At 38.0% G+C, this 144,179-nt stretch overlaps 3 protein-coding genes and 1 long non-coding RNA gene across 4 annotated transcripts; 1 reads left to right on the plus strand and 3 right to left on the minus strand.

Annotated features, from left to right (window-relative positions):
* Nucleotides 1-3,314: 3,314 nt before the first annotated feature.
* Nucleotides 3,315-43,311, minus strand: LOC140160050 (uncharacterized). Its single transcript, XM_072183321.1, has 10 exons — nt 42,501-43,311; nt 15,084-15,362; nt 14,772-14,837; nt 14,086-14,154; nt 12,318-12,392; nt 11,665-11,873; nt 8,703-9,303; nt 7,404-7,682; nt 4,561-4,794; nt 3,315-3,885 (listed from the first exon to the last, which is right to left on the minus strand). Exons 1-10 carry the CDS (start codon nt 43,309-43,311, stop codon nt 3,875-3,877), a joined length of 2,634 nt encoding a protein of 877 aa, XP_072039422.1. The 3' UTR covers nt 3,315-3,874.
* An 8,887-nt stretch (nt 43,312-52,198) lies between these two features.
* LOC140160138 (uncharacterized) lies at nt 52,199-87,374 on the minus strand. The gene is made up of 13 exons (XM_072183419.1): nt 87,280-87,374; nt 86,948-87,019; nt 85,841-85,912; nt 74,397-74,516; nt 73,878-74,150; nt 73,367-73,633; nt 69,761-70,132; nt 67,111-68,145; nt 59,536-60,564; nt 58,093-59,214; nt 57,073-57,303; nt 53,406-53,630; nt 52,199-52,664 (listed from the first exon to the last, which is right to left on the minus strand). Exons 2-13 carry the CDS (start codon nt 86,961-86,963, stop codon nt 52,654-52,656), a joined length of 4,773 nt encoding a protein of 1,590 aa, XP_072039520.1. The 5' UTR covers nt 86,964-87,019; nt 87,280-87,374; the 3' UTR covers nt 52,199-52,653.
* Nucleotides 87,375-100,475: 13,101 nt separating this feature from the next.
* LOC140147050 (uncharacterized) lies at nt 100,476-103,102 on the minus strand. The gene is made up of 3 exons (XR_011858348.1): nt 102,970-103,102; nt 101,394-101,615; nt 100,476-100,683 (listed from the first exon to the last, which is right to left on the minus strand). It is a non-coding gene; the product is annotated as an uncharacterized lncRNA (long non-coding RNA).
* Nucleotides 103,103-104,491: 1,389 nt separating this feature from the next.
* Nucleotides 104,492-105,034, plus strand: LOC140160145 (uncharacterized). Its single transcript, XM_072183426.1, has one exon. The coding sequence runs from the start codon at nt 104,492-104,494 to the stop codon at nt 105,032-105,034; it is 543 nt and encodes a 180-aa protein (XP_072039527.1).
* The last annotated feature ends 39,145 nt before the right edge of the window (nt 105,035-144,179 follow it).

Below are 144,179 nucleotides of genomic sequence, written 5' to 3' on the forward strand. Positions count from 1 at the left end.
TGTGTTCATTTCGTGTGAAGCTCGCAAAAATTGGCATTTTTACAATATTTTTTTGATAAAATCAAGATGGCCCCGAATGTGTGAGTCTCTCATCCCCTTCCCCTTGTCAGGCACACCACTGATCCAAGAGGTCCAGATCAACAATATAAATCTATAATCAGACAAAATCAAAAATGCAAAGAATACAATAATACAAAATAAGGATATGAAAATAATACTTACATGCCAATTTAAAATTTCAACAAAACAACATGACAAAGTAATCAAGAATGTGTACATAAAGTTTAATATCAAAAAAAAAATATTTCACTCCTTTGTTTAAAACTGTAATATACAAAAAGACATAGAAATTTGAGGTCTTTGGGGATAAATGTTTGTACGAAAGGTAAAAATTTTCAAATGATGGACGGCCTTTCCTCCCAGCTACACACACTTTAAGTAAATATCATTAAATTTATAAAGTTTACTTCGAGGACTTTTAAATATGACCAATGTCAATTTTTAACATTTTGCCATAAAATTTGTATTATATCGCGATTTTCAACAAAATTAAAATGATTTGATATCAGAAGGACATTCCTCGTATTTAGAATGCAATTTGGTGTGTCTGATGTGCTCTCTGGCCCCACAAAAATACAAAGGTGGGTGACCGACACCTTATAGATTTTATACACAATAAGAAAATTCACCATTAGTATTTCAATTCAATATATACAAATTTCACAAGTAATAAAACAGTTAAAGATTTAAAACACATTAATATTGATATATGAGAAAATTTCGGCAATATTTCAATTATGACATATATACATTTTGAAAAAAACTAATTATTGATTTAACCTTTGGCCAAATACAAGCTTAAAGCCATGTTTGCAATATTTTATTTCGGTGTATGAAAAGAGTTTTTGCCACTTATTACAACAATATTACACACTTAAAATTTCTTCTTTCAATTTCTTCTTCTTTCTATTCACGTGATGTACATCAATTTTTATATTGCACGGGGTTTACGTGCACATACCTATGCACGATCCTGGAACCTAGGATTGATTGCAGATATCAGAACCGGTGATGCTCCCCTTCTCTTTTCGAACAGCTCGGACACTTAAGGGGATACTACACCCCTGCCCAATTTGGTGCCTATTTTTGCATTTTTCTCAAAAATTATAGCGCATTGGTGACAAGTAAGATGTGTATATTATAGGGGCCAGGACTACAACTACTGCACTGGAAATTTTGTTTCAACACAGACAACAGTTGTTGAGTTACAGTCAATAATGAGGGAAAACCAATATTTGATCAATACATCAATAACTACTTGCCTTGAGTTGCTGAATTTTCAGTGCAGTAGTTGTAGTCCTTGCCCCTATAATATACATATCTTACTTGTCACCAATGCGCTATAATATTTGAGAAAATGCAAAAATATGCACAAAATTGGCCAGGGTGTAGTACCCCCTTAACGTGCACATGGATGATTCTTTCTGTACACGGGACCAATGGCTTTACTATTTTGTTATCAGACATTTACATGTCTGTTAAAAAATGAATCCTTTGTTGACACCGCATAGTGGCCGCCTGGATCTCATCATTTTATCATATCAATGATTCCTTACTAGCTTATAATTCCTTGCATCAATTGGTCGCATTGTTTTAAATTAATAGCTAATAAGGAATCAAATTATGTAACCAAACTAAATTGAAAGTTTTAAATAAAACTTAATTATGCAGATGGAAGTCAAAAAATTGCCAGATACCCAGCAAACACAAAAACGTTTTAAAAACGTTTTTATTAAGTTATATTTTGGCTTATGGTTTACATAAAAACGTTTTAATAACATTAAAATGTCGGGTTATATAAAGGTCATGTAAACGTTTTAAAACGTTTTGTATGAAAACACACTACAACAATATTTTTATAATGTTTTCAAAAATGTTATTGTAAACTATTTTTGCAAACATTTTTGCCAAATATTTTTTCAACACTTAAATAACATTATGTTAAAATATTTGCACCCAGCAAACACAGAAATGTTCTTAAATTTTTTTTCAAAACGTTTTAATAATATTTAAATGTCGGGTTACAAAAGGTCATGAAAACATTTTTAAAACGTTATTGCAAATATTTTGGGCAAACATTTTTCGTAAAATATTTTTTCAACCCCAAAATAACATTCTGTTTAGAATGTTTTGTATTAAGTTTTCAAAAATGTTTTTGGACTGTTATTAAAACGTTTTTATACCCTTTATATAACCCGACATTTAAATGTTTTCTGTAAAACATTTTTGTTTGCTGAGCAGTAAATTATCAAAAAATGATTTTTAATGTTATGAAAACGTTTTATACCCTTAATATACACTTTATATAACCCGACATTTAAACGTTTTCTGACAACCTTTTATAACCTTTTACGAATGATGTCGAAAACGTTTTGTGTTTGTTGGGTACTCACCAAATTACTAAACTAAATTAATTAATTAATTACTAATTGCTAACTAATTACTCTGCAACTTAATTAATTAATTAATTACTTTATTTATTTATTTATTTATTTATTTATTTATTTATTTATTTATTTATTTATTTATTTATTTAACCTGGGGTGACCAATCAATGCACTGGTACTGTTTTTCCTTGGTTCCCAAATTTCAGTAGCTTACTCGGGAGTTTGTGTGCACTTATAGCGGTGATTACAGTAATAATCCAGGTAAATCTAGCAATTTGTTTACTCTCAACTTGAAACTTATTACAACAGACTTTTGTTTTCCCTAGACTGAATTTCTACGAGGTCCTCATAACATCATACTAAAAGTCCTTATACGAACAGGAAGTGGGAAATTTTAGACATTGTTTTCTATTTATCTTTTAAAGAAAGTGCATGCAAGTATACATTTTCAGAAAAGGAAATGATGCAAGGATACAACTAGCACAGAATATATCTGACAAAATGAGCGGTGCGACCAACTTGATTTTCCATGACAATTTTGTTCTTCCACCATATCATCTTAAATTTCCAAATCGACGAAAACTGCATATTTATGTTCAATGGCGGCGCCAGGGGGCATGGGGGGATGCCCCCATTCATTCCCCGAGATTCTCCCCGTAAAACCACACAATTACGAAATTTTTCACTTTTTCCAGCAATTTTGAAAAAATTTGTTGATTTACCCCCCTGAAATTCACTTTGCCCCCCCCCCTCCGAAAATTTCCTGGCGCCTCCACTATTTATATTCTGAAGACGCAAAACGACAACCCTGGCGGAAATTCGTTGCCACACCAGCACGTGGTGTTAAAATCAAGCAATCGTCAGAGCTAAATATATGACAGTACCGCATTATCTTTGTATAATAGTTGCAAAAATGCAGGCACGTTCAATTTAGACTCTCCCCTTCCCCACCCCCATCTTTCAATGTTGGGAGACTGAAATGTAGACATGATGACGATTTTGTCCAAATCAACATTGCAATTCGCTGTCGTAGTGCACGTTAGTAACCATTGGTTACTGCTCCAAGCCTGGGCTCATACACCTGTTCCGAATTTTGATATGCCATAGGCTTTGTGTTGTGATCATTTCGATCAGTGGTTCGTAACAAAGAAAGCGTGATCCAGTTGGCCTAGCAACGGTCATATTGTAACGTGCACTACGACAGCGAATATGGGAGCGGGGAAGGATGTTGGCCAATTAACGCTCAGGTGTGGCAACATTTTTCGCCAAGCTTGTAGTTAGTTACTACTTTCTCAAAATTGTGACTTTGGACCTTATAATATTTCTATACCTTAAAATAACTCAAATTATGCCTCTTTCCACTATGTATTTTAGCTGGATTGAAGTCCTCTATGCAGCAGTGTCATTTAATTTCGTGGTCTAAACATTCAGTCGGAACCTGTTGAAATAAGTAAAACAACTATTCTGAATTATTTTGTTGACGACTCAAAATGCTAAATATAGCCTTATAGCCTACAAAAGAATAACAATTGATCTATTTTATAGAAAAAAGAAAATAAAAGAAAATAATTATCATATGGGTAAAGGAAGAGATACTCTGCACGAAAGGAGGGTCTTTTCAGATGTATTTGGAACTGAATTTGGATTTTGTTTAAATAATCAAAAGCAATGTTTTAATATCTTACTGCTCTAAAATTGGTACTCACAATTATTGCACTGTTATCAATTATTTTAACACAAAGTTCTGGAAAACGTGCGGACCACGTGCGGGCCACCTTGGTAAACTAACGGAACCGGCTTCATCATAGAACCTTATAGCAAAGCCACTGAGCCAAAACTATAACCAAAATATTCCAAAAACCTGAAATTGTCGGGACTATATAGTTGGCATGACAGTAGCGACATGTGGAATAATAGATATCCGTATGTCATACAATCCACTGGTTAGTCCTTCCAATGATATCATTCTTTCGTTTTCCTCTGCATTTTTGTAAAATCATACCGGTCTACGATTTTTGACCACATTGTTAGCATTATTATAAATGATTTTAACACAGAAATTACTAAAAAAAACCACGATGAGCTCAAAATATAGCTGAAATATTTCACAAACCTTTAATAATAGATATCCGTACGTCATACCATCCACTGGTTAGTCCTTCCAATGATACCATTCTTTTGTTTTCCTCTGCATATATGACATTCCATGTATCAGTTCCTGACAATCTATATTCAATCTGAAATCTATCTACCGGACGCTCTATTGGCCAAGACCAACTCACTTGAAGATTTGTATTGGACGCTAATATCGAGCTATCATATATAATAGGATCTGATACACTAGGACCTGAGCAAGAAATAAAAGAGTTAATAAAATTTGGACACAGCCGTCACTATAACTTTATATCATGATCCAGGCAGTAATCCCAAATTTTTGTTGCACGTCAGCGGGGCAGGGCGGTAACCGAAAGGGGCACCCCCTAAAATTGACCCGCTCTCTCCCACCACTAGCTCAAAATCAAGAATACAATATCCGGGGTATTCACCAAATTCTCATACTAGTAACCAGTTGAAACTGATCAATCGTGTCGGGAAGAAACCAGTGTTGGACCGATATTGCGTATAAGCTCGTATGCTGATGTATGGTAGTATATATCAGTCGCAACTTTTCTGGTTGTCAGACTCTTAAATCGAAAAGATTGGTTTTTCAATATTTTGCTGACTGCAATTATGAACAAATCTTTTTAATAATTTACCATAAAATTTGTATTATAACGCAAATTAAAAAAAAAAAAAAATTATTTGATATTAGAAGGACATCCCTCGTATTCAGAATGCAATTCGATATGTCTGATGTGCTCTCATGTCCCAGAAAAATACTGTGCTGATGTTGCTATCTGATGAGCCCTTAATCTGAAGGAGTGGTTTCAATCTTATAGCGATTGTAATTGAAGAACAAATCTTTAAAGATTGAATATTTAGTCGAAATGATTGATTTTTCAATCGTATGCTGACTAAAATTAGGGACAAATCCTTTACAATATTGAAAATATTTTACTATAAAAATTTTTAAATCCAAACATATACAGCGTTAGCCTTTTGGCAATACATTTATGGGAGTATAACACTTAATTGGATGGTGAAATCAGTCTATAAGGGAAGAGCTAGTTCAATTTAAAAAAATTGGACTGACGTTAAAAGATTGAAATATTTCAATCAATTAATTTAAGAGAATACTGATGAGTTGGCAGTTAATGATTACAACAGAATTGAATATGCATTTTATCTGCCGTTTAATGCCGTTTAATATGGGTTTTCCCGTCCAACTTTGGTCGTTCAGTTTAGTAAAAGTGTCATTCCTTTTCGCGCGAAATTGAATGAACGCTTACATTCTCGATTTCAATTTAGCGAATGTGCAATCTATTTCATTTATTACGCATTCAATATTCTAAATAGTGCACCCAATTGTGCACATTGTGCAGCAAATTTCGCAAACTGTGCATCCAAATTCACGTAGCCTTGAATTCAGAGCCTATTTGGAAATACAAATTCATTATGCAAAAACAAAATGGAAAAATGCTCAATCGAATTCGCAAAGTGCAGAATCAAATCCAGAAGTTCTTAAATATTCTACAATGGTTCAAATATGAAAATCCTATTTATCGTGTTTATATTTAAGCATTAGATACATGTATCGTCAACATTGTTCAAACAAGCGCGTTGCTATATTAAAAGTGAAGGAAAAATATAGTTTTAAGTAGTGTTAAAAATTGCCTAATGCATAGGCCTAGTAAAAATGAAATGAATTATAACTAATTATATTATTTAAAAGCATTTTCCCGGTTTAGTTCAGAAACCATAAAGTGATGTATGTCCCTGGTCTCATAGTTCAATCAAGCTCAGTGTAGTTAATCATTTAAAATATATTTGCTTCTTCTTACGATAGGTCTTTTAAATTTTCGTATTTTTAATTGTATAATACCGTATAAGAATAAAAACTGAATGAACACAGTCAAAACAACATCCAGAAATTTTAATTTAAAAATAGCTAAGCATATTTTGCAGTCAACTTGTAAACATATCCTTCACATCACAAACTGTTTAATTAATTCAGGTAGTATGAACGGCTAATCGGGCTTGTAGCAAAAAAGCCACAGTAGCAAATCAGAATTTTATATTAATTTAAAACTTAGAACAAAATAAAGATAAGTCTTCACTCCATCTATTTTTAGAGTTTCAAACAAATTCTAACATTTCTTATGTATTTCTTTATTTTTTGAAAATTACCTAAATTTTTCTACATATTATTTTTTTAGCCTACATGGAGTGTGCTATGGTATCCAAAGTTTCAGGGATGGTGTATAAGCTTAATATCTAAATTCTCTCGCCAGCTTTTTTAAATAAAATGTTTAATTTTTTAGAAAAAAATAATTTTTAAATTTTTGATTTGAAGGAAATTTAGAAACACCTATAACTTAAAATAGAAACACTTAATTAAAAAAGCTGGTGAGAGGCTTTCCTAAATTTGATTACCTTTCATATGATACCTTGTTTGTTGAAATTGGACCTATAGTTAGCTCAAAAAAAATTCTAGAATTTAGGTAATTTAGTGTTTCTAGAAAAAGTCAAGAAAATAAAAAAAAAGTACTAACATTACCAGTAAATATCTTCTTTCTTAAGACTAAAATCTTTGGAAAAAACCACTGTCCTTATTAAGTATCATTTTTGCAATCACATAAATCAAAAACCAGATTTTTGAAATGTTGTAGTGTGTTTTCATACCAATTGTTTTAAAAACGTTTTTATGCCCTTTTCCAAACCCAAAACCCAAAATATAACCCTATTAAACTTTTTTAAACGTTTTGTGTTTTTGGGTAATTAACTGCGACAGCCTCTCCATATATCCTTTTAACATAGCCATTGAGTCAAAACTATAACTCAAAATATTTCACAAACCTGTCGTGGTTGGAGCATCAGTAGTTGGCGTACCAGTTGGTGGGATGACAGTTGAGACATTGTGCCTAGTAGATATGTGGACCTCGTACTTTGAATTCGGTGTTAGATCTTTCAACGTTGCCGTTGTTTCATGTGCCTCGGAATATGTGTCATTCCATATATCAGTTTCATGCAATTTATATTCAATGTGAAAGCCATCTGCCGGTATATTACAAGGCCAAACCACTTGAAGCTCCTTATGGTATACTTCTAACCATGCTTCATATATAATAGTTGGAACTGAGTAGGAAATAAAAGAGCAATAAAATGTCACCTCGAGATTTGGACAGCCACTACTCTAAGGGACCGATCGTTATTTATGGCAGGGGGGGGAATGGGTGTTTTGGCAAAAATATCGACAAAAAATTTCGCGTTCCCCCCTCGCGTCCGCTCAAAATTTTCGCGTTCCCCCTTGTTTTCCCAATTTTCTCCATTTAAAATTTAACAATCCCCCCTCCTGGTTCAACTAAAAATTTCAGGTTCCCCCCCTCAAGACCACAAAAAATTTTGTGTTCCCCCTAAATTTACCCATTCCCCCCTGCCATAAATAACGATCGCTCCCTAACTTTATCATGTTCATTTATGTCCTAGGCATTTATTACCTAATTTATTACCTTAGGTAATAATTATAAATCATAATTCAAAGTTTTTTCAAGGTTAGATTAAAAACAAACACGGCAATAGGCAAATAAACAAAATGTAATAATAAAATACAATAAACATGTAAAGATATGCAATTACTATTTTCTTAGGTATACTGTACATAAATCTAATTTTTTGACACATTTCATGCTTACATCCGTCGCTTGATCGGAAAAGCGATTACCGATCAGACGTCGCCCGCATCAAATCGTTTGGAACGTTTGCTACTTGCGTTTGATCAGCATATTCACTGTGATTTTTCTGTCATTCGCTGTGACTGCTGAATGATAATGCGGCATTTAATAAGAGAAACTCGTGAGACCCTCAGGTTCCATATTGGGATGCATGTACATCCATTGCCTACTCAAAACAAGACCAATAAAGGCGGTCTGCTCAACAAGAACCGTCAAAGATATGTAAGCACTATTTTTTTAAAGTATACTTTACTTTGAATCTTTTTATTTGCTGCATATTTCTGGTGGAAGAAGATGATTGAAGAAGCATCATGTAATAATACATTGAGAGTGAAAGGAAACATCACAGTCGGTTTTGATTTTTTTGCTTCTAATATTCAATGCAGAAGATATCCTTGATCAAAGAAGGTCTTAATAATTATACCTTGCGTTGATGATGCAGAAGTCAAGCCTCCAGTCACCTCTAGAGTAATTGGTGCAGCTGTATTGGTAGCAGTGATAGAGTCAGAATGGGTTACCTCTTCTTCTGTCGTTGATTCAGTAGGATTGATAGGAGTGGTAAATTCAGGCTGTGTTACCTCTTCTCCTGTAGTTGATTCTGTAGGACTCACACGAGTGTTGGATTCAGGCTGTGTTACCTCTTTTTCTGTAGTTGATTCAGCATGACTGAAAGGAGTCGGAGATTCAGGCTTTGTTACCTCTTCTCCTGTTGTTAGATCTGCTGGACTGACAGGAGTGGTTGATTCAGGTTGTATTACCACTTTTCCTGTAGTTGATTCAGCAGGACTGACAGTAATAGTAGAACCACGATGTGTTACATCTCCTCCTGTATATGATTCTGCAGGACTAACAGAAGTGTTAAATTCAGGCTGTGTTATATCTTCTCCTGTAGTTGATTTAGCTGGACTGACAGAAGTGGTAGATTCAGGCTGTGTTACCTCTTCTTCTGTAGTTGATTCAGCAGGAATGTCAGGAGTGGTAGATTCGTGCTGGTTGAGGAGTACAATTACAGGGGTGTATAGAAACTGCAATCACAACACATAAAGAATTATGAGAACAGTGGCAGAATAACAATGTGGTTATAAGTCATATCTTACCATGCATATCTCAAGCCATATTCAGTATTATGATCAGTGGATCATTATTCACAAAATCAAAATCAAACAGATGTTTAAATTACAGCGATCAAGTTTTGAAACAAACACTTTATTCAACGGACCCGCAAGATCGACCTGAGCAGGCATTTGACATCTTATTCACTTGCACTGAAATGTTTGCGAGCTGGGACTGCCAGGTAAACTTTTAAAGGAGTTTGCATGTGAGTTTAGTACCCCCGTTGCTGACATACTTAATGCATCCTTTGCTGAGAGTTATGTTCCCCAAATATGGAAGGATGCCACTATTGTGCCTATTCCTAAAGAAATGCCAGCAACAAGTGTTAATCTCCCTAACTGCTCTTCTGGCTAAGGTCAGTGAAAGTTTTGTATCCAGGTGGATAGTTGAGGATATTTCCAGCTCAATTGATCGTAATCAGTATGGGAGCATTAAAGGATCCTCAACTACTCACTGTATGATAGAACTTCTCGATGTGCTCTACAAGGGTACTGATAAAGATAACACAGTCGGTACGTTGGTGGTGACGGACTTCTCCAAGGCTTTCGACTGCGTCGACCACACCCTGGCCATACAAAAGCTGTATAACCTTGGTGTTAGAAGTGAGCTCATCCCATGGATTGCCAATTTCCTCACATCCCGGCGTCATAGAGTGCAATATCAATCTGCACCATCTGAGTGAAATGCCAAAGCTTGCAGCTTCAAGTATGTCGACGACCTGAGCCTTGCGGAAGTCCGTCCTGCCAACCAGCCTTCTCAGATAGATGTGGATGTCCAGAACCTGGATGATTGGGCCAACATGAACCACCTCAAGCTTAATCCCTCCAAATGTAAGGTTATGCAAATCTGCTTTAAAAGGCAGTCTCCCAACCCACCTGATCTTGTTATTGCTGGAAAAAAGCTTGAGTTGGTGAATGAAACCAAGATTCTAGGCCTTACTGTTCAGTCAGACCTATGCTGAGACTTACAAGTCAACAGTATGATTTCTAAAAGCAGTCGCAGAATTTACATGCTGAGCAGACTGACGCGTTTTGGAGTACCCGTGGAGGACCTTGTTTCTGTGTACGTGGGATATGTCCGTCCCACTGTTGAGTATGCTTCGCCTGTATGGCACGGCAGTATCACCATCCAGCAAACTCAACGGATTGAAAAAAAAAAAAAAGGGCCTGCCGCATCATTCTTGGTTCAACATATACCTCGTACACAGATGCATTGTCCCTCACGGGTCTCCAATCGCTTGAAGAAAGGCGTCATCACCTTTGCTGTCAATTTGCAAAAAATTGTACCACCTCTGAGAAATATACTCACCTGTTCCCTTTCAACAAGAGTTCCGATGGTATGTGTCTTAGAAGATCCAGCACTTACCATGTCCCAAGGTACAGGACCAATAGATATGGTAACAGTCCCATTCCTTACCTCACAAGGCTTCTTAACCATCAGTGATCAGTGTTTAAAATTTGTCTTGATCTTCTGATCTTATCTTGTTTTTCTGATGTGTGTTGACTAAGTTTCTTTACTGTGAGGTGGGGGTGGGGGGGGGGGTTGTGGTTGTCCATTAGTGTTTTTCATTGACGGTGTGTTTTAATCATGATTATGTAGCAGCATTTTTATCAAGTTGTATCATATTTGATTTTTTTTATTACAATTTGGCTGGTCCAATCTATGTGCAATATCTTGTTTTTCATTGAATGAAGTTCTTAATGCCTGTGTTTATTTATGTGTGAGGGCTGATAATCTGGATGTGAGAGTATATGAGCATTGTGTGTAGAAATACGATGGGTTGTGCGGAAATGTGAGAGGTGTGTATGGGGGTGAGTCTATGTATGCACATGAGAGAGTTTATATTTGGAGAGTTTGCAGGGCTGTGTAGATATAATTGAGTTTTGTCAATTTTGATTTATAATTCAATGTAAATTTAATATGTGTTTGATGTATTCAAGTGCTTCAGTAAGTGCAATTAATTTCTTTTAATAATCTTATTGTGTTTTTCAATGTAATTTTGTATGTTTTTTATGTCATTATAATTGTAATATTTCATGTAATTTGGCCTCCGGGCCACGAATTGAAATAAATTTAATCTGAATCTGAATCTCTAGTTCGGACTGGGTTACTTTTTGTCATGTAGTTGATTCAACAAGACTGACAGGAGTAGGAGATTAAGGATATGTTACCCTTTCAGGACTGACAGGAGTGGTAGATTTAAGCTGTGTTACCTCTCTTCTTGTAGTTAATTTAGTAGAACTGACAGGAGTGGTAGATTTAAGCTGTGTTACCTCTCTTCTTGTAGTTGATTCAGCAGGACTGACAGGATTGGTAGATTTAGGCCGTGTTAACTCTTCGACTCCTGTAGTTGATTTAGTTGGACTGACAGGAGTGGCAGATTCAGGCCGTGTTACCTCTTCTCCTGTAGTTGATTCATCAGGACTGATAGGAGTGGTGATTTGTGACAGAGTGGTCAGTGTCTTTGTGATAGACCCAATGGCTGTCGCGAAACACAAATGTAGGTACGTTTTTGAAAGTTGATCATTACGCAAGAATTTGAATATTTACATATGAATATTTAATATTTACATATGACATGGATTTGAATCTCTTGAAAGAACATACAAGTCTCAGCAAACAAAAAACGTTTTCGCCATCATTCGCAGAAAGTTAGAAAACGTTGCCAGGAAACGTTAATGTCGGGTTATGTAAACGAAGAGCTTATGTAAAGGGTATAACATTCCAACATAATGTTATTAAATTGTTGACAAAATATTTGCCAAATTATGTTTACAAAAACATTTTACAATAACATTTTGACAAAATGTTGTTGTAGTGTGTTTTCATAAAAACGTTTTCATGGCCTTTTTATATATAACCCGACATTTAATGTTATTAAAACTATTTTACCAAAAACAAAACCTTATATAATTTTGTTACGTACAGGGCGATTCAGCAGGAGTGGTAAGAGTTGTTAGTTGTGTCATAGTTGTCAGAATTTCTGTTGTTGATCCATTTCCTGCCAATAAAAAACAAATACAAGGTAGATTATTGATTTGGATAATAACCTAGAAGAAATGCAAACCCATGAAGTAGGTTTTGAATGTTTTTTGAACATTCAGAACTCATTATAGGCCTATAGATTTTGATTTCTTCTAGGTTTTTGAAAGAACTTAAAAAGTCCCACCATCCAAGTTTACTGATACACGTTATCTAGTTTAACATCAAGATTTATATTGAGTCTTGTTCTTTAAAAAAATGTATATGGTCGTGAAACTGAGTGTGTTGAGGCCGTTGATTTTTTAAATGACGTCACTACCAAACTCGAGGTGAACCAGTATTTGGTGTTTTTACATTGTGGACACGTGAGAAACGTACGTGTTGATTGTTTACATCTCAGACCCAAATATCGATTAGGTGACGTCATCAGAAAAAGGTCTATACTCTCCTGAACGCGTTCATGGAACCTTTTGGCGGCTGCGTTCAAAGCGTAAGCTCCGTTACTATGGATATCGCGCAGTCACCCCGCGTCAGGCGCTCAATTTCGAACAGATTTTGAACATGACGAAATTTAATAACTAGAACAACTGTAAGTTTTTAAATCAGAAATTAAACTGATGACCCCCTTTTTGACCATGTAAAACATTGAAATACTCAAAAAATATCTTAAAATTCTACATCCTTAAACAATTACATCTTAAATAGTCCAAAGTTTGATCAACAAAAGTCGTTTTTAAGGAAATTTACAATTTTTAGGAAAACTTGTTTACGTACGCCAGACAAATGACAAATACAAAATTCTGTCAAACAACCGGGGTAAACAACACAAGAAAAACCTGAATTTTGTCCTGAATATTTACTCATAGACGGTATGTAATACCTTATTTTGTTCCTGACAAAATTATTTACACAATATTATAAGATCTCTGTACAACTTCTAGCAGAATAGTGAAATTTTGAAGCCAAATTCACACGCACGACATGACAAATTTTCTCTGCCGTATTTTCAACACTCGACCTCTCGGACGACCGGACTGGTCATCAAATACAAATATTTACAAAAATATACCTTGTGCAGAGCCATGCAATCATTTTAAAATGTATAATATCTATCAAAAACTACCACGAACACGTGAGCATCGTGACTTTTCTCTAATATGAATTTGACAAAAGCTGAATTCGGCCATTGACAACACACGGGAGGTAAGCTTAAAAACAGGCCAAAAATCTGAAATCGCATTTTGGCTCTCCGTTTCACTACCCCCTCTTCGAGACTATTTCGTCCCGAAATGTAAAATGTATATAATTATTTAACTTAATTACAATTTAAAAAAAAATTAGAGCATTTCTTTCACAAAACTTCAGCAGTAACATAGGTAAATTCACTCAACCATTGTTTGGTGACAGGCTGACAATAACATTGTCGTGACCTCGTGACCTCAAAAAGTTTTCCAAAATTTGATTGGCTATTCGGCAGATTTACAACTATACATTATAAAAGCAACTCTATTTCACATGTAAATTATATTATTATGTTTACAAGTTTTATACAAATCTTTCACAGTATCTTCAAACTCCTCCCCCCCCCCCCATTTCCTGAAATTCTGAAAAGTGACGTGAACTGAGACATTTGGGTTAACACATGTATTTTTAACATGTTTTTTTAAATTCAATATGTACCCAAAACGTCAATATTAAAGTAGCTTACTTACTTTTAGATAATTCTGTGATGTTAAATGTAGGCGGAGGGTATGTACAATTGCAGGGGCGTGTAGAAGCAGCTGCAATTATAACACATAAGAAATTATATGAGTTTTTTTATATATTTTTTAGTATAACTAAAGCGGCCAGTTCAGTTGAATTCCATACACACCACATGGAAGACATGACTTTAATCTCCCACACAGGGAGTATAGATTTCAAATGGGTCACCCACTGTGGTAAACCCCCAAGTAAAACTCACACAATCTGTGTGGGAGATTAATGATATTTTGTTTTTATACATAATACCTCCTGCAGAATGTGGAATAATAATTGTTATTATCAATGTTTTATTAATATATTCAAAATGTTTTGTCAATATTTTTTTAAAATGTTTTTAAACTTAATTTTGTAGTTCAGCCTCAGGTCTGTAATGTGATGAAATTAATTAATAAATAGGATATAGTTACGATGCCATTTTATAGAATCATACTTTTGCTATAACAGAAACAGGTCTGGATCTCGTCTTCTAAGTTATTATATTGAAAGAACATAAAAGTTGCCTGGTAACAAAAACCATGAAAAATGAAAATACAATTATTCTCTTTAGGTATTATACTTGAAATATTTTTACCTCGTGAATATTTCTGAAAGAAACTGATTGAAGAAATAGGACAGCATGAATTGTGCTACATACCAGGGTCTATGTACATACATGGTGATTCACTTGGAGTGTTCATTGTTTCTGTTGGCGAGTCATTGTCTGTCGATAAAAACAAACAAAAGGTAGATTATTTCCCCTGCCCAGGCAGGTTGTTTGCTTGATAATATCATTATTCATTAAAATGACGTGTCGTGCATTTTTCATAAACACGTAACTTTTGTGGAATAAGTTATTTTCAATGTTTTATTGATATAATTCAAAAGGCTTTAGATGTTTACCCGTGTAATTCAGTCTCAATTAAAACAGTACCGTTACAGTTCCGGTCAAACAAAATTACTTTCTTACATGTTGTAGTTGTGTATAGACCAGTTGAAAACATACTTGTCACTTCTAAGGTTGTAATTTCAGCAGGACTGATAGGAGTGGTAGATTCATGTGTTATTTCTTCATCTGATGATTCAGTAAGGCTGACAAGGGTGGTAGAGTCATCCTGTGTTACCGTGGTTCCTCCTGTGGATTTACTTTCACTGAGTGGAGTATTATATGTTGGCTGGGTCCCTTCATCTTCTGTTGTTAATACGGTTTGGGTATCTGGATGAGATATAGGACTCCGCAGTGTAGCACCTGTGAAATTAAGAAAAAAAATATACACATTGAGAACAAGGGAACTCCAATAGTAAAGTGACATGCATATGCGGCTGCAATCTTCAACACGGGAGTCTTTCTGGGGCAAAATTGTCTGGGGGAATGCTAAAGAATGGAAGAGTGGGCTTCGTGGGCAGATGCTAAAGAATGAGGCCATTTGGGGATAAAAACTGATTCTTCCCGGGGCAGATGATGTACCAAGTAGAAGTTTTTAAATGTCTTGAAAGCAAAAGCAAAAATTTGCCTCTTGGGGTAAAAAGGAAAAAAATTGGCTGGGGAAGGACTTCAACATGAATGAACAATATGGGGTCTCTGGAGGCAAATGGGGGAAACAGCAGTCTTTGGGATATCATATAATGCATATCTTAGTCCCCCCCGGGTGGTTGGTGAAATCCAGTGATATATATGTAGCCAAACCGGTTCATGGTTAAAATCGCATGTTTATACAAGGGAGAGGGGAATTTTTACCTGGGGAAGTATAGCCGTGTCATATATACATTTTGATGTCAACAGTCAAAGTGATGTCATAATAGAGAACAGTACAGGGCGCTATGGGTTTGGGATTTTATTTTCCTACATTAGTGGAACCAATTTTTTTTTTTTTTTTGCATCCTTAAATCTGAAATGATAAGGATTTGATTGGTTTAATTTTTTCTATGCTCCCTGTAGTTTCCACGACCACAATAAGTCAAAGGTCATATTGGAGCCAAAAATTCAAAATAGTCCTGTCATGTTGTAATGTATATATCTCAAATTGTTCCTCTCATCACAGGGAATAAAAAAAGTCGATTGTGATATTTTGCGACTGTGCTTAGTTTAGGAGTTAAGGTCGAATAGGTCAAATGTCAATAATTTCATACATAGGTCAAAATTAAAAAATGGTCCGATTTCACCGAGACTGGTCTCCCCTTAAAGCCATATTGTAACATTTCCTGGGAACATTTCTATAAAAATAGATTAGTATTCTTTTTCATAAAATGTTAGCTTTTAATGTCAGATATTTTCCCTTTTAAATTTGGGCCGAACAAGTGAGGTAAAGCAAAGAAAATTAGAATTTACTACCAGCGCCAATGTGTGTTAGTCCTGTGGTCGTAATACGGTACGATCCTTTGATGTGTGTGTACGTACTGTGTTATGAACATCGCATACGTGTTCGAGTAATATTTTCATCGTAAACATAAACCATCTTATTAAGACGATTTATTCAAAATCTCTGATTTAGACAAAACTACGGCACCTGATTTTTGCAGCGTATCTTTATTTAAGTACATTACACCCGACATTACAATCATGTAAAAACCAGAATATAAAACAATAATGAGGGCCTCCTCCTCAGCAAATGTTACGATATGGCTTTAACATACGATATCGCAAACATAATTCTTTAATACTTAATACTGAACTTGAACTTGAACTTAATTCACAATTTTAATGCATTTTTGTATTGTCATGTCACCCTTCAGAGTTCATGCAGCCAAAGTTTAATAAAACAAAGTACAAGCATAACATTTTGACCCATGATTTTATCCGATTCTGTGGTTATACGTTTCTCAAATAAATTATTTTCCTATTTGGTTTGCTCAGAGGAGTAATCTAAAAGAAATTTCGATTGAATCATTACATTTTGAATATTTTGGCTTCTGTACATGAGATATTTCACATCATTTGCTTATTTACTCTTAGCCTTGTTCAAGGCCTTCTAAGATTTCCTCCCTGCTTGAACTATTTTCGGGCTCGCGAAGTCAGTGAGCAGGTGAGGGCCACAGATTACGGCTATTAATGACTGTGCGTATGCTGAAAATCTACGACTAAGCCCAAGTTCGATCTTCCATTGGTATGATATCATAGTGGTGTTATATGCAGGATTTTGCGGCTGGTATTTTATTACTGAATAGAGAAAAACCGACAGACACGTGCGTAGTTAGTCATCAGATCATTGGTACCAAAAATAATGGTGTACGTGTAAAGTGGTTGACAAAGCGTTTAAAGCGAACAAAAGAAACGTAAAGCGGAAGCGTGTAGCCTAATATTAAACCAAAAATACTTCATTGTTGTGTAATGATTATTAACATTCCTCAAAACCACAATATGAGGCCAGTACTTCTACTTCCTTCATATTTGGATTGCTTAGGGGTTGCACCCCCAATGGCAATCCAAATAAAATGGTCCACTGCGGTAAAAACGTTGGGAATTAGACCTTTTTTGTAGGAAAATTCACAAAAGGTCCACTTGAAATTGAAACGGTCCATTTTTGAACCTACACCTCCCAATTCTGGAAGGAAGTCTGTCTACAATATACTGTTGCAGTATTGCTATGATCTACGGAAAGCCATATCGGATATGTTGAAGGATGATGTGGAACAGTGAAAAATTGTATGTATGGTGATGAAGACGTTGAATGATGAAAATAAAATGTTGTATAATGAAGAATCCACGGACGTCATATCCGAAATTGCTTTCCGTAAAACGTTGTATGATGAAACACCTTTGATTTCATGAAGAATGATGAATGGTCACGTTGTGCGTCGACGTACGATGTGGATTGTGGCGACGTATAACGAAGAGTGAAAGTGACGCACGACGTGGAAATTAGTGTCGTGCGATGTGAGAAGCTTCTCCGCATGATGATGAAGAGTGTACGTACGACGTGGAAAAAATCAACGCATGATGAGAAAACGATGTTCGTATGACGATACTTCACTCCACGTCGTACATCAGAAAGCCATATGTTGAAGAATGATGTGAGACATGAAAAATTGTATGTATGATGATGAAGACGCTGAATGATGAAAAGAAAGCCAAAAAGCATTAATCGTGTGCGTTATGAAAATGTTTTAGTTGATTATGGCCACCCTGTTTGACATGAGAAGTGTGCTTAGGGGTGGTGCAATAATCATATATGCCGGAGTGTGCCCCCACCCCATGGTTAATTGGGGTGGGGGTTGTGGCGGCACATTTTTTTTTTCATTTTGGGAATTCAACACCACCCCGTATGTTGTGAGGTGGTTGTTTGACTCCCTGCTATTTTAATCGATCGCCTATTTTCTTTTTTTATCAAGCATGATTTCTTTATTTTATTCTATAGCCTAATTATTTCTTAACTTTAGTAAGGGACTGTGCAATAATTATTAGCCCTTCCCCGTTAAAATTTCAAAATGATGTGCCAAAAATTGCCCCCCCCACATTCAAGTCAAAACTCGCCCCATGTTGTCTCATCCACATCAAATTTGTCCTTCTACATAAACTGGTCAAAAATAAAAAATGCTTCAAAGATCTTATGTTTAAAGTCTTCCCTCCCTCTGTTCAAGTCAAAACTCGCCCCATGTTGTCTCGTCCACATCAAATTTGTCCAGGCTACATAAACTTATCAAAAATGGAAAGTGCTTCAGAGATCTTATGTTTAACGTCTCCCCCCCTTTGTTAAAGTCAAAACTCGCCCCATGTTGTCTCGTCCACATCAAATTTTTCCTCCTACATAAACTTACCAAAAGGAAAAATGCATGAAAGATCTTATGTTTAACCCTCCCCTTACTTAAAATTAGTGATGGCGAATCTTAGCGATAGCGAACCTTGTTTAAATTAGAGATAGCGCGCGGGACTCATTTAAAATAAGAGATAGCGAACCTTATTAGTGATATCGAACCTTAGAAATATATAGCGAACCTTATTCCGAATTAGTGATATCGAACCTTAGGTATAACGGACCTTTTTGTATTATAGTGATAGCGAACCTTAGAGATAGCGAACCTTGGAGATAGCGGTCCTTATGGATAGCAACCGTCGCTGCCTCCTTGCCGACTTGAAAAGGCCAGGAAGTTGACATGGTGAGATAAATTATTATCATCTCGCCATGTAGAACCCCGGGTGGGGTTCCCCCGGAAAGACCATCCCCTTTTTCTTAATTTCGCAGCTCCGAAAGACCCCCTATATTTGACCAAAATAGAGCTCCAAAAAACCCATGATTTTGATAATTTCAGCTCCAAAATTGACCCCAAAATTGCTCATTCCTCATTTTCTGGGTTTTTTTTTTTCAAGCGATTTTCAACCAGAAAGCCAAGAAAGACCCTTGATTTTGACTGTTTGCAGCTCCAAAGGTCCCCATTTTACTTGTTCGCAGCTCCAAAAGACACCCTTTTACCGGTACGCCACCAGCTCCCGAAGACCACACCTCAAAATTCCGAGGGAACATACCCATCAATTTTTTTTTATTTGTCCAGGCTCCCTCCCCCACCCCACCCCACCCCACGAATAAAACAAATTAGCATTTGTTAACCATTACATGTTAACGGCAAGCAGGAAGATGCGATCATGCGAAGTGAACCATTTTAAACATCTTACAACTTTACTGCACACTTACAATTACTGCATTTCAGTATTTGAGTAGTACTTAGTCTTTATTACCAGTCGTTTAGCACCGAATTTAATAATTGTTCTCTATTATCAATATCATGTGTATTTGGAATGTTCAGATATGGAAGAACTATTACGACGGAATGTTAGTGATATACGTAACTATATGCAGGGATGACTCCTACGTATGGAAATTTAAAGTTGTGCAAGTAGGCCTATGAAATAAAAAGGATAAACACTATTAGTATGCACGTAGGCCTATACGAAATGTATGTACAATAATTAAAAAGCTATATTGTGTTGTATGGGCCCAACGAAGACGTACCTCCCTCTTTGCATGCTTTTGGTTCTTCGATTCACCATGATTCTATAGAGTCAGTGGCGGATCCAGGGGGTGCAAACTGCCCCGACAACTATCAAAGGACATGATAGAAAAAGAACATTAAGGGGCATCGGGATATCCCTGGGTTATCCCCCACCCCCACCGCGGTCTTGGGCTTTGCCGCCAGTTGCCCCTCATTGGGCTCCCCCAGTTGCCTGCACTCTATCAAATAAGGGCGGCACGAAGGAGATCGGGGTATCTGCAGTGGCGCCGGCGCCAGGAATTTTTCGGGGAGGGCATTGGGGGCAAAGGTGGAAATTTTCCTAATTTGGGGTTTTTATTGGGGGAAACAGGGGGCAAGAATAATTTCTGACTGGGGGTATTTGCCCGCCATGACCCCCCCGTGGGTATTTGTCCCTCATTTATGGACTTTGCCGTCTGTGTCCCCATTTAAATAGGGGCAACACGAATGGGTATTTGTATAGTCTTGACATGCGTGAGGAAAAGTTTCCATTTTTGAGGGAAAGAATATGCACAATATTCGACATGTTTGTTACCTCGAACATTGGTTTTCCCTTCGGTTGGCCGCCATAAGTTTATCCCCCATCACTGACAATTGTTCCTCCCCCAACAGTGGGATGCTGGCCGCCCTGATATAAGATTTTTAGCCCATTTTTGACTATTTTCGTCAAAGTTTTTCCCCTAAAAGTTGGTTTACCCCCCCCTTGTTCCCTCTTTGCCCACCCGCTGAAAAAGTGCTGGCTACGCCACTGCAGGAGGGGTACCTACCAGTGGCGTAGCGTCATAGGAGCCTGGGGGCTCGTGCCCCCCCCAATCGACTACAAATTTTAGAAAATCCCATAAGAAAATGGCCAAAAACGGCTTGTGCCCCCCCAATCAGACCCGGTGTCCCTCAATTATGGTCCGTGCCCCTACCCCCAAATCGGATGACCCATGCTATGCTACTGATACCGACCCTTCATCACCGCCACCTCATGTGCATGTCTGTGAGTACACAGCTGCCTTAAATACCCCCAAAATTGCCCATTCCTCACATTTCTGGTCTTTTCCAGAAACCAAGAAAGACCCTTGATTTTTACCGTTCGCATCTCCGACAGACCCCCCCTTTTTTTTCGGTACGCCGTCAGCTCCCAAAGACCCACCACCTCAAAATGGATGATGTGACGTGGGGGGGGGGACTTTTTTGAATTTTTCTGTTGATGGACATTTCAAGCAGACAGGAACATGGGTCAAGATCGGGCCCAATTCACTAGACTTTCGCGATTCGTCTTTCTTGCGCCATGTGAGATAGTGATCATATTCTGAACCCGGGGAGGGGGCTGCTGGGGGCACATCAAAAATTTTGGTGGGTATGTTCCCCCGGAATTTTGAGGTGGTGGGTCTTTGGGAACTGACGGCGTACCGGTAAAGGGGGTCCTTTGGAGCTGCGAAGCGGGCTGCGAACAAGTAAAATGGGGACTTTAGTCTAAATCAAGGTATTTCTTAGCTTTTTTGTTGAAATTCGCCTGAAAAAACCAGACATACGACGAATGAGCAATTTTGGGGTCTTTTAGAGCTGAAATGATCAAAATCAAGGGTCTTTCAGAGCTCTATTTTAGTCAAATATATAGGGGGTCTTTCAGAGCTGCGAAATCCAAAAAGGTGGTTCTTTCCGGGGTAACATACCCGCATGGTCATTTGTGTTAAGTGCCCCCCCCCCTCCCCCGAGTCTGAATTGGGCATAGTCTGGTAACTTGGAAAAAACAGGGGAAGTGATTTGAGGGGAAGTAATTTAAGTGAGTGACTAGCTAGACTTTCGCGATTCGTCTTTCTTGCGCCATGTAAGATAGTGATCATAGTCTGAACCTGGGGGGCTGCGGGGGGAGCATCAAAAATGTTGGTGGGTATGTTCCCCCGTAATTTTGAGGTGGTGGGTCTTTGGGAGCTGACGGCGTACCGGTAAAAGGGGTCTTTTGGAGCTGCGAAGCGGGTTGCGAACAAGTAAAATGGGGTCTTTTGAAGCTGCGAACCGTCTAAATCAAGGTCTTTCTTTTTTTTAAAATTGAAAATCGCCTGAAAAGAAAACCAGACATTCGACGAATGAACAATTTTGGGGTCTTTTAGAGCTCTATTTTAGTCAAATATAGGGTGTCTTTCAGAGCTGCGAAATCCAAAAAGGGGGTTCTTTCCGGGGGAACATACTCGCATGGTCATTTGCGTTAAGTGCCCCTCCCCGAGTCTGAACTGTCAACTGAGTATAGTCTGGTAACTTTGAAAAAAACAGGGGAAGTGATTTGAAGGGAAGTAATTTAAGTGAGTGTAATGGAAAGGGAAGGAATGAGAGAAAGGGGAAGAAATTGGAATATAATGAAGAAGAAAAGAGAAGGAAGGGAAACTTAAGGACGAGAAGGGGAAGTAATTTAGGGGGAAGGCAGTGGCGTGCGCAGCACATTCAAAGTGGCGGGGCTGGCCAGGTTGTTCAGTTCCCCCGAATGGAGTCTGGTTAGGGGTAGTCCGACGAATAGGACCTGTTTTTTTCTCAGTTACCAACTATCACTGCTCAGGCTCTGATTGCTCAAGAAAGATTGACCGCGAAAGTCCAGTGACCGCGCGTTTTTCGGGCGGCGCGGTCACTGGACTTTCGCGATTCGTCTTTCTTGCGCCATAGATATGAGATAGTGGTCATAGTCTGAGCTGAACATTGTCTGGTAAATAAGAAAAAAAAGTCCTACACGTCGGACTAGTTAGGGGTTATGACGTAGCCCGCACTGCTAGCGGCTTGCCGCGAAGCCCCTCACGGGTGGGGTCCAGGGGAAGCTCTGGGGTTTTAGCATTTTAAAAGGCCAAGGAATCCTATTTTGAGGGGGTAAATTCATAAATACTTTCTCAGAGATTTTTCCTTCCACGGGACCTTCCAATCTCCCCCGAATGACAGATTTCACCCGAATGACCAGCAAAAGTGGGGAGGGGCTGTGCAACCCCCTGCCCCCCCCCTTTGCGCACGCCACTGCGGGAAGGAATGAAAGAAAGGGGGAAGAAATTGTAGAATGTAAAGATTTCCCAGATGGGAATTCCCATGTAATATTGCGAGAACAAGGAATGGAAAATCCCAGTGTCATCTTTGGGGGGTGTGTGGATAATATCTGGAATAGCTCATTGGGTTCCCAAAAATCTGGCATGTGCAAAGGGTGAGGATTTTTTGGCAGGCCGAGAAGCTCCGAGAAGGTCCGAATGCAATTTTGGCACACTATTTGGAAATCTTACCCCGGCTCATAATTATTGTACAGCCCGTATTAACTTGTTAGAAAATTACAGACTGTAACAGTTTGTGAAAACTTCTTTATTTTTAATAAGCTAAAATATCAGGCAATTGAAGATACCAGATATTTTCCTCTCATCATCACTTGAGATATCGAGCTATACCAATGAAACTTGTGATGATGCTAATGCATGTTCTCTTGAGCACCAGAAAGTCAGACACAATAATACACAAGGTCGTACAGGTCAAGTTTACCCAGTTTCTGTATAGGACCATTGTGGGATTACATCATTTTGAAGGTCTATGGTCCTAACATGTTTAATAGTGTTACATAATAGTAAAGGACACCATAAATTATGTTTTCAGCATAAACATGATACGGGACGCACCATAGATTCTGGGGGCATGTGAGTTTGGGTCAGGCCAAATTTTTTCAATTTTAATTTATACCAGGCCTAGTATACAGAGTTGGGTGGGAGAACTTTTTACTCATCAGTGAGGCGCAGTTCTTTTTTCGTCTCACTAGTGGGCAAAGTTTTCTTTTTTCTCCAAAAAACTCCCATGCCCCCCCCCTTAGTGGAAATCAAATGGTGTGCGTTTTAGGCCGCTACTTCCATCTAGAATCTCTGCAGGCATACCCACGTTAAAGCAATAATTTACGAGACAGGGGTAAAAGACAAAATGCAGAAATGACAAAAACAACAGAAAATTGAGCCTCTCCTTATGATCACAAAACCTTCTTAACGTGCATTTTTAAGAAACAAAATTGACATTCAGTAGACTAAACCCCTCTCGACTAACGATTGGGATTACTCCGTTTTGTGAAAATACTATTAAATGACTAGCAAAATAAAATATAAATCAGATTGAGCGCGAATATTATATTAATTTCATTTTACTGAAAAATGGTATTATAAGTAGCGGCAAACAATAAACATCAATTAGGTATCTGCCAATTTTTATGCAATTTAACTACAAGTAAGGGCCAAAATTGAGTGTAAATGACACAAATTTCAGCTTAAAGAAAATTTTAATTGAAACAGTTTTGTAGGGAAACAGCACGCCGTACTTTGTAGTACTTTGTTACTCATCAGTGAGGCGCAGTTCTTTTTTCGTCTCACTAGTGGGTGAAGTTTTTTTCTCCAAAAACTCCCATGCCCCCCCCTTCAGTAGAAATCAAATGGTGTGCTCCTAAAAAAAGTATCCCTCGTGCGTACCACTGGAACATATTGGATGTATGCGTATTAGGCCTATCTACTCCCTTCTAGAATCTGTTAAGGGGGTACTACACCCCTGGCAAATTTTGTGCCTATTTTTGCATTTTTCTTAAAAATTATAGCAGATTGGTGACAAATAAGATATGTATATTATAGGACTACAACTACTGCACTGAAAATTCAGCAACTCAAGGCAGAAATGACAGAAACAACCGAAAATTGAGCCTCCCCTTATGATCACAAAACCTTCCTAAAGTGTTTCTTTTCTAGGCTAGAAAGCATCTCAACTGGAAGTTGTTTCAACATCTTACTAGTTCATAAAATACTCTGAGTACGTATAGGCTATTTAAGAAACAAAAAATCGACATTCAGTAGACTAACCCCTCTCGACTAATGATTGGGATTACTCCGTTTTGTGAGTGCAAACAATAAACTGAAATAGGTATCTGCCTATTTTTATGCAATTTAATTACAATTAAGGGCCAAAATTGAGTGTAAATGACACAAATTTCAGCTTAAAGAAAATTTTAATTGTAACAGGTTTATAGGGAAATAGCACGCCGTACTTTGTAATAATGAAACATGCTTTCTGAAATTACTATTTAACGATACTTGAGTGTACGATACGATGATGGTGAAGTGTACGATGCATGATGCACATTGCATGTTTTTTTCAAATGTATGTATGATGATTGATGAAGATGAACGATGTGGACTTTTCGCCACGCATAACGAACTTGAAGTACTTGATCATGTTGTATGAGGAAGCTGTGCAGGTGGATGTCCGATGAGAAAAATCGGTGATGCACGATGTGGATTTTCGCCACGCATGACGAACGTGTGGCGTGTGTATGATGATGTGAAAGCGTTCGACACTACGTCGTGCGTAACACTGTTCATCGTACACCTTCATCATCAGACATACAATAATACGGAAAGCCATATCGGATATTGTTGTATGATGATGAAATTTTGCACACAAGTCTATGGAGATTTACATCATCATACAACATTTGTGTTGTACGATGAAAAATGTGTTGTATGATGATGAAATTTGGAAAACTACGCACGACGTGAAAAAAATGTTGCACGATGATTTCACACTCTTCGTCAAATTTTCATTGGCTCATCATTATTGTATGTCTGATGATGAAGGTGTACGATGAACAGTGTTACGCACGACGTAGTGTCGAACGCTTTCACATCATCATACACACGCCACACGTTCGTCATGCGTGGCGAAAATCCACATCGTGCATCACCGATTTTTCTCATCGGACATCCACCTGCACAGCTTCCTCATACAACATGATCAAGTACTTCAAGTTCGTTATGCGTGGCGAAAAGTCCACATCGTTCATCTTCATCATACATACATTTGAAAAAACATGCAATGTGCATCATGCATCGTACACTTCACCATCATCGTATCGTACACTCAAGTATCGTTAAATAGTAATTTCAGAAAGCATGTTTCACATATTACAAAGTACGGCGTGCTATTTCCCTATAAACCTGTTACAATTAAAATTTTCTTTAAGCTGAAATTTGTGTCATTTACACTCAATTTTGGCTCTTAATTGTAACTAAATTGCATAAAAATGGGCAGATACCTATTTCAGTTTATTGTTTGCACTCACAAAACGGAGTAATCCCAATCATTAGTCGAGAGGGGTTAGTCTACTGAATGTCAATTTTTTGTTTCTTAAATAGCCTATACGTACTCAGAGTATTTTATGAACTAGTAATTAAGATGTTGAAACAACTTCCAGTTGAGATGCTTTCTAGCCTAGAAAAGAAACACTTTAGGAAGGTTTTGTGATCATAAGGGGAGGCTCAATTTTCGGTTGTTTCTGTCATTTCTGCCTTGAGTTGCTGAATTTTCAGTGCAGTAGTTGTAGTCCTTGCCTTACATATCTTACTTGTCACCAATCTGCTATAATTTTAAAGAAAAATGCAAAAATAGGCACAACATTTTCCAGGGGTGTAGTACCCCCTTAACAGATTCTAGAAGGGAGTAGATAGGCCTAATACGCATACATCCAATATGTTCCAGTGGTACGCACGAGGGATACTTTTTTAGGAGCACACCATTTGATTTCTACTGAAGGGGGGGGGCATGGGAGTTTTTGGAGAAAAAAAAACTTCACCCACTAGTGGACGTGAGACGAAAAAAGAACTGCGCCTCACTGATGAGTAAAAAAAATATCCCACCCAACTTATATATAGGCCTAGGTATAAAATAAAATTGAAAAAAAAAATCTGCCACCTTCGGCCTGACCAAAACTCACATGCCCCCCAGAATCTATGGTGCGTCCCTTATCATGTTTATGCTGAAAACATAATATTAATTTATGGTGGCCTTTATTATGTAACACTATTAAACATGTTTGAACCATAGACCTTCAAAATGATGTAATCCCACAATGGCCCTACAAAAAAGGATAAACTTGACCTGTACGACCTTGTGTAATTGTTTCTGGTGCTCAAGAGAACATGCATTAGCATCATCACAGGTATAGCTCGATATCTTCAAGTGATGATGAGAGGAAAACATCTGTTATCTACAATTGCCTGATATTTTAGCTTTATATTAAAAATAAAGAAGTTTTCACAAACTGTTACAGTCTGTTATTTTCCAACAAGTTTACGGGCTGTACAAATTAGCATGAAAAATGCATTCGGCCCTTCTCGGAGCTTCTCGGCCTGCCAAAAATCTTTGCCCTTTGCACATGCCAGATTTATGGGAGCCCAATGAGCTATTTCAGATATTATCCACCCCCCAAAGATGACACTGGGACTATCCTTCTCGGAGCTTCTCGGCCTGCCAAAAATCTTTGCCCCCCAACCCTTTGCACATGCCAGATTTTTGGGAACCCAATGAGCTATTCCAGATATTATCCACCCCCCCCCAAGATGACACTGGGATTTCCCATTCCTTGTTCTCGCAATATTACATGGGAATTCCCATTTGTAAAATCTTTACATTCTACAATTTCTTCCTCCTTTCTCTCGTTCCTTCCCGCAGTGGCGTGCGCAAAAGGGGGGGGCAGGGGGTTTGCACATCCCCGCCCACTTTTGTTGGTCATTCGCGTGACATCAGTCATTCGGGGAATTGGAAGGTCCTGTGGAAGGAAAAAATCTCTGAGAAAGTATTTATGAAAGAGTCCGTCACTTTTGACGGTGCCAAAACGTCAAAATTTGCCCCCTCAAAATAGGATTCCTTGCCCTTTAAAAACGCTAAAACCCCAGAGCTTCCCCTGGACTACACCAGGGGCCCTAAAGCGGGCCCCTGGACCCCACCCGTGAGGGGCTTCGCGGCAAGCCGCTAGCAGTGCCCCGGGGGGCACTCACATGTTAAGGTGGTACGGGTATGTGCGGCGCTCAAGGGTCCCTTTTTCAGGCTCTCCGGCAGTTCCTTAAGCCCCACATTTGGATCTGCTCCACACAGTGACATCGCCCCGATATCTTCATAGTAGAAATCGCCATGGTAGGTTGAATCCACAGCCACACATGGCTATTTTATTCGGACCTTATGAGATGCATATTATTAGCGAAGTGACCTGACTAAGGCTATGACAATAGACGGGGTAATTGATTTCTCGCTGCAAGCTTGTATACGACATTGCGGTCAATGGTTAATATACTGTCTCCACTTGAGTGAGTGCCGCTATAGCCTGCTGCGCGCTGTAGTCCATAGGCCTACAGGACCAACGCAATATAAAATTGAGAGTTTTGGTCAAATTTTGAGTTCAAAGCGCACGGCCAATTTTCAAAGCGCACGCTAACTACTATAATATCTGTTCAACACGTATTTTCAAGTGTATGAGACCACATCTGGATTCTAGAGAAAAATTCATTTGCGGGAGATATTGATCATTTTCTAACCCAGTATCCGAAGATTTTCGTCTGATATCAAAATCGTGCATAGCTATTATTCACGTGTATCGATCCCGTGTATTCATTTTAATGTCTCTGCTGCACCAAATAATTATTAGCCAGGCGATGTCGGTGTGCTCCAGTTCTTTGAGCCTCAAACTCTGACAATTGTAGCTCTTTAAGCTCAAATTTGGAAATAATTTAGAAATTTTAGCTCAACAGCCTATAATTTGGCCCTAATTTTAGTTCTTCAAGCCCCTATTTTGCCCGAAAATCAGTTCTTAGTTCCCAAAGTTCGGCGCTCTCACACCCCTACCAAAATTTAAGTTGAGTCCCCCCCCCCCCGGGGGCGGTGCCCGCACCCTAACCACACTCCATTCGGGGGAACTGAACAACCTGGCCCCGCCACTTTGAATCCCGGGCTTTGAATGTGCTGCGCACGCCATGCCACCGCCACGGTTCCTTTAAATTACTTCCCCTAAACTACTTCCCTTCTCGTCCTTAAGTTTCCTTCCTTCTCTTTTCTTCTTCATTATATTCCAATTTCTTCCCTTTCTCTCATTCCTTCCCCTTCAATTACACTCACTTAAATTACTTCCCTCAAATCACTTCCCTGTTTTTTCTAAGTTACCAGACTATACTCAGTTCAGACTCGGAGGGGGGGCACTTAACACAAATGACCATGCGGGTATGTTCCCCCGGAAAGAACCCCCTTTTTGGATTTCGTAGCTCTGAAAGACTCCCCATATTTGACTAAAATAGAGCTCTGAAAGGCCCTTGATGTTATAATTTCAGCTCTAAAAGACCCCAAAATTGCTCATTCGTCGTATGTCTGGGTTTTTTTTCAGGCGATTTTCAACAAAAAGCTAAGAAAGACCTTGATTTAGACTGTTCGCAGCTCCAAAAGACCCCCTTTTACCGCTCCCAAAGACACACCACCTCAAAATACCGGGGGAACATACCCACCAAAATTTTTGATGAGCCACCCAGCAGCCCCCCCGGTTCAGACTATGATCACTATCTCACATGGTGCAAGAAAACGAATCGTGAAAGTCTAGTGACTTGGGCCCGATCTTGGGTCATGTCCCTGTCTGCTTGAAATGTCCATCAACAGATAAATTCAAAAAAGTCCCCCCCCCACGTCACATCATCCATTGTCAGGTGTTGGGTCTTTGGGAGCTGACGGCGTACCGAAAAAGTGGTAAAAATCAAGAGTCTTTCTTGGTTTCTGGAAAACACCAGAAATGTGAGGAATGGGCAATTTTGAAGGTATTTAAGGCAGCTGTGTACTCACAGACATGCACATTAGGTGACGTTGGGAAAAGGGTAGCTATGGGTGGCGTAGCGTGGGTCATCTGATTGGGGGGGGAGGGCACCGACCATAATTGAGTGACACCGGGTCTGATTGGGGGGCACAAGTCGTTTTTTGGCCATTTTCTTATGGGATTTTCTAAAATTTGCAGTCGAGGTATCGGTATCCCCTCCCGCAGTGGCGTAGCCAGCACTTTTTCAGCGGGTGGGCAAAGAGGGACAAGGGGGGCAAACCAACTTTTAAGGGGGAACTTTGACCCGGGAAATTTGACGAATATAGTCAAAAATGGGCCAAAAATCTTACATATCAGCATGATCAGGGCGGTCAGCATCCCACTGTTGGGGGAGGGCAAGACTTCTCACTGGGGGAGCTGCCCCCTTCCCCCGCCCTCCCCGCTCCTTGACTACGCCACGCCACTGCCCTCCCGTGCTATTAACTTTAGACATAATTATTTATATTTCATGCAAAATGCTTGAAATTATGTTAAACGCCCCGGAACAATTGTCAGCGATGGGGGATAAACTATGGCGGCCAACCCAAGGGAAAACCAATATTTGAGGTAACAAACATGTCGAATATTGTGCATATTCGATTCTTTCCCTCAAAATTGGAAACTTCTCCTCAAGCATGTCAAGACTACAAATGCCCATTCGTGTTGCCCCTATTTAAATGAGGACACAGGCGGCAAGTCCATAAATGAGGGACAAATACCCAGTGGCAGCGCCACGGGGGGGGGGGGGCATGGGGGGAAAATACCCCGTCAGAATTCTTTTCCCCTTGTTTATGTTGCCCCCCGAAAAAACCCAAATTAGGAAAATTTCCACTTTTTACGGCATTTTTGCGCAAAATTTGTTGATTTTGCCCCCCCCCGAAATTCACTTTACCCCAATGCCTCCCCCCCCCGGACAAATTCCTGGCGCCGGCGCCACTGCAAATACCCCGATGTCTCCTTCGTGCCGCCCTTGATATGGTGCAGGCAACTGGGGGAGCCCAATGAGGGGCAACTGGCGGCAAAGCCCACGACCGCGGTGGGAGTGGGGGATAACACAGGGATACCCCGATGCCCCTTAGTGTTATTTTTCTTTCATGTCCTTTGATAGTTGTTGGGGCAGTTTGCACCCCCTGGATCCACCACTGAATCTATAGAATCATGCATGGTGAATCAAAGAACCAAAAGCATGCAAAGAGGGAGATACGTCTTCGTTGGGCCCATACAAGGCAATAGGCCTATTTATATTTTACTTTTTAATTATTGTGCATGCATTTCGTATTTCGTATACGTGTATACTAATAGTGTTTATCGTTTTCTTTCATACCATACTGCAGTTACTGTCCGTTTTCCTATACACAATACACAGTGCTCTTTCCCATTGACGCGTGACCTCTACAAATAGCGCTACGTTAAAAGTATGGGGATATGACTAGTTAACGTCGCTGTGTGAAAAATAACCGGCCAATATTAAAAGTACTCTTCTAAAGTTCTAGAAAATATAGTTTTTAACATGTCCTAAATTTTTAGCTAATTTAGATGTTTGGAAATATTCGTACTTTGGTGTTTTAGTTAATGTTATAGGTAATAGTACATTGCCTAGTTAACGTCGCTGTGTGAAAAATAACCGGCAAATATTAAAAGTACTCTTCTAAAATTCTAGACAATATAGTTTTGTAACATGTCCTAAATTTTTAGCTAATTTAGGTGTTTGGAGAGGGTCGCACTTTTGTGTTTTAGGAAGGATATGTAAACGACAGATAACACCAAAAATATGAAGAAATTATTTCCAAACCGTGTTAAGTCAACAATCATTATGTTGCTCATTTTCAAGAATGCTGGTGTACAAAAAGCAGGCAATTGTCTCATTTCGTGAACAAAGGTACACATACCATTGTTTCCTTTCGTTTCCTTTTTTCTTTTATCAAAATCGTGCATAGCAATTCACGTGTATCGACCCTGTGTATTCATTTTAATGTCTCTGCTGCACCAAATAATTATTAGCCAGGCGATGTCGGTGTGCTCCAGTTCTTTGAGCCTCAAACTCTGACAATTGTAGCTCTTTAAGCTCAAATTTGGAAATAATTTAGAAATTTTTAGCTCAACAGCCTATAATTTGGCCCTAATTTTAGTTCTTCAAGCCCCTATTTTGCCCGAAAATCAGTTCTTAGTTCCCAAAGTTCGGCGCTCTCACACCCCTACCAAAATTTAAGTTGAGTCCCCTGGGCAGGTGCCCGCACCCTAACCACACTCCATTCAGGGAACTGAACAACCTGGCCCCGCCACTTTGAATCCTGGGCTTTGAATGTGCTGCACGCCACTGCCACGGTTCCTTTAAATTACTTCCCCTAAACTACTTCCCTTCTCGTCCTTAAGTTTCCTTCCTTCTTTTTTCTTCTTCATTATATTCCAATTTCTTCCCCTTTCTCTCATTCCTTCCCCTTCAATTACACTCACTTAAATTACTTCCCCTCAAATCACTTCCCCTGTTTTTTCTAAGTTACCAGACTATACTCAGTTGAGACTCGGGGGGGGCACTTAACACAAATGACCATGCGGGTATGTTCCCCCGGAAAGAACCCCTTTTTGGATTTCGTAGCTCTGAAAGACCCCCTATATTTGACTAAAATAGAGCTCTGAAAGGCCCTTGATGTTATAATTTCAGCTCTAAAAGACCCCAAAATTGCTCATTCGTCGTATGTCTGGTTTTTTTCAGGCGATTTTCAACAAAAAAGCTAAGAAAGACCTTGATTTAGACTGTTCGCAGCTCCAAAAGACCCCCTTTTACCGCTCCCAAAGACCCACCACCTCAAAATACCGGGGGAACATACCCACCAAAATTTTTGATGAGCCACCCAGCAGCCCCCCCCGGGTTCAGACTATGATCACTATCTCACATGGTGCAAGAAAACGAATCGCGAAAGTCTAGTGACTTGGGCCCGATCTTGGGCCTGTCTGCTTGAAATGTCCATCAACAGATAAATTCAAAAAAGTCCCCCCCCCCTCCCACGTCACATCATCCATTGTGAGGTGGTGGGTCTTTGGGAGCTGACGGCGTACCAAAAAAGTGGTAAAAATCAAGGGTCTTTCTTGGTTTCTGGAAAAGACCAGAAATGTGAGGAATGGGCAATTTTGAAGGTATTTAAGGCAGCTGTGTACTCACAGACATGCACATGAGGTGACGTTGGGAAAAGGGTAGCTATGGGTGGCGTAGCGTGGGTCATCTGATTGGGGGGGGGGGGGGCACCGACCATAATTGAGAGACACCGGGTCTGATTGGGGGGGGGGGCACAAGTCGTTTTTGACCATTTTCTTATGGGATTTTCTAAAATTTGCAGTCGAGGTATCGGTATCCCCTCCCGCAGTGGCGTAGCCAGCACTTTTTCAGCGGGTGGGCAAAGAGGGAACAAGGGGGGCAAACCAACTTTTAAGGGGGGAACTTTGACCCGGGAAATTTGACGAAAATAGTCAAAAATGGGCCAAAAATCTTACATATCAGCATGATCAGGGCGGTCAGCATCCCACTGTTGGGGGAGGGCAAGACTTCTCACTGGGGGAGCTGCCCCTTCCCCCGCCCTCCCCGCTCCTTGACTACGCCACGCCACTGCCCTCCCGTGCTATTAACTTTAGACATAATTATTTATATTTCATGCAAAATGCTTGAAATTATGTTAAACGCCCCGGAACAATTGTCAGCGATGGGGGATAAACTATGGCGGCCAACCCAAGGGAAAAAATTTGAGGTAACAAACATGTCGAATATTGTGCATATTCGATTCTTTCCCTCAAAATTGGAAACTTCTCCTCAAGCATGTCAAGACTACAAATGCCCATTCGTGTTGCCCCTATTTAAATGAGGACACAGGCGGCAAGTCCATAAATGAGGGACAAATACCCAGTGGCAGCGCCATGGGGGGACATGGGGAAAATACCCCGTCAGAATTCTTGTCCCTGTTGCCCCCCCCAGTAAAAACCCAAATTAGGAAAATTTCCACTTTTTACGGCATTTTTGCTCAAAATTTGTTGATTTCGCCCCCCCCCCCTCCCCGAAATTCACTTTACCCCAATGCCCCCCGGACAAATTCCTGGCGCCGGCGCCACTGCAAATACCCCGATGTCTCCTTCGTGCCGCCCTTGATAGGGTGCAGGCAACTGGGGGAGCCCAATGAGGGGCAACTGGCGGCAAAGCCCACGACCGCGGTGGGAGTGGGGGATAACACAGGGATACCCCGATGCCCCTTAGTGTTATTTTTCTTTCATGTCCTTTGATAGTTGTTGGGGCAGTTTGCACCCCCTGGATCCACCACTGAATCTATAGAATCATGCATGGTGAATCAAAGAACCAAAAGCATGCAAAGAGGGAGATACGTCTTCGTTGGGCCCATACAAGGCAATAGGCCTATTTATATTTTACTTTTTAATTATTGTACATGCATTTCGTATTTCGTATACGTGTATACTAATAGTGTTTATCGTTTTCTTTCATACCATACTGCAGTTACTGTCCGTTTTCCTATACACAATACACAGTGCTCTTTCCCATTGACGCGTGACCTCTACAAATAGCCCTACGTTAAAAGTATGGGGATATGACTAGTTAACGTCGCTGTGTGAAAAATAACCGGCCAATATTAAAAGTACTCTTCTAAAGTTCTAGAAAATATAGTTTTTTAACATGTCCTAAATTTTTAGCTAATTTAGATGTTTGGAAATATTCGTACTTTGGTGTTTTAGTTAATGTTATAGGTAATAGTACTTTGCCTAGTTAACGTCGCTGTGTGAAAAATAACCGGCCAATATTAAAAGTACTCTTCTAAAATTCTAGACAATATAGTTTTGTAACATGTCCTAAATTTTTAGCTAATTTAAGTGTTTGGAGAGGGTCGCACTTTTGTGTTTTAGGAAGGATATGTAAACGACAGATAACACCAAAAATATGAAGAAATTATTTCCAAACCGTGTTAAGTCAACAATCATTATGTTGCTCATTTTCAAGAATGCTGGTTTACAAAAAGCAGGCAATTGTCTCATTTCGTGAACAAAGGTACACATACCATTGTTTCCTTTCCTTTCCTTTATAATCGGTTACCCAACTGAAGCTATAATACCAGCTTTATTGCGATATCGCACATGAAAACAGACACTTGTGCACAACCAGAGAAGATCCGATTTAATCAGTTGAGCTGTTTCAATGAGTGTTATCTTGGTTTAATAGCTTTTAATGGGGTTAAGTCCTGCAAAGGTCGAGATGAATTCTACTGTAGACATGACTGCATCATGCTTGCACAACTTTATCCCTGCAGTTGTAAATACGTATATCACTAACATTCCGTCGTAATAGTTCTTCCATATCCATGACATCTGAGCATTCCAAATACTCATGATATTGATAATAGAGAACAATTATTAAATTCGATACTAAACGACTGGTAATAAAGACTAAGTACTACTCCAATACTGAAATTCAGTAATTGTAAGTGTGTAGAAAAGTTGTAAGATGTTTAAAATGGTTCACTTCGCATAATCGCATCTTCCTGCTTGCCGTTAACATGGTTAACAAAGGCTAATTTGCTTTATTCGTGGGGTGGTGGGGGGAAAGGAGCCTGGGCACATAAAAAAATTGATGGTTTGTTCCCTCGGAATTTTTAGGTGGTTGTCTTCGGGAGCTGGCGGCGTACCGGTAAAAGGGTGTCTTTTGGAGCTGCGCACAAGTAAAATGAGAACTTTTGGAGCTGCAAACAGTCAAAATCAAGGGTCTTTCTCGGCTTTCTGCATGGTTGAAAATCGTTTGAAAAAAAATCCCAGAAATATAAGGAATGAGCAATTTTGGGGTCTTATAGAGCTGAAATTATCAAAATCATGGGTCTTTTGGAGCTCTATTTTGGTCAAATATAGGGGGTCTTTAAGAGCTGCGAAATTAAAAAAAGGGGGGATGGTCTTTCCGAGGACATATACCTGTATGGCAGTGGCGTAACTAGGGTTGGTAGCGCCCGGGGCAAGAAACAAAATTGGCGCCCCCCTCCCCAATTCTTGAAACAATTGCGCGCGGAGCGCGCACAAGTTTGGACAAATAAGGCCTACAATTAATTAATTTTGGTTACTAGAAGTTGAATATCTGTCTTAAAATGTTATTTTCAAACAATTGCGCGCGGAGCGCGCGAAATTTTGGACAAATAAGGCCTACCACTAACTAATATCGGTCTTAAAATGTTCTTTTAATTGATTTTGTGCTGAAATGCGCGCGAAGCGCGCGAAAATTTTGACTTTTATTGCTTGGAGGGGCGCAGAATTTGTCAATTTGGCGCCCCCCTAAGGGTAGCGCCCGGGCATGTTGCCCCCCCCTGCCCCCCCCCCTAGTTACGCCACTGCTGTATGGTCATTTGTATTAGGTGCCCCCACCCCATATCATGCAGTTATTGTTGCCTACATGTATGCACACAACACAGGTGACAGGGACACTCACATCCGCGATAATGAAAACGCGTAAAAAGGGTCGTTTTTCGCATAGACATATGTTTGTCTGGGGTTTTTCGTGGGTAGGCACGATACGCGTATCGCGTTTAGGGTGTCAAAAACATGAAAAATTGGAAAAAAGGGTAGCAAAATTGCAATTGCTAAATACGCGGAAATGAAATTTAGGGTATGAAATTTGATGTTAGGAATGAAATCCCTGTTTAGGGTGTCGTTTTAGCAAAGGGTTAAATCCTTGTTTAGGGTGCTTTTCAAAAGTTGATTATCGCGGATGGTGTACGGGCCACAATGGGAGTGACCCCCCCCCCAGGATTTTACTTCACCGGGCATCCCTGGCTTGGTCGTATTTGGAAGATTGGTGTCACGAAACCGTAATACAAATTTAGTACTCTCTGTCAATCAAGTATGGTTTATTCTCTACATGTCAATCCTTAAATCATTAGCATAGTCCTTAATAACGGGGGAGTTTTGACTTGAACAGAGGGAGATGCGTTGGGCACAGCAAAAAGTTGCCAAGAGGAGGGGAGGGTCAATTTTTGGCAAGCTGGGAGGAGAGGGACAAAGAATATTTGGCACAATGCTTACAAAAACACTAAAAACGTTCAAATATTTCAGATCGGGGGGGGCAAGCAATTTGGGCAGACCGAGTCGGATGTGGGGGGCCGTTCTTGGCACACCATTTGAAAAATTAAACGGAGAGGGGCTAATAATTATTGCACAGCCCCTTGGCTATACTAAAGTTAAGAAATAATTAGGCTATAGAATAAAATAAGAAATCATGCTTGATAAAATAAGAAAAAAGAAAAGGGAGCCAAACAACCACCTCAGAACATACGGGGTAGTGTTGAATTCCCAAAATCCGGCACATGACTAGTATAACCACCCCTAAGCACACTTCTCATGTCAAACAGCCCAGCAAACACAAAACGTTTTCGACATCATTCGCAAAAGGTTATAAAAGGTTGTCAGAAAACGTTTAAATGTCGGGTTATATAAAGGGTACATTAACATGATTAATGGTATAAAACGTTTTCATAACATTAAATAACATTTGTTGGTAATTTACTGCACAGCAAACACAAATGTTTTACAGAAAACATATAAATGTCGGGTTATATAAAGGGTATAAAAACGTTTTAATAACATTCCAAAAACATTTTTGAAAACTTGGTACAAATCATTCTAAACAGAATGTTATTATGGGGTTGAAAAAATATTTTGCAAAAAATGTTTACAATAATAACGTTTTTAAAATGTTTTCACGACCTTTATATAACCCGACATTTAAATGTTATTAAAACGTTTTGTAAAAACATTTTAACAACATTTCTGTGTTTGCTGGGTGCAAATATTTTAACATAATGTTATTTAAGTGTTGACAAAATATTTGGCCAAAAATATTGTTGTAGTGTGTTTTCATACAAAACGTTTTAAAACGATTTCATGACCTTTATATAACCCGACATTTTAATGTTATTAAAACGTTTTTACCTAAACCAAAACCCAAAATATAACTTATTTAAAATGTTTTAAAAACGTTTTTGTGTTTGCTGGGAGGGTGGCCATTAATCAACTAAAACATTTTCATAACGAAAATTACTATTAACGTATCCAAGATTAATGCGTTTTGGCTTTCTCTTCATCATTCATTCAGCGCCTTCATCATCATACATACAATTTTTCATGTCTCACATCATTCTTCAACATATCCGAAATGGCTTTCTGATGTACGACGTGGAGTGTAGTATCGTCATACATACATCGTTTTCTCATCATACGTTGATTTTTTTCACGTCGTACGTACACTCTTCATGCGGCGAAGCATCTCGCATCGCACTCGAGCATCGCACCACACCAATTTCCACGTCGTGCGTACACTCACTCTTCGTTATACGTCGCCACAATCCACATCGTACGTCGACGCATAACGTGACCATTCATCGTTCTTCATGAAATCAAAGGTGTTTCATCATACAACGTTTTACGGAAAGCAATTTCGGATATGACGTCCGTGGATTCTTCATTATACAACATTTTATTTTCATCATTCAACGTCTTCATCATCATACATACAATTTTTCACTGTTCCACATCATCCTTCAACATATCCGATATGGCTTTCCGTACAATAATGATGAGCCAATGAAAATTTAACGAAGAGTGTGAAATCATCATGCAACATTTTTTTCACGTCGTGCGTAGTTTTCCAAATTTCATCATCATACAACACATTTTTCATCGTACAACACAAATGTCAGGCCCGTAGCCAGGGGGGGTTCGAGGGGTTCGATCGAACCCCCTAAAATTTTGACACAAAAAAGGAGAACATGGGAAATGTGGTTGAAATGGCCATTATAGCACAAAAATTGTTATTTTTCTCGCGCTTCGCGCGAATTTTCCTATTAATTTTAGGCTCAGATTAGCGGGACGATTTGAAAAATCCCCCGACGCCCAGTTTATGTAGGCCTATGACTTAATTTAATGCTATAAATACAGCAGAGTCATTATTTGCCTCTTTATCTCATCTAGATTTGAAGATTTAAAAAAAATTATTTGGTGTGCAAAAAACGATAACCGAGAAAGCTTAGTTCAGAGATGAAGGGAGTGATATAACATAGGAAAATAAGATAATTGATAATATTTGTGATGAAATAACGCACCTGATTAGCAATTTTTTCTTGTTTTTATCGAGCTAATTTGCCTCTTTGCTATAATATATCCATATATATTCCTGATAATAATGTAAAAATAATGCACCAAATGCCTTCAATTGGGACTTCATTTTTCAAAATTCTTCCAATTCTGAGGGGGCACATCCCCCTCAAACACCCCCTGCGCCTGATTTGCAACTTTTTCTTGTTTTAACCGCACTAATTTGCGTCTTTGCTGTAATATATTGAACCAATATGTTGATAATAATGTAAAAATGGTGCACCGTGCATGCCTTCAATTGGGACTTCATTTTTCAGCTCAGACACCCCTATGCCTGATTTGCAACTTTTTCTTGTTTTAACCGTGCTAATTTGCCTCTTTGCAGTAATAAATTGAGACCATATATTTCTGATAATAATGTAAAAATTGTGCACCAAATGCGATCAATTGGGACTTCATTTTTCAAAATTCTCCCATTTCTGAGGGGGGAACATCCCCCCTCAGACACCCCCTGCGCCGCGGTGCCGCGGCGCGATGCCCGCTACGCGGCCATTACTCATCAGTTATACTTAACAGAAATCTGCAAAAACGAACCCCCTAACTCGGAGGGCTGGCTACGGGCCTGAATGTTGTATGATGATGTAACTCTCCATAGACTTGTGTGCAAAATTTCATCATCATACAACAATATCCGATATGGCTTTCCGTAATGATCAGATGGTCACACCAATAAACCTGCTCGTAATAATTGCTCTAAATGATACGAGCAGAGCAGGCACATTGTCAGATAGAAGGGAAAATTTACACATAGGGCCTACCAGTAAAAATGACTTGGTCCAAGTCAAATTTTGCACAATTTGTATCTGAGATCATAGAGAATCAACAATTTCCTAACAAAATAATTTACTACAATGATAATATACATTGAGTCTGGGTGAAGTCGCCTCTATTTATTGTGTCAGTACTAAAAAAGGTATCATTAATAATATTTCAAAACACGTCACGCCAATTCTGAACAAAGTTGAGACAGTTCGTCCTGCTTGCGGTCCTGTACAGTTCTTACTATAGTCCTTTTCAGTTTCGAGATTGTTCTTTATGTTGAAATAATCACACACACATGTGTTAAATCACGTATCAGCCAAATCAGAACAAAACAGAAGTGTACTGACTTCTATGGTGCAAACAATCTCTTTAATAACACAATATTTGCCGAATTAATATAATCTATGATGTCAGTATACGAAACCCCGCATGTCAGGATTGTTTGGTCAGAAAAACGCAATCTGAATTTCCAAATTTCAATCCGAATGTTAATCTTAGCTAATCTCTAGGATCTACAATCAAGGATCACCGAATTATTTTAGCATGTTTGAAGTATATATAAATTAATTCAAATGACAGAAATACTTGTAAAGCGGTTTTTAACGATTCGATATTTATTTAATCTCACCTGATATTCCAACAATGCAAATAAATAAAACACACAGAAGGCTGAAATACTTCATTGTACAAGTAGATGTTATTCTTTACATTGGTTAAGCGTAAACACGGTGTATGCGGTACTCCTAAAGCCGATTGCACTATGTAACAAATTCGACCTCAGCATACTCACCTGACCTGTTATTTTTGTGCAATGAACTGATTAGACCCTGTTAGGCTCATTCGTTTTATTTACACACTGCAAAGTGTTGAGTAAAAAGTGATCAGAGCCGCAAAATGAGTGAATAGAACTTAATGTTGATTAAATTGTACTCAACATTTGATCAATTGACTCATTTTTGTTGCTCTGTCCCTTTTTTTTTTATCAACATTGAGTAATTTTTATTATTTTTAACTATTTAGAGTGCAGGTGTTACGATGTTACGAGACAGCTGGTCTATCAGCTGGTCTATCCTTTGTATACACAATCCTTGCAATGATGACAATTTCAAATTTCACGATTCACTCCTTTCTTCTTGGAACAGTTTCCATCCAGTCTGTGAGAGGAACCTGTATGCAATCATCAGTCCTTAGTATAGGGTACGAGTCTGTTTGGCGACTATTCTATATGAACCATCTGGCTTGGGAACAAAAGTAAAGATGGCAAATATTTCTGATGTAGATGTGCTTTACTGTCATCTCATTCAACATACTTGTTGAGTATACCATTTGGGCATTATAACTGTCTGCTTTTACATCTACCAGGAGAGTTGAGAATATAATCAACTTCTCACAATTTTGACTCCCCTCATATAGGCCTAGTTTCATATGGACCAAATTACCTAGCTTCAAGTTGTAAAAGCAAAATGTTAATGTGTTCATACCTGTAATAACTGATATTGTCAACAAGTCATTAAGTACTGGTACCTTTTCTGACCCATTGAAACATGCAATTATTTCACCCATAATTAAGAAAGAGTCTCTCAAAGATTAGATCTGTTTCTAACATCCCATATATCTCAAAGGTTGTTGAAAAATGTGCCATTAATCATCAACAGGCACATTGAAAATAATGGTCTTGGTGAGGTTTTACAGTCGGCCTATAAACCAATTCACAGTAAGACTACAGTACGGAGACAGCTTTGTACAAAGTGAAAGATTATATCATGAAATGTATGTGTCAACATCAGGACGTTTTTCTGGTTCTACTGTATCTCAGCAATACGGTTAACCATAAAGTGTTGCTTAAGAGACTGGCTGATGAAATTGGGGTTCGAGGTAGGGTATTAAGGTGGCTGTGTACTCTCAGACATGCATGTAGTAAAAGTGCAATAACTTTGTAATTATTCGCGCAAAACATATAAAAGTATACATTTTTATGAAGGCAAGACATCAATAAATCTTAATATAAATACAGATTTGGGGTAAAAACAACAATTTTGAAGAAAATCACAAACAAGCGAGTTTTTGGCAATATTTGTTAGGTACATCATAACAAAAAACACTCTTTCCAAAATATTTTATTTTGTTTTTAGCTCAATCTTGAGGCTCCATTCCAAAAACGGTTTTTTATTTTTTTATATTGGCCTTATTTTTGAGATATTGACCATATAAGGCATCAAAATGAACTTTTAAAATTCAAAAGCGCCTATTTGCACAAAATGATGCCATAAATCGGAAATAGACCAAAATATAAAAAAATGAGAAAACAGTTTCTTGAGTCGATCATGCTTTTTACGATGATCATATTTGCTTACCTATAGATGCTGTACTCAAGGGTCCTTTCTGTTTATTAACCGGAAAATTGAGCCAATCAGAGGAGTCGTTGCTTCTGCTCGATTGCAGACGGTTTGTTAGTTGCGATGAACGGAACGACAGAAACGTTGAGGGAATAAGTTCAATCTATTCAACCAGATTCACGTACCTTGGAGCAACCAACGTTGCGGCCAGTACCACTGACCTTCAGCTGGGTTGTGATGTTATACACCTTGAGACCCGATGACGTCACCCTGTGACGTCATTTGGCGAGGTAGAGTTCTGATGGTTCTGTCCCAGGCGTGTGAGAGGTTGTTTTGAGTCCTCCACCACGGTTGAGGGATGGTTGTTCTGCTCGCACCCAGATGGCTTCTTTCACTCCCCGTTCGTACCACCGTGCTTCGCGGTCAAGGACTTTGACGTCCTCTAGGTCCACCTTGTGTTTGCTGGCTTTTATGTGTGTATAAACCGCTGATTCTGCAGGGCCCGAACTAGAGCGTTGATGTTGCTGTAGCCGTTTCTTAAGTGGTTGAGATGTTTCTCCAATATAAGTGTCAGTACAGTTGAAACTCTCCGCGCACTGAATACCATATACAAGTCCACTCTGCCTGCATTTGGGTTGCTTGTCCTTGGGGTGGACTAAGGCTTGGCGTATGGTATTGACTGGTTTAAAGTGAGTTGTGATATTATACTCTCTGAATATGCGCTTAAGTTTCTCTGATAAGTCACCGTGGTAAGGGATTGTAGCACTTGCAGTTCTACCAGAATTACTGTTGGAATGTTTGGTGGGCTCTTTACCGTCTTTTCCACCTGAGTTCAGGGCTTTATCAATTGCCCAGTTCTTGAAGCCACAATGGTGGAGAGCTTTACGCAGGTGATCTTGTTCAGCTTTCTTTTCGGATTCCTTGGTGACAATGGTCTCCGCTCTATGGATAAGAGTCTTTACCACACCGAGTTTCTGGATTAGTGGATGGTTTGAGTCGAACTGCAAATACTGGTCAGTATGAGTCTGTTTTCGATAAACAGATACTGACAGGGAAAGGTCTTCCTCAACGTGAACGAGACAATCAAGAAAGGCGAGCTTATTGTCTGATAAGCCTTCCTGGGTGAACTTGATATTGGGGTCAACTTGGTTTATGTGGTTGAAAAACCGATCTAGTTCACTGGCTTTAATTAACACCCAGGTATCATCGACATAACGATACCACTTGGATGGACCGATACCGTCAAACGTCGACAAAGCTACGCGTTCAAAGTTCTCCATATACAGGTTGGAAATGATCGGAGAAATTGGTGAACCCATACTACAACCATGCGATTGTTTGTAAAATTGACCGCCATAGCTAAAATAGGTGTTATCCAGGCATAATTGAAGCAAATCACACAACTGATCCGGAGACAAGTCAGTACGTTCGTGCAAACTCGTATCTTGTCTCAACACTTCGCGTATCGCTTTCACCGCATCAACCGGGGGGATACTGGTGAAGAGTGCCGTCACAAATCTTATCAGCGAAGTCTTTGGAATTAAGAATATGGTGCTCAGATTTACCGACTAACGGCCCTAGGATCTTTGCTAAAAACTTTGCGATGTCATAGGTAACAGCCCCGATGCTGCTCACGATGGGCCGTAAAGGGACATTAGCTTTGTGAACCTTAGGAAGACCATAGAATGTTGGGATGGTTTCCGCTGTGGGGTTTAATTGAAGTTTAAGCTTCACATCAATTGCACCGTCCTCGTGTAATTCTTTAAGTTTCGCAGTAACTTTGCTCTTACAAGGGCCAGTAGGGTCTCTCTTTAAAGGAGTATAGGTCTTAGTATCCTCCAAGATTGTCTTTACTTTCTGATCATAGTCTTTTGAATTCAGAACCACTGTACATCTACCCTTGTCAGCTGGGAGGATGGTAATTGAATCGTCTTTCTTGAGACTATCAAGGGCTAAATACTCACTCTTAGTGAGGTTAGATTTCGGCGGTTTTGCACTTAAAATGCTCGCATTCACCCGCTGTCTCAGTTCCTCCGCTCTAGAATATTTAGAACTTGACGACCTTCAATTCGCTTCGATGATACAGCGTAATTTAGTCCTTTCTCTAACAAACTGCTTTCGCTATCAGAAATACTGCGATCCGATAGGTTCTTAACCCATCTTTCCTTGACATTTGGACTGGAATTATTGTCCTTACACCTCCAATTTGTGTCTTTATCGGCACGCGAAGCAACCGAGGCCCTCGACTCAAGCCTGTCGAATTTGGCAACCTGGCGAGTCTTGGTGATATCGTGTTGGGCTAACTGCGCATGCTCCGTGAACTCGATGATTCGATTGTAAATTTCCCGGGGTAATTGATCGTTTAAATCACGAGAAATCGCCTCTTTCTTTTTGTTCAAATTATTGATGGGAAAGTTAATTTGTCTTACTCGTTCGTTGAGTAATTTCCGTTCCGTACCGCGAATGATTTTATCTGCACGGGGACCTTTTATATTGGAACTCAGTCTCACACTGCGGGGTATTAACTCCATTTGTAAACAACGGAGTGTGAACCGTAGGTGATTGCGAAAACTCGCTATCTTCCTCGCCGTTTTCTCAAGGTTTCTAGTCAATATAAGGCAATCCTTGCCATAATCCTTTCGTAACAAATTGTGAATACTCTCAATCATCTGGGAATCATACAATGAGGGAATAAGTTCAATCTATTCAACCAACAACTTGGACATCGAGAGTTTTAACAACCAGTTGAATGAGAACTTCATTGACACAGCACAAGAGGTGTTGGGCAAAGTAAGAAAGAAGAAACAGGCATGGATGACAGATGATGTGTTACAATTATGTGACAGGCGCAGGGAGTTGAAGAAGAGGCGTTTCATGAGTGACATCGACCATACCAACTACAGCAGAATTAACAGGGAAGTAAAGAAAGCAACTAAAGAAGCAAAAGAACAGTGGATCCATGATCAGTGTGATACAATCAACACCAATATGGAGCGTAACAACACTGCAGTAGCTTTTCAAACCATCAGAGACCTTACAAAGAAGAAAGCTGGTAGAACAACAGTAATTGAGGACAAAGATGGACATCTTTTGACTGAGAAGAAGGAAATATCCAACAGATGGAAGGAATATTGCGAGGAACTCTACAACTATAACCTAACATCAGATCATAACCTGTTAAATAGGCTGAAGGCAATGGCAAACACAGAGCAAGAGGAAGATCCACCAATCCTCACCTCTGAGGTTGAAGAGGCTATAAGAAACATGAAAGATGGGAAGTCACCAGGTATTGATAATGTTCCGGCAGAGATGCTGAAAAGCGGTGGCCAAACAACAATCAAGGCTTACACAAAACTCTGCAATGAGGTATGGACATCAGGAATTTGGCCATCCTCATGGACACGGTCGATCATCATTCCTCTTCCGAAGAAGGGCAACCTTAAATCTTGCAACAATTACCGCACCATCAGTTTGATCAGTCATCCGAGCAAGATACTTCTCCGAATAATTCTTAATAGACTTCGACCTCAAGCAGAGAGAATCATAGCAGAAGAACAGGCAGGATTCAGAAAAGGGTGCAGCACAGTGGAACAAATCTTCAATCTGAGAATTCTGAGTGAGAAATTCCGCACAGATCAAAAGCCACTCCTCCACAACTTCATTGATTTTAAAAAAGCATTTGACCGTGTCTGGCAAGAAGCAATGTTTGAAATCCTAAGAAAGTTCAACATCAGTAATGGAATTGTAAATGCAATTGAAGCATTGTACACTGCATCTAAGAGTACTGTACTGCTAGGAGATGAAATCAGTGAGTGGTTTCGTACCCGAGTTGGAGTCCGACAAGGTTGTCTACTGTCACCAACCATCTTTAACATCTTCCTTGAGTTTATCATGATGGAAGCTCTTGACGGATTCGAGGAACAGTTAGCATCGGAGGGCGAAGGGTTACCAACTTGCGATTCGCTGATGATATCGACCTCTTGGCAGGACAACCTGAAGAACTAAGTGACCTCACAAGAAGGCTAGATGACAGTGCAAGGCGACTTGGCATGGAAATCAGCGCTGCAAAGAGCAAGGTCTTGAAAATGGGGTCTGATGAAATAGTAGAAGTTCATGTTGGAGGGGAAGAACTTGAAACAGTTACACAATTCAAATACCTTGGTGCAACCATCACAGATGATGCCAAATCAGTGCAAGAAATCAAAATCAGAATTGGTGTGGCGACATCATCACTAGCCAATTTGAAACCCATTTGGAGAGACAAGAACATCTCAATGGCAGCAAGAATGAGCCTCCTGAGAGCATTGGTAATTTCCGTCTTCTTGTATGGGTGTGAAACCTGGACGCTTAATGCCGAGATGGAAAAGAGGATTAACGCGTTTGAGATGAATTGCATGAGAAGGCTCCTCCAGGTCCACTACTCTACGCATACTACCAACAAACAAGTAAGGGCAATGATGGAAAGCTTCATCGGAGAGCATGAACACCTGATCTCCATTGTGAAAAGAAGACAACTCCAGTGGTTTGGTCATGTGATCAGATGGAAGAACAGTCTAGCAAACACCATTCTGCAGGGAGGTACAGATGGGGTAAGGAAGAGAGGAAGACCAAAGAAGACGTGGATTGATAACATCAAAGACTGGACTGGACTGAACTTTGACCAGCTAATACGATCAGCTGAGGACAGAGAACTTTGGAAATTATGTATCTCTAAAGCCATCACTACGTCGCCCCAACGGCCTACTAGCTATGGGACATAGATAGATAGATTCAACCAGATTCACGTACCTTGGAGCAACCAACGTTGCGGCCAGTACCACTGACCTTCAGCTGGGTTGTGATGTTATACACCTTGAGACCCGATGACGTCACCCTGTGACGTCATTTGGCGAACATTTGGCAGAACCATCAGAACTCTACCTCGCCAAATGACGTCACAGGGTGACGTCATCGGGTCTCAAGGTGTATAACATCACAACCCAGCTGAAGGTCAGTGGTACTGGCCGCAACGTTGGTTGCTCCAAGGTACGTGAATCTGGTTGAATAGATTGAACTTATTCCCTCATTGTATGATTCCCAGATGATTGAGAGTATTCACAAGAGCGACAGAAACCGACTGTGAAGGAGACTAGGGGAAAAGCAGGCGTTAGGAAGGGGACTAGGATGCGCTTTGGGTTACAGGGGTGCTGATTGAGAGTTATGGCACGGGGATCATCAAACCATGGAAATAGTAGATGAGAAGGAACCACAACTAACCATCATCAAAGTTCCAAGCACATTGCCGACACGTTTCTATACACTTCAACCGCTATTGTTAAATCATAATCCTCGGGATTATATCCCAGCACGATGGTCATCGGTGACGTAACATTTCTATGACATGACATTTTCAATTCTAAGGCTATGGACTAAATGCGGCCTTGTGAGCAGGAAAGGGTGGGAAATATGAATGCATTATTATGACAGATGGGATAACATAGCCAAAAATAATGCTTTGTGGGAAGGATGTATTACCAAATTCGGAAGTAGAACATGTAGAAAGTCATATATTTGAAACTTATAGGGGCAAATTTACCTATGTGGGAGGTCTTGTATTTGTATTGTTTTGACTTCTCTGCATCTGAATATGCAGAAACTTGTTGCAAATGTTTATAGAATCCAGTCTAAATGAACGTTAAAAGTGCGCTTTATCAACCAAGGTCACAACATCCGGTTCAAAGTTTGCTTGTTCGCAAAGATTAATCGCTATGAATTTCTAGTTCTGCTACCAAATCACGCTGATCATGCTGATGGCATGGCGGCAATATGAGTGTCCTTAAAAGGGAATTTGTTGAGTCCTCTTCCTTTGTTTTGAAGAATAGATAAGAGGGATTAGTCACAGGCGATCGAAAATCGATATGGTTAGTTGTGGTTCCTTCTCATCTACTATTTCCATGATTAAACTAGCATCAAGACCTTGTTCACTACTTCATCAACTATCTTCAGTAGACCGCACTACTTCATCAGCTATCTTTAGATAAGAGCATATTACTTCAGTTAGCTTTAGATGAACACACTAGTGCTCTGTTATTAGCACCAAAACCTTGTACACTACTTCAACAGCTAGCTTCAACTGATAGTACACTATTTCATCAGCTATCTTCGGATGAACACATTGCTTCATCAGCTCTCTTCAGCTGACCACAATACTTCATCAGCTTTCTTCAGCTACTACTTCATCCGCTTTTTCAACTGAATACGCTACTTCATCCGTTATCTTCAGCTGATAACACTAATAACACACTACTTCAGCTATCTATATCTTCAGCTGATCAGCAAACTACTTCTGTAGTTCAACGTGTTGAATGTTGTTGGCATATAAAATATGTAAAGCACGAAATACGCACATGTATTTTCATTTATTCATTCTATCTTTATTGCGGTAAGCTTTTCCAATACATGTAATAAGTACTGAAGCAGTGGCGTGCCTGGACTTTTTATCACACATTGTGTTCATTCGCGCGAAGCTCACAAAAATTGGCATTTTTACAATGTTTTTTTGATAAAATCAAGAAGGCCCCGAATGTGTGAGTCTCTCATCCCCCTCCCCTTGTCAGGCACACCACTGATCCAAGAGGTCCAGATCAACAATATAAATCTATAATCAGACAAAATCAAAAATGCAAAGAATGCAATAATACAAAATAAGGATGTGAAAATAATACTTACATGCCAACGAAATAACCAATATAAATGTAATTTACATAGCAAAGAACAAGAGCATTTGCCCAATTTCAAATTTCAACAAAACAACAGGACAAAGTAGTCAAGAATATGTACATAAAGTTTAATATCAGAAAAAAATATTGCACTCCTTTGCTTAAAACTGTAATATATAAAAAGACATAGAAATTTGAGGTCTTTGGGGGAAAATGTTTATTCGAAAAGTAAAATTTTTTAAATAATGGACGGCTTTTCCTCCTAGCTACATACATACTCTTTAAGTAAATATCATTAGATTTATAAAGTTTACTTCGAGGACTTTTAAATATGACCAATGTCAATTTTTAATATTTTGCCATAAAATTTGTATTATATCGCGAATTTCAACAAAATTAAAACGATTTGATATCAGAAGGACATTTCTTGTATTTAGAATGCAATTTGGTGTGTCTGATGTGCTCTCTGGCTCCACAAAAATACAAAGATGGGTGACCGACACCTTATAGATTTTATAGACAATAAGAAAATTCACCATTAGTATTTCAATTCAACATATGCACATTTCACGAGTAATAAAACAGTTAAAGATTTAAAACACATATGAGAAAATGTCGGCAATATTTCAATTATGAAATATATACATTTTGAAAAAAAAACTAATTATTGATTTAACCTTTAGCCAAATACAAGCTTAAAGCCATGTTTGGAATATTTTATTTCATTCAGTGTATGAAAAGAGTTTTTGCCACTTATTACAACAATATTACACACTTAAAATGTCTTCTTATTTCTTCTTTCAATTTCTTCTTCTTTCTATTCACGTGATGTACATCAATTTTCAGTATTATTGCACGGGGTTTACGTGCACATACCTATGCACGATCCTGGAACCTAGGATTGATTGCAGATATCAGAACCGGGGGTGCTCCCCTTCTCTTTTCGAACAACTCGGACACTTAAGGGGATACTACACCCCTGCCCAATTTGGTGCCTATTTTTGCATTTTTCTCTGACAAGTAAGATATGTATATTATAGGGGCAAGGACTACAACTACTGCACTGAAAATGTTATTTCAACACAGACAACAGTTGTTGAGTTACAGTCAAAAATGAGGGAAAACCAATATTTGATCAATAAATCAATACCTACTTGCCTTGAGTTGCTGAATTTTCATACATACAGGGTTCAAAAGAAATAACTCCCCCCTTAAAATTACATTTCTTTGCATAACTTGACCTATATTTTGTTGATTTGAAAAATTCAAAAAGCTATGAAAAGATGAATCGCTTTTCAACCCTCCCAAAGTTGTTTTATTTGCAAAAACAATATTTTTGGTCAAAAATAATCACATTTTCCAAAAATGATGCTTTCAGAAAAGGTTGCACTTTACCACAATATGTACAAAACATTATCGATATCAATGTTAAGGTTGATTTAATTCTTGGTTTATTCCTTCACCTTTCTGTCTCCGATCCTTCAGGCACCCATACAACCATCATTCAGTGCAAAACAAAGATTTGTTGAACTTAATTTCGGCGTAAAATGAGATTTTCTTTGAAGTTTTTAATCCGTAGTTGTTTCAAAATGATAACATCACTAGCTCAGGAAAAATGAGCTCTCCACACATAAATTTGACCAAAAGGGTAAACATTTACCTGTATTGGGTCAGTTGAAGCATCTTGCATTTTGATTTAAAATGGTGGCTTTCTTGGATAAAGGTGTAACACTCATAATGTGGCCACAAGAGATTGGCTGCATGCAGGTAATTGGCTGAATGCTGACTTCCAAAACTCCAATCTTTGTTGGTCATTTCTTCTTTGTCATGTACGCCTTTATTCAAGAGATCCGTTGCTATAGATCTTTGCAACTGCTTCAGTCTACAATTTGCAAATATATTTTTCATCTCTTCAAGCCAGCGAGAAAAATAAGCAGCACACTGCAAACCTTATTTTTACTCCTATATTGATTTTACCATTTTTGAAACACCGACCGAAAACCCCATTCATGTCAAAATTCATGTCAATGAATCATTGTTTTATACTGAAAGATGATTGCATGGGTGGCTGAGTAATGGGATACATAAAATTTAAGACAAATTAACTAACAATTTACATTGATCACGTTGATATCCAGAACGTTTTTGTACATTACATGTATAGGATGTTGAAAAGTGCAACTTTTTCTGAAAGCATCATTTTTGGAAAATGTGATAATTTTTGACCAACAAAAAATGATTTTCAAATTTTTCAAATCAACCAAATGTATGTCAAGTTATGCAACGAAATATTTTGTAAATTTAGGGGGAGTTATTTCTTGTGAACCCTGTATCTTACTTGTCACCAATGCTCTATAATTTTTGAGAAGAATGCAAAAATAGGCACAAAATTGGTCAGGGATGTAGTACCCCCTTAACGTGCACATGGATGATTCTTTCTGTACACGGGACCAATGGCTTTACTATTTTGTTACCAGACATTTACATGTCTGTTAAAAAATTAATACTTTGTTGACACCGCATAGTGGCAGCCTGGATCTCATAGCAATGATTCCTTACTAGCTTATAATTCCTTGCATCAATTGGTCGCATTGTTTTAAATCAATAGCTAAATAAGGAATCAAATTATGTAACCAAACTAAATTGAAAGTTTTAAATAAAACTTAATTATGCAGATGGAAGTCAAAAAATTGCACAAATTACTAAACTAAATTAATTAATTAATTACTAATTGCTAACTAATTACTCTGGAACTTAATTAATTAATTAATTACTTTATTTATTTATTTATTGATTGATTGATTGATTGATTGATTGATTGATTGATTGATTGATTGATTGATTGATTGATTTATTGATTTATTTAATCTGGGGTGACCAATCAATGCACTGCCACTGTTCTTCTTTGGTTCCCAAATTTCAGTAATACTCGGGGGTTACGCTGATTTTGTGCACCTAGCGGTGAGTACAGTAATAATCCAGGTAAATCTAGCAATTTGTTTACTCTCAACTTGAAACTTATTACAACAGACTTTTGTTTTCCCTAGACTGAATTTCTACGAGGTCCTCATAACACCATACTAAAAGTCCTTATACGAACAGGAAGTGGGAAATTTTAGACATTGTTTTGTATTTATCTTTTAAAGAAAGTGCATGCAAGTATACATTTTCAGAAAAGGAAATGATGCAAGGATACAACTAGCACAGAATATTTCTGACAAAATGAGCGGTGCGACCAACTTGATTTTCCATGACAATTTTGTTCGTCCACCATAACATCTTAAATTTCCAAATCGACGAAAACTGCATATTTATGTTCAGTGGCGGCGCCAGGGGGCATAGGGGGGGGGGGAATGCCCCCATTCATTCCCCGAGATTCTCCCCGTAAAACCCCAAAATTACGAAATTTTTCACTTTTTCCAGCAACAAATTTGTTGATTTACCCCCCTGAAATTCACTTTGCCCCCCCCCCCTCCGAAAATTTCCTGGCGCCTCCACTATTTATATTCTGAAGACGCAAAACGACAACCCTGGCGGAAATTCGTTGCCACACCAGCACGTGCTAGTGTTAAAATCAAGCAATCGCCAGAGCTAAATATATGACAGTACCTCATTATCTTTGTATAATAGTTGCAAAAATGCAGGCACGTTCAATTTAGACTCTCCCCTTCCCCACCCCATCTTTCAATGTTGGGAGACTGAAATGTAAACATGATGACGATTTTGTCCAAATCAACATTGCAGTATGGGAGCGGGGAAGGATGTTGGCCAATTAACGCTCAGGTGTGGCAACATTTTCCGCCAAACTTGTAGTTAGTTACTACTTTCTCAAAATTGTGACTTTGGACCTTATACTATTTCTATACCTTAAAATAACTCAAATTATGCCTCTTTCCACTATGTATTTTAGCTGGATTGAAGTCCTCTATGCAGCAGTGTCATTTAATTTCGTGGTCTGAACAATCAGTCGGAACCTGTTGAAATAAGTAAAACAACTATTCTGAATTATTTTGTTGACGACTCAAAAATGCTAAATAAAGCCTTATAGCCTCAAAAAGAATAACAATTGATCTATTTTATAGAAAAAAAGAAAGAAAAGAAAATAATTATCATATGGGTAAAGGAGGAGACACTCTGCATGAAAGGAGGGTCTTTTCAGATGTATTTGGAACTGGATATGGATTTTGTTTAAATATTCAAAAGCAGTGTTTTAATATCTTACTGCTCTAAAATTGGTACTCACAATTATTGTACTGTTATCAATTATTTTAACACAAAGTTCTGGAAAACGTACGGGCCACGTGCGGGCCACCTTAGTGAACTAACGGAACCAGCTTCATCATAGAATCTGATAGCAAAGCCACTGAGCCAAAACTATAACCAAAATATTCCAAAAACCTGAAATTGGCGGGACTATATAGTTGGCATGACAGTAGCGACATGTGGAATAATAGATATCCGTATGTCATACATTCCACTGGTTAGTCCATCCAATGATATCATTCTTTCGTTTTCCTCTGCATTTTGTAATATCATACCGGTCTACGATTTTTGACCACATTGTTAGCATTATCATAAATGATTTTAACACAGAAATTGCTAAAAACCCACGAGGACCACCCTAGTGAACCTGGGCAACTAGCAGTACCGGCCTCTTTAAAGCACCTTGCAACAAAGCCAGTGAGCCCAAAATATAACTGAAATATTTCACAAACCTTTATAGTAGAGTATCCGTACTTCATACATTTCCCCAGTGGTTAGTCCTTGTAGCCATATCATTCTTTCATTTGCCTCGGCATATATGATATTCCAAGTATCAGTTTCTGACAATCTATATTCAATCTTAAATCTATCTACCGGAACCTCTGATGGCCAGGTCCAATACACTTGAAGTCTTGTTTGCTGTGCTACTAACCATTCGTAATATATAATAGTTGAATCTGAGTAAGAAATAAAAGAGCACATAAAAATTCACCTCGAGATTTGGACATAACTGCCACTATAACGTTATACAGACTTGGCTGATGATATTGCCCTGTCTGGAAGGGGTCTGTATAAACTGCATGGTCTAAATATTAATTGGGGCGTGTCAGGAGATGGTGTAAAATAATTGTTTGATAGAAAATGTGCTTTTCATGAGTTTTTATTATGGTGCTCATAATGTAGTGAATTAATCTAAAATGGCGGATTTAGGGAGGCTGAATTTGAGCTTTGTCGGGACACAAGTTTAGACTTTATGCAGCATTGTTCTGTTATTATCAAATTTTTGGGGTTTCGGGCGATATTTCCTTAACCAATTGGCATTCGTCACAGGTGAAATACACTTTCAACATACCAATTTTTAAAAAATGGGAGGAGTTTACAAATATGGCTCTTAAACCTAAACGTATACTCAGAAAGTTTGAAGGCCCCCTGGAGTCAAATGTAAAGAACTTACGGTACAAAAACAACTGCTCGGATTCCTGGTTTCCAATGGATTCACGCTGTTTCTTTGTGCAAAGTAAGTTTATTACATACGGCCCAGAGGGCATTCAAACTTTCAATTCAAACATTCTGAGTGCATACCAGAAAGGTAGACACTGCTGCTGTGTCGGGGAACTGAAAATTACCTTTTCCAACACCTGCAACCCCATTGCAAAGAATCAGTGTTTAACGTGCTGTTTCTGGTGTTGGATTTCCCATTGGGTGCTCCCAGGTGCGAGCTGGTATTTTACCAGAGTGAGGGAATGAGCGCCCTCTGCCTCCCTAGCTCAGTTGCTGAATACTATGCCAGCTTTAGGGTGGAGGAAACCATCAGATCCAACGACCAGTATGTTCAAATGTCTTGGCCATTTGTTTTTGATCCTGTAAAGATGTATACAGTACAGCCAGTGACACAATCATGATGAGAAAGTAACCATTGGAGTAGCCTATCTTAATGGCTCCGAATTTTCATCATGGGCCAAAGAGCGGAAGAGGAAGATATACTTCAACGGTCATTAGGCTGGTGTTGAACATGACATCATTTTTCAACCTTCCAACACTGGCCAACATGTTCCAGATCAGGGGCGAACTACTGCATATTGGTAGATCTCGGCTGCTGTGTGTCCAGAAATAGGCTGAAACAGGGCTGATCACCCGTAAAGCTGTTGGGACTGGACCAAAATAATTTCCAGCAAACTCTATGATTACGAAAACTACAATCAAATCTTCAAAAATACCAAGGGTAGATGACTCCATGACGGACCAGCGGGAATTCTGCACAACTTCACGAACTGTTGACCGTGATTATTGTCGCCTGTCTACCTTCAAACCTCTTGTAATATCTACTTATAATGTCCATACTGTAAATCAACAAGGAAAAATCCATCAGCTATTAATGGGCTGTGCTGATGCCGGCATTGACATTGCCGAGATTCAAGAACATCGTCTCATTACATCAAGCCCAACTGATGAAATTTGGTCAGACGATAGGAACTGGGTTTTGATATTCAGTTCTGCTACCAAGCAAAGGCACAGAGGAGTGGGTCTGGTCATGTCCAAACACATTCACAGATGTCTTAAGAGTGTTGAAGCTGTTTCCGAGAGTATACTATTTGTAACATTCCATGGTAACCCTCAGCTTAGCATCACTGTTGTATATACCCACTGAGTGCTCAACATCTTATGACAAGGAGGAATTCTATTCTTCTCTATCTGACCACCTGGATGGTATGAAAAGGCACAACATCCATCTCATCCTCGTCGATTTTAATGCCAGAATTGGAACAGATAGTCATCTTTCCCATCCTTGGGTCATTGTTCCATACTGCAACCACGATTCAACCAATAACAATGGTGAGCGTCTTTTCAACACTTGCCAGGAGTACAATCTCAGACCGGCACAGATGAGATTCTCTCAACCCAGGAACCGTCTCTGAATTTGTATCCATCCAATCTGCGACCTAGCAAAGGAAAACCTTGCAAGAGACCAAATTTCAACTGGAAGAAGTTGCAAGATCCTGATACAAATATGGAATTTCAGCTGGAGCTATCGAATAGATTCCAGGTCTTGAGCATGCATGACGCCACACCCATCTCTGATAGGTATAAGACCTTCAAAACAGCTGTTCGTGAAGTTGCTGAGAAAGTTATTGGAAAGCAAGAGCCATGCGGACTGCCAAGTTTCGTATCAGATGCAACCATCAGACTTAAACTTGAAAGGGATGAGGCCAAAAAGCGGTACTCCGTTTCAAAGTCTCGTAAATCTAGAGAAAGATGGAGGAACTTGAACACCAGCCTTAACAACTCTTATAAATCTGATGAGCTTGCTACCCTTAATAAGCAGACCTGAAGCTGGCCGACGAGATGGGGAATTACACCACCACCTGGAAAATCATACACTCGCTTTCTGGGAAGAACTCAAGGAAAGGGATGAAAGTCAAAAAGAGGGATGGGTCAGCCCCAAACCAGTGACCATGAACTGCTTGAAGAATGGAATTTCCTGCCCCAGCTGTTGAAGATCTTCCTATTATCACTGAGTCCCCAACTCGTGAAGAAGTAGTCGAAGCAAAAGCAGCCATGAAGACCAACAAGGCAGGAGCATTGGACTGTACTATAACTGCTGAAGCACTCCAGGGAGGAGGGGGTAGCATGATTGATATGATTTTCGAATTCTGTATGGAAGTATTCTCACGTCACAAATGTAATCATTCCTCTACCAAAGAAAGGCGACCCCTCTCTCTAGTGTGCAACAAGATCCTTCTTAACAGGATCCGACCTCACATTGATCCTTTACTGAGAAGCTACCAGGCTGTTCATTATCCTGGTAGACTACCTTCTGAAGAAATCAACTTGACGCTGAAATTTTTACATACCCATGTCGGTCAAGCAAGTATTCTAGGATGCTGAATGACCTGGATTTTGCTGATGATATTGCCCTGTTGGAATCTTCCATAGCCCGGGCCCAGTCACAGCTTACTAGGACTGCAACTGCAGCAGCATATCTAGGCCTTGTCATCAGCGCACCTAAGACAGAATATATGACTGCAAACTGTAACGCCCAACCATCACTTGAAGTCTATGGTAGTACCATCAACCATGTCACAGACTTCAAGTACTTGGGTTCCAAGATGGGCTCTAGTGTTGGAGACCTAAAAAGAAGAAAAACACTAGCCTGGGCAGCTTCCTGGAAACTAGAACGCCTTTGGAGAAGCCCATCCCTGCCAATCCAAACAAAAATCAAGCTGTTTTAGACAACTTGTGTTACTGTCTTTCTGTACGGGTGCGAATCATGAGTAATCACCAAGGATTAAACTTTTTAAAACGTTTTGTGTTTCTGGGTAATTAACTGCGACAGCCTCTCCATAGATCCTTTTAACATCGCCATTGAGCCAAAACTATAACTCAAAATATTTCACAAACCTGTCGAGATATTGTGCCTAGTAGATATTTGGACCTCGTACTTTGAATTCGGTGTTAGATCTTTCAACGTTACCGTTGTTTCATTTGCCTCGGCATATGTGTCATTCCATATATCAGTTTCATGCAATTTATATTCAATGTGAAAGCCATCTGCCGGTATATTACGAGGCCAAACCACTTGAAGCTCCTTATGGTATACTTCTAACCATGCTTCATATATAATATTTGGATCTGAGTAGGAAATAAAAGAGCAATAAAATGTCACCTCGAGATTTGGACAGCCACTACTCTAACTTTATCATGTTTATTCATGTCCTAGGCATTTATTACCTAATTTATTACCTTAGGTAATAATTATAAATCATAATTCGAAGTTTTTTCAAGGTTAGATTAAAAACAAACACGGCAACAGGCAAATAAACAAAATGTAATAATAAAATACAATAAACATGTAAAGATATGCAATGACTATTTTCTTAGGTATACTGTACATAAATCTACTTTTTTGACACTTTTCATGCTTACATCCGTCGCTTGATCGGAAAAGCGATTACCGATCAGACGTCGCCCGCATATCGCTACCAGCATCAAATCGTTTGGAACGTTCGCTACTTGCGTTTGATCAGCATATTCACTGTGATTTTTCTGTCATTCGCTGTGACTGCTGAATGATAATGCGGCATTTAATAAGAGAAACTCGTGAGACCCTCAGGTTCCATATTGGGATGCATATGTACATCCATTGCCTACTCAATACAAGACCATAAAGGTGGTCTGTTCAACAAGAACCGTCAAAGATATGTAAGCACTATTTTTAAAAGTATACTTTACTTTGAATTTTTTTATTTACTGCATATTTCTGGTGGAAGAAGTTTATTGAAAAAAGCAGCATGTGCTATGTAATAATACATTGAGAGTGAAAGGAAACATCACAGTCGGTTCTAATATTCAATGCAGAGGAGTTTTTCCTCCTCCTATATCCTTGACCAAGAATTAATATGAAGTTCTTAATAATTATACCTTGCGTTGATGATGCAGATGTCAAGCCTCCAGTCACTTCCAGTGTAGTTGGTGCAGCTGTACTGGCAGTAGTTATAGATTCAGAATGGGATGCCTCTTCTTCTGTCGTTGATTCAGTAGGACTGACAGGAGTGGTAAATTTAGACGGGGTTATCGTTTCTCCTAAAGTTGGTTCAGTTGGACTGAAAGGAGTGGTAGATTGAGGCTGTGTTATCTCTTCTCCTGTAGTTGATTTTACAGGACTGGCAGGAAGGGTAGATACAGACTGTGTTACCTCTTCTCCTGTAGTTGATTCAGCAGAACTGACATGAGGGGTAAATTCAGGCTGTGTTACCTCTCCTCCTGTAGTTGATTTTACAGGACTGGCAGGAAGGGTAGATACAGACTGTGTTACCTCTCCTCCTGTAGTTGATTCAGCAGAACTGACATGAGGGGTAGATTCAGGCTGTGTTACCTCTCCTCCTGTAGTTGATTTTACAGGACTGGCAGGAAGGGTAGATACAGACTGTGTTACCTCTCCTCCTGTAGTTGATTCAGCAGAACTGACATGAGGGGTAGATTCAGGCTGTGTTACCTCTCCTCCTGTAGTTGATTTTACAGGACTGGCAGGAAGGGTAGATACAGACTGTGTTACCTCTTCTCCTGTAGTTGATTCAGCAGAACTGACATGAGGGGTAGATTCAGGCTGTGTTACCTCTCCTCCTGTAGTTGATTTTACAGGACTGGCAGGAAGGGTAGATACAGACTGTGTTACCTCTCCTCCTGTAGTTGATTCAGCAGAACTGACATGAGGGGTAGATTCAGGCTGTGTTACCTCTCCTCCTGTAGTTGATTTTACAGGACTGGCAGGAAGGGTAGATACAGACTGTGTTACCTCTCCTCCTGTAGTTGATTCAGCAGAACTGACATGAGGGGTAGATTCAGGCTGTGTTACCTCTCCTCCTGTAGTTGATTTTACAGGACTGGCAGGAAGGGTAGATACAGACTGTGTTACCTCTCCTCCTGTAGTTGATTCAGCAGAACTGACATGAGGGGTAGATTCAGGCTGTGTTACCTCTCCTCCTGTAGTTGATTTTACAGGACTGGCAGGAAGGGTAGATACAGGCTGTGTTACCTCTTCTCCTGTAGTTGATTCAGTAGGACTGACATGAGGGGTAGATTCAGGCTGTGTTACCTCTCCTCCTGTAGTTGATTTTACAGGACTGGCAGGAAGGGTAGATACAGGCTGTGTTACCTCTTCTCCTGTAGTTGATTCAGCAGAACTGACATGAGGGGTAGATTCAGGCTGTGTTACCTCTCCTCCTGTAGTTGATTTTACAGGACTGGCAGGAAGGGTAGATACAGGCTGTGTTACCTCTTCTCCTGTAGTTGATTCAGTAGGACTGACATGAGGGGTAGATTCAGGCTGTGTTACCTCTCCTCCTGTAGTTGATTTTACAGGACTGGCAGGAATGGTAGATACAGGCTGTGTTACCTCTTCTCCTGTAGTTGATTCAGCAGAACTGACATGAGGGGTAGATTCAGGCTGTGTTACCTCTCCTCCTGTAGTTGATTTTACAGGACTGGCAGGAAGGGTAGATACAGACTGTGTTACCTCTTCTCCTGTAGTTGATTCAGCAGAACTGACATGAGGGGTAGATTCAGGCTGTGTTACCTCTCCTCCTGTAGTTGATTTTACAGGACTGGCAGGAAGGGTAGATACAGACTGTGTTACCTCTTCTCCTGTAGTTGATTCAGCAGAACTGACATGAGGGGTAGATTCAGGCTGTGTTACCTCTCCTCCTGTAGTTGATTTTACAGGACTGACAGGAATGGTAGATACAGGCTGTGTTACCTCTTCTCCTGTAGTTGATTCAGCAGAACTGACATGAGGGGTAGATTCAGGCTGTGTTACCTCTCCTCCTGTAGTTGATTTTACAGGACTGGCAGGAAGGGTAGATACAGACTGTGTTACCTCTTCTCCTGTAGTTGATTCAGCAGAACTGACATGAGGGGTAGATACAGGCTGTGTTACCTCTCCTCCTGTAGTTGATTTTACAGGACTGGCAGGAATGGTAGATACAGGCTGTGTTACCTCTTCTCCTGTAGTTGATTCAGCAGGACTGACAGGATTGGTGGATCCAGGCTGTGTTATCACTTCTCCTGTAGTTGACTCAGCAGGACTGACAGGAGTGGTGGATTCAGGCTGTGTTACCTCTTCTCCTGTGGTTGATTCAGCAGGACTGACAGGAGTGGTGGATTCAGGCTGGGTTACCTTTTCTCCTCTAGTTAATTCAGCAGGACTGACAGGAGTGGTAGATTCAGACGGGATTACCCCTTCTCCTGAAGTTGATTCAGCTGAACTGACAGGAGTAGTACTAGATTGAAGCTGTGTTACTCCTTCTCCTGTAGTTGATTCAGCAGGACTGACAGGATTGGTAAGAGTTGTAAGTTGTGTCATTGTCGTCAAATTTTCTGTTGTTGATCCATTGTCTGTAGATAAAACCCAATACAAGTTAAACTATTAATTTGGATAATAACCTAAAAAAAGTTCATGTAATAAGTCCTGAATGTTCTTGTGTTGAACATTCAGAACTTACTACTGTATATAGATTTGGATTTCTTGTAGCTTATTGAAAGAACTTAAAAAGCGCCACCATACATTAACAAGTTTACTGATACCCTTTATCAAGTCTAATATCGATATTTATATGTACTCTTGTTCTAAAATGTGTCACATTTTCATCAATTGAAACAACAGACACATGTCAGGGGATGTAAAGCACAAGAGCTAAAAAGGAACAGAAATGTCTGAAAAGACATTCAAAACCCACACAATGATTAATGTGATGTGAGGTGCAGAAGAGAGTTTTCTGATGATACCAGAGGAACCACATACGTAATAGTGACATTTTTGGGAAAAGCTCTACTGAATATACCGTATAATTAGCTGATGAAAAATAGCCTCATGGGTGTGCAGTTGCATACCAATACATTTGTGTTACGTTAAGTAAAAGCTAGGGGCATATAGATTCAGAATTCGCCGGGTGCCAAGAAGGCATCATTGAGCAAATTGAGTTATTTAGGTCAAAGGTCACATGGGGGATTACATTTGAAATAATCTAATCACGTTATGCAATACTATATACAAGTTCTTCCTTTAGTTCAAAATGCTCGAAGTACAATTAGAATAGTCTCAAATTGTCCGTCATGACAAGAGAAAAAAATATAGCTACATGAACAGAATCTAGATTTAATGATGACCTCTGAATTGTCAAGGTTATATTATACTCTATAGAGTTGTTGGAACATTATTACCTCATTAATAATTAGGCATCCTGGAGATATATGACCATTGAATTTTTTTTATTCCTTGGGACCAGACGTGTGATATTTTATAACTTGATCAAAGCATTTAAATGCCAATGTGACTTTAGACCTCAATAACTCAATTTACTCAAATTTGTCTTCTTGGCATCCGGCAGATTCTGAATACCTTTTCCTAATACTTGAAGCAGAAAAAAATCAGGGTTATACCAGACGATGGTGGCCGACAGTCATTTAATGCGGCAACAGCCAATAGCGTAAACAAAACAGACAATATGACGGCAACACTGCCTGGACGTTGGACGCCCGAGCCCATTAGAGAATGAATTTGGAGAAAACCTTCTGATAATTGCAAACACCCGCTGAGCAGCAAGACCGTCCCTCTAAGCTTTAATCCGATAATCTGATTATCTATTTGTTTTCATGAATTGGAAGACATTCTTTGATGTATTACTGAGCTCAATCATCTGAAATTACTAGAGCGTGAGCCACCCAGGCTGGTGGCTCAACATAGTATTTTATTAACAGAAGGTTTTCTCCAAATTCGTTTCCTAATGCGAGGTGCGTTTTTAGCTCTATTGGCCCCGTTACAGAAAAATATGCACAAAATATATTTCCCAGTGCAATGTATACATTTTCAAAATGAATGTGAAGAAAAAAATTATTATTGCCGGAGGTGGGAATTGAACTTCCGTGGCAGTCCAAGATACTTACCGTTACACCACGTATACATTGGTTCACATGGGGGAATTTTTTTAGTATAATTATATTATAACATATCGTTATAAAAATTTTTTAAAAACCAGTACTTAAGGCCAAGAAAAAAAGAATGTTTGTCTCAGACACCCGCGCGCATTGCTATGTGAAATCCAATTTAGCGCTTAGTGCTACGCGTTGGCCGTAATTTTATTTATTTATTTTTTGCCCCTATTTTCATTTTTTCAGTATGTATAGCGATCCAATTTTGCCTTTTTTTGCAGTTTGGTTGTTGTTTTTTGTACACATTCCGCCAAGATTGTAAAAGAGACAAATACAACTATTCATTGTGTAGGCCTATATATTACTATGTTTCTGTATTTGAATATCAAAAAGTACATAAATATTGTGCCTTGACTGTAAAAAAATATATAAAAATATCGCATATCGCATATCTCATATTCTTAAAAAAAAAATTTTAAAATAAAAAAACGCATAGCACTTAGCCTTTTAACCTTAATATGTCTGAGACATACTTTCTTTTTTATTTGGCCTTACAATGAGGTTCACTGTCGAACCACAACGGATTTAGACTGATAAAATAGTGCTTGATAACATATATACACTTTTTGAATTATTTGAGACATTTTCGTGTTTAAAGGTTAAAAAATAAACCTCACGGGCGAAGTTAAGGCCTATAAAAATAAAACATCTTACACTAAAAGACACAATTTCATGCCTAATGTTGACACTGCGATTTTTTAAAGGTATATGCAAGCACCATGTTTTTATCCGATATTACTGAAAAAAAATTATTGTTTTTTATTTGAGCGAAAAAAAAAATTACAAAGCAAGAAGGTATATCTCTAAATTGTGCTGATTTCAACATGTATCGATCGACTTTTAGCACGACTATGCATAACAATAGAGGATGGTCAGTAGCGTTCTGAGTGATAACTTTTGTGGAATAAGTGTTATTCTCAATGCTTTATTGATAATTCAAAACGTTTTTGATGTTTACACGTGTTATTTTTCAATGTGATCAGCCTCAATTCAAACAGTACATGGGCGTGGCAAGAGCCTCGGTATGGATGGCCGATACCTTCAAAATATACGTAAGACAATACGCCTAACCTTACACGCCTAAGATGAATCTTAGACGTCTGAGAGTTTCGCGGCAAACTTATCGACGAATCACAGAGCCAGAAATCACAAACAACCGATCATCTTAAGCATATTCAATTAGTGGCCAATTTAGACGCCTAAGATTTTACACGCTTAAAATTTTACACGTCTAAGATTTCTTAGACGTCTAAGATTGACCATTCACCGTGACCTATAATAGTGGTGGACGGTATCGCGATTCTCACAAAATATACGACGGACGCTTTATAAACTTGCTGTGTTATTTGGAGGCACACCACCAAATAATATCCCATTGAAGTACATGTAGTAAAAATACAAGAAAGTAAGTTCGTTTTTCTATCCGGTGTGACAATGTTGAGAAAGTTTTGACCAGATTTCTTTGTATGGTAAGTTTAATGCAATAATTATGGACCGGGAGTCAAATTTCCAATTTATCAAAAATGCCTCCTGGCAAAAATCGCTTAACCCCCAATTTTACCCTCCTCCAGGGCTCATATTTATTGCATAGCCCCTAAGAAACAAGCGCGTAAAGAGTGTCTCCTAGCAGCCTGCACAATGCCTCTTTTGCCAATGCCGCTCGCGGATTATTTTAGGGGCCAACTTTCTGACCATTTCCCTTACACTATTCTATTATGATTCTCTGAACATTGAGCAATTTAATATCTTTCGATATATTATTCAATAATAATAGCTGATCTATTTACGCACCGGTAGACAATCGACTTATTTTTACATGTGTTTCAATCGGTGGTTTATTTAATAGTGTGCCCCCTGCTAGTGCCCAATATAAAGTCTGCACAAAAAGAAACTCAGCTGTTATAAATACGCCTATAGATTCAGAACTATGAATTGTTTTCACAATATTTCAACATAATGAGAAGGATGATTTATTTACACGCATTTTGATACAGCATTTGTCCAATGTCGTTCAATATTGACAACACAGCAGAGCTTTTAAAGAAAAATACCCAAATTTAAAAGTTGCAGTTTACAGCCATCAATGGTTATTACACAAGCATGTGGCACGTAAAACCCGCCATTATCTTCGCGCTAAACTTCAAATCAATACAAATAGCTGCAACTTTTAAATTCGGGTATTTTTCTTTCAAAACACTGCTGTGTTCTTAATATTGAACCAAATTGAACAAATAGGGTATCAAACTGCGCGTAAATAAATCCTCCTCCTTTTTATGTTAAAATATTGTGAATTATTAGTTCTGAAGCTATAGGCGTATTTATAACAGCTGAGTTTCTTTTTGTGCAGACTTTATATTGGGTCGGCGATTTGAGGCTGTTATTTTCTGTCTGATTACTAGTATGTATATTATTGAGATTATGACTCTCCAGGTAATATAAAACCCGGGAAAGATGATAAGAGAAAGGTGGTCCACGGGAAGATGTCTGAGTGGTATTATTTGCCCTTCGTTCTCTATCAATCACACCACAGACCCTATCATATACCCCGGCTAGATACCTTTACATACGAGCTGCTAATAGTCACCAAGGTCTTTTGTGATCTTTCTAATTTGCGATACCGTCCACCACTAATTTTGGTCAATCTTAGACGTCTAAGATTTCATTTGTCAATAGTTAAATACGCTGATTGGTTAATTGGGATTTCTGGCCCTGTGATTCGTTAATTCAAGTCTACCGCGAAATTCTTAGACGTCTAAAATTGAATCTTAGGCGTGTAAGGCTCGGCGTATTATCTTACGCGTATTTTGAAATTATCCGCCATCCATACCTCGGGGCCATGGACAAGGAGACATCCGGGGCACAGTGTCGACAACCTGTAAATAAATATTTTTCCCTGCAATGAATCAAGTCTTAATACTCCGTTGGTGAGCGATGGGTGATTGGTATTTCACCGAACGCAAGAAAAGGAGTCCTATCTGATTGGCTAGAACCCCATCGCTAGATCGCTCAGTGATGGAGTACAAACTCAGATGTAGAGACGTATTCAATCCATTTAAATCAATATTCTATTACTGACGCAGATAAAGAAAGTTGTATAGTGTTTCACTGTGCTTTACAACATCGTGGTCTGAGCTGAATGGGCTATGCTTGTTCTTTTCATAATTATTATATTTTCAAACAGTTGAATATATCATATTATTATCGTACGATTTAAAAACATTTCGGTTAAAATGCAGTTAAATAATTATATGTGTTGAAAGAACACGATAATCGTATCTTAGTTAATTGAAATTCCAGTGATATCATATGGGGTACTGAGCATGCGCAGATCCTAAGAACGTGTATGAATGGAAACGCTGAGGTATCTCATATCGTGTAAGTGAGTCACTCGGCCTAACTCGAACAAAATCGCCATGCGTAGCTGTTGAAGAACGAGTGGATTTTCTAACACGAAGATATAGGGATGATGACGCTGTGCGGGGCCCTTTTAACATCTACTTTATTAGCGTTATCCCTGAGGGAACAAACCGAAAGTTCGATGAAGTCCTAAACGAAAGTCCTTTCGTTGAGAGGCCGAACCCCCTCCCCTCCCTCTAACGTAAATGTAAAACATCGAAAATTCTAATAAGTGGCCCAAAATGATATGGTTGAATTAGCCATAAATTGGTAAATGGCCGTTTGGACTCACTTGTCTATATCTTTAATATACATGAACAGACCGCTGTTAAATAGATTAACATTTTCATACTATACATTAAATAATTAAATTAACAGACGGTAAACAAAGGCATTCTAAATCTTTGTTGTCGGTTTTTATATGACTGGGAATGATGTTAACGTATTTATTCATCTGTCATTGATCCTCATCTACCCATTCTCTTGTGGTTGCTCGAATACAGGTTTCAGCCCTGGTCCTCATTGCATCAATTGCATTGCGTACCCTCCTTGTGCGCCGTATACTTTAATACTAGAATGCGTCAGTAATACGGTTGCAAAGATGTTGGAGGCTAGCTGGTGATCCTCGCTCATAGTGAATGCATAATTCCAAAGCCTAATGCTACATGTATTATCTTTCCGTGACATTAACCGAGTGTTTCATTTTAACCTTTGATGTAGTAAAACGTCATCCGTGGACAGAGTGGACGGGTACATTTTTAAAGAGGACATATCTTTGTGAGCCGATTGAAATAATTGTTTTGGCTTATTAAAGCTAACGATTTAAGATTTCTTTACATACCAAAATATATTTGATAAATTTTTCAGAAATAGGAGAAAACGAACGCGCATTGAGGATTCTGTTTTTATTGGGACACCCTGTACATTGAGAGTGAAACATCACAGTCGGTTCTGATGTTTTACTTAAAATATTCAATGCATAAGAAAAATTAGAGTTTTTCACAGATCTATATCCTTGACCAAAAATTAACATGAAACATAAAAATGTCTTAATAATACCTTGCGTTGATGATCACGGTTGTTTGATGGGATCATTTATTAGTTTTTCAAACAAAATATCATGTATAACCAAATTTTAGGCTTAAACAGCTTAAAGTGATATCAAGCTAATGTATACAGATGCTTTTGAGTCATTCTCAACTTTAATCTTCCCTCTTTTACAAAATTATTCACTTTTATAGCATTTTTTAAAGCTTTTTCGGATATAAAATGTATCTTTTAATGACAAAATTGGTGGCGCTATTTAGTTACTGGAAATTGCTCTTCCCAGATTTTAATACATATAATTCCTTGTATTGTTTGATAAAATATGTTTATAAAATTTCCTTGTTGCTTGTTTCACCTATTCCAGCTGTTTCAATGGCAGTATTAATCGCCTACCCCTTGCAAATAAAGAAATATGATTTAGGATAAATAGCGCCATCTATAGTTTGTATTTAGTTAATAAGGAAGCCAATTCTATATACATCAAACAACCGTGTGATGCAGAGGTCATACCTTCAGTCACTTCTAGTGTGGTTGGTGCTGCTGCAGTGGTATCAGTGATAGATTCAGACCGAGTTACCTCTTTTCCTGCAGTTGACTCTGTGGGACTGACAGGAGTGGTAGATTCAGGCTGTGGTAGATTTTGTCCCGTAGTTGATTCCACAGGACTGTCTGGAGTAGAAAATTGAGGCGTGGTTAACTCTTCAGTATTACTGACAGGGGTGGCAGATTGAGGCTGCGTTACCTCTCCTCCTATAGTTGATTCAGTAGGACTAACAGAAGTGGTAGATTCAGGCTCTGTTACCCCTTCTTCTATAGTTGATTCAGCGGGACTGACAGAAGTGGTAGATTCAGGCTCTGTTACCCCTTCTCCTATAGTTGATTCAGCGGGACTGACGGGAGTGGTAGATTCAGGCTGTGTTACCCCTTCTCCTATAGTTGATTCAGCAGGACTAACAGGAGTGGTAGATTCAGGCTGTGTTACCCCTTCTCCTATAGTTGATTCAGCAGAACTGACAGGAGTGGTAGATTTAGGCTGGGTTACCCCTTCTCCTGTAGTTGATTCAGCAGGACTGAAAGGAGTGGTAGATCCAGGCTGTGTTACCCCTTTTCCTATAGTTGATTCAGCAGGACTGAAAGGAGTGGTAGATTCAGGCTGTGTTACCTCTTCTCCTGTAGTTGATTCAGCAGGACTGAAAGGAGTGGTATATTCAGGCTGTGTTACCTCTTCTCCTGTAGTTGATTCAGCAGGACTGACAGAAGTGGTAGATTCAGGTTGTGTTACCCCTTTTCCTGTAGTTGATTCAGCAGGACTGAAAGGAGTGGTAGATTCAGGCTGTGTTACCTCTTCTCCTGTAGTTGATTCAGCAGGACTGACAGAAGTGGTAGATTCAGGTTGTGTTACCCCTTTTCCTATAGTTGATTCAGCATGACTAGAAGGAGTGGTAGATTCAGGCTGTGTTATCCCGTCTTCCGTAGTTGATTCAGCAGGACTGACAGGAGTGGTAGATTCAGGCTGTGTTACCTCATTTCCTGTAGTTGATTCAACTGAAATGACAAGAGTGATAATTTGTGGCAGAGTGGTCAGAAAAACAAATGTAGATACTTTTTGAAAGTTGATCGTTACACCAGAATTGGAATATCTAAAACATACGACATGTATTGAATTTCTTCAAATTATTTAAGTTATCGAAAGAATATACAATAATAACGCATATCTTAGAGTGAGTTGCCAACAGGTGTTTGGTGAAATCCAGTCAGGGGCGTAGCAAGCAACGGCGGCACCAGGAATTTTTTTCTGGGGGCATGGTTGGGGGTGAATTTCAGGAGGAAAATCGACAAATTTTGCGCAAAATTGTAGCAAAAAGTGGAAATTGACGTTAATTTTTGGGGTTTTGCCTCAAAAGTGTGGGTGGTTTATAGACCTATTACATCTCCCCAGGATGAAGATATTCTTCAGAATGACTTAGATGCAATAAGGACGTGGAGTACCATCAATAGGCGTCCCCTTAATGCTGCTAAATGTGTGGTAATGCACATTACCAGATCCCATCGTCCTCTTTCCGTTAGATATCAGATGGGTGATATCCCTCTTGAAACCGTTTCTACTCATAAGCACCTCGGCGTTGTCTTGTCTTCTAACCTTGAGTGGGGTCCCCATGTTGATACTATCACTAGTAAGGCCCAACGTTTACTTGGCTTCATCCAAAGAACGGTTGGATCCAATGACCCGGATACCATGAAGAAGCTTTTCTTTGCTCTGGTGAGACCTATCCTGGAGTACTGTGCTCCAGTTTGGGCTCCTAACAGGGAGGGTCACAAAAATAAGTTGGAAGGGGTCCAGAGAAGGTTCACCAGATACTGTTATCCTGGTCCCTGGCAGTCTAGGCCTTCCTACAGTACAAGGATCCAGACCCATCAGATTCCCACCATTCTTTCTCGCTTTGATTATCTTCGCATTATGTTTGCTGCTGGATGTTTGTGGAATAAATACAATATTAGCTGGGCTGACTATGTCAAGCTGAATACTCTTTCCTCCAGACAAGCAGTCAACATAGATTTCCGGCATTTCCATCGCAGCCGAACTGACGCTTTCCATAATTCCCTCTTTGTCGCATTTCCCAGGTTATGGTCCACCTTGCCAAATGATGTCTCCAGTGAAATTGTTTTTAGTTTGTTTTCGTTTTCGCGCAAAACGCGTAGTTGTATGTACCTTTATCAGTAATGTGTTGTGTGTGCGGGGTTTTTTTTAATCGCTTTTTTATATATAATATCTTTCGTCAACGGGGTTATCGGAGACCCACTTCAAAGTGATTTAGTTCGCTATTAGGGAATCCGCCAGGGACCCCGTTGACTATTGTATTTGTGTTTATTGTTTTAAGGCTTTTTTTTCTGCTATTGTATGTATGTTTGCCTGGATTATCAATAAATCAAATCAAATCAAATCACTTATCATAATAACGTGAAAGTGTAAGTATTTCAGCCATGAAGGTTCTGCTTTCATCCATCTGAACCTCAACCTGAACCCCTTATTTCATTTTCGCTTTTGCTCGGGCCCATGGCCCCTCTGGGCCCATGGACTTCGTCCACCCTACCCACCCGCTTGCTACGCCCATGAAACAGTACCGTTAAAGTTCCAATGAAACAAAATTACTTTACTTACATGTTGCAGATGGAATAGTTGATGACATTTTTGTCTCTTTCCCGGTTGTAAATTTATCAGTACTGCCAGGAATGGTAGATACAGGCTGTATTGCCTCTTTTCCTGTAGTTGATTCAGCAAGAGGAGTCGGAGATTCACGTTTGGACACCCATACTCCAGTAGGGGTGACAGAGTTAGGCTGCGTTACTTCTTCAGGTGATGATTCAGTAAGACTGACAGGGATGGTAGAATCATGCTGTGTTACCACTGTTCCTCCTGTGGATTTAGTTAGACTGAGTGGAGTAGTAGATGTTGGCTGGGTCCCTTCATCTTCTCTTGTTAATATGGTTTGTTGGGTAGATGGTTGAGATGTAGAACTCCGCAGTGTAGCATCTGCGAAAGTAACAAAAATATAATGAACACCATAGTCTTTACAATTTGAGGGTAAGAGACGGGTGGGGGTGGGGGTGTGTGGGCGTGTGGGTGTGTGTGTGTGTGTGTGTAAATAGTAATAGTAATAGTAAAGTAACATGCATGTGCGCTAAAGATTTCAACAATTCAACAATTTTGCTAGGGATAAATGCTACACAGCATCACCATCAGGTCAATAATTGCATTTGTACGGACGGAATCACGTGACACACCATCAAGCGCTAGATTACAAATAAACTGAATTAATGAAATAAAATTCACCTCAAGAGATATCTTTCCATTCCATTTAATGAAAAGAGTCATAATCCTATTGACCAGGATAATTGCACTCGAATTTATTTCCATCAAAATTAAAACATATACGATGGAGGAGCACAACTAGAAGCAGAAGCCTGTATTATGTCTATAGAATTGCGGTCACAGACCGCACACAGTTTAATTTATACAATACATACAAGAGCTTATGATTTGAAAAGACCGCCACTTGACGATAATTTTATTCATAGCATGTTTGCAGTGTATTTCTGGTATTTATTCCTAGCTATAGGCCTAATGACAAAATGTATGTTTATGGTGCAGGTCTGAGCTGAATGGGATATACATGGTGGTGTCATATTTTTTTGATATGATTATATTCTCAAAAAGTTGAATATATCACATTATTACAGTGGCGTACCGTGACCGCCCCAACCCCGGGGGCTGAAGAAAATTCAATTTTGCCGGCCCTTCCTCAACAGCCCGAAAAGGTTGACCTAATTTTTTTCTCGGTCGTTTGAAAAAGTGGAGAGCAAAAAAAAAAAAAAAAAGAAAAAAAAGGGTTTCAGGCGCTAGCGCCCTAAAAGCATTAAAAGCATACATTTTGATGTACGTATAGTACCATTTTTTAACAAATTTTTTGTGCTGTATCAAATTATTTTTCCGCCCTTTTTTATTTACTAATTCTTTTTGCCCTTAGATTTTGCCGCCCTGTTTTTGCCGCCCTTCTTCTTCCGCCGCCCCTTCATTTTGGCCGTCCCTGCTTTTACCACGGGGGGCTGGCGCCCAAAGCCCCTCCCTCAAAAAATACGCGCATGTAATATTATAGGTCGATTTAAAAACCTTTCGGTGAAATTGCGGATAAATATATGTATTGAAAGAATACGGCAATCGCAGCTGAGTGTATTGAACTTCCAGTTTGTGTATTGAAAACATAAAAACCTGGCAATTTTCTTGTAATGGCAACGTCAAAAGGTGTACTGAGCATGCGCAGATCGTAAAAACGCGTCATTTCAGCTAATGAATGGAAACGCTGTGGTATCTCATATCGTTCAAGTGATGTGCTTAGCTTGAGTCGCTCGGCCTATCTCGAACAAATTCGTCATGCGTAGCTGTTGAAGAACGAGTGTATTCACTCTACTATCACGGCAATTTTTGACACGAAGATATAGGGTTGGTGACGCTGTGTGCTAAAAATGTGGAAGGAAGGTTTCGTGGTCAGATGCTAAAGAATAAGGGTCTTTTGAGGGAGATCCTAAAAATTGGTTCTTCCCGAAGCGGATGATGTACCAGTAGGAGTTTTTAAATTAAATGTACTGGCCTTTTGGGGTAAAAATAGACAAATGGGGGAGGGGGTTCTTTGGAGGAAACATGAAAAATATGGGATCTTTGAGGGCAATCGGGTAAAAACAAGAGGTCTTTGGGATATCACATAATGCATATCTTAGTACTGAGTGGCCCCCAGTTATTTAATGAAGTCTAGTGATAGCTTTTTTTCTTACAAATATATCAAGGGTTGAGAGCCAGAAACCTCAACTCACAATCATCTGCTTCCACAAAATGAGCATAAAGTCGTCAGGGCACTATAGAAGATACAGTCCATTAATCATAAAAAAATTCAATAGAAAAAAGACACTGTGGAGGAAATATTGATTTTGAAGACCAAAGCAAGGTCTGAACCTCGATATTTTAAGTCATATATGTAGCCAAAAAGACCCGGTGAAAATCGCATGTTTATAAGGAGGGCATATTTAACTGGGTAAAGTGTAGCCGTGTCAAATTATTTTATATAATATATAGACTCGATTCTAGATACTAGAAAATCGACACTCAACAAAAATGAAAAAAATGCCCGTTTTGCGCGAGGGTGCACTTATGATGTCAACAGTCAAAGTGATATCATAATAAGTTCTATAATGGAGAATGCAGGAAATCACAGCGGCCCACGCCATACTCCCCCGCCATACTCCAAGAGTTTCTAGAATGTGTTCAAAACAACTTGATTTTAATGCTAATTTATTGCACATGCTAAGGAAGCCTGAATAGCTTTTTGAAATCGCCAAGTGGGAGGGTTTTCAATGAAATATTTTTGTGCAAAAACTGAAGCATCCTATGTATAAAAGAATATATGAATGTTAACTGCACATCATATATAACGATTCGTAATTCACAATTGTGGTACAGTTGATGTCGTTTAGGAGTCAGAGAATTTTACTTTAAGTTTATATACATTAAAATATTTTTTGAATTTAGTGAAAATGAAGACTGATAAGCTCTCAAAAAATCTATGTAAAATTACATAGAACCCCGCATCCTAAACAACATCAACTGTACCACGATTGGGTATCGCGAATCGTTATATATGATGCGCAGTTAATAGTCATAATAATTATATTCTTTCATACATGGGATGCTTCAGTTTTTACACAAAAATATTTCATTGAAAACCCTCCCACTTGACTACTTCAAAAAGGTAATAAGCCTTGTGCAATAATTTTAGCGTCAAAATTTTTCTTATTCTAAAGCCGTTCGAGAAACACTTTGATTTTGGCGGACGCTGCTGTGGTGTACGTGTAAAGTGGTCGACAAGCGTTTAATGTGAACAAAAAAAAAGTACAGCGGAAACATTTTTAAGCATAAAACGTGTAACCAAATATTAAACCAAAAAATACTTCAGTGTTGTGTAATGACTATGAACATTCCACAAAACCATAATTATGAGGACAGTACTTCTACTTCCTTCATATTCAGATCGCTCCGTGGGATTGTACCCCAATGCCAATCAAAATAAAACCGTCAAAGCTCCACTGCTTTAAAAACGTTGACAGGCAAAAATGTGATTATAGCTAAATGATCGCACGAAAATATAAGTTTGGGGGGTTAGTACATCATCCCCACCCCTTTGGTATGACGAGATTTAATTCAATTCTTTGAAATTACCTGGTATATCAGTTGTCGCTAAGTGTTCCAAGTCAATGGTTGTGAGGTGACAGGTTGCTTCATCACTACCATCATCACAATCTGCTTTACCATCACACACTAAATTTACATCGACACATCCACCATCATCGCATACGGCTTCTGTGATTCCACAGCAACCAGTCGGTTCATCACTTTCATCGGCACAGTCAAAATATCCGTCACAATACCAATAATCATGAATGCAGGCACTATCGTTACATTGAAACTCTTCGCTCTGACAAGAATCTGTGGCAAATATACACAAATAAGACGATGGTCAAGCAAATTATAAAAGCATTAATCAAATGTACGTTGATTTATATAATCTTACTATAATCTATATATTTATATATAATTTGGCTAATGTTGTAAGTGTGTGTCTGTGTGAAAGGTGGGGTGTGTGTATGTAAAAGGCTTCGTCAGTTTATGGTAATCTAATCTTTTATTTTCTGAAAAATTTCAGAGATTCAATTCAATTCTTTGACATTACCTGGTATATCAGTTGTCGCTAAATCTTCCAAGTCAATGGTTGTGAGGTGACAGGTTGCTTCATCACTGCCATCATCACAATCTGCTTTACCATCACACAATGAATTTACATCGACGCATCCACCATCATCGCATACGGTTTCTGTGGTTTCACAGTAGCAACCAGTCGGTTCATCACTTTTATCTAAACAGTCAAAAAATCCGTCGCAATACCAATAATCTGGAATGCAGCGGGTATCATTGTCACATAGAAAGTTGCTGCTCGGACAAGAATCTGTGCCCAATATACACAAATAAGACGATAGTCAAACAAATTATAAAAGCATTAATCAAATGCACATTGATTTATATAATATCACTATTATATAATTTGGCTAATGTTCTAAGTATGTGGGGGGTGGTGTAGGATGTGGGGGTGGGGGTGTAAGGCTCCGCCAGTTTGTGTTAATCTGATCTTTTATTTTCTGAAATTAACTTTGGAGTTCTGTGCGGATTTTTTTATATAAATGGCACGTTTTACCTAATGCAGAAGTCAATTCTTCAGTCACTTCATCTCCTGTAGTTGATTCAGCTGCACTGGCAGTGGTGATAGATTCAGACTGGGTTGCCTCTTTTCCTGTAGTTGATTCAGTGGTTGATTCTAAAAATGTAAGTATGATTACAATTCACATAAATGTCTACTTTTAGAATATTTAGGATATACAGGGGTGAACACAACCAGTACCTTAATTTTTTGGCTTACTGTATATTCTGCCATCAGGCCTGCCTACAATATAGGCCTACTAACACTTTATTAATATTCAGATGGCCCACATTTAATAACCATCCCAGCAAACACAGAACGTTTTCGACATCATTCGCAAAAGGTTATAAACGGTTGTCAGAAAACGTTTAAATGTCGGGTTATATAAAGGGTATATTAAGAGTATAAAACGTTTTCATAACCTTAAAAAACATTTTTTGATAATCTGCAAACAAAAATGTCGAGTTATATAAAAGGTATAAAAACGTTTTAATAACATTCCAGAAACATTCTTGAAAACTTAATACAAAATATTCAGAATGTTATTTTGGGGTTGAAAATATATTTTGCGAAAAAGGTTTGCCCAAAATATTTACAATAACGTTTTAAAAACGTTTTCATGACCTTTATATAACCCGATATTTAAATGTTATTAAAATGTTTTGAAAAATAAAAACATTTTAAGAACATTTCTGTGTTTGCTGGGTTCAAATATGTTAACATAATGTTATTTAAGTATTGACAAAATATTTGGCAAAAATGTTTGCAAAATAGTTTAAAATAACATTTTTTGAAAACATTAAAAAAATATTGTTGTAGTGTATTTTCATACAAAACGTTTTAAAACGTTATCATGACCATTACATAACCCGACATTTTAATGTTATTAAAACGTTTTTACCTAAACCAAAAGCCGAAATATAACCGGAAATGGCTCCGATTGTGGTTGTGGAATAAGCCAAACTAGATGCTCTCTCAACCACCCCTACTTAGTCCGAATCAAATTTGGCACTTTGGGCATATTTTCATCAAATCACTTGCATCTGAGATCATAGAGAATCAACAATTTCCTAATAAAATAATCTACTACAATAATAATATACATTGCGTCTGGATGAAATCGCCTCTATTTCTTATATCTATAATCAAAGCCAAAAAAAAAATTAGCGATATTTTCAAAACAAGTAACGGCACTTCTGAGCATGGTGGTCCTTTACAGTTCTTACTATAGTCCTTTTCAGTTTCGAGATTGTTTTTACATTGAAATAATCACATGTACGTGTGTCAGGTCACGCACAAGCCTAATCATAAAAATATAGAAGTGCACTGACTTCTATGGGGCAAACAATCTCTTTAATAATACCAGATTTGCCGAATTAATATAATCTATGATGTCAGTATATGAATCCCGGCATATCGGTTAGATTGGACAGAAGAACGCAATCTAAATGTCCGAATTTCAATCCGAATGTCCAAATGTCAATCTCAGCTAAATCTGTTGGATCTACAATCCGGGATCACCGAACTATTCTAGTACGTATCAAGTTTATATACATATTAAGTCTAATTCACTGACGAAAATACTTTTAAAGCAGTTTTCAACGAGTTGATATTTATTTTGATCTCACCTGATATTCCAACAATGTAAATAAATAAAACACACAGAAGGCTGAAATACTTCATTGTACAAGTAGATGCCATCTTAGGGTCGGTTCATAGTGCATATTCGAAGACGAATATTCGGCTTCGAATACTTTTTGACGTCAAAATATATACGGCAACGAATAAAATATGAGTTGAATCGGATTAAATATCGCGCAACTGATAGCGAGATACTATTGATTTATATGAAAGGCTCGAGGTCACCTGAATATCGTTCGATGAACGATGATTTCAAAAATCCCCAATGAAAATTTAAAGGATCTGGAATGAGCGTTTTGAGCGTTTCGACAGTATTTTTGTGAGACATGAGAGCACCTCGGTCCCCGCACTCCGTGCATCCGCGGGTATTCATGCTCGTCGAAAATTTCGCGAAATAAGGGGTGTATTCAGATGAAGAAACGCGATTCGCGAAACACACAAAAAAGGGGTGTTTTTTCAAACCACGTGTTTGCGAAATTGAAAAAAAAGGGCATTTCCATCGAGCAGCCGACGCGTTTCTGCCAGAAAAGAGTATATTAGAAATATCATTCGCGTTTTAGCGAAAATAGGGAAATATTGTCGAAGGGCAAATAATTCGCGAAATCGCTAAAAAAAGGGGTGTTTTTCCCCTAAAAACTTCGCGAAATGAGATGCAAAAGGGGTTGTTTTTAAAGTTCACAGACAAGCATGAATACCCGCGGATTCACGTAGTGCGGGGACCGGGGAGAGCACATCAGACATATCGAATTACATTATGAATACGAAGAATGTCTTTCTGATATCAAGTAATTTTCATTTTTTGAAATTCACGATATAATACAAATTTTATGACAAATTATTAGAATGTGATATTTTTCACATATTGATATATAACAGTCCTCGAAGTGAATATTATAAATCTAATGATATTTTCTTAAAGTGTATGTAGCTGGGAGGAAAAGCCGGCGATCAATTGAAAATTTTGCCCTTTCATATTGAAGATATGGATTTTTTCCCAAAAAGACCTAATTTTTTTTGGTGTTTGGGGGAAAAATCCATATCTTCAATACGAAAGGTCAAAATTGTCAATTGATTGTCGGCTTTTCATCCCACCTACATACACTATAAGTATAAATCATCAGATTTATTAACTTTCATTTGAGTACTGTTAAATATCAAAAATATCAATTTTTAATCATTTGCCATAAAATGTGTCTTTCATTGCGAATTTCAAAAAATCAAAATTATTTGATATCAGAAGGAAAATGCTTTGGGCGCACACCACTAAATAATCTTCCCATTGAAATACGTGTAAAAACACCGGTTTTCTTTGCTCATTTTGGGCTCGTTTAAAATGTTTTATGATGACCAGTCGATTGTAAATCGATGAAAGTTTAACATATGTTTCAATGTTTACGGGTCCTTCCACCTCGTTTTCCCGCTACGAGGCCGCGAACAGCGCCCTCACTGTTTTGACATGCTCTCAAGACTGCAAACCCGATTCTGCCATTTTTTAATCCGCGGACCTATTTTCTCAATAATTATAAAAATGCTACTTTTTTGGTGACTCAAATTTATGTATAGGCTTTCGACTTTTATTTAAGCTATAATTCGCCACTCTTTTTGATTAATAAGTCTAAAGACCAGCCCAAAATGCCTCAAATAGTTTCTGTATTTTACCGGAACTCATTAGGGTTACACAAATGGCGCATTGATTTAGTGGTGTGCCCCCTTATTAGTGCGGTACAAGAGTACCCATTTTTATATGATTATTTAGTAATGTTTTATGCAAATAATATGATATTTAGGCAAACATAACCTAAATGTACAAGTGAATGTTTCCAAATTCAGATTTATGCCTCCACCCCGGTTTTACATAGGCCTAAATAATGTTTGGCCCCAGTTCTAGGTCCCCATATGCATAGGCGTAGATCCCGGGGGGGATGGGGGGGGATTTATCCCCCCCAATATTTTGCCAGGGGGGGATGGTCCATACAATCATCCCCCCCAATGTTGACGCCTGATAATGGGTTTCTGACCAAATTAACCTCATATTTGCCCATTTTAGCCCCAAAAGTGCAATTTTTCGCGCGCTTCGCGCGCATTTAATCAACTTTAACACCATATTTCATCAGTTTAGCTACAAAATAGCAAAAATTTTCGCGCGCTTCGCGCGCATTTATATCATAAACTAATTCTGTCACCAAAGGGTGCTGGATTGACTATACTTCAAGATTTTTTTCCAACTTCATCCCCCCCAATGTCAAAAAGAAATCTACGCCACTGCCCATATGCATCTGCCCCTGGCAGAGGACGTGTGAGGGTCCGGGGTGGTAAATCATTGGTTATTGATATAAAAATGCGTTTGCCATGGAAGTTCACCCATTTTTGTTATTTTGGGGCGAATAAAGATGTAATGCGTTGTTATCAGTCAAATTCATAATTCATAATTAATAATTAAGAGGGCAAAATAAGTAATATGTAGGAATGGATATATAGCGCTTTGCAATGAATCTCTTCATAAACTATGCAGAACAACCAAAACCACGAGCGTAGGTACCCTATCATTGCGTGTTCTTTTAAAATAAATTCTTGTCTATTTCTATAATTTGTGAATCAGGCATTAAAACACACTTAGGCCCTAGCAATGTAGGCCTACACAAGTTCGGAACGAGACTTTTTATCTTTTGACGCGTATTTCGGTCAAATGCCAAAATTGATTGCTCAATGAATCATGAAATGAGAGCAATACTACTTTGATGATACCGATCTCAACCGATATCAGCCAATGAAAAAAGTATTCATCGGAAATATATTTGTGGGAGTTGAATTTTGTTGAACTCGACAGATATATATTGGTGGGTCACCGTGGGTGGTCTCATATATAACACTTGTGAGGGCTGTCATATTTGTCGTCGCTTCAATCATATCTTATGTTATTGATATATTTATATATTTATTTATTTATTTATTTATTTATTTATTTATTTATTTATTTATTTATTTATTTATTTATTTATTTTTATTTATTTATTTATTTTTTATTTTTTATTTTTTTATTTAAGTATTTATTTATTTATTGACTTATTTATTGACTTATTTATTATTTATTTATTTATTTATTTTATTTATTTATTTATCTATTACTCATTCATTTCTTGATTTGCTTTACAGTTGAAACCTACATGAAGGTATGCGTCAACCTCCGCGCCTGTTACAGGCAGGTCGTAAATGCCCTGAAAAGCAAATCTTTTGACTCCTATTCAGGTCAGGGGCGTAACCAGACCTGACCTTCCGGGGGGGGCAAGATTGAAAAATTTCCCAATTTCTGATCAAAAGTTTTAGTATTTATATTCGAGAGAACGCTCGCTTGCCACGAAGCGTTAAACGGGTGGAGTCGGTGGGGGGGTCCAGGGGCAAAGCCCAGACGGGGGTCAAGGGGGCTGAGCGCCATGAAGCTCCTGGTTTTTGGCATATTAGAAAATATCAGTGTTTCAGAGTACAAATTTCACAATGAAAGTAGTAGGCCTATAGATCTTTCTTCTCTTTCTTTCCCGTTTCTCTTCTCCCCTGCGTCCCTTCCCCTTTTCTCTTCTCCCTTCCCTTTTTTCTTCCCTCTTTTTCTTTTCTTCTTTCCCTTTCTCTTCCCTCTTTTTTCTCTTCTCCCTTCCCATTTTTTCTCTTCTATCCCCTTTCTCTTCCCTCTTTTTAGTCTTTTCTCTCTTTCCCCTTCCCAATTTTTGACTCTTCTTCCAGGTTTTTTTGTGTCCGGGGGCAGCTTGCACACCGGCCCCCACTGGTTACGCCACTGCTCCTATTTAGACCCATTTATACAGACATTAAATCATGACAATGGTTCAATGGAGTTTACCTATTAATATGATTTTATTAACTTCGTTAAAGAAATTCTCTAAATTTTGCTTACCTTGGTCAACGGGCAATACTTGTTAACAGTCGGGCAACGCTATGAATTGTAGAAATATATCTTTCTCCGGTTCATAGTTTTATATTCGAAGCCGCATATATTTTGACGCCCAAAACGTATTCGAAGCTGAATATTCGCCTTCGAATGTTCACTTTGAACCAGCCTTTATTTGGTAAGTGTAAACACTGTGTATATACAGTACTCTTAAAGCCGAATTAATGATGCAGCAAAATGTGACGTCAGCAAGCTCACCTGACCCGTTATTTTTGTGCAATGAACTGATTAGACCCTTTTAGACTTGTTTATATATACAATGCAAATACAAAATTACTCAATTTAATCTTTTTTGTTCCTCTGTTCCCTTTTCACTCAACATTTAGTACCTAGCTATCACAGATGCTGACCGCAGGCCGCAATCTTTTTTAAGCTAGCGAACAAATGCGCAACAAATAAACTGTCAACAAAATTTAATTCTATAATGAAAAGCAGTGGCGGCGCCACGGGGGGACATGGGGGGGGCAAATGTCCCCAGTCAGAACTCTTGCCCCCCCTGTTGCCCCCCCAGAAAAACCCCAAAATCACGAAAATTTCCACTTTTTACGGTAATTTTGCGTAAACTTTGTTGATTTTGCCCCCTGAAATTCACTTTGCCCCTAATGCCCCCCGAAAAAAAAAATTTCATGGCGCCGCCACTGATAAAAAGTATAACATAAAAGCATACAGCCAATGATTTACAATAATTTGCAATGTATTGCTGCTGATTAATGTCACTTATTATGTTTCAGAAGCCTCTCTGAAGTATTTTACACACTTATGTCCGATAAAGTCTACTGTAGACTTGGAGACAACTGACCTATCCTTTGCGTACACAATCCTTGCACTGATGACAATATCAAATTTCACCATTAACTTCTTTCTGAGAACAGCTTGGATCCCCTCTGTACTACTTTCTTTTTGACAGAATTGATGTGTTTTTACCAGAGTTGTAACTTGTCGAAATACATCCACCATATCACCTTTTTTTTGGATTCTGCATTATCTTTGCTCAGTATTAAAAGGTATAATATTTTCACTACCTAACATCTCTGGTACCAGCTTTAATTTGAGAGCATTTTTTCAACCGCATTTGTTAGTGTTTCTCTCGTAGAGAATTGTAGCCAATACTAGTCTTGTAAAGCGGTTTTCAACGAGTTGATATTTATTTTAATCTCACCCGATATTCCAACAATACAAATAAATAAAACATACAGAAGGCTGTACATAATACTTCATTATACAAGTAGGTGGCATTCTTTTTGGTTAAATGTGAACACGATTTATACGGTACTCTTAAAGCCGACTTAACGCTGTAGCAAATTCGACCTCAGCAGCTCACCTGCCCTGTTATTTTTTTGCATTGAACTGATTAGGCTCATTCGTTTTAACAGACTGCAAATGCAAAATTACTCAAAGGGAGTAAAAATTTAATTAATAGACTCTTCTTTGTTGGTCTGTTTTCTTTTTACTCATTTTTTTAATTTATAATTTGGAGTACATGTATTATTTGTTGTTGTTGATAAATTTCACTTGATGTAGATATGATTCGCTGTCACCTCATTCAACATACTCTTTGAGCATATTTATGTGACATACCTGCCTGCTCTTACATCTACCAAGAGTGTTGATAATATAATTAACTTCACAAAATTTGCCTCACCTCATATGGGCCAAAGTACCTAGTTTATAATCATGATAACGAATGCCCTGTATTTGGAAAAATGACTAGAATTCATTAGCTCCCATTCCCCTGTTTGAGCACTCTTTTGCTGGTATTTTTGGTCAAAGCATTGTTTTATTTTGGTCTCACCCTGTTTGCAAGTTTCTTTACCGCTATCACACACTCTGTTAAAACCATAATATACGATTTCGATTATTTTTTTTACTCAAAATGCTGAAATAATAACTGTCTACTCAACCTGGTCTACTAACTAAACTGCCGGATATAGTCAGTTTATATATGGCTTTAAACTGACTATATGGAGCAGTTTAGATGACTATATTGACGCCCTATGGTCAACGTTACATTAAGATTACGCGTTGCTTCTTTGCCCTGCGGGGCTATTATATATTTGAACTCCATTAGTTCCAAGTCCTCACTATGGAAGTCTCCGGCCTTAGCCCTGCCAGGCTTGTGGCCTTGGTATTTTTAAGTCCAGAGTACGGGCTGGGGCCCAGTATCAAGAAAGGATATCAAAGGCTGCCAGCCCGGCAGGTGTGAGGCCGTAGACTTCAATAGTGAGGACTTGCAACTAATGGAGTTTCAATATACTCTAAAAAGCCCTGTCGGGCAATAAAACAAGGTGACTGCGTAACCTTGACATTATAGACAACCCCGTCACCCATTTTTATTTTTATTGTTATGTGTGCTTAATCATGGTCCACTGACCGGGTGGCATCGCTATAGGCTGCGTAACACCTTCCTCGCAGTAACAAAAGCCATATATACAATAGAACTAAATTACAATATTAAGTAGTCGATAGAGTCACTTTTGAAACTCGACCATTTGTCATTTAATTGAGTGCAGCTTAATTAAATAAAATCATATCAATTGGCTACTTTATTTTGCAATTGAGATTTTGTGTCTTTAAGATATGGCTTTTGTTTTAAGTGTTCGGATACTTTTTGGCGCAGTATAATTATATAGGTAAACTGTAGTCCATTAATAGAGAGGATCAGGTAGATAGCACATTAATCCACCTGAGCGTGGATTGTACCCCTAAATCACCTGAGGATCCTTTCTATTTATTAACTGGAAAGTTGGCGCCAATCAGAGGGGTTGTTGCTTCTGCTCGATTTCAGACGGTTTGTTATTTGCGACGAGTAACCTAGGAGCAACAGAAACCGACTGAGAAGGAGATTAGGGGAAAAGCAGCTGGCGTTTTGAACGGGATAGGATGCGCTTTGAGCCAGGGGCTAGGGGTGCTGATTGAGAGTTATGACACGGGGATAATCGACCTATTGCTCTGTAAATTGCACCAAAACCTTGTACACTATTTCATCAGCTATCTTCAGACGAGCACACTACACACCGTCATCATCCCTATATCTTCGTGTTAAAAATTGCCGTGGTAGTACGATAAATCCTCACGTTTTTCAACAACTACGCATGGTGATTTTTTTCGAGATAGGCCGTGCGGCTCAGGCTATGCATACAATTTGAGATTTTGAGAGCCGGCCACACTGTTTCTATTCTATGTTTTACGATTTTCGCATGATCAGTATATAGCTGGCCGTAACCGCCACAACGTGGAGCTGCTACGCGTAGCTTACTTTTCGCTTCGCGGAGCTAAATTGACCAATCATGTTAGATCTTTTCATTACGCGGAGCCAGTTGATGCATCATCGTTCCAGAGAGAAAAACTCTTGCCAAAATTAATGTTTACTATGTGGATTTTAAATGAATCGAATGTAAATAAACCACCAACAGTTGTACAGGATCAATACCATTGTTTGATTAGTGTATAGTCAATGTTACCTTGCATGCATGTGCCATGTGTGTGGCGTGTTTGTTTGTTTGTCTACTGTGTCAGGCCAGGATCACTGACACCCACGGTACTGATACTGTCATACTATCACGGTGATCATATTGTTGAATGTTGTTGACTTTAAAATAATCATGATGCAGTCATGTCTACAGTAGAATTCACCACGACCTTTGAAGGACTTAAACCCCATTAAAAGCTATTAAACCAAGATAACACTCAATGAAAACAGCTCAACTATGTTACATCAGATCTTCTCTGGTTAAATACACACTGCACTTGTGTCTGTTTTACCTGTGCAATGAACAATGAGCTGGTATTATAGTTTCAGTTGGGTGAATGATTATAAAGCGAACGCAAGGTAACAATACTGTCTGGGCTTTTGTTTACGAAATGAGACAATAGTCTGCTTATTGTTAACCAGCGTTCTTGAAAATAAGAAGCATAATGGTTTGCAGACTTAACACGGTTTAGAAATAATTTGTTCATATTTTTTGGTGTTATCTGTCGTTTACATATCCTTCCTAAAACACAAAAGTACCAATATTTCCAAACACCTAAATTAGCTAAAAATTTAGGAAATGTTACAAAACTATATTTTCTAGAATTTCAGCGAATACTTTAAATATTGACTGGTTATTTTTTACACAGTGACGTCATATAGGCAATGGCATAATACTTCTAACATACACTAGGTCACGCGTCAATGGTGAGCGCACTGAGTATTGTGTATAGGAAAACGGGCAGTACCGTAACTACAGTATGTATGGCCTACTACTAGTATATAAAGTAAATCCGAACTGGTTTGCTGATGGTCGAATTCCGCAGGCCACGCCGCGCAAGATGTACAAATCAGCTCCCGGCGATACACTGCAGATCGCAGAATTGTGTGCATGGTTTACCACCACTCTGCCTAGCTATATAGTTGTGTACAATACTGTATGAGTTTCTTGTGAGTGCATGTCCATCTTAATAATAAGTCGGTTCGTACTTTTCATAAATTACTTTTTGAATCATAACTATCGTGACCGAGGATATCTTGCAACTACGTGAAGCTCGTCTGGCAAATTCTTAATGACTAAATTCGCTTCACGTAATGAGTAAGTCGTACTTGATTGGTCAGTTTTACCTCCGAGTAATGAAAAACTCTAACATGATTGGTCAATTTGGCTCCACGGAACAAAAAGTCAGCTACGCGTAGCAGCTCCACGTTGTGGCGGTTGCGGCCTACCATATCAGTATCCCATATGATATTTCTATTGTAAGAAAATTTTATTTGTTGTCACGTAAATCACAGGTTTCGTTTAAATGTACTAACTGGAAATTAAATGTACTAATTAGTGAGGACCGGTATTTTGCTGTGGATATGTTTAACTGCAATTTTGATGTAAAACATTTGAAATCCGCTGTAAAAATTTTGATAATATTTAACTCTTTGAGAAAATTATTTTATAAAGGAATGCTGGTAAAACCAGGTGCAATACAATGTACATTATTGACACACTATCACGCTCTTTATCTTCGTCAATAATAGAATAATCGATTTCAATCGAATTGAATGCATGAGTTTGTAGTTGACTACTGAGCGACCTAAGCGATCGATTGCTAGCCAATCAGATAGAACTCCTTTTCTTGCGTTCAGTGAAATACCACTCGCCTGTCGCTCACTACCACTCGCCCGTCGCTCACCAACGGAGTATTAAATTTATATTTATCGTATAGGACGTTGACGGTGTGCACTACTTCATCAGCTATCTTCAGATGAGCACATTACTTCAGTTGAGAGCATTTAGTTGACCACAGTTGAGCACATTCACGGCTGTTTAATAGCATATCATTTTAAATAAAAGGTGAACACTGATGACGCTATTTATCTAAAATCGTGTTTCATCTTTACAGTGTCTACTTCTTGTAAAGATGAAAACACGATCTGTGCGAGCATAGGTGTGACTAAATTTTAAATTCTCGTTGTGGCGGGGGTGTGACTAAATTTTAAATTCTCGTTGTGGCGAGGAAATTTGAACATTTCGATTGTGTTTTTCTGACAGAATGGACACCCTCGATTACGTTGATTCGGCATATATTGTATTATACAATTATATATTATTAGATGGCTTTGAGTATACGAGAATATACCACATGAGTCACGAAAATTCCGACCGAGCCAAAGGCATATAATAATGCATCCAATATCCTTATATAATATGAAGCTTTTATGAAGTAGTAAATGTTGTTTACACCCCCCTGTCATTTCCAGAAATTCTGAAAAGTGACGTGAACTAAGATATATGGGTTGACACATGTATTTGTAACAGGTGGTTTTTTTAAAAATCAATATGTACCCAAAACGTCACTATTAAAGTAGCTTACTTACTTTCAGGTAATTGTGGACGTCTGATATTAAATGTAGGTGGACAGTCTTTACAAATGCAGGGGTCTGTAAAAGCTGCAATTATAACACAAAAGGAATCATATGAGAACAGTACAGTATAACAAAATGGGTAAGTTATATATAGCTTATGTTCTGATCCCTGGATCAATTGGCTATTCAAGTTGAAATACATATGCCCTATGTAAGACATGACTTTAATCTCCCACACAGGCGGTATAGATTTCAAATGGAGTTACCCATTCTGGTATACCCCAAATGAAATTCACACAACCTGTTTGGGAGATTAATAACTCCCTCCCCAAAAACAACAACAAAAAAAACAAAAAAAAAAAACCAAAACAAAAAAACCAAAACAAACAACAACAACATAAAAAATTGTACAACAATTAATTGCTCTAATCAGATGTGAAGATTAAACAACGATCAAATTTGGAAAAGAACTTGCTCTATTATTCAAAGGCTCGCAGGATAGTTCTGAGCAAGAATCTTTCATCTTATTCTGATGCACTGAATGCTTGCGAGCTGGGTCTCTCTCTGATGATATTATTTAAAGTTTCCCAAGGGGCTTCCAACACCATAAGTAAGAACAAAAGATCTTCTTCCCCTGGCAGGTGGTATCATGCTTGATGCCTTTAGATGCTGACAAAGTGTTTTGTCTTACTACTTTCCACGTAGCAAAATAGCTTATCGACATATTATTGAAACAATTGATATTTTGTTCTTTATAATAATACCTCCTGCAGAATATGGAATAATTGTTATTCTCAATGTTTTATTAATATATTCAAAATAATTTGTCACTGGTTTTTTTAAATGTTTTTGATCATGTAATTTAGCCTCAGGTCTGTAATGTGATGAAATTAATGAATAGGATATAGTACGATACCATAAAATAGAATTATAATTTACTTTTGCTACTGGATATCGTCTTAAAGTTATTGAAAGAACATAAAAGTTGCCTGGTAACAATAGCCATCAAATATGCAAATATATTTCTCTTTAGGTAATATACTTGAAACATTTTTACTTTGTGAATATTTTCTAAAAGAAAATGATTGAAGAAATAGAACATTGAATTGTGCTACATACCAGGGACTGTGGACATACATGGTGATTCAGTAGGATTGATATGACTGGTGGTTTCTGTTGGTGATCCATTGCCTGTCGATAAAAACAAACAAAAGGTAGATAATTTCCCCTGCCCAGGCAGGTTGCTCGATAATATCATTATTCATTAAAATTACGCGTCTTGCATTATTCATAAACACGTACCTTTTGTGGGAAAAGTGTTATTCTCCATGTTTTATTGATACAATTCAAAACGTTTTTGTTGTTTACACGTTTTATTTATCAATGTTATTCAGCCTCAATTCCAACAATAGGCCAACCGTTATAGTTCTGATCAAAAATTACTTCCTTACATGTTGCGGTTGTGTATGGAACAGTTGATAATATTTCTGTCACTATCTCAGTTATAAATTTGGTCACCCATACTCCTGTAGTTGAATCAACAAAACTTGCAGGAGTGGAAGATTCAGGTTGTGTTGTTTGTGATGTTTCAGTAGGGCTTAGAGGAGTGGCAGATTCATGATGTGTTGCCGCTGTGCCTCTTGTAGATTTACTTTCACTGAGTGGAGTAGTAGCTGTTTGTTGGGTCCTTTCATCTTCTGTTATTAATACGGTTTGGGTATTTGGTTGAGATGTAGAACTCCGCAGCGTAACACCTGTGAAGATAATGAACATCTTAGTCCTTACACTTTGAGGGTAAGGGACCGGGCGGAGGGGGAGGGGCGCTCCAATAGTAAAGTGATATGCATGTGCTGTTACCATTTTCAACACGGTCTTGGGGGTGTCTGTGTGGGTAAATGCTAAAGAAAGGGAGGGGGTCGTGGACAAATGCTATAGAATGAGGGGCTTTTGAGGGAGATCCTAAAATGGGTTCTCCCCGGGGCAGATGGAGTACCAAGTAGGAGTTTTTAATGTCTTGGGCCTTTTGGGGGTAAAAAAGAAAAATATGGGCTGGGGGAGGATTTCTTTGGGGGACAACATGAATGATAATATTTGATCTCTGGGGGCAAATTGGGGTCTTTGGGATACCACATAATGCGTATCTTAGCAAGTCCAGTGATAGTTTTTTTCTTACAAATATATTTATACAAGGGAGAAGGGCATTTTTAATTGGGATGAAAAGTATAGCCGTATCATATATACATTTTGATGTCAACAGTCATTGCCACATGGGTCTGGGATTTTATTTTCCTACATTCAGTGGACTTCGGGTATATATATAAATGCGCTTTTATAAATGCGCACGTGACATCTACAAGTCGCCATACCGTGTTCAACGATGTAAGGTACCCGGATGTACACAAATTCCACACGCAAAAGTATAGGCGAAAATGACAGGTTGCAAGGAAAATTATTTTTGCAAAATAGTGGCATTGATTGCAAAGGGCAAAATAATTTGAGCGAAACATACACTCTTTATTTAGATTTTCCATTACGGACAAAAAAAATTAATGACGGAGAAGCTAGATATAGTTGATTTAAAAACTTGTATTTCAGTATTTCCGTGTAAAATGGGCATGTAAGATGACGAAATGTGATTCTTACTGGCATTAAGGTTAGAACTGAGTAGCTGCCGATGATGTTATTTGATAATTTTTGCACGTGATGATAGGGAACTTAGGGGACTGTCATTTTCTTCGGGAGGAATGGGTCATGGATTTATTTATTTGGGAGTCAAGATAAGTATTTCCACTCCAAACCCCCCCCCCTAGTGCCGCCATTGAACCCTAATTTTAACTCTAATTTTAACGTAAATTGACGAAACTATAACTTTAGCCCTTTTCGGAATAATGACCCTCTCGAAATTAATAGGCTAGATGTCCCCGCCCGACCTTCTCAACCCCAACTTACTCATTCGCTCGCTCACATTCAATTAAATATCAAAATGGACAAAAAACAAATTCAAAATGTGTTTTAAGCACCTTTTTGTGTCCCCCATGCTAAATCGGTAATCTGTACACCACGTACAATTTAGAGTATAAATACGTAGATGACTGTACATGATCTAATCATCCCGGCTGGAAGATGTTCAAAGACTCGTATACTATACATCGCGCTCATACGTTATATGACAATTTGACGTACAATCACGTATGTTATGCATGGGTTATATTCTTCTAGTATGGTCGTCATACACATTATTGTCATGGTATTATATATTGTAATTGTATACGTCAATTTTGTTCAGTTTGGTTCAAACGGCTTATAAAGTTTTACTTTACACGGAAGGGGAAACTTAGGAAAAAACAATTAATTTATGAGTGTAAAAGGGGGAGGGTGGGTTTTGCCTAGCCGAAAGGGGGAACAAATAATATTTATACAATTATAAGTAAGGCTAAGAAAAAAAGAAACCCTGTTCTACGGGCGGACTGAACTTTCAAGTAGGGTCGGTCGGTCGGCTTTTTGTTGTTGAAATAACCCAAAAAATCCACCAAAATCTGTAAATAATTTGCAATTTGAGAAAATAAAAAAACATTTATTTGTACAGAAAAAAAATTATTACTCAATTTGTTCAAAATCTGGGTCGGTCGGGCCCGTAGAACAGGGTTTTCTTTATGCGTCGCCTAAGTACATAAGTAATCATAAATAAATAAATAAATAATAAATAAATAAATAAATAAATAAATAAATAATAAATAAATAAATAAATAAATAAATAAATAAATAAAAAATAAATAAAAAATAGTTATGTTTGTACATGGGGGGCGCTGTGCAATAATCATGACCCTTCGATATCCATGATTTATCCTTGCAAATTTATAGCATCGAACCTCCAGCCAATGTTCCTTGCCAGTGCTAGCCACGAAACAAGGTCACAACTGTAGCCACTCCCTCAATGGTCGTCATTTCAGTGATTGACAGTGATGTAATGCAAATATGGCGTTGGCCATCTGGTCACATGCGCATTTATAAAAGCGCATTTATATATATAACCGAAGTCTACTGACATTAGTGGAACCAATGTTTTGGTATCCTTAAAGCTGTTATGATAAGGATTTGATTGATTCCCTTTTCTCTATGCCCCCGTGGTTTCCACGAGAGGTCAATGGTCACAATGGAGCAAAACTTAAAAATAGTCCCATCATGATGTATCTCAAATTGTTCCTCTCATCACAGGGAGTAAAAAAGTCAATTCCATTTTATTTCTATTGTACTTAGTTAAGGAGTTATAAGGTCGAATAGATCAAATGTCAAAAATTTCATACCCAGAGATCAACATTAAAAACTGGCTCGATTTCATCGAAAGTGGTCTCCCCTTAAGATATCTCAAACACATATTGAATTCACAATTATAGTGCAATAAAAATATGTACAAGCATATCATTTGACCCATGACCCATACTAAAAAAGTCATTTAGTGTCATGCACTAGAAGTGACGTCATAATCGGATTAACTATCATAGCAATAGATGAATACAATATTTGAATAGATCGCCCTGCACTACAAGCAGATTGCCCTAGTTACCTGCGTATCTCAGCAAACATATATTAAATACAACACCGCTCTTTTCAACGATACTAATCTTACAGGTCTTTCTTTGACATCTATGGTTAAATGCATCGGTACCGCGTGAACGTCACTTCGACGGCGAATATTACTGAATAGAGAATTTCCGATCCGAAGTTAGTCTTGGGTATCAAAAAGAACAGCGTAAAGGGATTGGTATTCGTACGATATCATAGTGTGTCATATGCAAGATTATGCGGATAATTATTTTGGAATTTTATTACAGAGAAAAACCGACAGACACGTGCGTAGATAGTCATAAGGTCATTGGTACCAAAAATAATGGTGTACGTGTAAAGTGGTTGACAAAGCGTTTAAAGCGAACAAAAGAAACGTAAAGCGGAAGCTTTATTTAGCATAAAGCGTGTAACCAAATATTAAACCAAAACATACTTCAGTATTGTGTAATGATTATTAACATTCCTCAAAACCACAATATGAGGCCAGTACCTCTACTTCCTTCATATTCAGATTGCTCAGGGGGTTGCACCGCCGGTGCCAATCCAAATAAAATGGTCCACTGCTGTAAAAACGTTGGGAATTAGACCTTTTTTGTAGGATAATTCACAAGAGATCCTCTTTTATTCGTAAAAACGTTCAAATTGGCCCTTTATTTAAAGAAAAATTTACAAAAGGTCTATTTTTGAATGAATAAATATTATTCTGGATGTAAGCCTGCCTATAATAATATACTATTGCTATATATTAGATGGCCACACCAATATCTAATAACCATGCTTGTAATAATTGCTCTAAATACGTGCAGGAACATTCTCAGATATTAGGGCAAATTTACACAACAGTAAAAATGACTGTGAATGCGATTGTGGGATGTACTAAACATAATATATTATGCTCTCCCAACCACCTCTACTTGGTCCAAGTCAAATTTTGCACTTTGGGACATATTTTCATCAAATCATTTGTATCTGAGATTATCCGAGTAGAGAATCAACAATTTCCTAATAAAATAATTTACTACAATGATAATATACATTGAGTCTGGGTGAAGTCGCCTCTATTTATTGTGTCAGTACTAAAAAAAGTATCATTAATAATATTTAAAAACACGTCACGCCAATTCTGAACATAGTTGAGACAGTTCGTCCTACTTGCGATCCTGTACAGTTCTTACTATAGTCCTTTTCATTTTCCAGATTGTTCTTTACGTTGAAATAATCACACACACATGTGTTAAATCACGTATCAGCCAAATCATAACAAAACAGTAGTGTACTGACTTCTATGGTGCAAACAATCTCTTTAATAACACAATATTTGCCAAATTAATGTAATCTATGATGTCAGTATACGAATCCCCGCATGTCAGGATTGTTCGGTCAGAACAACGCAATCTGAATGTCCAAATTTCAATCCGAATGTTAATCTTAGCTAATCTCTAGGATCTACAATCAAGGATCACCGAATTATTTTAGCATGTTTGAAGTTTATAGGCTATATCAATTAATTCAAATGACAGAAATACTTGTAAAGCGGTTTTCAACGAGTTGATATTTATTTTAATCTCACCTGATATTCCAACAATGCAAATATATAAAACACACAGAAGGCTGAAATACTTCATTGTACAAGTAGATGTTATTATGTATATTGGTTAAGTGTAAACACGGTGTATGCGGTACTCCTAAAGCCGATTGCACTATGTAACAAATTCGACCTCAGCATGCTCACATGACCTGTTATTTTTGTGCAATGAACTGATTAGACTCATTTATACACACACTGCAAATACAAAATTGCTCAATGTTTAGTAAAAAAAGAGTGAATAGAACTTAGTGTTGATTAAATTGTACTAAAAATTTAATCAATTGACTCTTTTTTGTTTCTCTGTTTCCCTTTTACTCAACATTGAGCAATTTTAACAATTTTGTTTATTTAGAGTGCAGGTGTTATTTGTTGTTGTTGATTAATTGCAATTATTGTAAAGTTCCAGACAACTCTCTGACATATTTTACACACTTATGTTCCATGAAGTCCACTATAGACTTGGAGACAGCTGGCCTATCCTTTGCATACACAATCCTTGCAATGATGACAATATTAAATTTCACGATTCACTCCTTTCTTCTGTGAACAGTTTCCATCCAGTCTGTGAGAGGAACCAGTGTATGCAATTATCAGTCCTTAGAATAGGGTAGTCTGTTTCGAGACTATCCTATATGAACTATCTGGCTTGTGAACAAAAGTAAAGATGGCAAATATTTCTGATGTAGATGTGCTTCACTGTCCATCTCATACAACATATTTGTTGAGTATACCATTTGGGCATAACTGTCTGCTTTTACATTTACCAGGAGAGTTGAGAATATAATCAACTTCTCACAATTTTGACTCCCCTCATATGTGATGCGATCGAGCAAAATCAGTCGGAACTCGGAAATATTGATTTTGAGATATAGCCAAACAAAGGAACTATTTCCTTTTGATTCCTATTGTTTTGGAAACTCTTTAATCGTTCATAGCTTTGGAACTGGTTGTTCAATTTCAATGGGGTTTTCTGCAAAATCCAGCATGAAAAATGTTTTTTACTATCCTACTTCAGAAACTCAAAATTTGATATTTCCGAGTTCCCACTGATTTTGCTTGATCACATCACATATAGGCCTAGCTTTCATATGGACCAAATTACCTAGCTTGTAAAAGCAAAATGTTAATGTGTTCATACCTGTAATAACTGATATTGTCAACAAGTCATTAAGTACTGGTACCTTTTCTGACCCATTGAAACATGCAATTATTTCACCCATAATTAAGAAAGGGTCTCTCAAAGCTGATGAATTAAAGAACTATAGACCTAAACATCCCATATATCTCGAATGTTGTTGAAAAATGTGCCATTAATAATATCGACATTTAAAAAATTTCGTCCTGGTTAGGTTTTACAGTCACCCTATAAACCAATTCACAGTACGGAGACAGCTTTGTACAAAGTGAAAGATATTATCATGAAATGTATGTGTCAACATCAGGACGTTTTTCTGGTTCTACTGGATCTCAGCAATGCCTTAGATACGGTTAACCATAAAATGTTGCTTAAGAGACTGACTGATGAAATTGGGGTTCGAGGTAGGGTATTAAGATGGGTCTAGTCGTATTTGTCCTGTAGAACAACTCGGGTGTGTATAAATGATGTGCTATCTGACCCTCATGACATTGAGTTTGGTTTACCTCAGGGGTCCATTGTTCACAATTTATACTCTTCCTATAGGTAGTATTGTAAAACAGTTAGGCATACAACTTTATGTTGGCTTTAGCCCAAAAGATCATGTTTCCACATCTTCTTCGCTTCATCGGCTCTCTGCATGCATCAAATCCATAAAGAACTGGATTAATAACAACATACTCAAGCAAGCTAAACGATGACAAGACAAGAGTTTATGGTTATAACATCACTACACCTAAAACATCACATATCTCCTATTTCTTGCTTGTCGAGGACGTTACAAATAGTGATAGTGTTCGTAATCTTGGTGTCATCTTTGACTCACAAATGTCTTCACATGTCTTCACATGTAAAATCTCTCTGCACCAACTTAAACTTCCAACTTCGCAATATTTCGCGTATACATAGGTTTCTAGACTATGACACCTGCCACCTCGTCAAACGTGCCATTAGGCCAAAAAAAATATTGTTGTGTTGCCCTCAAGTGAGAAAATGGGAAAGTTGGGTAGGACGGTCGGATTTTTTTTTTTTTTAAACCTTCAGTTTTTAAAAATCCCTTCAAATATTAAATAATGCTTCTTCAATTACGGGACATTTGTCAACTTTGACTTCAGGATACCTGTTAGACATCAATTAAAGACTAATCTTTCAATAAAATGTTAATTTTAAGGGAAAAACATTGATTTTTTGAACAAATCTGTAAAAATCATCATTCAAAAAAAAAAAAAAAAAATGCGACCCTGATTTTTCAGGATTTAGGGGCGGGCGGTTGAGGGCAACACAACAATTTTTTTTGCCTTATTCTCTCAGACTGGGTTATTGTAATGGACTCCTTCTTGGATCAACCAAAACAGACATCCATTACAGAGAATCCAAAACTGGACCACGAAAGTTATTTGCCAAGCGTTGAAACAAGATCATGCCACGCCGTATTTACATCAACTGCATTGGCTACCCGTTGAGGATAGAATTACCTTCAAGATCTTGGTGCTAGTGTTCAAGTGCTAGTGTTCAAATGAGATGACACCGGATTACTTATCGCATTGTCTTTCTCTTCACATTCTAACCCGTCAAGGTCTCCGTTCAGCAGCAGACACAACTCGCCTCTCTGAGCATAACTCAACAACGACATTAATATCTTTTGAAAAAAGGACATTCTCTTACACAGCTCCTTGCATCTGGAACAGTGTACCTGTCATCATCAGAGAGTCTGCCACATTACCTGCTTTTTAGAAATCATTGAAAACATATTTTATAATTTTGCATAAAGAATCTGACTGAAACGGAACTAAACGACTGGAAAAAATCTTGAATCACAGGGAAGACTTGCGGACCTCGGAAAAGGAGATTACGCATGTTAGACGGAGCATTTAAGTGTCTATCTAATTAAGTTTATCAGCAAAGCTAGACTCCAAATTGTTGAATCAAATGCATTGCTCCATTTCATGTTTCCTCAGGTTAGCAAGTCGTAACCTCTTTGCAGAAATCCATATGATACAATTTTACATGTTGCAAACGGCTGCATGTAATTTCGTTACAATTACATTTCAAGACACAACCGGATCATCAATATCATTGAAAAGGAAATTAATACAAAGGGTGTGATATCTACCGTGAAAAGATCATCTCGGGTGCCCTGATCACGAATGATGATGATGTAATTAAATTCGCAAACATATGTCAGGACATTCAAGCAAGAAAACCGGAACCAGACTTATTTCTCATTGATCACGAAAACATGAAGTGTTTCATCTTTCAAGTAACTTGTCCTTTCGTTGCTTTCATTGAGGAAAGTTACAACACAAAGTTCCAAAAATTATACTCCCCTTTGTAGCTTGCTCATATTGTGCGGATTTGATTGCAAAATCCTTGTCTTCGTGATTCGGTCACTCGGCCATGTACATCCCCGTTTTTGAAGTGGGTTAAAGAAACTTGGCCTTCCCAAACGTGTCGCCAAAGCTGTTTCCAAGTATGCCTCTGTCAGTTCGTTCCATGATTGGAACCAACATCATTTGGAGACTGCGAAACAGGCTCACCAAAGTCAATTAATTCTTCCTGTTCATTATCACGTTGTTTGTAATTTATTCATGTAATGATTTATAATGCCGCTTTGGTGACCCAAATGTATTTGTTCATTATTGAATAAAAAATTCGTATATGTATATATGTGCCCTGTAATTGGAAAAAGTACTAGAACTCAATAGCTCTCATTCCCCTATTCGAACACTCTTTCGCTGGTATTTTTGTAACACCATTGTTTCATTTTGGTCTGACCCTGTTTGCAAGTTTCTTTACCGATATCAGTTACTCTGTTAAATGACTATATTGACACCCTCTGTTGGTCAACGTTACATTAAGGTTACGTATCGCTTCCTTGCCTTGCAGGGGCTATTATATATTGAAACTCCATTAGGTGCAAATCCTCACTATGGAAGCCTCCGGCCTCAGCCATGACGAGCCTGCGGCTTTAAATGTTTTTTTAAAACCTGGCGGGCTGGTGGCCCAGTATCCAGAAAAAATAGCGAAGCCGCAATCCCGGTAGGGCTGAGACCGCAGACTTCTATAGTGAGGACTTGCAACTAATATATAATAGCCCCGCAGGTCAAAAATCAAGGTGAATGCGTAACCGTAACGTTATAGACAGCTCTTCATACTTAGAGACAACCCGTCACCCACTTTTATTTTTTACCCCTTCACCCTCTCATTCTTGAGACCCTGCCAGATGTCGGGGTTATTTTGCATATTCTTAGCTACTGACCATCTGGCACCGTTATATAGGCTGCTTAGACTCTACAATAACATAAAAAATGTCAAAATGTTGTTTACTTTACCAGCAAGATAGCATACCACCTGAGCGTAGATTGTAAACGCACTTGTGGTTCCTTTCTCGTGATATATTTATTTTCCTAAAGCATACAATTTATAGCCAAATTAGTGAGCGTGCTGAAGCGGAAGTAGTTGGTGCGCATATGTCGTGGGTATGATAAGCGGGAAAAATAGCCTTGAGTCCAGATTGCATGTGGTTATCGCAAACGTATTGTCTGGGAACATGAAGGATCTAGTTGATTGTGATTGGCCTGTTGATTTGACTGACATCAACGGTTTACTATGTTAAATCGTCACAATTATTGGTCAATAACATTGAGTGCGGTGATCAGTTAATATTATTGAGGTACGCATGCGGTGTGCGGTGATCAGATGTGTGCCTATGGCTTCATAATACCTTCCCTAAAGTAATACACTGCGCCCAAAAAGTATCCGAACACTCAAAACAAAAGCCATTTATTAAAGATACTAGAACGATAGATAGATAGAGAATATTGTTCTGCGTAGTTTGATACCTAATTCGATATGATATGACTTTATTTTCCTAGCTTATAGCAATTTGAAAAAGTAAAAAAGCTTTTCAAAAGTAACAACAATTTGCATTGGCTTTTCCCTCGAAGCACGCAGATATTATCACAGCAGAGTGAGCGTTCATCCGTTTGGCTTTATTGAACCCGTAACAATAGACAGCATAAGTCGCCTTTAATGAGGAAATATCCCGGGGGAAATATTTAAATTTGTTACTTTGAAACTCGAGACCATTTGTCATTCAAATGAGTATAGTTTAGTGGAATGAAATCGCATTGTGCCAAATAAAACTCTCCATCTATTGACTTGTTTATTATGCAGTTTTGATATGGCTTTTGCTTTAAGTGTTCGGATACTTTTTGGCACAGCATATATAGGTCAAACGTAGTCCATTAATAGAGAGGACCGGGTAGATAGCATTCCAATCCACCTGAGCGTGGATTGTACCCCTAAAGTACTCAAGGGTCCTTTCTGTTTATTAACCGGAAAATTGAGCCAATCAGAGGAGTCGTTGCTTCTGCTCGATTGCAGACGGTTTGTTATTTGCGATGAACTGAACGACAGAAACCGACTGTGAAGGAGACTAGGGGAAAAGCAGGCGTTTCGAAGGGGACTAGGATCCGGACTAGGATTTGGGTTACAGGGGTGCTGATTGAGAGTTATGGCACGGGGATCATCAAACTAGCACCAAGACCTTGTTCATGTTCACTACTTCATCAACTATCTTCAATTGACCGCACTACTTCATCAGCTTTCTTTAGATAAGAGCATATTACTTCATCAGTTAGCTTTAGATGAACACACTAGTGCTCTGTTATTAGCACCAAAACCTTGTACACTACTTCAACAGCTATCTTCAACTGATAGTACACTATTTCATCAGCTTTCTTCAGCTGAGCACACTACTTCATTCGCTTTTTCAACTGAATATACTACTTCATCAGCTAATAACACACTACTTCAGCTATCTATATCTTCACATAAAATATGTAAAGCATGAAATACGCACATGTATTTTCATTTATTCATTCTATCGATTGCGGTCAACTTTTCCAATACATGTAATAAGTACTGAACTCCCAAGAGCAGTGGCGTGCCTGGACTTTTCATCACACATTGTGTTCATTCGCTCGAAGCTCGCAAAAATTGGCATTTTTACAATGTTTTTTTGATAAAATCAAGATGGCCCCGAATGTGTGAGTCTCTCATCCCCCTCCCCTTGTCAGGCACACCACTGATTCAAGAGGTCCAGATCAACAATATAAATCTATAATCAGACAAAATCAAAAATGCAAAGAATGCAATAATACAAAATAAGGATATGAAAATAATACTTACATGCCAATTTAAAATTTCAACAAAACAACATGACAAAGTAATCAAGAATGTGTACATAAAGTTTAATATCAGAAAAAAATTATTGCACTCCTTTGTTTAAAACTGTAATATACAAAAAGACATAGAAATTTGAGGTCTTTGGGGACAAATGTTTGTACGAAAGGTAAAAAATTTCAAATGATGGACGGCCTTTCCTCCCAGCTACACATACTTTAAGTAAATATCATTAATTTTATAAAGTTTACTTCGAGGGCTTTTAAATATGACCAATGTCAATTTTTAATATTTTGCCATAAAATTTGTATTATATCGCGAATTTCACAAAATTAAAATGATTTTATATCAGAAGGACATTCCTCGTATTTAGAATGCAATTTGGTGCGTCTGATGTGCTCTCTGGCCCCACAAAAATACAAAGGTGGGTGACCGACACTATATAGATTTTATAGACAATAAGAAAATTCACCATTAGTATTTCAATTCAATATATACACATTTCACAAGTAATAAACAGTTAAAGATTTAAAACACATTAAAATTGATATATGAGAAAATGTCGGCAATATTTCAATTATGAAATATATACATTTTGAAGAAAAAAATTTATTGATTTAACCTTTGGCCAAATACAAGTTTAAAGCCATGTTTGCACTATTTTATTTCAGTGTATGAAAAGAATTTTTGCCACTTATTACAACAATATTACACACTTAAAATTTCTTCTTCTTTCTTCTTTCAATTTCTTCTTCTTTCTATTCACGTGATGTACATCAATTTTCAGTATTATTGCACGGGGTTTACGTGCACATACCTATGCACGATCCTGGAACCTAGGATTGATTGCAGATATCAGAACCGGGATGCTCCCTTCTCTTTTCGAACAGCTCGGACACATAAGGGGATACTACACCCCTGTCCAATTTGGTGCCTATTTTTGCATTTTTCTCAAAAATTATAGCGCATTGGTGACAAATAAGATATGTATATTATAGGGGCAAGGACTACAACTACTGCACTGGAAATTGTATTTCAACACAGACAACAGTTGTTGAGTTACAGTCAATAATGAGGGAAAACCAATATTTGATCAATAAATCAATAACTACTTGCCTTGAGTTGCTGAATTTTCAGTGCAGTAGTTTTAGTCCTTGCCCCTATAATATACATATCTTACTTGTCACCAATGCGCTATAATTTTTGAGAAAATGCAAAAATAGGCACAAAATTGGCCAGGGGTGTATTACCCCCTTAACGTGCACATGGATGATTCTTTCTGTACACGGGACCAATGGCTTTGCAATTTTGTTATCAGACATTTACATGTCTGTTAAAAAATGAATACTTTGTTGACACCGCATAGTGGCAGCCTGGATCTCATCATTTTATCATATCAATGATTCTTTACTAGCTTATAATTCCTTGCATCAATTGGTCTCATTGTTTTAAATTAATAGCTAAATAAGGAATCAAATTATGTAACCAAACTAAATTGACAGTTATGTTATCTTCTATCTTTGAATCGATTTGTTTACTCGGCAACTGACTCCTGAAAATATGAAGGGTAGGTTGCAGAGTAAATAGTAAATAACAATAGTTGCGGCATAACTTTAAGAATTTACTCGTAGGAACTTAATTGCGCAGATGGAAGTCACAAAATCGCCAGCTACTCGCCAAATTACTAAACTAAATTTCAGTATCTTACTCGGGAGTTACGCTGATTGTGTGCACTTAGCGGTCAGTACAGTAATAATCCAGGTAAATCTAGCAATTTGTTTTTCTCAACTTGAGAAATTTACTAAACCGGGTTATTGTTTTCACTACACTGAATTACTACGAGGTCCTCATAACATCATACTAAAAGACCTTACATGGACAGGAAGGTTCAAGTGGGAAATTTTATACATTGTTTTGTATTTATCTTTAAAAGAAACGACGACAAGTACATGAATGTAAAAATTTTCAGAAAAGGAAATGATGCAAGGATATCATACAAAAAGGACTGAAGATTTCTAACAAAATGAGCAGTGCGGCCAAATTGATATTCCATGACAATCTTTGTTCGTTCACCATTACAAGCTACCTTAAATTTCGAAATAGATGAAATTTCGAAATTTTTCACTTTTTTAGAACTTCGGCAAATCAAAATTTGTTGATTTGCCCCCCCCTTCACTGGTTATAGACGCAAAACTAGTTACTACTTACTTTATAATATTTTCATACCTTAAAATAATTGAAATTAAGCCTCTTTCCACTACATATATTCTTTTGCCTGGACTATACGTTAGGGTATAAAAAATAATGTACTTTTAGCTGGATTGAAGTCCTCTATGCAGCAGTGTCATTTAATTCGTGGTCTGAACAATCAGTCGGAACCTGTTGAAATAAGTAAAACGACGACTGAATAATGCAAAATATAGTAATATTTTCTACAAAAGGGATAACAATTTGGTTTATTATATAGAGAAAGAAAGGAAAATAAAATAAAAATTATAAGGGTGAATACAGAGACATTTTGCACGAATGGATGGTCTTTTCTGTATTTGGAACTGCATATGGATTGTCTTTATTATCAAAGGCAATGTTTTAATATCATACTGATCTAAACTTAGCTGCAAATTATTGCACTGTTATCAATATTTGAATACCAAATTCTGGACAACACGTGGGGACCTCCTTGGTGAACTATAACGGAACCGGCCTCTTCACAGAACCTTGTAACAAAGCCACTGAGCCAAAACTGTTACTCAAATATTTCAAAAACCTGAAACTGTCGAGACTATATAGTTGGCATGACAGTGACGACATGTGGATAACATATATCCGTATATGTCATACAATCCACTGGTTAGTCCTTCCAATGATAACATTCTTTCGTTTTCCTCTGCATTTTTGTAATATCGTACTGCTCTACGATTTCTGACCACATTATTAGCATTATTATAAATGATTTAAACACAGAAATTGCTAAAAACCCACGGGGATGGTTACCCTTGTGAACTTGGGCAACTAGCAGAACCGGCCACTTTAAAGCAACTTGTAACAAAGCCAGTGAACCCAAAATATAACTGAAATATTTCACAAACCTTAAATAAAAGATATCCGTACTTCATACGTTTCCCCACTGGTTAACCCTTCCAACCATGTCATTCTTTCATTTGCCTCGGCATATATGACCTTCCATGTATCCGTTCCTGACAATCTATATTCAATATGAAATCCATCTACCGGAAACTCTGTTGGCCATTTCCAATGCACTTCAGGTGTTCCGTATGCTTCTAGCCATCCTTCATATATAACAGTTGAGACTGAGTAAGAAATAAATAAAATATCAGCTGCGAGATTTGGACACAGGAGCCATTGTATCCTTATATAGTGATTCAGGCAATAATCCCAAAATTATTGCTGATGTAAATTCTTGTTGCACATCAGTTGCATTGTCGAAGGAAGCGGGACAGGGCGGTAGTTGTAAGGGAACCTTTCTAAATTGCCCCTTCCCAACACAAGCTCCAAGTACAAGAATGCAATATCTTGGAATGCACCAAATTCTCATACTAGTAACCAGTAGAAATTTATCAATTGTGTCGGGAAGTAACCAGTGTTAACTGGACCAATATACATGATTGTATATATTGCATACACTGTTGTGTACTCTCTTAACTTTACTGATTGTTAGACTATTAAATCGAAAAGATTGGGTTTTTTTTTCAATCTGTTGCTGATTGTATTATGGACAAATCCTTCTCGACTGAACATGCTGAATATTCAGTGAAAGGATTTGAATATGCAATATCTTTCATCTAAAAGAGTAGTTCTCAATCTTATAGCGATTGTAATTGAGGACCAAAACTTTCAGTCGAAATGATTGATCTTTATTGTTTTTCAATCTTTTGCTGATTGCAATTAGGGACAAATCCTTTCCAATTAAATAAAAGATTGAACATTTCAGTTTCAGTTTGAATCTCATTCCAATCATATGCAACGTTTACCTTTGTCTAAGGAAAGAGTTTAATTGGCATTTTGAAAAGATTGAAATATTTCAATCGATTAATTAAAGAGAATACTGATGAGTCGGCATTTTATGATTACAACATACAAAAATTTAAATATATGAATATGCATTTTATATGTCGTTTATTTACCCCGTAAATTCCCTCATTCGTCAAACCATGTCCTCTTCACGTGACTAATTTATCGCTATTGAAAACCATAGTAACCGCGATGGGATGCCTTTTGTTGCCAAAAAGTGCTGGCAAACACATGTGACCACCCTGTTGAACATGGGTATCCAGAAAACACCAAACGTTTTGGCCATTATTCGCAAAAGGTTAGAAAAGGTTGCATTAAAAGGTTTACATTTCGGATTATATAAAGGTTGTAAAACGATTTCATAACTTTCAAAAACGTTGTTTGAAAACTTACTGCAAAACATTATAACATAAAGATATTGAAGTGTTGACGAAATATTTTGCAAAATCTGTTTGCAAAAAAATCTATTACGATAACATTTTGACAACATTTCAAATATGTTGTAATGCGTTTTTATGCCCTTTTCCAAAACCAAAACCCGTTTTGTGTTTCTGAGTAATTAACCTGGGCAGCTCCATAGAAACTAAAACATCGCCATTGAGCCAAAACTGTAACTCAAAATATTTCACAAACCTGTCGTGGTAGGAGCATCAGTAGTTGGCATGCCAGTGGGTGGGATGACAGTAGTGACATTGTGCCTAATAGATATCTGGACCTCGTACTCTGAATTCGGTGTTAGATTTTTCAACGTTGCCGTTGTTTCATCTGCCTCGCCAGCCTCGGCATATGTGTCATTCCATATATCAGTTTCATGCAATTTATATTCAATGTGAAAGCCATCTGCCGGTATATTACGAGGCCAAACTACTTGAAGCTCCTTATGGTATACTTCTAACCATGCTTCATATATAATAGTTGGATCTGAGAAGGAAATAAAAGAGCAATAAAATGTCACCTCGAGATTTGAACACAGCCACCACTCTAACTTTCATTTCATGTCCTAGGCATTTATTACCTAATTTATTACTTTAGGTAATAATTATAAATTCAAAGTTTTCTCAAGGTTAGATTAAAAACAAAAACGGCAACAGGCAAATAAACAAAATGTAATAATAAAATACAATAAACATGTAAAGATATGCAATTACTATTTTTTTCTTCTGTTGTTGATTCAGCAGGACTGACAGGAATGGTAGATTCAGGCTTTGTTATCTCTTCTTCTGTTGTTGATTCAGCAAGACCGAGAGGAGTGGTAGATTCAAGTTGTGTTACTTCTTCTCCTGTAGTTGATTCAGCAGGACTAACATTAGTGGTAGATTCAGGCTGTGTTACCTCTTCTCCTGTAGTTGATTCAGCAGGACTAAAATTAGTGGTAGATTGAGGCTGTGTTACCTCTTCTCCTGTAGTTGATTCAGCAGGACTAACATTAGTGGTAGATTCAGGCTGTGTTACCTCTTCTCCTGTAGTTGATTCAGCAGGAATGTCAGGAGTGGTAGATTCAGGCTGTGTTACCTCTTCTCCTGTAGTTGATTCAGCAGGAATGTCAGGAGTGGTAGATTCGTGCTGGTTGAGGAGTACAATTACAGGGGTGTGTAGAAACTGCAATCACAACACATAAAGAATTATGAGAACAGTGGCAGAATAACAATGTGGTTATAAGTCATAACTTACCATGCATATCTCAAGCCATATTCAGTATTATGATCAGTGGATCGTTATTCACAAAATCAAAATCAAACAGATGTTTAAATTACAACGATCAAGTTTTGAAACAAACACTTTATTCAACGGACCCGCAAGATCGACCTGAGCATGCATTTGACATCTTATTCACTTGCACTGAAATGTTTGCGAGCTGGGACTGCCAGGTAAACTTTAAAGGGAGTTTGCATGTGAGTTTAGTACCCCCGTTGCTGACATACTTAATGCATCCCTTGCTGAGAGTTATGTTCCCCAAATATGGAAGGATGCCACTATTGTACCTATTCCTAAAGAAATGCCAGCAACAAGTGCTTAGCTCAGGCTTATCTCCCTAACTGCTCTTCTGGCTAAGGTCAGTGAAAGTTTTGTATCCAGATGGATAGTTGAGGATATTTCCAGCTCAATTGATCGTAATCAGTATGGGAGTATTAAAGGATCATCAACTACTCACTGTATGATAGAACTTCTCGATGTGCTCTACAAGGGTACTGATAAAGCTAACACAGTCGGTACGTTGGTGGTGACGGACTTCTCCAAGGCTTTCGACTGCGCCGACCACACCCTGGCCATACAAAAGCTGTATAACCTTGGTGTTAGAAGTGAGCTCATCCCATGGATTGCCAATTTCCTCACATCCCGGCGTCATAGAGTGCAATATCAATCTGCACTATCTGAGTGGGAGACTCTTTCATGTGGCGTGCCACTAGGCGCCTTACTGGGTCCCATTATTTTTATTGCTCTTATCAATGATGCTGCTGAAAATGCCAAAGCTTGCAGCTTCAAGTATGTCGACGACCTGAGCCTTGCGGAAGTCCGTCCTGCCAACCAGCCTTCTCAGATAGATTTGGATGTCCAGAACCTGGATGATTGGGCCAACATGAACCACCTGAAGCTTAATCCCTTCAAATGTAAGGTTATGCAAATCTGCTTCAAAAGGCAGCCGCCCAACCCACCTGATCTTGTTATTGCTGGAAAAAAGCTTGAGTTTACATGCTGAGCAGACTGAAGCGTTTTGGAGTACCCGTGGAGGACCTTGTTTCTGTGTACGTAGGATATGTCCGTCCCACTGTTGTGTATGCTTCGCCTGTATGGCACGGCAGTATCACCATCCAGCAAACTCAACGGATTGAAAGAATCCAAAAAAGGGCCTGCCGCATCATTCTTGGTTCAACATATACCTCGTACACAGATGCATTGTCCCTCACGGATCTCCAATCGCTTGAAGAAAGGCGTCATCACCTTTGCTGTCAATTTGCAAAGAATTGTACCACCTCTGAGAAATATACTCACCTGTTCCTTTTCAACAAGAGTTCCCATGGTATGTGTCTTAGAAGATCCAGCACTTACCATGTCCCAAGGTACAGGGCCAATAGATATGCTAACAGTCCCATTCCTTACCTCACAAGGCTTCTTAACCATCAGTGATCAGTGTTTAAAATTTGTCTTGATGATCTGATCTTATCTTGTTTTTCTGATGTGTGTTGACTAAGTTGCTTTACTGTGTCCAATCTATGTGCAATATCTTGTTTTTTTTTTTTTGAATGTAACTTCATTGAATGAAGTTCTTAATGCCTGTGTTTATTTGTGTGTGAGGGCTGATAATCTGGATGTGAGAGTATATGTGACCGTCCACGGCGAATGAGCCGTAAATTCCTCCCCGGTCAATTTTGTTTTATTTCGTGTTTAAAAATAAACATCATAAACTTAAAATGGTATATCATTTGACTTCAAACGATATCCAGAAGCGGGGTTATGGTTTGTTAAACTTTGCTCCTTCAACAAAATTATAGCTTTTAAGTTTTTACATGTGTCTCTTTTTCCACATTGTTGGCAATAAATATCAAACAGTCATAATTGGCGGTCATTTCAAATCATCCCCAAGTCAACGAGGTTTAAGAAAGTTCTCTCATTGTTAATTGTTGGTTATGCATACCTGTACAAAATACAATGCCTGGTAACCCACCACTTGAACAGGATTTAGCAATATAAGCAAACAAAGACCAGAGCTATTAAAAGTTCTATAGCCATCTAAGATAGAAGCTTATTATCCACTTCAACAATAGGATTATTGATTAGTTTTTGACTATCGAAATGAGACGGATGTCGGGCCAGCTTAAGTTACCGATGAATATGACCTTCGTACACATTTTACACCGTAACTCAGAACACAATTTAGGGAATTTACGGCTCATTTGTGCTGCCGGGTCACATATGAGCGTTGTGTGTAGAAATACGATGGGTTGTGCGGAAATGTTAGAGGTGTGTGGGGGTGAGTCTATGTATGCACATGAGAGAGTTTATATGTGGAGTGTTTGCAGGGCTGTGTGGATATAATTGAGTTTTGTGAATTTTGATTTATAATTCAATGTAAATTTAATATGTGTTTGATGTATTCAAGTGATTCAGTAAGTGCAATTAATTTCTTTTAATAATCTTTATTGTGTTTTTCAATTGATGTAATTTTGTATGTTTTTATGTCATTATAATTGTAATATTTCATGTAATTTGGCCTCCGGGCCACGAATTGAAATAAATTTAATCTGAATCTGAATCTGAATCTGAATCTCTAGTTCGGACTGGGTTACTTTTTGTCCTGTAGTTGATTCAACAAGACTGACAGGAGTAGGAGATTCAGGATATGTTACCCTTTCCGGACTGACAGGAGTGGTAGATTTAAGCTGTGTTACCTCTCTTCTTGTAGTTAATTTAGTAGAACTGACAGGAGTGGTAGATTTAAGCTGTGTTACCTCTCTTCTTGTAGTTGATTCAGCAGGACTGACAGGATTGGTAGATTTAGGCCGTGTTAACTCTTCTCCTGTAGTTGATTTAGCTGAACTGACAGGAGTGGCAGATTCAGGCCGTATTACCTCTTCTCCTGTAGTTGATTCATCAGGACTGATAGGAGTGGTGATTTGTGGCAGAGTGGTCAGTGTCTTTGTGATAGACCCAATGGCTGTCGCGAAACACAAATGTAGGTACGTTTTGAAAGTTGATCATTACGCAAGAATTTGAATATTTACATATGAATATTTAATATTTACATATGACATGGATTTGAATCTCTTGAAAGAACATACAAGTCTCAGCAAACAAAAAACGTTTTCGCCATCATTCGCAGAAGGTTAGAAAACGTTGCCAGGAAACGTTAATGTCGGGTTATGTAAACGAAGAGCTTATGTAAAGGGTATATAACATTCCAACATAATGTTATTAAATTGTTGACAAAATATTTGCCGAATTATGTTTACAAAAACATTTTACAATAACATTTTGACAACATTTAAAAAATGTTGTTGTAGTGTGTTTTCATAAAAACGTTTTCATGGCCTTTTTTATATATAACCCAACATTTAATGTTATTAAAACTTTTTTACCAAAAACAAAACCTTATATAATTTTGTTACGTACAGGGCGATTCAGCAGGAGTGGTAAGAGTTGTTAGTTGTGTCATAGTTGTCAGAATTTCTGTTGTTGATCCATTTCCTGTCAATAAAAACAAAGTAGGTTCTGAATGTTCTTGGTTTTTGAACATTCAGAACTTATTATAGGCCTATAGATTTTGATTTCTTCTAGGTTTTTGAAAGAACTTAAAAAGTCCCACCATCCAAGTTTACTGATACACGTTATCTAGTTTAACATCAAGATTTATATTGAGTCTTGTTCTTTAAAAAAATGTATATTGCGGTAACAGGGTGATTGGTGTGTAAAAGTGTCACATTGTCAATCAATTGAAACAATAGAGACATATCAGACGCGATAAAAGCATAAGAGCTAAAAAGAACAGAAAACTTATAAAAAAACATTCAAAACCCAGACAATAATTGATTTGAAATGACTGGAGATGCAAAACAGTATTTTCGGATACCAGATGATCACATTATAGTGACACTTTTGGAAAAAGCTTCCAATATATAGTACTAACCTTTATCTTCACACCCCCCCCCCCCCCATTTCCTGAAATTCTGAAAAGTGACGTGAACTGAGATATTTGGGTTGACAAATGTATTTTTAACATGTTTTTTTTTATCAATATGTACCCAAAACGTCAATATTAAGGTAGCTTACTTACTTTCAGATAATTCTTTGATGTTAAATTTAGGTGGAGGGTATGTACAATTGCAGGGGCGTGTAGAAGCAGCTGCAATTATAACACATAAGAAATTATTTTTTTTAAATATTTTTAGTATAACAAAAGCAGCCAGTTCAGTTGAATTCCATACACACCACATGGAAGACATGACTTTAATCTCCCACACAGGGAGTATAGATTTCAAATGGGTCACCCACTGTGGTAAACCCCCAGGTAAAACTCACACAATCTGTGTGGGAGATTAATGATATTTTGTTTTTATACATAATACCTCCTGCAGAATGTGGAATAATAATTGTTATTTATAATGTTTTATTAAGGGCTGGGGTATGAACGTTTGGACAGTATTTATTTTGGGACATTAGAGCACATCAGACATATCGAATTGCATTGTGAATACGAAGAATGTCATTCTGATATCAAATAATTTTGATTTTTTGAAATTCGCAATTTGATACACATTTTATGGCAAATCATTAAAATTGATATTTTTGATATTTAACAGTACTTGAAGTAAACTTTATAAATCTGATGATTTATACTTAAAGTGTATGTAGGTGGGATGAAAAGCCGACGATCAATTGAAAATTTTGACCTTTCGTATTGAAGATATAGATTTTTTTCCCAAAAAGACCTAAAAAAATTTTGGTCTTTTGGGGAAAAAAATCCATATCTTCAATATGAAAGGTCAACATTTTCAATTGACCGTCGGCTTTTCCTCCCTGCTACATACACTTTCAGAATATATCATTAGATTTATATAATTTACTTCGAGGACTGTTATATATCAAAAATTTGAAAAATATCAAATTTTTATAATTTGTCATAAAATTTGAATTATATTGTGATTAAAAAAATGAAAATTATTTGATATCAGAAAGACATGCTTCGTATTCAGAATGCAATTCGATAGGTCTGAGGTGCTCTCATGTCCCACAAAAAATACTGTCGAAACGCAATAAACGCTCAATTTGGATCCCTTAATATATTCAAAATGTTTTGTCAATGTTTTTTAAAAATGTTTTTAAACTTAATTTTGTAGTTCAGCCTCAGGTCTGTAATGTGATGAAATTAATTAATGAATAGGATATAGTTACGATGCCATTTTATAGAATCATACTTTTATAACAGAAACAGGTCTGGATCTCGTCTTCTAAGTTATTATATTGAAAGAACATAAAAGTTGCCTGGTAACAAAAACCATGAAATATGAAAATACAATTCTCTTTAGGTATTATACTTAAATATTTTTACCTCGTGAATATTTCTGAAAGAAACTGATTGAAGAAATAGAACAGCATGAATTGTGCTACATACCAGGGTCTATGTACATACATGGTGATTCAGTTGGAGTGGTCATTGTTACTGTTGGCGATTCATTGTCTGTCGATATAAAAACAAACAAAAGGTAGATTATTTCCCCTGCCCAGGCAGGTTGTTTGCTTGATAATAACATTATTCATTAAAATGACGTGTCGTGCATTTTTCATAAACACGTAACTTTTGTGGAATAAGTTATTTTCAATGTTTTATTGATATAATTCAAAAGGCTTTAGATGTTTACCCGTGTAATTCAGTCTCAATTAAAACAGTACCGTTACAGTTCCGGTCAAACAAAATTACTTTCTTACATGTCAGTGGCGTAAACAGACATTTTCATTTGGGGGGGCAAGCGGGGGGCAAACATAATAAATGAGGGGGCAGGAATCCAGCACCTTTTGGCGACAAAAGAAGTGTATGGTACAAATGCGCGCGAAGCGCGCGAAAATTTTGGCATATTGAAGCTAAACTGGTGACATATGGTAAAAAAGTGGAATAAATGCGCGCGAAGCGCGCACAAAATTGTGTTTTTTAAGGTTAAAATGACCAGATATGAGGTTAATTAATAACTCTCAGAAGTAGGCCTACTTTAACTTTTTTCATTGGGGGGGCAAACAGGGGCAAGGGTTCAAAATGGGGGCTCCAGCCCCCCCCCCCCGCTGGTTACGCCACTGTTACATGTTGTAGTTGTGTATAGACCAGTTGAAAACATACTTGTCACTTCTAAGGTTGTAATTTCAGCAGGACTGATAGGAGTGGTAGATTCATGTGTTACTTCTTCATCTGATGATTCAGTAAGGCTGACAAGGGTGGTAGAGTCATCCTGTGTTACCGTGGTTCCTCCTGTGGATTTACTTTCACTGAGTGGAGTATTATATGTTGGCTGGGTCCCTTCATCTTCTGTTGTTAATACGGTTTGGGTACCTGGATGAGATATAGGACTCCGTAGTGTAGCACCTGTGAAATTAAGAAAAAAGTATACACATTGAGAGCAAGGGAACTCCGATAGTAAAGTGACATGCATATGCGGCTGCAATCTTCAACACGGGAGTCTTTCTGGGGCAAAATTGTCTGGAGGAATGCTAAAGAATGGAAGAGTGGGCTTCGTGGGCAGATGCTAAAGAATGAGGGCATTTGGGGGTAAAAACTGATTCTTCCTGGGGCAGATGATGTACCAAGTAGAAGTTTTTAAATGTAGTGAAAGCAAAAGCAAAAATTTGCCTCTTGGGGTAAAAAGGAAAAAAATTGGCTGGGGAAGGACTTCAACATGAATGAACAATATGGGGTCTCTGGAGGCAAATGGGGAAACAGCAGTCTTTGGGATATCTTATAATGCTGCATATCTTAGTCCCCCGGGTGGTTGGTGAAATCCAGTGATATATATGTAGCCAAACCGGTTCATGATTAAAATCGCATGTTTATACAAGGGAGAGGGGAATTTTTACCTGGGGAAGTATAGCCGTGTCAAATATACATTTTGATGTCAACAGTCAAAGTGATGTCATAATAGAGAACAGTACAGGGCGCTATGGGTTTGGGATTTTATTTTCCTACATTAGTGGAACCAATGTTGTTGTTTTTTGGCATCCTTAAATCTGAAATGATAAGGATTTGATTGGTTTAATTTTTTCTATGCTCCCTGTAGTTTCCACGACCACAATAAGTCAAAGGTCATATTGGAGCCAAAACTTCAAAATAGTCCTGTCATGTTGTAATGTATATATCTCAAATTGTTCCTCTCATCACAGGGAATAAAAAAAAAAAAAATCGATTGTCATATTTTTCGACTGTGCTTAGTTTAGGAGTTAAGGTCGAATAGGTCAAATGTCAATAATTTCATACATAGGTCAAAATTTAAAATGGTCCGATTTCACCGAAACTGGTCTCCCTTAAAGCCATATTGTAACATTTCTATAAAAATAGATTAGTATTCTTTTTCATAAAATGTTAGCTTTTAATGTCAGATATTTTCCCTTTTAAATTTGGGCCGAACAAGTGAGGTAAAGCAAAGAAAATTAGAATTTACTACCAGCGCCAATGCGTGTTACTCCTGTGGTCGTAATACGGTACGATCCTTTGATGTGTGTGTACGTACTGTATTATGAACATCGCATACGTGTTCGACTAATATTTCCATCGTAAACATAAACCATCTTATTAAGACGATTTATTCAAAATCTCCGATTTAGACAAAACTACGGCACCTGATTTTTTGCAGCGTATCTTTATTTAAGTACATTACACCCGACATTACAATCATGTAAAAACCAGAATATAAAACAATAACGAGGGCCTCCTCCTCAGCAAATGGGCTATTCCATTTAAAATCCACACTACCCCTGTGGAAGATTTAGCTAAAGTCTTCCACAGAGGGAGTATGAGTTTCAAATAGAATAGGCAGTTGGGTAACTTCCATCTGAAATACTCACTCCACCTGTGGAAGATATAGGTTAAGCCACAATACAGAGGGAGTATGGGCTTCAAAATGATTGACTATGACCAATTACTTTTGAAAACATACTCCCCTGTGGAAGATATATCCAAAATCTTCCACAGGGGTAGTGTGAATTTTAAATGGAATGGCCCAATGTTACGATATGGCTTTAACATACGATATCGCAAACATAATTCTTTAATACTTAAATTAATACTGAACTTGAACTTGAACTTAATTCACAATTTTAATGCATTTTGTATTGTCATGTCACCCTTCAGAGTTCATGCAGCCAAAGTTCAATAAAACAAAGCACAAGCATAACATTTCGACCCATGATTTCATCCGATTCTGTGGTTATACGTTTCTCAAATAAATTATTCGATTGAATCATTACATTTTGAATATTTTGGCTTCTGTACATGATATATTTCACATCATTTGCTTGTTCAAGGTCTTCTAAGATTTCCTCCTGCTTGAACTATTTTCGGGTTCATGAAGTCAGTGAGCAGGTGAGGGCCACAGATTACGGCTATTAATGACCGTGCATATGCTGAAAATCTACGACTAAGCCCAAGTTCGTAATCTGTGGCCCTCACCTGCTCACTGACTTCATGAACCCGAAAATAGTTCAAGCAGGAGTAAATCTTAGAAGGCCTTGAACAATACTCTATATGGCCTAACAAATCCCTACCTACATACCCTAATATATTTTTTTATGTTACGCCAATCAAACAATTTTCTCTTTGGGCCTAACTCCTGAACTAAGCCCCATAGTGGAATGTGACAATTGACTTTTTTTTTTTTTAAGCAATGAGAGGAACAATTTGATGTATATTACAACATGATATAACAATTAATATTTAATTTTGGCTCTATTATGACCTTCTTCTTCCACTCGTGGGAAGCATATAGAGACAAAGAAAAAAATGGAACCTAGTTTTTTTCCTTTGAGGGGTAAGGATGACAAAAAACACTTCCACTAATGTAGGAAAGCTAGATGCTAGCTCAAAAAATCACCCCATAGTGCTATGCACTCGAATGTTGGAAATTACTTTGGTATTATATTACTGTACAGGAAGATCCGATCTGAAGTTAGTCATTGGTATTCAAAAAGAAGTGTAACGGGATTGGTATTGACATTGGTATGATATCATAGTGGTGTTATATGCAGGATTTTGCGGCTGGTATTTTATTACTGAATAGAGAAAAACCGGCAGACACGTCACACGTGCGTAGTTAGTCATCAGCACATCCGTCTTTTTCGCATTCGACCTGTGCTAGAAATCTTTCAGGTTTATAAATAGCGCCATGTGCGGTATACTTTGGTCACTTCTAGAGGGTTTCAATTCATACTTATAATTCGCTTATGACGACTGGGAGGAGATGCGATTTCAACCTGGGCTAAACCCTTCTGTTACCGTTGGGGAGTGCAATACGTGATTGATTAAAAATCAATAACTCGCAGCTTGCCGATTGATTGTAGATCACTATAAATCGGAGGAGCCTTTTGTAAGCTATTTGACCCCGATCTTATTGTTAGAATACAATAGCTACCTTCTAATTACGTTTCCATATCAGGCCAAAAGGATGTATGCTTTGTGTCAGATGTATGTACTGTACTTCTTTTGTCGTGGTACGAAATTCGAGACCTAAAGTCCCGAAGCTTTATTATAAAAAGTACAGATAAAACACATTCTTCTTTTGGATTTTTGAGACAAGAACTATTTTGTGTGCAAAATAACACGGATAGATTTTCTTTTGAGACTTGAAATTCCTTGTAAATCGTCAGTTTTACCGAGGTTTCTTGTAAGTTTTGTTTCCATGAAAGTGGTCAAGAAAAGTTCAAAAATATCACATTTTGGCAGGTGAATTTAAATTTTATTCAGGCTATCTTGCAGCTTATACTTTAAAGTAAAGATATATATGGGACATTTCATATTTCCTTGAGGTGTTCTCTGAATGTTTATGTCAGAAAGATCATGGTTCAATACAAAATATTCACCAAAAATAGTAACTTGCCAACTTGATATAATTTATTTTAAAGACGGTCCCTGCATGCATGCATACATGACAGGTATGGTACAATATAGGGACGCACCATTTGATATCAAGGTGGGGGGGGCTGAGTCGTGACAATTTTTAATAGGCCTACCTCGGTGAAGCAATTTTAGCGTCTCGATGAAGCAAACAGTTTACATTTTGTAGCACCTAAATTTCGCGTAGCACGAAAAACGTTCTTCTTATGTTAAAATGAGTTCATATCAGGAGCGTAGTCAGCTTTCGTGATCAGAGGGGAAAAATAAAGGTTTTTGGGGAAAATACAAAAATAATCATCAATTTGAACCGGTATTATTAATGCGATATGTACATATACTGGTTTTTTTTTTAGCGAGACTGTAGGGCCTACATATAAACTGTTAAGTTTTCGAGCCTCAAAAACCGGGCCAAAATGTCTTTATTGAGACAAAAATTTGGTATTTTACATTCATTTTGGTGCATGATCGGGGTAATTTTGGTGGGAAACAGGCTCCATGCCCCTTTCTTTTCCTATGCCTTCCCGATTTCTTTCATTTTTTGTTATGCGGGCACTCTTTTCAGGGAGCACTCTGCCCCCGCTGGTTAGTACCGGTACACGCTTCTGGTTCAAATGGTGAGTTTTAGCATGTTTTTTTCATGAATGTTTTCAAAGGAGATCCATGTCTTGTGATTATTTTCTTCAAAATATAGGTTCATGTGAGGATATCTCACCAAAACCATACTCTGATCCATCCACTGACCCCACATATGGCTCCCATCATCACGTGGCATGGACTCTGGGGGAAATCTTTGAAGTGGAGTGAATCAAGTGTATTCACTCACAGAATAACCTTTCACAAACAAATGCGAACAAAATAGGCCTACTTGCCAGTTTGAAGCTAAAATAAAATTAATATACTTGATGAAAACTGGAGCACCCTTGCCACCAAATTTTTTTCAGGTCCGGGGTGGTGCAATGTTGTTGTTGTTATTTTTTTTGGGGGGGGGGGGGCTCTGAGGTGAAGCAAATTTTTTTTATCAGATGGCGTGACCACTTCTTTTCCAAAATACTACCAAGCCCCCCCCCCCCCACCTTGATATCTAATGGTGCGTCCCTTATATAGGTTTATACATATACAATACAGTGTTGTATTTTGTTTATTCGACATCGAAGTGATTACATAACTTGGGTCACGGCCGGTCGTTGCATCAATCAAAGAAGTTTAGTCAGACTGATTCGGGGCCCACAGACCCTATATTTTTTACGAGCACATGCTCTGTCACCCGAAGACACCCTATTGTTCCATTCGATCTGTCACCAAAAGACCCGGGCCAAAAGAGTGCCGCACCAAGATGAGGTGCAGGGGAGGGGGTGATGTGATTCAATACTTATCCCAGGGTGTTGAATTATAGGGGAAGCTTTTTGGTGGGACAAGGGGGAGCCCTGGGGAGCCAATATTGGCACAGGTATAGGTATTTGCACCGTTTCGATATTGCGAATGTGATGTAGAAACATGTCAGGATAGGCCTAAATTCAAATGGTAGGCCTATAAAGGGGAATATTTTTGGCATGTCAAAATATTTTGATGTATAGGCCTAGCCATGATAATCTTTACCTATATAGTATTAAAACCAAAAAGAAACCGTCTTTGGGTCACTATGTTTGAAAAAAATCGTTTTGATTAACAAAAGTTGTAGCTTCGGAAATACTAAAAAAATGCCATTTTGCCGAATTTAATAAAAGTAAATGAGATATGTCAATTTTTCTCTTGAAAACATTAGTCAAGTTACATAAAGTAGTGCAAAATATGGGTTCGAATTTGATTGCAAAGATGGTTTCTAGAAAAGGGGTAAATTTGTTGCAAAAGCCCTTACATCCACAAAAGGCACGATATAAACGAAATAATAAAATAAATAGGAAGGCTTGAAAATTGTACCAAACCTATTCTTTTAGTTTCTATTTATCAACACTTTATTCAAAACCAAAATGAATCAAATCGAACTAGTAATAATTGAACAATTTTTGAAAAAGCTGTTTTTCTCAAAAAGTCAAAAAGTAGATGTATAAAGGGCTTTTGCAACAAAACTCTTTATATATTAATATCATCTGTATTATTAATATTAGAAAGATTGACTATTATTTTTGTTGATATATTATAAGTACTGAATTTACTAGTATTACTATCACCAAGTCAATAGTAGGCCTATATTGTTATAATTCAATGTTAATTAAAATGTCAGCAGTAGCCTAGGCACATCAACAATATTTGGTGGGTATGTTCCCCGGAATGTTTAGGTGGTGGTTCTTTGGGAGATGCGGGCGTACCAGTAAAAGGGGTCTTTTGGAGCTGCGAACAAGTAAAATATGGGGACGTCAAAATCAAGGGTCTTTCTTGGCTTGTTGCTTGAAAATCCCAGAAATATGAGGAATGAACAATTTGGGGGTCTTTTAGAGCTAAATATTTATTTATCAAAATCAAGGGTCTTTCGGAGTTCTATTTTGGTCAAATATAGGGGGTCTTTCGGAGCTGCGAAATCCAAAAAGGGGGGTCTTTCCGGGGGAGCATACCCGTATGGTCATTTGTGTTAAGTGCCCTTCCCCCCATGAGTATAATGCATTTGCCACTTCCGAATTTTTTTTACTGATAAGCATATAGGAACCGCATAGTCAGAGGCAAGGTTCATTATTGATTGGAGATTCAGTAGGCTATAAAGAGACTTGTAAGTGCGGTAATAGCATTTCAAGTGTATACGCGCTTAATTTCGTAATCAATAAGAGCTAATGAACAAAATCATTTCTGACAGAACTGCTAGCGCAGTTGTGTAAGCGCTCGACTGTGAAACCGGAGGTTGTGGGTTCGAACCCCGTCAGAATTTTAATTCAGATAATTTTCTTTTTCTTTCGTGAAGAAGAAATAATAATAAAATTATAAAATTTAACATAGGGCCTAGTATAGTAGAATCATGTAGGCCTATGTGTTATCAGATAAGATCTTCTGTAGATTACCATATCAAAAGAATTTCGAAGTTTTGTCAAGCAAGTTTCTAAGTGTGCCCCTAATCGTGGTTTGTATAGAATTGAGGTGATAGCTTTGTTTGATAATAACCAATGACAGAGCCGCTACGATTTTAAATTAAAAACAGGTCACCGCTTGAGGCGCTGCATTTAAGACGCAGCCTAAAAAGTTTATTACGGGACAAAATAGACGTGTCAGGTCATTGGTACCAAAAATAATGGTGTACGTGTATTAGCATGGAGGTATATAAATAAATGGAGAATGGTCCAGCCAAGCCTCTTTTGTACTACGTTGGTTATGACCAATTATTGTTGAATAGGCAATTTCAGGCTTATATTGATTATGCTAAGCTGATTACATTGTGAAGTCTGTTTCACTGGCCATTGATTTCAATGGGGGTAAAATGAAGTTTAGGGCCTATACTTATTGGAAAGTGCTCATGTTTCATAAAATTTTGATATCAAAATCTCATTTTCGCCAAAAATTGAGTGCTTAAATTGCATCAAGAAATCAGTATTTTTGAAAAAAGAAACACCTTATCTGTTGTCATCTTGTGACTCCCTACATTTTGGTCATGAAAAATTGAATTATGACTTTTTTTCCCAAAAAGTTATGACCCCCCCCGTATATTTGGAACCCCTCCCTCCAAAGAAAATGATAGCCTCCTAATAATATTAATAATCATTTAGGCCTAAATACTGATAATTATTTATTATACAATGAGAAGTTTAATGATGATGATTTAGGCGGCCTATACGATTTCATGACAATACAGAATTTAAAGTTTAAAAACAATAACATGACATATCCGTCATGGCACTCAATCAATTTGACCCGAAGCTTCAACCAAAATCACGATTATCATACACTAAACTATGAGAAACTGTTTAAACAAAGTATGTAGGGCCTATACATTCCGTATATCAATTCCTCTCTAGAAAAGATTAATGTCTGATCATCACTTTTGCTTGAATTCCGAAGTACTTCCGGTAAATTTTGCTCGCTCGTAACTCAAATGGCCCAAATTGGCCCAACATAATGTTTTCACAATCGGAAGGTAAAAACGTTTTGCTTTCATTTGCACTATATTTGAACTCCCTCAGACCCCCTTAAAAATTTATAATATGAACATGAAAACTAAGTATATTTGTCAAGTTACGGCACAACTAGTGTAGAAAACAGTTTCATAACTTGAGAACAGAACATCCGAATTTCTTCGGGTTTTCGCACGATCATACATTGAAACTATAAGCTATCAAAACTGGTGACTTTGAACTAGCTGATTGACTAGCTGACGTCATTATACAGTCTCTTTTACAAGGCTTCCGGTACGGGTCAATGCAGGGTCAATTCCTATGAGGAAATTTTGGGAGTGACAATCAATGAACCATGGTAGAGGCTCATAACCATCGAGGAGATCAATAGCTTGGCTGAAGTGGCTGGTCAATTCAAGTTTGGTGACTCATTGAATAGAGGTAACGGGATAATCTCCACTTAAGAGATTAGAATTCTGGCGATCAGTCTCCATTTATTTATATACCTCCATGGTATTAGTGGTTGACAAAGCGTTTAAAGCGAACAAAAGAAACGTAAAGCGGAAGCGTGTAGCCTAATATTAAACCAAAAATACTTCATTGTTGTGTAAATGATTCTTAACATTCCTCAAACCAACAATATGAGGACAGTACCTCTACTTCCTTCATATTCGGATTGCTCAGGGGGTTGCACCCCAATGCCAATCCGAATAAAATGGTCCACTGCTGTAACTTTGAAATTAGACCTTTTTTGTAGGAAAATTCACAAAAGGTCCACTTGAAATTGAAAAGGTCCATTTTTGAACCTACACCTCCCAATTCTGGAAGGAAGTCTGTCTTTTGTACTATTGCAGTATTGCTATAATCAGATGGTCACACCAATAAACCTGCTCGTAATAATTGCTCTAAATGATACGAGCAGAGCAGGCACATTGTCAGATATTAGGGAAAATTTACATATAGGGCCTACCAGTAATAATGACTTGCTCAAAGTCAAATTTTGCACTTTGGGCATATTTTCATCAAATCTTTTGTATCTGAGATCATAGAGAATCAACAATTTCCTAATAAAATAATTTACTACAATGATAATATACATTGAGTCTGGGTGAAGTCGCCTCTATTTATTGTGTCAGTACTAAAAAAAGGATAATATTTCAAAACACGTCACGCCAATTCTGAACATAGTTGAGACGTTCGTCCTACATGCGGTCCTGTACAGTTCTTGCTATAGTCCTTTTCAGTTTCCAGATTGTTCTTTACGTTGAAATAATCACACACACATGTGTTAAATCACGTATCAGCCAAATCATAACAAAACAGTAGTGTTCTATGGTGCAAACAATCTCTTTAATAATACAAGATTTGCCGAATTAATGTAATCTATGATGTCAGTATGTAAATCCTCGCATGTCAGGTTTGTTCGGTCAGAAAAACGCAATCTAAATTTTTCGAATTTCAATCCGAATGTTCGAATGCTAATCTCAGCTAATCTCTAGGATCTACAATCAAATCAAGGATCACCGAACTATTTCAGCCTATCATATTTCAAGTTAATATGTAAATGAATTCAAATGACAGAAATACTTGTAAAGTAGTTTTCTACGAGTTGATATTTATCTTAATCTCACCTGATATTCCAACAATGCAAATAAATAAAACGCACAGAAGGCTGAAATACTTCATTGTACAAGTAGATGTTATTCTTTATATTGGTTAAGCGTAAACACGGTGTATGCGGTACTCCTAAAGCCGATTGCACTATGCACACCACTCCACGCCATACATAAATTCTCCCAGTCACATTTCCCCAATATGAAATTTAAAAATGTTTAATTTTAATTTTAATTTTACTTCTTTTAAAGTTTGGCAGAGTTTAGATATGCTCTATGAGCCTAGCGCCTTAGACCACTCGGCCACTTGTCTTGATGGAATCCATTTGAAACTTATTTGAAGATATTTGTACCATACACTTCTTTTGTCGCCAAAAGGTGCTGGATTCCTGCCCCCTCATTTATTATGTTTGCCCCCGCTTGCCCCCCAAATGAAAATGTCTGTTTACGCCACTGACATGTAAGAAATTAATTTTGTTTGACCGGAACTGTAACTGTACTGTTTTAACTTCAATGTAGGCCTACCACGTGACAAGCAAAAGCAGAAAACGTACCATATTTTGGAATTTTATTTGCCTAAAAACATTAATGTGTAGCGCTCAATTGTTGTTAATCCGACAATAAACATGATAAATGCGCGTCTATATGGACAATACATTATATCGATTTTGACATGTGCTCGCACGGTGTCAGTACATTTCCATGGTCAGTAAAATACTATAGAGGAACCTACCATTTATCTTGTATACGTCGTACACGTTCGATGTTTTTATAAATTACATAAAAAATCCATTTTAGACCCCAAATCTTTCTTCAGGAAATAAAAGATTAGATTACCATAAAAACGAATCTTTTGCCGGGTCTAATGTTATTTATACATAGAATTTTCAACGTTTTTTCTATCCTTATTCTTGCTCAATTAAAAACATATTTTGGCGTATATAAAATTGAAATAAAATTCTCTGCCTCATAAACGACATCAAATGTGCCACAATTGGGTATCACGAATCGTTATATATGATGTGCAGTTAATATTCATATTTTCTTTTATACAGAGGATGCTTCAGTTTTGACAGGAAAAATATTTTCTTGAAAACCCTCTCACTCGGTTATTTCAAAACGGTAACCACGCTTCCCTAGAATGTGCATTAACATTTTTCTTATTCTAACAGCAAGCGTTTCTAGAATGCAGTATGGCGAAATGTGGTGTATGCACTATGTAACAAATTCGACCTCAGCATGCTCACCTGACCTGTTATTTTTGTGCAATGAACTGATTAGACCCTGTTTTTCGTTTTATTTACACACTGCAAAGTGATCAGAGCAGCAAAATGAGTGAATAGAACTTAATGTTGATTAAATTGTACTCAAAATTTGATCAATTGACTCATTTTTGTTGCTCTGTCCCCTTTTTATCAACATTGAGTAATTTTTACTATTTTTAACTATTTAGTATGCAGGTGTTACGATGTTATGATCTATCACCGACGATGATCGTAGGCCGAAATTATCTTTTTAATTTTCACGAACAAATTCGCAACAAACACATTGTTAAGGGGGTACTACACCCCTGTGGTAAATTTGCGACTATTTTTTGCATTTTCTCAAAAATAATAACACACTGGTAACAAAAGTTATGTATATTATTGGGGCAAGGAATCCAATTACTACACTGAAATTTCAGTGACTCAAGACAAGCGGTTCAGTATATATGATAGGAAATTAGGTACATCCTTGCGGTACCTTATTTCTTATCATAAATAACGAACCACTTGTCTTGGGTCACTGAAATTCCAGTGTAGTAATTGGATTCCTTGCCCCTATAATATACATAACTTTTGTTACCACTGTGTTATTAGTTTTTGAGAAAAATGCAAAAAAAGACACACATTTATTGAGGGGTGTAGTACCCCCTTAACAAAATTATTAAAGTATTTTCCACGCTTATGTCACATGAAGTCCACTGTATACTGAGATGCTGACTATATCTATCATACACAATCCTTGCACCGTGACAATTTCAAATTTCACAATTCACTCCTTTTTTCTGGGAACAGTTTCCATCTACTCTGTGAGAGAAACCTGTATGCAATCAACAGTTCTTAGAATAGAGTATGAGTGTGTCTTTGAATGAACATTTGCAGCTCGCGTGTCCGCGACTATTCTATATGAACCATCTGGATTGGGAACAAAAGTAAAGATGGCAAATTTGTCTGATGTAGATGTGTTTTACACAGTCACCTCATTCAACATACTTTTTGAACTTATTTATTTGGAATAACTGCTTGTTGTTACATGTACCAGGAATGTTGATAATATCGTTATGAATTCGGCAGATGGCCGAATCCGGATTCGGCTTTCGGTAAATTCATTTTACGCATGCATTACTTTTGAATTTGAGACCAAGCGATCAACACTTTACCTATAGAGGGCAGCATATCGACTTTTTAACGGTTATCGTCGTTGACCGTACTGCAATGCACCGTTAGCTAAACCTGTATGCCGCCCTCTTTTGAATACCTACTATGCTGTTATCATCTGATCTCCGTTACAAAATTGATATACTGCCCTCTATTATGTACAGCATTGATCCCTTGTTCTCAAATTCAAAAGTAATGCATCCGTAAAATGAATTTACCAAAAGCCGAATCCGGATTCGGCCGTCTGCCTAATTCATAACGATATAATTAACGTAACCAAATTTTTACTCACCCTATATGGGCCAAAATACCTAGCTTGTAATAGGTGACCTATAATTGGAAAAAGTAGAACTCATTAGGTCTCATTCCCCTGTTTGAACACTCTTTTGCCGGTATTTTGTCACACCATTGTTTTAATTTTTTTCTGATCATGTTTGCCGATATCAGTTACTCAGTTAAAGCCATAATGTACGATTCGCGTCAAATTTTAATTTTGTTATTATTGTCAAAATGCTGAAATAATTACTGTCTGTTCAACCTGGTCTCTTAACTAAACTGCTGTATATGATCAGTTTACATATGACTTTAAATTGACTATTTAGAGAAGTTTAGAATGACTATATTGACGCCCTATGTTGGTCAACGTTAAGGTTATGCATTGCTTTCATGCCCTGTGGGGCTATTATATATTGCAACTCCATTAGTTGCAAGTCCTCATTATGGAAGTCTCTGGCCTCAACCCTGGCGGTTTAATAAACATCAAGACCATAAGCTCGGCAGGTCTGAGGCCGTAGACTTGCAACTAATTGAGTTCCTATATATAAAAGCCTGCAGGGCAATAATGCAAGGTGAAAGCGTAACCTTAACGTTATAGACAGAACATCATACTTAGAGACAGCCCGTCATCCATTTTATTTTTACCCCTTAAGCGAGGTGTAATGAGCGTGAACCTGGTTTGGATGCAGAGGGAGTGTGCCTGTAACAGACACAGCCACCAGAAATGGACCAGCTCAGATCGCGCGCCAAATAAGTTTGCAGTCCAGAAATTTCATTTTTTTCTCAGCCTTGCAAAAAATAGGCAGAGGTGGGAATCGAACCCGGGACCTCCGTGTTGTAAAACCTACTGCGTTACCACTGAACCAACTGACAATTAGCTATGAGAAGTTTGATAGTAATCCTTGATATTGCTGAATAGAATAAATCAATACTGATAGGTCTATTTATCTAATGTACGATGCTATTCAAATTGGCCTATAAACTAGGAATATAATCTGATAATGTGAAATGACTATCAATCGATCAATTAATCAAGTTGTCAAGTTATCAACAATCAATAATAAACCGACGTAGGCCTATCATGGAATATTACTATTAAACTAGGCCTACTAACTAATATACCAAATAAATAAAATAAATAAATAAGTCAGTAAATAAATAAATAGGCATAGGCCTAAATAAATAAATAAATACATAATGCAGAATGCAGTTAGTATTTTAGTTGCAAAATTCAAACATTCTATTCACACATTCTATTATAATTTTCTGCTATACACGCAAAGGACCTGTGCCTTTAATATGTCCGCGCCTAATCAATAATGAGTCTTTCACCATGCTCACACACCATGTTAAACTATTGTATCCCTGTATAGTATTATCTACTGACCAAGTCCTAACAACTCAATGAAATGGATGCTATAACGTACCCAATCAAGCGAACATATCAAGGTCATATCAGGGCGTTATACAAAGAATGGTCAAAGGTCAACGTTTCCAAAGAAGTATAGTAATAGATGTAGACACAAGCTTTCGTGCGGGAAACATAAACACATAGTCGTCAGTCGTGTGGTTTTTATGAGATTTGATACGGCGCTGAAGTAAACTGCTCAAATAAAGAAAGTCCGCAGTCATGTAACCCGTCCTACACCAAAATCTGATCGTGTTATGAACATTTAATTGATAAAGTCGTGTGCAGAATCTTGTTAGCTCCAACTTGATACCAAATTTGCCACCAAAAGCTCTGGATGCAGAGGGATTGAGACCAGTATATGAAATTTGGTGCATTTTCAAAAGTTGCAAATTAAAAATGGACCACGCGGAGCTGTAGTGGTGAATGGCACAGCGCGACCATTGATAAAGCCCGAAACAACCGCTAGGTCATATCGATCGCATCGAGCCCTAGTATTCATCAGTAAAGCACTGTAGCAATCCATGCGTTTTAAATTAACAATTGAATAAAGCGCGCACTTGGGATAGTCGACATGGGTTCATCGTGGGCAAGCAAGCTTGACCACATTGCCACGCTAAGCAATTTCGACCGCGTTATCGTTTTGATTTGCAACTTTTGAAAATGCACCAAATGCCATAAACTGGTATCAGTCTTTGTCACTTTTGAGTGTTTGGTATCAAATTTGGTATCAAATTAGAGCTAACAAGATTCTGCACACAACCATATCAATCAAATTTTCATAACAAGATCAGGTTTTGGTGTAGGACGGGTTACATGACTGCGGACTTTCTTTATTTGAGCAGTTTATATGGCTGTCTCAAAATCAGTACCAGACCCGGTTACCAGACGGCAATGTGTGTGTTGTTACAAGGAATACAAACTCGTTTTATCAATAAGTGAACCACATAGAGGAATACGACATTTATCGTGAGCCGATCTGCATTCTGTTGCCTGCAAAAGCCGACGATCAGGTAAAAATTCTAAAAGCAGCGTGACTAGATATTTGCGTTAATTTCATGATACGTGTAAAACGCATTGAAAACGCCAAATTGCAGTCATAAAATATATAATATTAGTAAATCACCCAATCGAATGTTAACGTAGGTATGTGGAAAAGAACTGCAATAACAATAACAAACTATGTGCCCAAAGAGTTGTCTTTGGCATGTCGCTTTTTGAAATATCACCAAAAATATCAAATTTTGGAAAAACGCCCCAAAATTTAAAACAAACACGAACCTTCCAAAATAAATATATATTAGCACTCGGCGGCCCAGTCACTACCTGCCGCTGTGATTTGGGGTAACTCATTGCTTCCCCTCTCCAGATACCGGTACTTAAGTTCAAGGTCGCTCATACCCCAGCCCTTAATTTCCCTCATTCTTCATACCCTGCCTTCTATCGGGGGCAAATTTATAGTCTAAGCTTGATCACTATTGTATTTTGAGCGTTATTGGGTTTTTTTGTAGCCCTGCGGGATAACCTTGAACATGTTTTGAGCTTTATTGCGGTGATCAGATGTGTCCATATCGTCACCCACTGATAGTTTTGTACCGCTTAAGCTGCATAAAACCTGCCCTGCACGCCCTGCAGAACATAGGGCATTTAGAGAGTACACCAATCCACCTGAACGTATATTGTAAACGCTCTCGTGCATGGTTCCTTTCCCGTGATGAACTAACTTTCCTAGCATACAAATTATAGCCCTGAGCATGCTGAAGAGGAAGTAGTTGGTGCACATGCGTCGTAGGTGTGATAAGCGGGGAAAGTAGTCTCAGGCCTAGATTGCTGTGGTTATTGCGAACGTACAGTCTGGGAACTTGAAGGATCTAGTTGATTGTGATTGGCCTGTTGATTTGACTGACATCAATGGTTTACTATGTTAAATCGTCACAATTATTGGTCAATAACATTGAGTGCGGTGATCAGTCAATATTTTTAGGTACGCATGTGGTGCTGTGATAAGGTGTGTGCCTATGGCTTCATAACACCTTCCCTGAAGTAATACACTGCGTGCAAAAAGTATCCTAACACGTAAAACTAAAGCCGTTTAATATACTAAAAATAAACTAGTTGATAGATAAAGAATTTTGTTCTGCGTGTTTTGATACCTCATTCGGTACGATATGACTTTATTTTTCTAACAAATAGCATTTTATTGCGGTAAGCTCTTCCAATACATGTAATAAAGTACTGAGAGCAGTGGCGTGCCTGGTCTTTTTGTTGGGTGAGGGGCAAAGAAAAGCGTTTGCCCAGTAAGCATGAGTCTGGCGGGATATCTGCATACGCAGCACGAGAAATTTTCAGTTTCATACTATTTGAAGTGAAAGTTGATACACATTGTTAATACACTATTATTAATCAAATTAAGGTGTTCCTCGAATGTGTGAGTCTCTCATTCCCCTCCCCTGTCAGGCACGCCACTGCTCCAAGAGTTCCAGATTAATCAATACAATGTTATAATCAGACAATAACTACAAAATCAAAAATGCAAAGAATAAAAAACAACAAAATGGGAATATGAAAATAATTCTTATGCATTGAAGCAAAGAATAAGAGCATTTGCCAAATTTAATATTTCAACAACAGGACAAAGTAGGGCTATAACAGGTGCTAAGAGTAAGAATAATATGTACATGCTGATTTAAACAATGGAATGCAAAAACTATGTGTATACGCTGGCGAAGTTACGTAATTAATCGGATTAACTACCATAGCAATATGTACAAACAGTTTTGAATATACCGCGCTGCACTACAAGCAGGTTTCACTCGTCACCTGTCGTCAATCATATAATAGATTGAATACAATACCGCTCTTTTCAAAGAGACTAATCTTACACGTGCAAGTGATTAGCATTTCTTTGACATCTATGGTTCAATGCAGAGGTACCACATGAACGTAGTAGTGCAGCGCGACATGATCAAAAATTGTTTGTACCTATTGCTATGGTAGTTAATCCGATTATTACGTAACTTCGCCAGCGTATACATGCATCACAATAAGATTATAAAAAGAAATGTATCACTATCAAACGTAATTCCAAAATGTATATGCAGTATTATAAGACAGAAATAGAATGTTTGAACTCATACTTATGGCCAAAGTTTGAGAATTAGTGATTGATTTACCCAATTCATATCTTCTATCATTTTGGTAATGGTAAGTATATTATTATTCTGATATTTACTGAAAATGGAATCAAAAATGTATTCACTCTGTGACGCGTCACAGTGAATGAACACTGATTGAATTGCTTGATTGATTGCTTGATTAGTTGCTTGATTGATTGCTTGATTGATTGGTTGATTGATTCGTTGATTGATTCGCTGATTGATTCGTTGATTGATTGATTCATCCTGGACAACTTTTGCATAGATATCATATTTAACGTACTTGATACCTACAAATTAAAATTTGGTGTTTTGTTTTGTTTTGTTTCTTCTTTTGCCTGGGTTACTCAACCAGTAAATGTTTTAGGGTAACCGCTGTTCTTTCATAAGGTCACATTAAAATACACATCAAAATACATCAAAACAATAATATTTTTATACATATATAAATATGAGCGTTATAACCAATCATGAACTTAAAAGGGCAAATAACATACCCATGCATACAATTCAAAATATATAACCAACACATTGCGTCAAAGTTAAATGCATAGTACTTTTAGAAAATGTAGAATTAAGAATTAAAAATTTGCAAACATAGCAAAACAAAACTTGGGATTAAATCTTTGAAACCGATTTCAGATTTGCATGGTACGAACCAAAATACAACATAAGTCCATGTTTCTAAAAATAATAAACGGTTCAAGATTTTAGACACAATAGAATTTATATAACAAGAAAATTGTCCATCTGTTATTGCAATTAAATATACACATTTCACAAATTATGAAAAAGTAAAGATTTAAAACACATTACAATTGATATATTAGAAAATTTCGCCAATATTTTTATTATTATATATAAGCTAATATACACGTTTGAAAAACTAAAATTTTATTTAAGCATAAGCCAAATAGAGGCTTAAGGCCATGTTTACACTATTTTATTTCAGTGTATAAAAGGATTTTTTTCCTACTTATTGCAACAAGTGGTCATTATAAACCACAAATAGTGATAATAATTATTACACACTTAAAAACCTATTTTCGAAAATGGTAGTGCTGGTTGCTGGTTGGTATTGGATATTTCAGATCAGATTGCAAGCTATTCCAAGCTTTATCCCCCCCGAACAGGAACGAATGTCTAGCCTTCCAGCTTCATTTCTGTAGTGCAGAGCGCTATATGGTGACATTTGGGTTAGCATTTTGTCTTGCTAAATAGTGGAACCAATGATTTTTGGCATCCTTACACCTCATATGTGACCGTCCACGGCGAATGAGCCGTAAATTCCTCCCCCGGTCAATTTTATTTTATTTCGTGTTTAAAAAATAATCATCATAAACTTAAAGATGGTATATCATTTGACTTCATACGATATCCAGAAGCGGAGTTATGGTTTGTTAAACTTTGCTCCTTCAACAAAATTATAGCTTTTTACGTGTTTACATGTGTCTCTTTTTCCACATTGCTGGCAATAAATATCAAACAGTCATAATTGGCGGTCATTTAAAATCATCCCAAGTCAACGAGGTTTAAGAAAGTTCTCTCATTGTTAATTGTTGGTTATGCATACCTGTACAAAATACAATGCCTGGTTACCCACCACTTGAACAGGATTCAGCAAAAGCAAACAAAGACCAGAGCTATTAAAAGTTCTATAGCCATCTAAGGTAGAAGCTTATTATCCACTTCAACAATAGGATTATTGATTAGTTTTTGACTATCAAAATGAGACGGATGTCGGCCAGCTTAAGTTACCGATGAATACGACCTTCGTACACATTTTACACCGTAACTCAGAATACAACTTAGGGAATTTACGGCTCATTTGTGCTGCCGGGTCACATATGATAAAACTAGAATTGGTTCATTTTTATTCAATACTCCCTAAGCTTCCCACGAGGGGTCGAAGGTCATAATGGGGGCCAAAATGAAAATTCTGTTCTATCATGTTCTTTCTCTCATGATAAAAAAAAAGTCTATTGTCATATGTGACTGTACGCGACGAATGAGCCGTAAATGTCCTAAATTGTATTTTGAGTAAAGGAGTATTCAGACTTTTTATTGTACGTACAATATTGTATGCAACATATCTACGTTATTTAATCTATTGCCATTATATTTCCAGTAATGTTTAAGTTCTAACGAATGTTTGCTGACGTAAAATCGATAATATATTTCTACTAGATATTACATGTAACATATTATCGATTTTTCGTCATCAAACATTCGTTAGAACTTAAACATTACTGGAAATAGAATGGCAATAGATTAAATAACGTAGATATGTTGCATACAATATTGTACGTACAATACTCGGAGTCTGTGGAGCGCTTTATAGTGTAAAATGTCAAGTTGGTGCGACAATTATCTGGTTTTAATAGCGCTAGTCAAACATCTTTCAAACCAATCAATAATCCTATTGCTGAAGAGGGTAATAAGCTTCTACCTTTCTTTAGAACTTTCAAATAGCTCTGGTCTTTGTTTGCTTTGCCTAAATCCTGTACAAGTGGTGAATTACAAAGCATTGTATTTTGTCTAGGTATGTATAACCATGGAGGTATATAAATAAATGGAGAATGATCGCCAGAATTCTAATCTCCTAAGTGGAGATTATCCCGTTACCTCTATTCAATGAGTCACCAAACTTGAATTGACCAGCCACTTCAGCCAAGCTATTGATCTCCACGATGGTTATGAGCCTCTACCATGGTTCATTGATTGTCACTCCCAAAATTTCCTCATAGGAATTGACCCTACATTGACCCGTACCGGAAGCCTTGTAAAAGAGACTGTATAATGACGTCAGCTAGTCAATCAGATGTTCAAAGTCACCAGTTTTGATAGCTTATAGTTTCAATGTATGATCGTGCGAAAACCCGAAGAAATTTGGATGTTCTGTTCTCAAGTTATGAAACTGTTTTCTACACTAGTTGTGCCGTAACTTGACAAATATACTTAGTTTTCATGTTCATATATTAAGCTTTTAAGGGGGTCTGAGGGAGTTCAAATATAGTGCAAATGAAAGCAAAACGTTTTTACCTTCCGATTGTGAAAAGATAATGTTGGGCCAATTTGGGCCATTTGAGTTACGAGCGAGCAAAATTTACCGGAAGTACTTCGGAATTCAAGCAAAAGTGATGATCAGACAATCTTTTCTAGAGAGAAATTGATATACGGAATGTATAGGCCCTACATACTTTGTTTAAACAGTTTCTCATAGTTTAGTGTATGATAACCGTGATTTGGGTTGAAGCTTCGGGTCAAATTGATTGAGTGCCATGACGGATATGTCATATTTTTGCTTATTAAACTTTTAAATCTGTATTGTCATGAAATCGTATAGGCCGCCTAAATCATCATCATTAAACTTCTCATTTTATAATAAATAATTATCAGTATTTAGGCCTAAATGATTATATTAATATTATTAGGGGCTATCATTTTCTTTGGAGGAGGGGTTCCAAATATACGGGGGGGTCATAACTTTTGGGGAAAAAGTCATAATTCAAGGAAGTCACAAGATGACAACAGATAAGGTGTTTCTTTTATCAAAAAGACTGATTTCTTGATGCAATTTAACTGAGACTAGTATACCTAAACCTAGGTATAGGCCTACTAGTCTCAGAATTTAAGCACTCAATTTTTGGCGAAAATGAGATTTTGATATCAAAATTTTATGAAACATGAGCACTTTCCAATAAGTATAAACTTCATTTTACCCCATTGAAATCAATGGCCAGTGAAACAGACTTCACAATGTAATCAGCTTAGCATAATCAATATAAACCTGAAAATGCCCATTCAACAATAATTGGTCATAACCAACGTAGTACAAAAGAGGCTTGGCTGGATCATTCTCCATTTATTTATATACCTCCATGCTTCACCGTAGTTATGGCGGAGTGCAGTCCATTCAATCAAATGTTGTCATCAACCTATTTGATTGCAATCATGCTTTTGTTGAATGCATTTGAGTAGTCCGCCATATTTACGGGATGATTTGTCACATGCAAGGCCTCTATTCTCCAAATTCATTTCCTAATGTATGTGAGAATGATACAATAATGACATGATGAACATAGTCATTGATGCATCAGTTTTAAAATAGACTAGGCGGTTACCATATTTGGCGGTTCTCGGCTGGGCGCGATTACCAGGCTGATGGTGACATGTCCATATGACAGTTTTACTAATTTGACCTCAGATGACCCTGGCGACCCCAAAATGACCTTCCAAAAATTTGGCTCTAAATGTTGACTGTACCCACCAAGTTTCATGCCCATACGACAGTTTTAGTAATTTGACCTCAGATGACCCTGGGTGACCTTGAATGACCCCAAAATGATCTAAACTTATAACTCTAAATGTTGACTGTACCCACCAAGTTTCATGCCCATATATGAGTTTTTACTAATTTGACCTCAGATGACCCGTGGTGACCTTGGATGACCCCAAAATGACCTTCAAAAATGTTGTTTTAAATGTTGACTGTACCTACCAAGTTTCATGCCCATACGACACTTTTTAGTAATTTGACCTCAGATGACCCCTGGGAGCGGACCCCGGTGTCAGATGACTTTAAAACGAACATAAACATCTTCTTGACAGGACAGAACTACACCCACCCACCGAGTTTGAGCCCCGTACGACCTAGTTTCATGCCCATATGACAGTTTTTAGTCATTTTACCTCAAATGACCCCTGGGAGGGGGCCCCGGGGTCGGATAACTTAACGAACATGAACATCTTCTTGCCAGGACAGAACTACACCCACCCACCGAGTTTGAGTCCCGTAGGACCTAGTTTCATGCCCATATGGCAGTTTTTAGTCATTTGACCTCAAATGACCCCTTGGAAGGGGCCCCAGGGTCGGATGACTTAACGAACATAAACTTCTTCTTGCCAGGACAGAACTACACCCACCCACCGAGTTTGAGCCCCGTACGACCTACGACGGCCTCACATTAGCAGTCACAGACAAAACCTAAATCTACAGAATATATCCATTACTCGTCTCGAAAGAGCTCAAAATAAATAACTAAGAAAATTTTCTTGATGTCCTTTAACATGTTTCCATAGTTAACCATCGTTAGCCATGGATATCTATGCTGTAGAACTGACCGGTGACTAAGTCCGATTTATTGGGACGTTTATCGACCTTCAACGAGTAATGCATTAATATGTTTCCTCTGTCCTTTGATGTAGAATGGAACATTAAAATGAGGGGGGGGGGGTCAAAATAGGTTTGAACCTAATATGAGGGGGTCAAGAAAGTTTTAGGTCCATTAAGGGGGGGGGGGGTCAAAAAGTTTTGGGTTCGCGAAGAGGGGCGGTTAAAAAATTTCGACATGAAAAAAAAAATTCCAGCCCCCCACCAAAGTATTTATGAACACTCCCTTAATTGGATGGTGAAATCAGTCTAAGGGAAGAGCTAGTTCAATTTAAAAAAATTTGACTGACGTTAAAAGATTGAAATATTTCAATCGATTAATTTAAGAGAATACTGATGAGTTGGCAGTTAATGATTACAACAGAATTGAATATGCATTTTATATGCCATTTAATATTTACCTCGTAATTCCCCTAATTCTTCAAACCATGTCCTCTTTACGGGCCTAATTTATCGCCATTGAAAACCATAGTAACGCTGATGGGGATGCCTTTATAGCCGAAATGTGCTGGCAAACACATGGGACAACCCTGGTGAACATGGGTACCCAGAAAACACAAAACGTTTTCGACATTATTCGCAAAAGGTTAGAAAAGGTTAGATGAAAAGGTTTAAATTTCGGATTATATAAAGGGTGTAAAACGTTTTATTAACTTTCAAAAACATTGTTTGAAAACTTACTGCAAAATATTCTAACATAAAGATATTTAAGTGTTGACGAAATATTTTGCAAAAACTGTTTGCAAAAAACTATTACGATAACATTTTGACAACATTTCAAAAATGTTGTTGTATTGTGTTTTTTCATACCAATTGTTTTAAAAACATTTTTATGCCCTTTTCCAAAACCAAAACCCAAAATATAACCCTATTAAGCTTTTTAAAACGTGTTGTGTTTCTGTGTAATTAACTTAGATAGCTCCACAGAACCTTTTAACATCGCTATTGAGCCAAAACTATAGCTCAAAATATTTCACAAACCTGTCGTGGTAGGAGCATCAGTAGTTGGCATGCCAGTGGGTGGGATGACAGTAGTGACATTGTGCCTAGTAGATATTTGGACCTTGTACTCTAAATTCGGTGTTAGATCTTTCAACGTTGCCGTTGTTTCATTTGCCTTGGCATATGTGTCATTCCATATACTAGTATTATTTTTCTTCAATTTATATTCAATGTGAAAGTCATCTGCCCGTATATTACTAGGCCAAATCACTTGAAGCTCCTTATGGTATACTACTAACCATGCTTCATATATAATAGTTGGATCTGAGTAGGAAATAAAATAGCAATAAAATGTCACTCCAGGCAAAGCCACCACTCCCACTGTATTGAATTCATATCATGTCCTAGACATTTATTGTTACCTATATATATGTAATAATTATAAATCATGATTCTAAGTATTCTCAAGGTTTAAAAACAAAAACGGCAACAGACAAAAAAAATACAATAATATAATACAATCAACCTGTAAAGATGAGCAATTTTGTATTTCTTAGGTATACTGTTCTGAAACCAAATAAATAAAAGGAACAGTCAAAGAATAATTTTTGTAAGGACTGTTTTTGTAAGTATACTATACTTAAATTTTTACTACTTATGTTATATTCCTGGTGAAAGGAGATGAACGAAGAAGCATGTGCTACTTATAAAATATATTCAATGGAGGAGAAATATTAGACTAAAAGTGTCCTCTTCCTATATCATTGACCAAAAACTAATATGAAGCATATCATGATATTGTGAATGTCTTAATATTACCTTGCGTTGGTGATGCAGAAGTCAAACCTACAGTCACTTTTTCTTGTGTAGTTGGTACATCTGCACTGGTAGTAGTGATGGATTCAGACTGGGTTACCTCTCCTCCTGTAGTTGATTCAGCAGGACTGACAGGAGTGGTAGATTCAGACTGGGTTATCCCTTTTCTCGCAGTTGATTCAAAAGGACTGACAGGAGTGGTAGATTCAGGCTGGGTTAACTTTTGTCCTGTAGTTGATTCAGCAGAACTAACAGGAGTAGGAGATTCAGGCTTGGTTACCTCTTCCGCACTGACAGGAGTGGTAGATTGAGGCTGTGTTACCTCTTTTCCCGCAGTTGATTCAGAAGGACCGACAAGAGTGGTAGATTCAGGCTGCGTTACCTTCTGTCCTGTAGTTGATTCAGCAGAACTAACAGGAGTAGGAGATTCAGGCTTGGTTACCTCTTCAGCACTGACAGGAGTGGTAAATTGAGGCTGTGTTACCTCTTTTCCTGCAGTTGATTCAGAAGGACCGACAAGAGTGGTAGATTCAGGCTGGGTTACCTTCTGTCCTGTAGTTGATTCAGCAGAACTAGCAGGAGTAGGAGATTCAGGCTTGGTTATCTTCTGTCCTGTAGTTGATTCGGCAGAACTAGCAGGAGTAGGAGATTCAGGCTTGGTTACCTTCTGTCCTGTAGTTGATTCAGTAGAACTAACAGGAGTAGGAGATTCAGGCTTGGTTACCTCTTCAGGACTGACAGGAGAGGTAGATTGAGGCTGTATTACCACTCCTCCTGTAGTTGATTCAACTGGACTGACAGGAGTTGTAGATACAGGATGTGTTACCTCTTCTCCTGTAGTTGATTCAACAGTACTGACATGAGTGATAATTTGTCGCAGAGTGGTCAGTGTTTCTGTTGTTGACCCAATGACTGTGTCGTGAGAAACAAATGTAGATACTTTTTTGTAAGTTGATTATTATACAAGAATTGGAATATTTATTTAAAAACATACGACATGGATTTGAATCTCTTCTTCTTCTTAGTTAGCCAGGCTCACATCACACACTGTAGGTGGCGCTATTCGTCCATAGGGAAGTGGAATGTGCCTGTACGGTCCAAAAATGGCTTTACTGTGGGGCTCAATGGAAAAAATTACTAAAAATTAATTTTGACAACCAAAACCTAAGTGATGTTGACTTATGTTGGTACTGGCATAATAATGGATTCATAAGCTATCACATAGTGCAATCTATGTTCCACCAAGTGGACGCTCGTTAAAGCGCAAAAGCAATTTGTGTGTAAATCAAGACCATCCAAAACAGCTTTCTTACAGTAAAGAATAGGAGGTCATCTGGGGTCACATACAGTAGTGTACATTGTACATGTGCCTGCTGTCACAATTTCACACACAAAATTTTGGACAATTTGGCGACACTATTTTTGTCTGTAACTTCAAAAGTATATGCACTAGAAACATGATTGACCCCTTATTGTTTAGGTAATTTGATTCTCTTTCAAATGAAAGAACTTTCAGCTAAAAATATTGAACTTTAAAATTTTATGAACATACCTATCTTAGTTATTGACAGAACATACACGCGATCTGACAACTAGAGCCATTAAGGCTTGTTTTTTAAAGTATACTATACTCTAAATGTTACTACTATAGCGGGTAAAAGGAGATAACTGAAGAAGCATGTGCTACGTAAAATACGTTGAGAGTGAAACATCACAGCCAGTTCTGATTTGTTTTAATATTCAATGCAGGAGAAAAATAAAACTGTAAGTGTCCTCTTCCTATATCCTTGACCAAAAACTAATATGAAGCATATTAAGAATGTCTTAATAATACCTTCCGTTGATGACTCTGCAGGACTGACAGGAGTTGTAGATACAGGCTGTGTTACCTCCTCTCCTGTAGTTGATTCAGTAGGGCTGACAGGAGTGATAATTTGTGGCAGAGTGGTCAGTGTTTCTGTTGTTGATCCAATGACTGTCGTGAGAAACACATGTAGATACTTTTTTGTAAGTTGATCTTTATACAAGAATTGGAATATTTATTTAAAACATACGGCATGGATTTGAATCTCTTCTTCTTGGTTATTGACAGAACATACAAGCGATCTGACAACAAGAGCCATTAAGGCTTGTTTTTAAAGTATACTATACTCTAAATTTTACTACTTTTGCTGGTAAAAGGAGATAAAATACGTTGAGAGTGAAACATCACAGCCAGTTCTGATTTGTTTTTAGTATTCAATGCAGGAGAAAAATACAACTTTAAGTGTCCTCTTCCTATATCCTTGACCAAAAACTAATATGTAGCAGATTAAGAATGTCTTAATAATACCTTCCGTTGGTGATGAAGAAGTCAAACCTACAGTCACTTTTTCTTGTGTAGTTGGTACATCTGCACTGGTAGCAGTGATAGATTCAGACTGGGTTACCTCTCTCCCTGTCGTTGATTCAGCAGGATTGACTGCAGTGGTAAATTCAGCCTGGGTTATCCCTTTTCTCGCAGTTGATTCAAAAGGACTGACATGAGTGGTAGATTCAGGCTGGGTTACCGTTTGTCCTGTAGTTGATTCAGCAGAACTAACAGGAGTAGGAGATCCAGGCTTGGTTACATCTTCAGCACTGACAGGAGTGGTAGATTGAGGCTGTATTACCTCTCCTCCTGTAGTTGATTCAGCAGGGCTGACAGGAGTGGTAGATACAGGCTGTGTTACCTCCTCTCCTGTAGTTGATTCAGCAGGGCTGACAGGAGTGATCATTTGTGGCAGAGTGGTCAGTGTTTCTGTTGTTGATCCAATGACTGTCGTGAGAAACAAGTGTAGATACTTTTTTGTAAGTTGATAATCATTATACAAGAATTGGAATATTTATTTAAAACATACGACATGGATTTGAATCTCTTCTTCTTGGTTATTGACAGAACATACAAGCGATCTGACAACAAGAGCCACCAAGGCTTGTTTTTTAAAGTATACTATACTCTAAATTTTACTATTTTTGCTGGTAAAAGGAGATAACTGAAGAAGCATGTGCTACGTAAAATACGTTGAGAGCGAAACATCACAGCCAGTTCTGATTTGTTTTTAATATTCAATGCAGGAGAAAAATACAACTTTAAGTGTCCTCTTCCTATATCCTTGACCAAAAACTAATATGTAGCAGATTAAGAATGTCTTAATAATACCTTCCGTTGGTGATGCAGAAGTCAAACCTACAGTCACTTTTTTTCTTGTGTAGTTGGTACATCTGCACTGGTAGCAGTGATAGATTCAGACTGGGTTACCTCTCTCCTGTCGTTGATTCAGCAGGATTGACTGCAGTGGTAAATTCAGCCTGGGTTATCCCTTTTCTCGCAGTTGATTCAAAAGGACTGACAGGAGTGGTAGATTCAGGCTGGGTTACCTTTTGTCCTGTAGTTGATTCAGCAGAACTAACAGGAGTGGTAGATACAGACTGTGTTACCTCCTCTCCTGTAGTTGATTCAGTAGGGCTGACAGGAGTGATAATTTGTGGCAGAGTGGTCAGTGTTTCTGTTGTTGATCCAATGACTGTCGTGAGAAACACATGTAGATACTTTTTTTAAGTTGATCTTTATACAAGAATTGGAATATTTATTTAAAACATACGGCATGGATTTGAATCTCTTCTTCTTGGTTATTGACAGAACATACAAGCGATCTGACAACAAGAGCCATTAAGGCTTGTTTTTTAAAGTATACTATACTCTAAATTGTACTACTTTTGCTGGTAAAAGGAGATAAAATACGTTGAGAGTGAAACATCACAGCCAGTTCTGATTTGTTTTTAGTATTCAATGCAGGAGAAAAATACAACTTTAAGTGTCCTCTTCCTATATCCTTGACCAAAAACTAATATGAAGCATACTAAGAATGTCTTAATAATACCTTTCGTTGGTGATGAAGAAGTCAAACCTACAGTCACTTTTTCTTGTGTAGTTGGTACATCTGCACTGGTAGCAGTGATAGATTCAGACTGGGTTACCTCTCTCCCTGTCGTTGATTCAGCAGGATTGACTGCAGTGGTAAATTCAGCCTGGGTTATCCCTTTTCTCGCAGTTGATTCAAAAGGACTGACAGGAGTGGTAGATTCAGGCTGGGTTACCTTTTGTCCTGTAGTTGATTCAGCAGAACTAACAGGAGTAGGAGATCCAGGCTTGGTTACATCTTCAGCACTGACAGGAGTGGTAGATTGAGGCTGTATTACCTCTCCTCCTGTAGTTGATTCAGCAGAACTAACAGGAGTGGTAGATACAGACTGTGTTACCTCCTCTCCTGTAGTTGATTCAGTAGGGCTGACAGGAGTGATCATTTGTGGCAGAGTGGTCAGTGTTTCTGTTGTTGATCCAATGACTGTCGTGAGAAACAAGTGTAGATACTTTTTTGTAAGTTGATAATCATTATACAAGAATTGGAATATTTATTTAAAACATACGACATGGATTTGAATCTCTTCTTCTTGGTTATTGACAGAACATACAAGCGATCTGACAACAAGAGCCACCAAGGCTTGTTTTTTAAAGTATACTATACTCTAAATTTTACTACTTACTGGTAAAAGGAGATAACTGAAGAAGCATGTGCTACATAAAATACGTTGAGAATGAAACATCACAGCCAGTTCTGATTTGTTTTTAGAATTCAATGCAGGAGAAAAATACAACTTTAAGTGTCCTCTTCCTATACCCTTGACCAAAAACTAATATTAAGCATACTAAGAATGTCTTAATATTACCTTGCGTTGGTGATGCAGAAGTCAAGCCTTCAGTCATTTCTTCTTGTGTAGTTGGTACATCTGCACTGGTAGCAGTGATAGATTCAGACTGGGTTACCTCTCCTTCTGTCGTTGATTCAGCAGGACTGGCAGGAGTGGTAGATTCAGTCTGGGTTATATCCTTTTCTGCAGTTGATTCAAAAGGACTGACATGAGTGGTAGATTCAGGCTGGGTTACCTTTTGTCCTGTAGTTGATTCAGCAGAACTAATAGGAATAGGAGATTCAGGCTTGGTTACCTCTTCAGCACTGACAGGAGTGGTAGATTCAGGCTGTGTTACCTCTTTTCCCGCAGTTGATTCAGAAGGACTGACAGGAGTGGTAGATTTAGGCTGGGTTACCTCTCCTCCTGTAGTTGATTCAACTGGCTTGACAGGAGTGGTAGATACAGACTGGGTTACCTCTTCTCCTGTAGTTGATTCAACAGGACTGACATGAGTGATAATTTGTGACAGAGTAGTCAGTGTTTCTGTTGTTGATCCAATGATCACTATATATGTCGTGAGAAACAAATGTAGATACTTTTTGTAAGTTGGTCATTATACAAAAATTGGAATATTTAAAACGACATGGATTTGAATCTCTTCTTCTTGGTTATTGACAGAACATACAAGCGATCTGACAACAAGAACCACCAAGGCTTGTTTTTTAAAGTATACTATACTCTAAATTTTACTACTTACTGGTAAAAGGAGATAACTGAAGAAGCATGTGCTACGTAAAATACGTTGAGAGTGAAACATCACAGCCAGTTCTGATTTGTTTTTAATATTCAATGCAGGAGAATAATACAACTTTAAGTGTCCTCTTCCTATACCCTTGACCAAAAACTAATATGAAGCATACTAAGAATGTCTTAACAATACCTTTCGTTGGTGATGCAGAAGTCAAACCTACAGTCACTTTTTCTTGTGTAGTTGGTACATCTGCACTGGTAGCAGTGATAGATTCAGACTGGGTTACCTCTCCTTCTGTCGTTGATGCAGCAGGATTGACTGCAGTGGTAAATTCAGCCTGGGTTATCCCTTTTCTCGCAGTTGATTCAAAAGGACTGACATGAGTGGTAGATTCAGGCTGGGTTACCTTTTGTCCTGTAGTTGATTCAGCAGAACTAACAGGAGTAGGAGATCCAGGCTTGGTTACATCTTCAGCACTGACAGGAGTGGTAGATTGAGGCTGTATTACCTCTCCTCCTGTAGTTGATTCAGCAGGGCTGACAGGAGTGGTAGATACAGGCTGTGTTACCTCCTCTCCTGTAGTTGATTCAGCAGGGCTGACAGGAGTGATCATTTGTGGCAGAGTGGTCAGTGTTTCTGTTGTTGATCCAATGACTGTCGTGAGAAACAAGTGTAGATACTTTTTTGTAAGTTGATAATCATTATACAAGAATTGGAATATTTATCTAAAACATACGACATGGATTTGAATCTCTTCTTCTTGGTTATTGACAGAACATACAAGCGATCTGACAACAAGAGCCACCAAGGCTTGTTTTTTAAAGTATACTATACTCTAAATTTTACTACTTTTGCTGGTAAAAGGAGACAACTGAAGAAGCATGTGCTACATAGAATACGTTGAGAGTGAAACATCACAGCCAGTTCTGATTTGTTTTTAGTATTCAATGCAGGAGAAAAATACAACTTTAAGTGTCCTCTTCCTATATCTTTGACCAAAAACTAATATGTAGCAGATTAAGAATGTCTTAATAATACCTTCCGTTGGTGATGCAGAAGTCAAACCTACAGTCACTTTTTCTTGTGTAGTTGGTACATCTGCACTGGTAGCAGTGATAGATTCAGACTGGGTTACCTCTCCTTCTGTCGTTGATTCAGCAGGATTGACTGCAGTGGTAAATTCAGCCTGGGTTATATCCTTTTCTGCAGTTGATTCAAAAGGACTGACATGAGTGGTAGATTCAGGCTGGGTTACCTTTTGTCCTGTAGTTGATTCAGCAGAACTAACAGGAGTAGGAGATCCAGGCTTGGTTACATCTTCAGCACTGACAGGAGTGGTAGATTGAGGCTGTATTACCTCTCCTCCTGTAGTTGATTCAGCAGGGCTGACAGGAGTGGTAGATACAGGCTGTGTTACCTCCTCTCCTGTAGTTGATTCAGCAGGGCTGACAGGAGTGATCATTTGTGGCAGAGTGGTCAGTGTTTCTGTTGTTGATCCAATGACTGTCGTGAGAAACAAGTGTAGATACTTTTTTTTTTTTTTTTATAAAAAAACAAGAATTGGAATATTTATCTAAAACATACGACATGGATTTGAATCTCTTCTTCTTGGTTATTGACAGAACATACAAGCGATCTGACAACAAGAGCCACCAAGGCTTGTTTTTTAAAGTATACTATACTCTAAATTTTACTACTTTTGCTGGTAAAAGGAGACAACTGAAGAAGCATGTGCTACATAGAATACGTTGAGAGTGAAACATCACAGCCAGTTCTGATTTGTTTTTAATATTCAATGCAGGAGAAAAATACAACTTTAAGTGTCCTCTTCCTATATCTTTGACCAAAAACTAATATGTAGCAGATTAAGAATGTCTTAATAATACCTTCCGTTGGTGATGCAGAAGTCAAACCTACAGTCACTTTTTCTTGTGTAGTTGGTACATCTGCACTGGTAGCAGTGATAGATTCAGACTGGGTTACCTCTCTCCCTGTCGTTGATTCAGCAGGATTGACTGCAGTGGTAAATTCAGCCTGGGTTATCCCTTTTCTCGCAGTTGATTCAAAAGGACTGACAGGAGTGGTAGATTCAGGCTGGGTTACCTTTTGTCCTGTAGTTGATTCAGCAGAACTAACAGGAGTGGTAGATACAGACTGTGTTACCTCCTCTCCTGTAGTTGATTCAGTAGGGCTGACAGGAGTGATAATTTGTGGCAGAGTGGTCAGTGTTTCTGTTGTTGATCCAATGACTGTCGTGAGAAACACATGTAGATACTTTTTTGTAAGTTGATCTTTATACAAGAATTGGAATATTTATTTAAAACATACGGCATGGATTTGAATCTCTTCTTCTTGGTTATTGACAGAACATACAAGCGATCTGACAACAAGAGCCATTAAGGCTTGTTTTTAAAGTATACTATACTCTAAATATTACTACTTTTGCTGGTAAAAGGAGATAAAATACGTTGAGAGTGAAACATCACAGCCAGTTCTGATTTGTTTTTAGAATTCAATGCAGGAGAAAAATACAACTTTAAGTGTCCTCTTCCTATATCCTTAATCCTTCGGGGCCAGCTTTTTGACCATTTTCCTTGCACTATTTTATATATGATTCTCTGAACATCTCTGTGCACTTATGATATGAACAGTCAAAGTGATGTTATAATGGAGAATGCAGGAAATCACAGCGACCCACGCCATACTCCAAGAGTTTCTAGAATGTGTTCAAAACCAACTTGATTTTAATGCTAATTTATTGCACATGCATTCTTAATCGTAAAACGCGTAACTAAATATTAAACAAAAATACTTCAGTGTTGTGTCATGATTATTAACATTCCACAAAACCATAAGCATGAGGACAGTACTTCTAGTTCCTTCATATTCGGATCGCTCAGTGGGGATGCACTCCCCCCCCCCCCCACACACACACACACAGTGTCATCGCCCCGATATCGTCATGGCAGAAATCGCCATGGTAGGTGGAATCCACCGCCACGCATGACCATTTTGTTCCGACCTGTTTAATATTTTTGAGACGCATAATGGGCCGAAGGACATCTGACTAAGCCTACTGACAATTGCCCGGTGACTGACCTCGCTGTGTGTGAGTCGAGCATGGTACGCCATAGGTCATATGCTTTTAGACTACCCACGATTGGCCTTTACACTGCGCTATATAATTCGGCACATATAAAATCAGAATTATTGTCAGTTTTTGAGTTCAAGACGCAAGCTTCTTTCTCAAGACGCAAGCTAACGACTATCATATCTGTTCAACACATATATTCAAGTGCAAGGAACCACATCTGGTTTCTTTAGACGAAATCATTTTCGGGAGATATTCATAATTTTCTAACCCGGTATCCAAAGATTTTCGTCTGAATATCAAAATCGTGCATAGCACATTCACGTGTATCGATCCCGGGTATTGATTTTAGTATCTCTGGTGTACCAAGTAATTATTAGCCAGGCGATGTCGGTGTGCCCCATGCCAATTCCTAATAAAACAAAGGTCCACTGCTGTAAAAACGTTGATAGGCGAAAATGTGATTATGGCTAAATGATCGTACAGACAATAGACATATGAACGCACGAAAACATAAATCAGGGGTTGCTACAACATCCCCTTTGGGATGACGATTTTAATTCAATTCTTTGAAATTACCTGGTATATCAGTTGTAAAATCTTCCAAGTAAATGGTTGTGAGGCGACAGGGTGCTTCATCACTGCCATCATCACAATCTGCTTTACCATCACACAATGAAGTTACATCGACGCATCCACCATCATCGCATACGATTTCTGTGGATTCACAGTAGCAACCAGTCGGTTCATCACTTTTATCTAAACAGTCAAAAAATCCGTCGCAATACCAATAATCTGGAATGCAGCGGGTATCATTGTCACATAGAAAGTTGCTGCTCGGACAAGAATCTGTGCACAATATACACAAATAAGACGATAGTCAAACAAATTATAAAAGCATTAATCAAATGCACTTTGATTTACATAATATTACTATAGATAATTTGGCTAATGTTGTAAGTATGTGTGTGTGGGGGGTGTAGGGTGTGTGGGGGTGTGTGTGTGTGTAAGGCTCCGCCAGTTTATGTTAATCTAATCTTTTATTTTCTGAAATTAACTTTGGAGTTCTGTGCGGAATTTTTTTTATATAAATGGCACGTTTTACCTAATGCAGAAGTCAAGTCTTCAGTCACTTCTTCTCCTGTAGTTGATTCAGCTGCACTGGAAGTAGTGATAGATTCAGACTGGGTTGCCTCTCTTCCTGTAGTTGATTCAGTGGTTGATTCTTAAAATGTAAATATTACAATTCACAAAAAGGTCCACTTTTAGTGTTAAAAACGTTGAAATTGGTCCTTTATTTAAGGAAAAATTCACTAAAGGTACATTTTTGAGCCCACACCCCTAATAAATTTTGGCTGCAGGCCTGCATACAATAAAGGCCTACTATCACTATATTAATTCAGATGGCCACATCTAATAACCATGCTTGTAATAATTGCTCTAAATACGTGCAGGAACATTGTCTGATATTAAAGGGAAATTTACACATAACAGCACCAAAAATGGCTCCGATTGTGGTTGTGGAATGCGCCAAACTTGTATGAAGAGCTTTGTTTCAAAACCCCTTACATCCACTTTTGGCTGAAATTGAGTTATTGGCATGATATTATAGTGTGGGTAAAAATACACATTTTGGTGGTTGTTTGACCTTCATACTACCTTCCCTTCCGAAGGTATCGTATATTTCCCGTTTGGAAAATCTTAGGGAATTTCCGGAAATCTGAACTTAAATTGAATATAGAATATTGTTTTGTTTTAATTTTTTGATAATAATAGTAACCTGGAATGTTCTTTACCTATTAAAACCAAAAGGAACTGTTTTTTGGGTCACTATGTTTGAAAAAAATCATATTAATTAACAAAAGGTGTA

Source organism: Amphiura filiformis, chromosome 1, assembly GCF_039555335.1.
Source record: "Amphiura filiformis chromosome 1, Afil_fr2py, whole genome shotgun sequence".
NCBI lineage: Eukaryota > Metazoa > Echinodermata > Ophiuroidea > Amphilepidida > Amphiuridae > Amphiura > Amphiura filiformis.

What these genes read in the sequence shown, in the direction of transcription:
- LOC140160145 (XM_072183426.1), top strand. Translation starts at nt 104,492, where the DNA reads ATGATAGAACTTCTCGATGTGCTCTACAAGGGTACTGATAAAGCTAAC.
- LOC140160050 (XM_072183321.1), bottom strand. Translation starts at nt 43,311, where the DNA reads ATGGGTTCACCAATTTCTCCGATCATTTCCAACCTGTATATGGAGAAC. An exon ending in TCTATACACAACTACAACAT is followed by an intron (nt 14,838 to 15,083) that starts GTAAGAAAGTAA and finishes TTTTATCGACAG; the next exon opens with ACAATGACTCGCCAACAGAA. An exon ending in AATCAACTACAAGAAGAGAG is followed by an intron (nt 9,304 to 11,664) that starts GTAACACAGCTT and finishes TTGTGATTGCAG; the next exon opens with TTTCTATACACCCCTGTAAT.
- LOC140160138 (XM_072183419.1), bottom strand. An exon ending in AGAATTGACTTCTGCATTAG is followed by an intron (nt 74,151 to 74,396) that starts GTAAAACGTGCC and finishes TATTGGGCACAG; the next exon opens with ATTCTTGTCCGAGCAGCAAC. An exon ending in CACACTAGAAGTGACTGAAG is followed by an intron (nt 60,565 to 67,110) that starts GTATGACCTCTG and finishes TTTTATCTACAG; the next exon opens with ACAATGGATCAACAACAGAA.